General features: G+C 45.6%; 1 protein-coding gene across 1 annotated transcript; it reads right to left on the reverse strand.

The window, feature by feature from the left end:
- Positions 1-39,777: 39,777 nt before the first annotated feature.
- LOC143961585 (proteinase-activated receptor 1-like) lies at positions 39,778-105,704 on the reverse strand. The gene is made up of 3 exons (XM_077470894.1): positions 105,541-105,704; positions 72,742-72,768; positions 39,778-42,255 (listed from the first exon to the last, which is right to left on the reverse strand). The coding sequence occupies exons 1-3, from the start codon at positions 105,683-105,685 to the stop codon at positions 41,285-41,287; spliced, it is 1,143 nt and encodes a 380-aa protein (XP_077327020.1). The 5' UTR covers positions 105,686-105,704; the 3' UTR covers positions 39,778-41,284.
- Positions 105,705-144,179: the final 38,475 nt, after the last annotated feature.

The raw sequence follows: 144,179 nt of genomic DNA on the forward strand, positions 1-144,179 counted from the left end.
TTTGAAAAAAAGAGAGTCGAAAAATCAGCTCTTAATAATGGTAAGTGACCTATAGGAAAGGCTTAAAACATAGGGATTCATTTAGGCCAGGATGGACAGGGCAGCCAGGGTATGAATCCACTTTGATTCTCATTGAAGGAGAATCTTATCAATATCTCCCCCCCTATCGAAATCGGGGACAAACAAGGGCAAAAAATTTCATTTTGGAAATATCAAAAGAATGATACAATCCCATGTGTCTACTGATTGGGGTTTCCATCTTTTTCTTATTAATAAGGGAAACATGATTCCATATACGATGAAAAAAAGGCCTTTTTGTTTTACCCATATAAAAGGCTTGACACTCACATCTCATGAAGTAGACCACCCCTATGGTCTTACAGGTTGCACAGAAATTAGGTCTATATAACTGCCCATTAGGGAGAGTCACTTCAGTGGTGTTCATTAAGAGGCTACAGAACTCACACATTCCACATGGGAACGTTCCTCTATGTGTATATCCAACTCGAGACGTTAAGTGGCTATGAACTAATTTGTCCCTGAGCGAACTAGACTTACGATAGGTTATATGTGGATAGGTTCCAACATATTTTGATAGTACTTCATCAGTAGATAAAAGATGCCGGTATTTCTCAAAAATATGGCTGACCTTCTTGTGTTCACCTGCATACCTAGTGATCAAACAAACCTTAGGCTCATTTTTAGTTTGTTTTATTGAATGAATCAAGGCTCGTCTCTCTTTTTTGTTTTGTCCTCTGTTAAGCCTTTTTGACTGGTGTCACTTCCGGCGCATGGGCATCACTTCCGGCGCGACGGCGCCTTGATGATGACATTCAAAGTGTCCTCACTTCCTGTTTTGGTGCCAAACAAGGTGGAGAGGGCTATAAAAGCCCGCTAAAATCAGTCTCAATGGCTGATCCATGTGAGGAGGACTGGCTGCTAAATAGGTAAAACTTTATATGATGTACTAATAGGTGATTACAAAATCTTTTTAGTTTTTCTTTTCCTTCTTTTGTATCTTAATTTATTAATGGAATTTTCTCTATCTTTATTTGTAGATGGGTACCTCGGTATCTTTATACTGCTAGTACTGGGTTCTGTTCGGATCATTTCAGATGTCATTTTTTCTGGGCTTTATGTGAACATCAAAACATTGAAGTCCATATATTGAAGGTTTTTCAGAACTATTTCCACCAAAATTTTGGTCATCTTGCCTTCACTTACAAATTGGAGGCATACATCTTATTGTTTGGTTTATATACTCCTGTTTGTTTTATTTGATTTATTGCATTTTTGCCATATATATATATATATATATATATATATACATACATACATATCTATATATTTTTAATTAAATAGATCGATCCTCAAGGGCGCTTGTCTTGCTAATATACCACTCTCTATGGCATCATTGTTTGATCGTTGTTTTTCCAACCATTGGTGGAATGTTAATACAGTTTTAATTAGATGCACAGGTCAGCTCTCAGGGTCGGGTTTTGGTCTTCATGATAGTCTGCTTAGTGGCTAACTGTAAATTTATTGTATAGTGTTTTTTGCGTGTTTTGATTTTTCTTCTTTTTGTATTTTAGTGAATACTTACTTATGCGATATAAATTACATTTCCTGAAGAAGCCTTATGATGTATTGCGAAACATGTTGAGATGTTATCCGCATTACAACTGTTTATATTCATTTTGGGCTATTTTATTGTATCAAATTCCATTTATGTATTTTTTCTAAATTGCATTAAAATTTATATTTTTATATAATATGGTGTAGTCGCGCTTTAAAAGTCCCATAGAAACTTTATTTATATTACATGGAATAAGTGTTTATTAACCGTTTCAGCTCTTGTACCTTATGGATCAGAGCTTTTTTTTTATTTACACCAATGGGCCTGTTTATTCAGCAATCATTTTTTTTCATTACTTATTATTACTAAATCTATGGTCACAGCTAGACATGTGCAGACTGAAATATTTTGTTTCGGAATTTAGTTTTCATCCGAAAAATACATTTATTTAGTTACCCGAAATTCATTTTTATTTATTTTGTTTTTCGTTAAAAAATTGCATTTGTCCGATAATTCAAATGAATTACGGTCGAATATGTCATTGAAGGCTTATGGTGTCTGTCGAATGTTTAACCACTTGCTTACTGGGCACTTAAACCCCCCTCATGCCCAGACCAATTTTCAGCTTTCAGCGCTGATGCACTTTGAATGACAATTGCGCAGGCATACAACACTGTACCCAAATGAAATTTTTATCATTTTTTTTACCACAAATAGAGCTTTCTTTTGGTGGTATTTAATTACAGCTGGGAGTTTTATTTTTTGCTAAACAAAAAAAAAATCATGTTTAATAGTTTGTTATAAAATTTTGCAAACAGGTCATTTTTCTCCTTCATTGAAGTGCGCTGATGAGGCGGCACTGATAGGCTGCACTGGTGGGCACTGATAGGCTGCATTGGTGGGCACTGATAGGCTGCACTGGTGGGCACTGATAGGCATAGTTAGGGCGGCACTAATAGGCACAGATAAGGCGGCACTGATGGGCAAAGATGGGCACAGATAAGATGACACGGATGGGTGGCACAGATGGGTGGCACTAAGGGGCACTGATAGATGGGACTGATGGGCACTGATAGGTGGCACTGATAGGTGGCTCTGATAGGTGGCACTGCTGGGCACTGATGGGTGGCACTGCTGGGCACTGATGGGTGGCACTGCTGGGCACTGATGGGTGGCACTGCTGGGCACTGGTAGATGACACTGATGGGCACAGATATGTGGCACTGGGGTGCAGCACCTTTGTTGAGGCAGATTGTGGGCACTGCTGGGTGGCACTGTGGGCACTGCTGGGTGGCACTGCTGGGTGGCACTGCTGGGCACTTCTGGGTGGCACTGTGGGCACTGCTGGGTGGCACTATGGGCACTGCTGGGTGGCACTGACAGGGGGGGACACATTTTTTATTGATGTGGCACTGGCAGGGGGCAGGTGGGCACTGGCAGGGCTGGCTGTGATCGGCTCTTTTTTTTTCTCCTCATGCTGTCAGCGCGAGGAGGAATAATAGCCGATTACCGGCTCCTTTGTATCACATGATCAGCTGTCATTGGCTGACAGCTGATCACGTGATAAGGGGTCGGGATCGACCCCTTGCTTGGATCAGTAATCAGGCAAGTCTCATAGACTCGACGATCACAGAGCACGCCGCGCGCGCCCCTCAGGGGGCACGCAGGCCGCTCGTGCACGGGACGTCGTCAATAGACGTCGTCCCGGCAAAGGAGATCCGCGCTGTAGCCGTCATTCGGCTATAGCGTGGGTCTCAAGTGGTTAAAGAAGATTCGAAGGAGCAGCAAAACCCACTTATGATGCTGCAATCATACATTCCGGTCGAATATTTCAACTACAAGCCATAGTAGGATTCTAATGTATGTCTTCTATGGGGTTTTTTTAAGGGTATTTGCATTGCACACAGGTCATTAGCATTAAGAAAAAAAATTAAGAAAAGAAAATGCGTGGGGGTCTCCCAAAATTCCATACTAGACCCTTTGGCTCTGGTATGGATATTAAGGGGAACCCTGTGCCAACAACAAAAAAAATGGTGTGGGGGACCCCCTCAAAATCCATACCAGGCCTTCAGGTCTGGCATGGATTTTAAGGGGAACCCCGTGCCAAAGGAAAATCCATACCAGAAACTTATCCGAGTACGCATCCTGGCAGGCCGCAGGAAAAGAGGGAGGGATGAGAGAGCGCCCCCTCCCTGAACCGTACTAGACCACATGCCCTCAACATTGGGAGGATGCTTTGAGGGTCTGTGACGCTTCTCTTCTTCTGACAGTTCTTTTATAACGGAGGGCGGGGCCACCCAGTGACTCCGCCCCCTCTGACGCATGGTTCCATGCATCAGAGGTGGGAGTCACCGGGTGGCCCCACCCTCCATTATAAAAGAACTGTCAGAAGAAGAGAAGCGTCACATAGCGGGAGCCTCCCATTGCGCGGAGCGGCCCGAGAACCAAGAAGAGATGCCATACAGGAAGATGCCGGATGAGAACACGGGAGCAAGAAGAAGCGGATCGGAGGAAGAAGGGGATTGGAGGAAGAAGAAGATGGAGGAAGAAACCAAAGAATGAAGAAGGCAAGTAGACCAGAAGAAAGAAGATGAAAGAAGACTTTAATAAAGTACTTGTCAAAGATCGTCTCCTGTCATTTTTAACACTTTTATCACTTTTTTGTTGAAATGGTAGGGGTACTTTCGTACCCCCTTACCATTTCACACAGGGGGTAAGCCAGGATCTGGGGGTCCCCTTGTTAAAGGGGGCTTCCAGGTTCCGATAAGCCCCTGCCCGTAGCCCCCAACAACCACCGGCCAGGGTTGTGGGGATGAGGCCAACATGGGGAAAAGGTGCTTTGAGGGGCTACCTCAAATCACCCTCCCAATGTTGAGGGCATGTGGCCTGGTTTGGTTCAGGAGGGGGGAATGCTCTCTCATCCTCCCCTCTTTTCCTGAGGCCTGCCAGGTTGCGTGCTTGGATAAGGGCCTGGTATGGATTTTGAGGGGGACACCCATGTCATTTTTTTGGGCTCAGGGTTCCCTTTAATATCCATACCAGACTTGAAGGGCCTGGTATGCTCTTGAAGGGGAACCCATGCCACTTTTTTTTACATTAAAGTCGTGTTGTAAGTCACGCTGTGATTCACACTCAAGTTGTGTCCAAGTTGCCTCCCAAAGTCATGCTGGAAGTCGTGTTGCCCCTGTGTGAATGAATGGACTGTTATGATACAATTTCATTAGACACAGATTGTCACTGTTATTGTCAGTGTCATGTCGAATCTCCTATCTGTATCGAACTGTGTCAAAATGAAAATGAAAATAAAGCATTTATTTATGTCGGACCTTTAGTGTTTCGGAGAGTGTGTGCTTTCGTTATCATTTGTCAAAACGATAATGAAAATACCTGAAATTCAGACAAAAATGCATTCGGACGGAAACGAATGCACATGTCTAGTCACAGCACACACTGTCATCTTATAACATCACCAATGTAATAGCAATAAAAGCAATAGTTATTTTTGACAATTTAAGTTGAGTTGAAAATCTCCTTTAACGTGGTAAATTCTAATAGTCTGCTGGCCATCTGTTTTCACAACTTTCTGGATTGAAAGTAAACTGCTGTTTACTTTCCATTTCTATTTATAAATTATTTTTATTAAATTTTTCACATTTAAAAAAAAAATTACATACTTTGCAAAACTCTTTGCAAATCATTCATAATATTACTCAACATTTTCAAAGTTCACATAAATACATAAAAATAAATTTACATTAGGTACTTGACTGGATCGATCCTTAACATACATTTGAATTCAAGAAAAAGAGGAAAAATTTATAATTTAAATATATCTACACCACGGTTTATCCTCTTAGTTCTCCTAGGCCATCTACATTACAAAAAAGGGAGGGGGAAGTAAAAGGGAAGGAGGGGGAAATTTTCACAATCAATATCCCCACGTGACCTGTGTCTATTTATCTTTTACTTTCAAGGAGAGAGAATCTAACCTCTCTACCTCAGTGTTATCCACCTTCATGTTGTGAAAGAGAAAAAGAAAAGGGGGGGGTTATCTACCCCCCTATAACCTACATCAGGGGTTGACAAATTTGCTTTGAATTTAGGAGCCAGTTAAAAAAGTTAGGAGCCAGTTTTTTTTTTAGAGTGGTATGGATTGTCAGCTTCCCGGGTAAGGCCACTCATTTTCATCCCCTATCCCTAACTCACAATGGAGCACCCAGTCAATAACTCCATTGAAACGCTGTTACATCAGGGCTATGGGCTGACCAGAAAGAGTGAGGCTGGCAACAGATGGAACTGGCTGGCACAGGCAGGTGGCACTGGATGCCACTGGCAGGCACGTTGAACTGCCAGATGGCACCGGCAGGTGACACTGGCATTGGCAGGTGACACTGCTTGGAACTGGCAGGTGACACTATTGGCACTGGCAGGTGGCACTGGCGGTGGCACGTGGCACTGGTTTGGAAGTGGCAGGTGGCCCTGGTTGGTGATGGCAGGTGGCCCTGGTTGGCGGTGGCACTAGTTGTCACTGGCAGGTGGCACTGATTGGCAGTGGCACTGGTTGGTGTTGGCAGGTGGAACTGGTTGGCGGTGGCACTAGTTGGTACTGATTGGCGGTGGCACTGATTGGCAGTGGCACTGATTGGTGGTGGCAGTGGCAGGTGGCACTGATTGGCAGTGGCACTGGTTGGCACTGGCAGGTGGCACTGGTTTGTGGTGGCAGGTGGCACTGATTGGCGGTGGCAGATGGCACTGGCAGGTGGCACTGATTGGCGGTGGCAGATGTCATTGGCAGGTGGCACTGATTGACGGTGACACTGGTAGGTGGCACTGATTGGCTGTGGCACTGGGTGGTGGCAGGTGGCACTGGTTGGTGGTTGCAGGTGGTATTGATTGGCAGTGGCACTGGTTGGCACTAGCAGGTGGCACTGATTTGTGGTGGCAGGTGGCACTGACACTGGCAGGTGGCACTGATTGGCAGTGGCACTGGTTGCCGCTGGCAGATGGCACTGGTTGCCGCTGGAAGGTGGCACTGATTGGTGGTGGCACTGGCAGGTGGCACTGGTTGGCACTGGCAGGTGGCACTGGTTGGCGATGGCACTGATTGGTGGTGGCACTCGGCACTGGCAGGTGGCACTGATTGGCACTGATAGGTGGCACTGATTGGTAGTGGCAGGTGGCACTGATTGTCACTGGAAGGTGGCATTGATTGGTGGTGGCACGTGGCACTGGTTGGTTGCAGGTGGTATTGATTGGTGGTGGCACTGGTTGGCACTAGCAGGTGGCACTGACACTGGCAGGTGGCACTGATTGGTGGTGGCACTGGTTGGCGGTGGCAGGTGGCACTGGTTGGCGGTGGCAGGTGGCACTGATTGGCGGTGGCAGGTGGCACTGGTTGGTGGTTGCAGGTGGTATTTATTGGAGGTGGCACTGGTTGGCACTAGCAGGTGGCACTGATTGGCGGTGGCAGGTGGCACTGACACTGGCAGGTGGCACTGATTGGCGTTGGTGCTGGCAGGTGGCACTGGTTGGCGCTGGCACTGATTGGCAATGGCATCAATCATAGTTCGCTCTTATGGATACCAAAAGAGGTTCCAAGGAGAACACAAAGAGTATGGGAGAGAGTGGGCACCCCTGGCGCGTCCCATTATAAAGCCTAAATGTGTCTGACAGAGTTCCATTCACCTGAATCTGAGCTGTGGGGTTGGAATATAGAGCCTCTATCCACCTAAGCATTTGTGGGCCAAGGCCAAATTTATATAGTGTCTGCAGCATATATTCCCAGTCTATCCTATCGAAGGCCTTTTCGGCATCTACTGATAGGAAAGGGGAAGATTTCTTCCCCTTTTTTGCTTCATGCATTAAGTGGGTTGTCCTCAGTATACTGTCCCTCGCTTCCCTACCTGGGACAAAGCCTGCCTGATCCCTTTCTATGCAATCTGACATATACTGTTTCAATCTTTCAGCCAAGATCCTTGCATAGATTTTTACATCCTCATTAATCAGGGAAATGGGTCTTAAGCTGGAACATAATGTTGGATCTTTCCCTTCCTTTGCCAATATAGTTATATAGGCCCCCAGAGCTTCCTCATGTATCTTCATTCTTCCTCCAATGGAGTTCATATACAGGTGAAAGTAGGGTGTCAGAGATCCTATAAACTTTTTAAAATATAATGACGTATACCCATCTGGCCCTGGACTTTTCCCACTCTTGCTATTTTTAATTGCCTTCTCTATTTCCTCCTTAGAGATATCACTGTCAAGCTTACTTGAGTCTTCTTCTGTTATACTTGGTAGTTCTATCTTCCGAAGATACTGTTCAATTTTATTCCTTCTATTTTGTTTATCCTTGGAGTCTTGGCTATCACTCACTTTGTATAATAGCTGATAATATTCCGATTTTTTTTTTTTACTGATATCTCTAGTTGAACGTTTCATCACTCCCTTTTTATCTTTAATTTTTGCAATATAATTAAAATTTATTCTAGGTTTAATTACCCCTGCCAGGATTCTCCCCGATTTATTACCAAATTCATATTGCCTAATATCCTGTTCCAGCAAATCTCTCAATGCTTCCCACTTTCCTATTAATTCGACCATTATTTTAGGGTCATTTAACCCTTTATGTAGCTGTTCCAACTCCTGGATTTCCTGCAGGATCAGTTGTTTTTGCGCTGCCCATATTTTCCTTCTCTTAGCTGCTTCTGCTATCAATCTGCCTCTCATATATACCTTATGGGTTTCCCACAGTACAGTTGGTGCAATATTTTCTACATTATTTTCTTTAAAAAATAGATTCAGATCCATTTCTATGGCCTAGAATATTTTATGGTCATATAGGAGAGATTCGTCTAACCTCCATGATCTTTGCCTATCCGGTAAATTCAGAGTGGCCATGACCGGGGCATAATCCAAGAGGGTTATTGATTTCACTTACACTTTCCTTAACCCTTTTAAAAGCCGGTGATCCAGAAAAATATAGTCGATTCTTGAATAAGAGCGGTGTACCTGAGAATAATAAGTAAAATCCTTCCCCCTGGGATGCACAATTCTCCATACCTCCACTAGTTGCTGCTGATGTAATTTTTGTTTAATTACCTTAAAATATTTCCTTTCTGAGTTTAAAGGTTGGGCATCCAGAGCAGGATCAAATACAAAGTTAAGATCCCCTGCCATAATTACCCCTCCCTCCTTAAAACTTTCTAATTTATTCAGTACTTTCCCAAAGAAGGGACAAGGGAAAGAATTAGGGCAGTAGATATTAACTAATGTATATGTTTTATTAAACATGGAACCTTTAATAAATAAATGCCTCCATTCAGAATCCGATTCCATAGCTTTTAGAACAAAGGGGGTATTTCTATCAAATCCTATAGTTATTCCTCTGGACCTCTTGTTGGGAGAGTATCCATGGAACCAGGTTGGGTAATTTTTAGAGTTCAGACCAATGCCAGTGACCATTTAAGGTGAGTCTCCTGTAGAAAAACAATATTTGATGACCATCTTTTCAATTCCTGCGAAATCTGATACCTCTTACTGGGGCTATTTAGCCCTTTACCATTGTATGTAATAATCTTCAAGGGGGCCGTTTTTCACAGGAATTAGATGTATATATACATGGACATACAGCCGCAGTGTCAAAAATAAAAAAATATTTTTTTTTACCAGAATCGATCCAGTCAATGTACCAAACAATAACCAACATAACAAAACATATTCTTCCCCTTCCCATTTCCCCCCCTCTCTATCCCTTTACACATCCCTCCTCTCCCTCCCTCCCATTCATACATTGAATATCAATGTTATAATCCACCAGGCTAGCACCTATTACTGGACCCCAGCCCTGGTTGGACCTCCCTTGGGGGGTTGTAAATGCCCGTATGGGCCCCCGAGCCTCATCCCCTTTCGGGGGTGGTCTCGGGGGAGCAAGCGGTCACCGTCAGGCCTTCAGCGCCCTCCCCTCCCGAAGCGAGCCTACTTATTTTTTCCCTACCCAAGATTCTATTACTTATTTCCAAATTTTTCGACCTTATTTCTGCCCGGGAACCTATTATTTATTTTAAATGTTTCCTAATTTTTCCTCTTCCATCCCCTTCTCCTCCCTTTTAACTGAGAGGCCCCTATGCTCTATTCCATGACTGATTTCTAAGTTCCAGCCATTCTGGAGATTTCTTCTCCCAATTTTCTAAATTAATACATGGCAGATCTGATTTGCTGCAAAATTCTTTCAAATCCTCTGGGAATCGCAAGGTAGCTGATATTCCTTAATTTTTAGATGTCAAGCATACTGGAAAACCCCATCTATAAGAAATCCTCTTCTCTTGTAGATTATTTATTAGGGGTTTCAGGGCCCTTCTACGAAGCAATGTCTCTTGTGACAAATCAGAAAAAATAAGCAGCGTGGCTCCATCATATTTAATAGCTTCAGGGCTTCTTGCACCTTGCTAAACTTGTTGTTTTATTTCATATTGGGCAAATCTCACTATTACATCTCTCACCATCGCAGATGGTGACTTCATCGTTGTTTGTATTCTATGTATTCTATCAAAAGCTATAGGGGATGTTACTTATTTTTTCATTATTTTATTGAACACTTCACGGATCACGGTTTCCAACTCGCTACTTTTCACGGATTCTGGCAGCCTGAGGATTCTTAAGTTGTTTTGGCTATTCCTTTTTTCTTGATTTTCCAATTTATATCTAATATTTCTCATTTCTATCCAATCCAACTCTGCCCTCTCCCGTAATTCCGAGATATCTTTTTTATGTTCTTCTAACTGTACTTTTGATTCCTCTACCCTTTTTAATACATTCTGGATATCCGCTCGAGTTGCATTCAGTTCGCCTTTAATCATGCATTCCAAATATGATATCATCTCTGCCATGTCCTGTTTAGTAGGGAGTAATTGGGGGTAAACTCCTTCCTTTTCTATTTCCCTCACTTTTTCCATCTCCTTTTCTTGATGTTGTTGTTCTTTCTGACTTCTCTGTGGAGTTTTTCCCTCTTCTGCTCCGTGATGTTTATTTACCTGCCCTTCCCAGGCAGGGGGTATTTCTTCCCCCCTGTCCACTTCATGTTCCCCCTTTGATCTTCTTTACCCTGCGCCATCTATGTTTTTATAGAGTTCCCTTTCCCACTTTCTGTTTGATTAGCTTTAGCTTCCCTCCTTACCATTATACCCTCTTACCACTCCACCCACAAATTAGCTTTCAAATTTACGTAAATACTGTTTTGCTTAACTCACCCACCCTATCTCCCTCTAATATTATAATTACCCTTAAGGAAAAGCAACTTTTTCTTTTCCCTTTTCTTCTCTTTTTTCTTTGTCCCTTCTCTTGCCTTCCTCTCAAGACTAAAGTGCTATGTGCTATGTGCAATCAATTGTGCAAAAAGTTATACTAGTAATATACAATTGTCCAAAAATACAAGATATAATATAAATCCTATCAATTATATACCATATGTATAATTTCTCCAAAAAAACATTAAAATATCAGTGCAAAAAGCGCAACCAGTGCAAAAAGCGCAACAGTGCAAAAAGTGCAAAAAAAAAAAAAAAAGGGGACGGGGGAAGGGTACACAAGAGGAAGGGGATAATTACTGCCACTTAAATATCCAATTGTCCAGTTGTTTATTATTATATTTCTCTAGAGTGCTGAGTTGTTGATAATCCAGAGGGTACACAGTTTTTTTTCCCAACCCTAAAAAAAGGGGGGGGCTGAAAAAAAAAAGGGGGGGATAAGAGGTGGGGAGAGGAAAAAAGGAAAATAAGTGTACCGAATGTCCAATATATTTAAAATGCAGGAGATAATGTCCAATGATTACATCTAAAACATTTACGCTTTATTTATATTTAATTTATAGGTAATTTCTGTATATAGTCATTGTAATTCATACTTTCCCAAGTCTCAATCTCTTTGTATGAACTTGCAAACTGAAATCTGAAAACATATAATTCTGCACCTTCTCTATTTGCAGGGTAACAGATTATTTTGTCAAAAATTCAGATGTAGATTAGTGTAACAGAAAAAAAATTACATGGATTTGTGGAGACGTTTTATATGAAGCATCTCATTGTTAGTTCAATTATTTTTCCAATCCAATACTCCCTTGGCCTCAATATGGGCGAGTGAGAAAGGCAATATATCCTTCAGCTAGTAGAACTTTAGAGAATAAATAGTAATACCAGCTAATCTTACCAGTCTCGCAAAAAAATGATTGAGGAGGATCAGCTGTTTTCTCCGGACATCTCCCCACCTCACTGTGGTGGTCAGCAGACAGCAAACGGTAGGTGGAAATTCCCCCCAGACTCCTGAATCCCGGGCTCCGCAGCTGTTTAAACTCCCACAGCGGCTCTCTTTCTCTCCCCCTTACCGCTTCTATGCCAACGCCGCTCCCACCCCATTCTTCACCTCTCCTTCAGGGTACAGGGGTTCGGATGCTCAAGTGCCACCCCCCTCTCTCTCCACTCTCTCGTGAGGGGGGATTAGGCAGAACCATCTCGGCTGCGACCAATGTTCCTGCTCTGGGCAGCCCGAATCACTCCTCCTCCCGCCGACCTCCTTCACCTCCCTCTCCTCCTCCGCTCTGTTCCACTCTGCCCCTGTATCTGATCCAGCGCCTACAGGGAGCTGACAGGAAGCAGACAGGGAGGAGACATGCAGACACGCAAGGATCCGACTTCAAGCATCCGATTACCCGCTCCACTGTGAGCCTTATTGACAGGATACTTGGGCTCAGGGATCACCTTGTGCTGACAGCATACTCTCAGCTCGCCTCTGGGATGGTGTGCCTACGGCCTCAGCGATCAGCTGCTGCACTGCGCCATCTTCCATAGCTCCACCCCCCTGCCTACGGACGAAAACGAATGAACATGTCTAGTCACAGCACACACTGTCATCTTATAACATCACCAATGTAATAGCAATACAAACAATAGTTATTTTTGACAATTTAAATTTAGTTGAAAATCTCCTTTAATGTGGTAAATTCTAATAGTCTGCTGGCCATCTGTTTTCATAACTTTCTGGATTGAAAGTAAACTGCTGTTTACTTTCCATTTCTAAAGACTGCATATCCCATGGTACCTATTTATTTTATGCATTGTGACTTATTGATGACTAGGTTTTGCACGTATCAGTCCTAATTAGAGCATAGTCACACATTTTGATCCTTTACTTTTTGACATTTATAGCCTTTTAGTAACCACAGCTTTGGTCTATCTAGCGCAGATAAAGGTAATTAGTGTCTTGCTTGTTCATTTTATGGAACTAGAGGCCGGGCAATTTTGTACTCATCTTGATTTTCTAAAGATGATGGCTGGTTTAGGAGATAATAATTTCTGTTTGGGGTCTGTTTGTAAAAAAAATACCAAAAATGTTTTTTTTTAATCCTATCAGTTGACTTATATCTGGTGTTACACTGTGTTAAAAAATGAATATCATGAGATGTTAACTTTTTTCTCTACTTCTTATTCCAATATTTTTCTATTAGAATTTGTATTGACCACCCACAACAATCTTTTTTTAGGTTTTTCAAAGCATGATATATAATCCTCAGCAGTGGCGATTGGTGCTCCCAATTTTTTTGGGGGCAAAATTCTGAAAAATACTGAAAAAAAAACCATCAAACCCATCAAATGCAGCCACTGTGCCCATCAAATGCCCCCCCTGCCTACTGGCCCGCTAGCCCACTGACTGCCCGGCCCTTACCTCATCTTGCTGGGGATCAGACAGCAGGTCAGGATATGAACTGTGGGATGAGCAGCGGGTGATGGTGGCGGCTCCTGTGTCCTCCATTTGTCTCGTCTTCCTTCTGCTAGGCATCCAATCACAGCTCCGGTGCTCCATGTTATTGATGTATATATACATTGATGTCACATCAAGAGACAACTAAACAATGTTCTTGTTCCAAATAAAATTTGTAAGGATTCTTAAAATATATTTGGTGTTTGGTGTATACTGGAACAGGAGCTGCTAATCATTGCAAATAATGGTAATTTTTTTTCTCTAATATATTCTCTATATATAGATCTATATTAAAGTGGTTGTAAACCCTTACAAACCACTTTGACCTACAGGTAAGCCTAGATTAAGGCTTACCTATAGGTCCAAGAAATATCTCCTAAACCTATATGGTTAAGGAGAAATTTGCCCGAAAACAGGCACCGCTGTCTACAGCTGCGTGCAGGCGCACTGAGCGCGGCATTCTCAACGACGGAGCTGCCACGCGTGTCGGCTCCCGTGCGCATGCGCGGGAGTGACGTCATCGCGGCTTCGCCGAATGACAGCGGCGGAGCTGCGAGACCCCACCAAGAAGATGGATGCGGCGGACTACAGGGGACAGCGGCGACTTCGCTGGCTCCTGTGTCAGGTAAGTGACACATAATGGACTACTATGCGATGCATAGTAGTCCATTATGCTTTGCCTTTGCAGGGAATGAAAGAGGAAGTAAACTCATCAGGGTTTACTTCCTCTTTAAGTAGTACATCTCCCTGATTAAACTCATTGTGAAACGTGTTGAATAAACTACTTACCAATGTCTACAAACAATTATTTACTGTTATGGGCAATCTGTATTGAATTGGGATGTTCAATGTTACAGGTCATACTGCAAAAGGTACATGTATCTGATGTGTTGTGAGTGATTATTTAAAATGTAGAAACTATCCATGCTAACAGTACACCGGGCCTATAAATCAGCAGCTAGTATCAAATTTGTTAGTTACAAATAAACCAAGAATAATAATATGATCTGAATAATGAATAATTATTACCCAATGATTTTACGATGACAGATTTTAATAAAAGGTACATATTACAACAAAGTATATTTTAAGGTTTTTTTTGTTTTGTTTTTACTACTGGCACCATTAACCGGTTCCCGACCGGCGCACGCCGATGTACGTTGGCAGAATGGCACGGGCAGGCATATTGGCGTACAGGTACGTCCAATCTTTAATGCCACCCTGCCATCTTTAATGCGCTTGCTTGCTGGTCAGGACCCCCGTGGGTCCGGTCGCGGGTCCCGTAGGCTCGATCGCCGTGGACATACCCGCGATTGTCTCATGGAGCGGCTGAACGGAGAAATGGCGTTGTAAACATCATTTCCCCGTTCTGCCTAGCAACTAGTGATGCTGATCTCTGCTCCATGTGATTGGAGCAGAGATCAGTGTTCACTAAATGAAAGCCCAGCCCCCCACAGTTAGTAACACACCCCTAGGAACACTTAACCCCTACACTGCCACCCACTGGTTAACCCCTTCACTGCTAGTGTCATTGATTGCTGTATAAATGACAATGGTCCCAAAAATGTGTCAAAAATGTCCGATGTGTCTGCCATAATGTCACAGTCACAATAAAAATCGCTGATCACAGGCATTACTAGTAAAAAAAAAATATTAATAAAAATGCTATAAAACTATCCCCTATTTTGTAAACGCTATAACTTTTGCGCAAACCAATCAATAATCGCTTATTTTTTTTATTGCAATTTTTTTTTACCAATGTAGAAGAATACGTATCGGCCTAAACTGAGGGAAAAAAATGTTTTTTATATATTTTTGGGGGATATTTATTATAACAAAAAGTAAAAAATAATGCGTTTTTTTTTTCAAAATTGTCGCTCTATTTTTGTTTATAGCGCAAAAAATAAAAACCTCAGAGGTGATCAAATACCACCAAAAGAAAGCTCTATTTGTGGGAAAAAAAGGACGCCAATTTTGTTTGGGAGCCACGTTGCATAACTGTGCAATTGTAAGTTAAAGCGACGCAGTGCCGAAACGCAAAAAGTGGTCTGGTCTTCGACCAGCAAAATGGTCCAGGGCTGAAGTGGTTAAAAACCCATTATGCACATCAAGACTTTGTAATACTGAGAAAATTTGTATAGCAAAATGTGCTCTCAATAACCAGTTGACCTCCAGAAGTTTCCCCCCCCCCCTTCATGACCAGGCCATTTTTTGCTATTTGGCATTGTGTTATTTAACTGTCAATTGCACAGCCATGCAACACTGTACACAAATAAAATTTCTATAATTTTTCAAAAAATAGAGCTTTCCTTTGGTGGTATTTAATCACCACTGGATTTTTTATTTTGTGTGCTAAAAAATAAAAATAGACTGAAAATTTTGAAAAAAAGAACAATATTTTGTACTTTCTGCTATGAAACATTTCAAGTAAGAAAAAAAAAGTCTTCATAAATTTTCATCCAAAATGTATTCTGCTTTGGTAAAAAAAAAATCCCAATAAGTGTAGATTGATTGGTTTGTATGACAGTTATAGAGTCTACAAATGATTTATTTTTTACTAGTAATGGCAGCAATTGGCATCCTATAGTGGGACTGTGATAGTGCGGCGGTAAATCTAACACTAACTGACACTGGGTGGGAGCTGACTAACTGCCACTGACATCTCCAGTGATACTAATACAGCGATCATTGCTAATAATATGTACTGTCACTGTATTAAAGACACTGGGTAGGAAGAGGTTGACATCAGAGGCAATCAAAGGGTTAACTGTGTGCCTAGCTAATGTGTAAAGTGTTTACTATGTGGTGCTTTTACTAAGGGGTGTGACAGTTTTTCTTTCCTGCTTTGCAGGGAGGCCAAATACCGCACATCCCAGCTGTCAGTAGAGAGATCTGAGTTGTTTACCAACACAGATCTGTCTCTTGTCATCCACTCTGCTGATTGGCGGGCCCCGACCATTACTCATTTGTAAGGAACCACTGATCGGCAAGTGCTGGAGCCAGTGGCAGAAGAGCCAGACTAGCTTAGAGGCGATTCAGTTCGCATTGTGCGCTATACAAGTATTTCATTCATTCATTCATTCAGACTAGGGGGTGCGCATGCACAATTCTGCACAGCTGGCCTGCACTACAGCATTAAAACTACAGTGCGTGGTAGGCAAGAGGCCAATGTATAAGTAAAGTCTTTGGTGCCCCAGGAGCCCTGGCTATAATCTATGGAAAGTATAGACAGTATGCAATGTATGGATAGCATGTTAAACCAAAAAATAGGTTTTCTATTGCCTCATACTAAATAATTATTTGTGCTCCGACATCTTTGTTACATTTTCTTGACTTCAAACTCTGTATTATGCTAAGAACACTGTGCATCAAACTATCATACCACTAGAGAAGAGGTCGGTGTTTGGACTAAACGTTGTTCTTCTGGAGCTACTCCAAATGCCGGAGCTTTTAGCCATTCAGTGGAAGCCAAATGTCTTTTATAATAATGGTGTTTCTACAGGTACTATATATGACAGTTTCTTTCCGGTCAATGTTTGCTAAGGAACGGATGGTGTTAGCACCCGCTGCATTCTTAGCAACCAGTGACATCACCCAGATCATTTATTTGCTGGCTGAGGATCCCCAGCCATGTAAAAAAATGGTGGTGATGGTGGTTTACATCACTGACCAAATCTGGAAATGAACAACAGGGCTGGGACAAGGGGAAGGCAGGAGGGGCGGTTTCCCTGGGCACTGTGGTATCATGTGAAGTGGGGGGGGGGGGCACCACAATGAGATGAGGGAGGGGATTTGTGTTGAGAAGTGGAATTTGGGGGGAGGAAGCAGGTAATAAATGTCCTAAGAGGGTAAATATGGGGAGGTGTGCTAGGAATGGTGATTTGGGGGGTTATGTTGGGAGGGGTATAGGGGAAGAAGATTTGTGCTAGTAGGGGTGGTTGGGGGTATCTGTGCCAGATTGGGAGAGGGGACTTTGTGCTGGAAGGGGGGATTTGGAGTGGGGGAGAGGATTTGTGCTTGGATGGGTAATTTGAGGGTTAGGGGATATGTGCTAGGAGGGGGAACTTTTTTGTGGGGGGGTTTGTGCTAGAGCCATATGTGTAGAGAGAATTTGAGCAGGGGAAATAGGGGGCAAAGATTTGTGCTCAGAGGGGCAATTTCAGGAGGGGTGGATTTGAACTGAGAGAAGGAGGAATTCTTGCTTAGGAATTGAGCATGCTTATTAATATACATTTTTTTTGGAAGGGGAGGTTTATTTTCGCTTACACATAATGCTCATACATGTGGAGGGGGGCATATGGGGGGGGCGCAATTTGGCATGGCTGCCCTGGGCTCTAGATGACCTTGTCCAGGCACTGATGAACAGTCAGAGAAGTCTGCCACTATCTAAATCTTAAAGAGGAGAAGTGAATGGATACAGTTTGCTTCAGTCTTCTGGGGTTGATTTGAAACCTTTCTTTGTTTGTGAAAACAAGGTTTTGAACCATGACAAAAAAAGAGAAATTGTGTCTTGTTATAGTTAAAATACACAGAATAATAGATTAAGGAGTATAGGTCAGTTTAAGAAAAAGAGCAAAGTAAGGTAATTAGAAATGTTATTACAAAAATATGACTTTCTTGTCATAATAAAATATTAGGATTGTGATATGTAAAATGAATAAGAACATTTTTTGCATTAATAAATTACCACTAATGATACTGCATTCTATTTCAGAATTTGACTTGTAAGTCACCAAAAGAAAAGGAATGTAATATTTCTAGACCTTCCACATGAAAACAAAACCTTGAAGTTTAAGAATATCATTTCTGGGAGAAGAGTTGATAAGAAGAAATTAATTTGTTATAATTAGTTTAGTATATTAGTCTAAATAGTCTAATAAAGTTTTTTCAACTTTACAGAGTGTAGGAATAATAATAAGAAGAAAACACCTCAAGATCTCTAATAAGAGAGAAACTTCTAAAAACAATTGACTTTTTATTTTACTGATGAAAAAATGTATCCATCAGATATATTGCAGTTTTATTTATAGTTTTATATATATATATATATATATATATATATATATATATATATATATATATATATATATATATATATATATATATATATATATATATATATATATATATATATATATATATATATATATTTGTGACGTGATATGTTTATCATATCAAGATGAGACATTTTTTACAATCACATATAGTGTATTTTCAGAGTTGAAAGGGTTAAACATCCTTACAATAGAGTCACTCTACTTAGAAGGAACTTCTGGTGCTAATTAAGATAACAGTACATTTTTCTAAAGTCATATAGACAAGTTAGGACTAACTTTTACATTGTAATATGTAATTATTTTTAAAAATAATCTCACATATATGAATTAATTGAAGTTAAGGTTCAAATTTTGACAAAGATTATTTGAAAGGTTGTATGGATTATAGATTTATACTAAACACAATTTGGAGGGAAAGCATGAAACATATATTTCTGAAGAGACATCCATATTTTAGAATATTATATATCAATGTTATATTTATGAATTATGAAATTAAGGGGATTGATTATTTGGTAAAAGAAAATGATAAGGATGAAAATATTCTTTATGGTATAGGAAGCAAAAGGTTTAAAAAGTTCACTTTTCCTTATATAGAATCAAAATTTAAATATATTTAAGTCAATTATCTTAAGATCTAAAAGTATGTATGGATACTACTGTGACGCATTTAAGGTATGAATGGATTTAGATAAGAAAATTATTAAGATTGTTTAATCAATCATTTTGAGAGGGAAATGTTAGAATATTAATATTTATGAATGGATTAGATCTTACAGAATAATTGAGTTTAAATGAATATATATGTAGCGCACTACTCCCGTAGGAGCTGCTGGTTTAGTTTACTGCTATACACATCACAACCCATAAAAATTGAGACAGTCCATACTAGAATTTTATACTTGGTTTTATTAGCATAACTTGAACTTGGATAGGAGAAGGATTGTTTGAGATGCTCTTTTACTGCTTATCAATTCTTCCCTTGACTTCTTGTGCAAATACTTAGTGCAGTACTGTGGTGGAGAGTCACTCTGAATAACCCTTCACCCGTAGGCCTTTTCCCTTAGAGAATTTCTGTGTCCCTTCCAGTCATACTTGCTGATCTATCTAGGGACAGTTGACCACTACATCCATTTGTGCAGCACTCCCAAGTTAAACAAAAGGGCATTACTCTGAATAATTCCTTCTATCTGACTGATTAGATTTCCTTGGGTGTTGAACCTAGAGCCACAGGCCATTATCGCCTATTTCCATTTTCCGCCTATTTCTATGACTCACGTGCCAACCTCCCTCAGTCTTTGGAAGTACTGTTATGTAATTTATACTGTGGTCTGTAGATTCAAAGTATGTAGCTTAAATTCTCCTCTCCATTAGTTTCCCTGGGTTTCCACTCAATTGTCCTCCAAATCAATAGTCCATGTTCCACTCACAGAAAGTTGATCACCCAGTCTTCTTCTTCCGCTTTGCTCCTACTTCCTCCTGATGGCTCCTCCATCTCTTCTCTCCGCATGGCACGTTACCCTCCCCACAGGGGGATGCCCAGGCTGCAACAGCTACTTCCTGCTGTCTTCTTCTCCTGACAGACTCCTTCCTGGGAGCATGTGACCCCAGCTGATATGAGAGACATGCCCCTGCCAATGCAAATTAATCATTGGTCAGAGCTCTCACATGAGCGGCCAGCCCCTCTTTCAGAACAATTCTTCTTAAAGCATGAGGAGGCATCTTTGAGCCAGAGCACAGGTGGCCACACCCCCCACTACACTGACACTCCCATTCCCCAGATCAAAACATCCAGGCCTGTCTGAAGTCACAGACCTGGCTAAATTTGCCTGAGGCTGCATTCTGTCACTAAACCAATACTAGATCACCTATCTTTAGGTAGTGACCACTACATATATATATATATATATATATATATATATATATATATATATATATATATATATATATATGGAAAAAGTGAAATTATATAAGATCTTTATATTCGTGAAAGTATATGCTGTTAAGAGCTTCATAACATTCCTACGGAGAACTAAACATGTGTTTGTAATTAAGAGTGAGCTGAGCTCTCACCGCCCCCCATCTGTGAGAAGGAAGGATTCACATACTTTAAGATGTAAAGGTTCATGTTTTAGTTAAGATCATAATTTCTTTATATTACAATATTTCTTGATTAGGATATTAATAAGAACATTGCGTTTTAAATGAATATACCTACTGATATATGTAGTATTTGATTTAGAAGTTAAAGGAAACTTATATTGTATATGTTTAAAACTTTACCCATAGCAGTCTTGCCCATCCCCATGGAACGACTTGCATAGAGATGGTTTTGTATTTCAACATCTGGCATCAGACTGAAAGATGGAAAACCCTTTGCCACAGTTTTCAGTGGAAATATAAAACAAAACAAACCTTTAAGCCAGCCTTTATAGGAGAAGGTATGGGCTTATTTTAGGCGTAAAAAGCTAGTAACAGAGGGCAGACATTCTCTCCATGAGAGGGCAACTACACACATCACAAGACATTGCTGCCACAACGACATACACACACACATCTGATTCAATCTTCATCTTAAGAATAGTATACATTATTAATGGCATTCTATAAGTTGATATTGTTCTTGCAATATTTTTCTATTTTTATTATTAAATCAATTTTTGAGTTTTTAAAGAGAACTGAATGGACTTTCTTGGAACTTTCCTCATTACTATGAATTATTGAAATATTGTTATTATTACAGAAAAAATTAGATTATTACACTCTGACCAGCTGGCTAATACATGGTGACATCAAGGATTCGTGCCCCACCCTACTCATTATAAGGTATTGCGTCTGGTTCCCTTGTTGGTGTTTCACTTTGTTATTTCTTCCCTAAGCTTCATTCTCCTTCTCATTTACTTTTCATTCACTTGGTCTCTGTATTTTTCTTGCTTGGACCTCCTAATTAATTATTTAACCCTTGGTCTGAGCTGCATCTAGTTATTTTCACTTTCATTACCTTCTTCTCTCCACTTTTTTCACCTTCTTATTTTTATTCATTCTCACTTTATCTTTCCTATTATTATTTTATATTTACATGTCCTAGGGTTCCTTTCCTTTTGGTCCCCATGTCTGCCTTGGCCACAGGCCTGCTCCACCTTCAGCTCCAATAACAGAGCTTATTCTGTGGATGTACTCCCATGTCTATGCTATCCCTTTTGCATTTATTGCTTTAATTGCATTCTTTGTGTTTTTGTTGATTTAATCTGTTTGATATGTATTTATATTCACTAAGGGGATGAATAATTACTACTCACAGTGGTCCTATACAGGATAATTTTCCTATATACTCTGTATATATACATACAGTACAGGCTTATTATCTTATTCTTTTTCTGACATTGTTTCTCCACAGATACATTATGTAGCACACCGAATTTCCATGAGATCCCAGAATCAGAGAACAGTCAATAGATTTGTTTTGCTTCTTTATTAGAGGGTTAAAGGAGAAGTATGGGTTTGTGTTTTTTCCCTTATCATACTTACCTAGGTGGATGCAGCTTCGGTCCGATGCTACATCTGTTCCTCGGCGTCTCTGCACTGAGAACCGAGTGATTGAACACCACTGATGGCTCAGTTCTCACAGATCCCTGAGCGGAGAGCTGCTGACTGTCAGTCAGCAGCTCTCCTGCTCTGCTCCTCCACGCTCATTGGAGCATCGACCTGTGGAGGGGCAGGGAGCGGCTGTCTCAGCATCTTATCGGCTCACTAAGACGGCTATCAGTACAGGCACCTGGCAGATCCAGACGTCCAGTGTCAGGATGACACAGATCTTGGTGATGTCAGCAGTGAGAGGACTTTAGACCGTTCTCTGCTGAAAAAAAATGGGTCACAGTGCCAAACGAATTGCACTCCTGTGACCCTTAGAAGTCCAGCCAAACAAGATCAGGCTGGACTTCTCCTTTAATACCTTGGCTAGGGATGGGAAGTTATGCGAAGCCCACTTAAAGTGGTTGTTAAGCCACAGTACATGCAATCCCCTACATTCATTGTCTGTGTTTTGTACAAAATATGCCCCATTACTACCTTATTTCACAGCACCGACTGGCACTCATGTGACTTTTCATTCCTCCCTCTCCCAATTTGACAGCTACAATGGGAGGGTCCAATAATCCCCCACAGATGTCAGTCAGGGAGGAGGGGAGGAGAGGAGGAATAATCTGAGACATCAGCCAGGGAGGAGGGGAACATTGAGGAGTCACGTGAGCGCTGAGCAGTGATCTGAAATAAGGTAGAAATGGGCATATATTTTACAAAGCACAGTCACTGCAGCATAGAACGTTTTCTAACAGAGGGGATTGTACTTGTTACTGTTATTACTGTTACTTCAGCTGCAGAAGAGGGGGGGGCAGGCCCTGACACAGAGCTGGCAGGCAGGGAGGGGATAGGGGAGAGAGGACAGACAGGGGAGCTGCAGATGATGGAGGCATGTAAACTGACCACAGTGTCAAGGCTCAGCAGCCATGATAAACCGTGGTCAGTTTACAGGGGGAAGGGCATAGCCAGGCAGGATCAGCCAGGTAATTCAGGTGATATAAAGGGCCAAATGACACAGCTTTAAAGGAACTGGATTTTATTTTTTATTTTTTAGGGTTACAAATGCTTTTACTTCAACAAACTTCAGGGACATTCTTCCTTTATACACATATATAAAGTCTACTTCACTTTCCTCCTGCACACACTTGCTTACTCCAGCTGAATCACTGCAGTATGATCTGACAGGCTTCCTGTCAGATTTAGTAATAACCTTTACAGGCAGGAACTCATAGACCCTTTTTATGTAGCACAGAAGCAATGAAAAAGCATGTAACTGTTCCTCTGTGGCTATTAATTCCAGCACCACCTTTTCAGGCACTACCAACTCACCTGACTGCAACTGCCCCTTTCAACGGGCCTCCTGGCTGTTTCTCTACACCAGTCCATCCAACTGACTCTTCACCAGCCCACCCAGCTGAATCTTCACCAGTTTACCTGGCTAACTCTTAGGATATCTCTCTGGGAAGGGATGAACACTTAAGCACACTGGTGTCTCCTCCCTTTGTTAGACCCCAACAGTGTTGCTCTACTCACTGTCTCTCTCTTGCGCATGTGCCTCCAGGAAAGCCTCCTCCTGTGTGTTTTGATAGGATCCTTCCAGCACCTAAGCCCACAGCAGGAAACCCCCCTATGATTGGTGATACCCCCGAGGGCCACCGACAACCTCCCAACACTATATCTCCATCTTACACCCAACTCCCCCTGCTGGCATGGCCCATGTCTATTTATGGAGTGGTCTAAGCCTCCTGCCAGCCTACCTCTGAGGATTGGCCAAGGCTCCATAAAAATTCAAGGCAGCTCCTCCTAACCTCCAACCTCTAGTTACAGAAGATTCTCCAACCTCCTAAACCAGGGGAGGGCATCAGAGGGCTGCCAGAATGAGTCAGCCAGCCCTGAACTTTAGTAAACCCCTGACCCAGATACCATAGCTCATGCTTAGTCCTGAGCTAAACTATAATTTACCTACTCTAACTTCTAGCACACACTAAAGGGTGCTATAATTAATTTTGGCTGTCTCCTGAGGAAGTCAGTGCTGTTCTATGAAACGTGTTGAGATTTTAGTCCAATGTGCATCCATTTCAGTGTATTTGCAATATTGTATATACCTGGTTTTTAATTCTAATATGGAATACACTTTGTACTTTTTAAGAAACTTGTTATTAACTTTATTATTTCACTAAAGTTCTATGGGCAAATTTCTTTTTAGAGTCCTACATGTAATTAAATTCAGTGTTTCATTTTTTGGTTAGGCTGTTGCTTACCTTTTCTGTGGAAAACACATATATAAATTGTAGCACTAAAAGTGAGCCTGTTTTAAATGTTTCATTTAAAAAAAAAAAAAGGAGTTGAAGTTTATTGTCTAATAAACATTCAGAACCTTTTTCAAATCATGGGAACATATTCATTAGCATCTACCCAAAGGATTGTAATCAGCTGGAATGCATTCTCTGTTCAGGACTGAGCTATATACCAACCACAGCATTAACATCAGTAATCTTGGGAAAAGATCCAGTTTCAAAATAATTAAACACAGGAGACAGAGTGCAGAGAGGTGTCAGCAACGATAACCATATTCCTCACTAATACCATTTAGATGCTGCCAAAATGTCTGTTTTTAGATCTAGACTTCAGTCATCATGAACATACCATCACCTCCAGAAAACACTAATTCCGCGTACACATGGTCGGACATTCCGACAACAAAATCCTGGATTTTTTTCGATGGATGTTGACTCCAACTTGTCTTGCATATATTCACGGTCCCAGAAATGTTATTTGAAATTCCAAACGTCAAGAATGCGGTGACGTACAAGACGAGCCGAGAAAAATTAAGTTCAATAGCCACTGCCAGTGCGGCTCTTCTGATTGATTCCGAGCATGTATGGAATTTTGTGCATCGGAATTGTGTACACACGCTCGGAATTTCCAACAACAGATTTTGTTGTTGGAAAATTTGAGATGCAGCTCTCAAAACTTTGTTGTCAGAAATTCTGACAGCAAATGTCCGATGGAGCCTACACACGGTCGGAATTTCCAACAACAAGTTCACATGGAACATTTTGTTGTCGGAAATTCCGACCGTGTGTACACGACATAAGACAGTTGCAGGTAATTCCTGTTATAAGTTGCCACAATCCAAAGTGGAAACATGACACACCCTAGAACCAGTTCTGCTGACTCTGGAAGAACTGTATCCTACTGGATGGTTATACTCAGCGGAATGAGGTCAGAAAATTTCAGAACAAGCAATATCAAAAAGAGGTGGTGGAAGAAGCCAACCAGTTACTGTATAGTTTAACCACTTGGGATCCGCGCTATTGCCGAATGACGGCATTAGCGCGGACCTAGATTGCCGGGACTACGTCTATTGACGTAGTCCCGGTTACGAGCGGCCTGCGCGCCCCCTGAGGGGCGCGCGCGGCGCGCTCTGTGATCGGCGAGTCCGTGAGACTCGCCTGATCACCGATCCGTGTAAGGGGTCGATCCCGACCCCTTATCACGTGATCAGCTGTCAGCCAATGACAGCTGATCATGTGATAAAACGGAGCCGGTAATCGGCTAGTATTCCTCCTCGTGCTGACAGCGCGAGGAGAAAAAAAAAAGCCGATCACCGGCGGCCGTGTTCGGGACATCAGTCCCGATCACGGCCAGCAATTCAAGCGGACACCTGCCCCCTGCCAGTGCCCACCTGCCACCCGCAGTGCCATCCTGAAATAAAGTAAGTGTCCCCCTGTCAGTGCCACCCAGCAGTGCCCATAGTGCCCACAGTGCCACCCAGCAGTGCCCACAGTGCCACCCAGCAGTGCCCACAGTGCCACCCACAGTGCCACCCAAAATCTGCCTCAAAGGTGCTGCACCCCAGTGCCGCCCATCAGTGCCCAGCAGTGCCACCCATCAGTGCCCAGCAGTGCCGCCCATCAGTGCCCAGCAGTGCCACCTATCAGAGCCACCTATCAGTGCCACCTATCAGTGCCCATCAGTCCCATCTATCTGTGGTACCTATCAGTGCCCATCCGTGCCACCCATCCGTGCCACTTATCCGTGCCACCCATCCGTGCCATCTTATCTGTGCCCATCTTTGCCCATCAGTGCCGCCTTATCTGTGCCCATCGGTGCCGCCTTATCTGTGCCTATTAGTGCCGCCTTAACTATGCCTATCAGTGCCCACCAGTGCAGCCTATCAGTGCCCACCAATGCAGCCCATCAGTGCCCACCAATGCAGCCCATCAGTGCCCACCAATGCAGCCTATCAGTGCCGCCTAATCAGCGCACTTCAATGAAGGAGAAAAATGACCCGTTTGCAAAATTTTATAACAAACTATTAAAACATGATTTTTTTTTTTTTTTTTTTGCATCTTTTTTTGTTTGTTTAGCAAAAAATAAAACTCCGAGCTGTAATTAAATACCACCAAAAGAAAGCTCTATTTGTGGGAAAAAAATGATAAAAATTTCATTTGGGTACAGTGTTGTATGACCGCGTAATTGTCACTCAAAGTGCATCAGCGCTGAAAGCTGAAAATTGGTCTGGGACTGAGGGGGGTTTAAGTGCCCAGTAAGCAAGTGGTTAAACTCCAGGTTACAAAAAATACTATTCCTAATAATGACCTAATAACATCTTCAGGGAGGTTAGATTTATTACCCAGTTCCATAGCTAGTTTAAGCACATGGAACAAACCTTGAACATTGTTGTGCTTTTTAAGGACAGTTTCCCGCACAGTATTTATTAACCACTTGCCGACCGCCGCACGACGATATACGTTGACAGAATGGCACGGGCAGGCATATGGGCGTATATATACGTCCCTGCCTTCCCGCGGGTGGGGGGCCCGATCGGGGCCCCCCCCCCGGTGCCTGCGGCGGTCGGTATTCGTTCGGGAGCAATCCGGGATGAGGGGGCGGCCATTCATTCATGGCCACCCCCTCGCGATCGCTCCCGACGAATGGAAATGCTCCGTGACATCACTTCCTCTCCTGTAATGTAAACACAGGCAGAGGAAGTGATGTAATCTCTCCTCCGTGTCAGTATTTTTCGTTCCGGCACCGTGGAGAGAGGATCGGTGAGTTGCACCAACACGACACTACACAGTAGAACATGCCAGGCACACTCACACCCCCCCCTTCACCCCCCGATCACCCCCCCAATTACCCCTGCCCCCCCAGTCACAGTGACACCAATTGCATTTTTTTTTTTTTGCATTGGTGTCATTTGTGACTGTAATAACTGTTAGGGCAGTTAGGGTTAGCCCCCTTTAGTTCTAATGCACCCCCCTACCCCCCCAATAAAGGTTTAACCCCGTGATCACCCCCCGTCGCCAGTGTCACTAAGGCTGGGTTCACATTGCAGCGGTTTATGAGAACGGATGTGATTCGCACCGCACTGCAGTGCAAATCACATCCGATCTTTGTGCGATTCGAGTTCAGCCATACAGATAGTATGGCTGAATTCGCGCCGCACCCGCCGCACCCGCTGCAAATTCGCACGGGACCCTTTTTTTGGTCCGCAGCAGAATCGGATCGCATGGGTGTTCACACCATGCGATCCGAGTTTGCAGATCGCACTGCGATATGCGAACTGATCTGGGGGTGTCATTAACATTTCACTGACACTCCCAGCAGTTCGCATAGGGCAGTGTGAACTGCCGCCGGGAGGCATGCGATGCGGGAACCCGCCGCGGATTCGTGGCGTTCCCGCATCGCTCCAGTGTGAACCCAGCCTAATAAGCGATCGTTTTTCTGATCGCTGTATTAGTGTCACAGGTGACGCTAGTTAGGCAGGTAGGTATTTAGGTTCGCCGCAGCTTTTTATAGCGCCAGGGACCCCCATATACTACCGCATAAAGCCCCCTGATTGCCCCCTAGTTAACCCTTTCACCAGTGATCACCATATAACTGTTACAGGTGACGCTGGTTGGTTAGTTATTTTTTTATAGTTTCAGGGCACCCGCCATTTATTACCTAGTCTCACTAGTGTACCCCTAAATTTAGGGGTGTCTACTTTCCAAAATGGGGTCATTTGGGGGTGTTTGTGCCATCTTGGCATTTTATGGCCTTCAAAACTGTAACGCCCTTAGAAAGCCTGAAGGCGGTGCTTGGTTTTCAGGGCCGCGTACGCAGCTAGGCTCCCAAAAAGTCCCACATATGTGGTATCCCCCGTATATAATTTATTTTGGGGTGTCATTTCACATATGCCCATAGCATGTGTGAGCAATATATAATTTAGTGACAACTTTGTGAAAAAAAAATAAAATAAATAAAAGTTTGTAATTTTCCCGCAACTTGTGGCAAAATATAAAATATTCCATGGACTCAACATGCCTCTCAGCAAATAGCTTGGGGTGTCTACTTTCTAAAATGGGGTAATTTGTGGGGGTTTTGTCCCATCTTGGCATTTTATGGCCTTCAAAACTGTAATAGGTAGTGAGAAGTGAAATCAAAAATTTACGCCCTTAGAAAGCCTGAAGGCGGTGCTTGGCTTTCGGGGCCCCGTATGCGGCTAGGCTCACAAAAAGTCCCACATATGTGGTATCCCCGTACTCAGGAGAAGCAGCAGAATTTATTTTGGGGTGTCATTTCACATATGCCCATAGCATGTGTGAGCAATATATCATTTAGTGACAACTTTGTGTAAAAAAAAAATATATATTTTTTTGTCATTATTCAATCGCTTGAGGCAAAAAAATAAAATATTCAATGGGCTCAACATGCCTCTTATCAATTTCCTTAGGGGGTCTACTTTCCAAAATGGGGTCATTTGGGGGGGGTTTTGTACTGCCCTGCCATTTTAGCACCTCAAGAAATGAGATAGGAAGTCATAAACTAAAAGCTGCGTAAATTCCAGAAAACGTACCTTAGTTTGTAGATGTGACTACTTTTGCGCAAACCAATAAATATACAGTTATTTACTTTTTTTTTACCAAAGACATGTGGCTGAATACATTTTGGCCTAAATGTATGACTAAAATTGAGTTTATTGGATTTTTCTAATAACAAAAAGTAGAAAATATCATTTTTTTTCAAAATTTTTACGTTTATATCGCAAAAAATAAAAATCGCTGAGTCAGTCAAATACCTTTAAAAGAAAGCTCTATTTGTGGGAAAAAAAGGACGCACATTTTGTTTGGGTACAACATTGCATGACCGCGCAATTACCAGTTAAAGCAGCGCAGTGCCACATTGTAAAAAGACCTCTGGTCATTGACCAGCAAAATGGTCCGGTCTGAAAGTGGTTAAGTAATTTTTAACAAGGATATTTTTAAGATACAGAATCAATCTATATGACACAGTCTATACATCTGAAACTTATTCATGGAGACAAGTGATCATACAAAATAGTTACATTTATTGGTTGACAAAAAAACAAATATTTACATGAAATTAAAATACAGATTGCATTACATGAACATCTTGACAATTAATGGAAACACCCACAAAAATGGGAGTGTAGTACCTTGGATGTAATATTACCATGATAATTTCTCTGTAGAATCAATAACCTTAAGATAATTGACAATTAAACAGAACATCTGCATTCCATACAGTCAACCATTACTATACTGCAGGTAAGTAAGCGGTTATCAATGTGAAATAAATTAGACTTTTGTTTTTCAATAATAATGCCAACTATGCAAAAAGAAATATATAATGAAAACTTGAATTTAGGGAACAAATCTAAAAGGTGGTTATTGGTTCGGGAGAACGATTAGCAATAGTAGAATATTCAATACATCAATATTTGAGAGAACATACAAGATATAATCAACATGGCATATTTTCCTATTCCAAAATGGCTACTAGTCTGGATTGTTCCAAGGAGCAGGAATCTTCATGAATGTAAAAATATGTATTCATGCATGGTGCATGAGTGTCAGTCTGACTGGGAGTGTGTGTATCTCCCAGTGTCCCTTCTCAGGGTGGGTCCCTGAGCTTCCTCCCTCATGGCATTTTTATTGCTTCTTAAATATCCTCTTAAACAATAAGATCATAACATTATACGAAGTTCTGCCCAAAAAGTATGTGTTTCCTCCTCATTGGCAGGCAAAACGTAATAATTAACCTTTCCCGGGAGCCTAGTAATAGCACTTTCAACCACCAGGGGTCTCACATGTGTTTGGTGTTTATATCTTTAAGTTAATATATTTTATATTTATAATGTGTATTATTTTTTTATATATGTTCTAACGAATATATCTCCAGTGTTCAGGGATGCTAGTAACCAAGAAAATATACAAACAGAAAAAAACAGCGCCAACCTAAGTGCAGTATAATAAAACACAGGTATTTATTCACAAGGTAATCCACTCACTCTCTATTGCAGTAAATCAGGCACATCGTTTATACTGTCATCGGGTACATCACAGGGCTCCCTGGGGTATGCTGTCCTCTTTAGCTGTGGGTTCTCGTCCGGTGGCGCCAGTGGTTCCCAGCGTCTCCGTCTCGGGATCGCAGCATCACGGGGGTCAGCTGATGGAATGTTCGGGGTCGCGCTGTGATGACGTCGTTGCGCATGCGTTCGGAGCATACATGCTCCTTCATCAGGCATACCGACCACCATGTTGGAAGTGGTCAAATAGGGAAGAGGCGGTGTTGATTGGTCAGTGTAATTACAAAACCTCCCCTATGTGTGGGCGGGGTATCGTAATCTACCTACGAATATCACATATAATTTGAATGACTTATAATCACCATATAGGTACATACAAAATATGTCTGACTTGCATATCCATTCGCATCTCTCTAACACCATGTGTTGATATGGACTTTGAGAAGTCCAATAAATGTTTAGATAGTTTAGCTGTGTTCACAAGTTCCTAAAAATTCACACAATAGGTTTTTTTTGGACAAGGTGTCAGCTATTTAATTTTGTCTTCATGGTTGTATATTGTCCAAACAGTCTTTACTTGAGCACAATGTTTTTTTCTAGTTAAGAATTATTTCAATGTGATAAATACTTACCGTATATACTCGAGTATAGGCCGACCCGAATATAAGCCGAGGCCCCCAATTTACCCCCAAAAAAACTGGCAAACTTATTGACTCGTGTATAAGCCGAGGGTGAGACATGCCTGTCCATCCCTGTGTGTGTGTCCGTCCATCCCTGTGTGTCCGTCCATCCCTGTGTGTCCGTCCATCCCTGTGTGTCCGTCCATCCATCCCTGTGTGTGTGTGTGTCCATCCATCCATCCATCCCTGTGTGTGTGTGTCTCCATCCATCCATCCATCCATCCCTGTGTGTGTGTGTCTCCATCCATCCATCCATCCATCCCTGTGTGTGTGTGTCTCCATCCATCCATCCATCCCTGTGTGTGTCTCCATCCATCCGTGTGTGTGTGTGTGTGTGTGTGTGTGTGTGTGTGTGTGTGTGTGTGTATGTGTGTGTGTGTGTGTATGTGTGTGTGTGTATGTGTGTGTGTGTGTGTGTGTGTGTGTGTGTGTGTCCAGCCTACCTTTGTCCCGAGCCTCCTAATAACCAGCAATTTGTTTCATGGAGTTGGGCTTTAAAGGGACTACAGATCCCTATTTGGGATGATCCTACTTTCTTTATGGTGTTATGATGCCCTATAGGGTGAGCCATAGTGCCGGTGAAGAATAATGAATCTTTATGTACACAGGGTTATGGAAGGCATTCGAGGGCACAATAAACACATGTAATCAGGGATTGTTCTGGCCAGAATTATCTGCTGATAAGAGCAAGCAGCCGCATTCTGTAGGCATATGAATTATTAATGTTCCTCTGAAACTCTCTGGCTTGTTCTGAAAAGATCATTTCTTTGTGAGCAAAGGACTGAAAAACACACAGCACACAAGGAAGGGGGGATTTACCTTGCCTCCTTGCCTCCGTCCCGTGCCGTGTCGTGCCTTGCCTTGCCTTGCCCCCGTCCCGTCCCGTCCCGTGCCCTCTTCGTCGGCGGCCATTGTAAAATTCAAAAGCTGCGCCGCCGCCTTCGCCTGTGATAGGCGGAACACTGAATTTCCCAGCAGCCTGTGTTCCGCCTATCACAGACGTCGTATCATCCTCGTCCGTAGTACGAGGATGATACGATGTCCGTGATAGGCGGAACACAGGCTGCTGGGAAATTCAGTGTTCCGCCTATCACAGGCGAAGGCGGAGCCGGAGGCGCGGCTTTTGAATAGAATGGCCGCTGTCTGTCTGCTCGACACGCTGTTCGAGCGGGCAGACAGCGATGACTCGAGTATAAGCCGAGGGGGGCACTTTCAGCCTCAAAAAAGATGCTGAAAATCTCGGCTTATACTCGAGTATATACGGTAGTCATTCCCTATGCAAGTTTGGTCTTCTCAATCTAACCAACAAAGATAAGTACGCATCTTTTTGTTTGGTGACAAAAGTTACTATTGTTCCAGTCTCTTGTTTCAACACAGGGCTGTTGTTTCTTGCATCCCAGCTTTTTAAGGGTTGTATAAATTAGTCACCTAATTATGATGGGAGGGGAAGTTATCCTTTGGGAGCAAAATGTATTATTTCTTCATAAATTCACAACAACATGCACTGGCCCTTTTTGCTAAGGGACCCACAATTGGGCCCACATCTCCCTAAGAAACCTAGAGTAGTCTACTATAAAAACCTGAGCAAATAAGGAAAAGTTGCACCTATTGAACTTAAAAAGCCAAATCCACTCCACTGTATTAGTGGTAATATGTTTGAAAATCTAGTGTGGATGTATCAATGCTATAAATTGCTCCACACAGTCTGTAAAATATTGTTTAACCTGACCTGCTTTATGTAAGCCCCACTATCTGAGCTCCCCATAGTCCTTTTGGCGATCACATAAGATTTATTAAACAGGGTGAAGATGGTCATAGTGTCTCTAGACACTTCTTAGAGAAGCACATTAGTTTACCAAATGTGCATTCTGGAAACCATACCAGGTAGTCTTTCCCCTGTTGAGCAGTTTAAAAGGCTTTGTGAGAGAAAGAGACGTCCTGGACCTACAAGTTTGACACCTTGTCTCCTAAAGGGTTAAATTAAATTATTGATATGAATATGGTACTATAAATCTCCCTTGTTTGTGTATATATTATACACACACACAGCTTATTTAGTTTCCAGTATGTTTATCAGATTGTGTCGTTTCATTACTATTTACATTTCACGTCTTAATTTGTTACTTTTCTCTTCTCAGTGATGCTCATTGTATCTATTTATTGACACTTGTTTTTAATTTCAGCCCTCCCTCTGCTCATTAATGGAGCACAGTTATTGCTAGATCCATGCAGTGTATTATCTGTGTATAGGTAGAGATCTAGGGAACACACTAGTCTCTTTGTTATGTCTTTTGTATCTCCCAATACGTATTTCCCATTGGTGTTCATATTTTACAATTTTTTTTACGTTTTTGTGTGTTTTTTTCTTCTGATTTCATCAATCCTGATATTTTCAGTAACTTTCAAGTATCCACATTATTACTATAAATCAGGCTTGATGAAGGGGAAGAAAGCCCAGAAACATGTTGTCTGTTGTTTTTCAGGCTGCGTGTGTGCTGCTAGTCCAATGCTCACTGTATGCTGTGAGAAGATCTCTAGCACTTCAGCACTTCTCCATAGCGGAGTTTATCTGTGGCCACTGGTTGCTTCTGATTACCGATTCTTTCACAGAACACTACTCTGTTTTTCCCTGGATCTCTCCCCAGACCTGTCATTATGCCCTGAGATATGATGATCCCATGCTTGCAGTGCAGAGGCATAATCCTTCACTCTTATGTGTAAGGCAGACCATAGATTATGTAATTTCTTGTTGATGGGGGAATCCTTCCCACAGTGCTACTGTGTTCTGCTAATGGGGAGTACGGGGAACCTTCCCTGTCGGCAGAACACAATGATTAGTGTTTCCAGCTGTAGCCAGCAGCACTAATCACTTGAGAGAAACCCAACAGACTGGTTGTGTACAACCAGGGTGCCAATACATAGATCGAAATTTAGCCAGTCCCCGCTGAACCAGGCAAATTTCAATCCATGTATGGTCGGCTTAAGCTGATTATTTATTTTGTATAATAAATATGGTTATTGCTGCTGACATCTTTCTGCGCTCTATCTCCTGTGTTTAACTGCTTATGTTTTCTGTACTCTGTATATTTTTCCTGAGCTCAGAGCATTGATTACTTGTCCCCGCTGCTGTTGAGTTGTCACCATTTGTTAGTGTAGAAAGTCACAATATCTGAGTAATGATATTTATCCAGCCTAGCCAATCACTGAGGAGTTTGTTGAGTGGTGGAGTTGAGGGTTCTTTCTCCTCTAGGTCTCATTGGAATGCAACTCCCTGCAATAGTTTTCCACTTCATAAAAGATTGGTCACTTTATTGCCTTTACATAGTTACATAGTCAGGATAAAAAGACACACAAGACCATCCAACCAAATGGTTAAACGTTATGTTTGGATTTGGAGATTGTAGGTGTTCAGCTGAGATATATCGATGATACATTATTTTACTTTATTTGAGGTGAATCATGGGGTGATATTCAGTCTTATTTGATTTTGATTATTTAATCCATGTAGGGGTTTAAACATTTCATGCATTTAGGGGGCGGAGCCTGTGTACTGACGTTACACCGCGGCCATTTCGAGATTGGGAAGTTTGAATGCCTTTGCAGCTAGCACAAGCTGATTGTGCTTTACTTGTGAGTTTATTTACCACTTTTTTATACTATTAAATTATCGAAAACAGCGAGCACTAGATGTTGCATTTTTCTTTGCATATAACATCTAATGGGCAAGATGATCGGGGTTCCACAGAATCCAAATAAGGAGCCTTGGCCAAAGGAGGTTTTGCATCCATATCATGCCAGTTGTTTTCATTATCCCCAGAGGGGAAAACTGCTGGTTTTACTCTTATATAAGGTGAGCAGCTGGTGAAACTGGTGGAGGAGAGCGCATAATATTGTCTGCATTTGGATGAATTGATTTACGGCTGGATCCTCTTCAATCAGTCACCATTTATTTGCACAAACTTTGATTCATTTTTTCACATTCAGTGGACTTATTTATATACACTAGGAATGTATTCGTGTTTTATATGTTTTGAGTCACTTAGTAGGGCAGCACTGTTTTTTTTTTTTTGGTATATATTTCAAAGTGCAATATGCAAGCAAAAAAAATAAAGATTTGTCTAGAGATATACTCATTACTCATCCCAATGGTGGTCCTGCTGTCACTGGGACAGGAAATGAGGTGAAATCTCCCCAATGGGACAGCAATGAGAATTGAGGAGAAGTGTTTATTCTTTTAGCGTTTGACTTTTCCCCATGACTATCCTAACACACAGCCCTGTGTAAGTTTTCCAGGTGGACTAAAATTAGTTTGTTGGTCATTATGTTATTTTATATTTAAAGTCAAACAATTCACACAGGCAGGACACATATCTGACACTTTACAATTGCCTTTATTATAAGCAGAGTAACAATGAATAATATCAAATACATGAATATATAACTAAATAATGTACAAGAGAGCTGAGCCATTTTAAAAGTACCTATAATAAACTTAGAGAAAGCAAACAGGGGGATGGAAAGCCTTCCTATTCCTCAGATATCCTCTAGAGTTCCCAGAATCCCCAAAACGTAGAGCCATTGACATCCATGAAGGGTGGGGACTCTGAGGGAGGATTTTTTATGGACTATGAATTATATTTAATCTTAGTTATTTTCCAATAGCATGTTACACTATATTTCCAAAACTATTGGGACACCCCAATACAGGCTTCTGAATTCTGTAACTTCTGTGATTGGTTCCCACCGCTGTCAAATGATCGGGAGCCCATCCCACTGACTCCTGATGAGGAGCCTTGACTGAGGGCTGTTCAGTCAGTGTGCTCGGAGTGCATAGTAATTGTAGTCTCAGCACAAAACCTCATACCACCACGAAGCACATGTGCCCTATTTACTGTATGTAGCCAGATGCCTAACTTGCCTGTGTCATTGTGGGACATTCTGTAACAGCAACTGCAGTGAGCTTGTTTACCTCTAGTGTTCAGCCTGGTCATTGTGCCATCATTTCATGAATGCAGAGAGAGAGACAACTATAGAAAGCAGGGGATTGTGGGATATTTGGTCCGGAGAGCCAGGATTTACATTGGAGCCAGTGCTGTTGTAGACTACAAGTTCCAGCTGGCTAGGAGAGAGAGGGATGCTGGGCGAGGACATAAATAGTCCGGTCTTGGGAAGAGCTCTTCTTTTTGGGAGCATGGCCTTCAGCTGTGAGCAGGGACCCGCCACTTTGGGGAACATGCGTGGGTGACACGACCTTGACAGTTGAGGAGACTCCAGCAAGTGAGCGTTACACCTGAAGGCAGATATCCCATCACCAGCCCCCTGGCGGGCAAGTGACAGTCGAGGGTCACTATCATCGTCACTGTTACACACCCAGCTGAATCCCAGTGTCATGTGGTGCAGGGCCAGGCACCATCCCCTGGTTGCAGATTCTTCAAGAGCCTGCTCCAGGACATCCTCTTCCCCTGAGCCTTGGTATCATCAGGATTGGCGAGCAGGCAGAAGCCCACTTTGTGTACACCAAAGACACCGCATGCAGACATCTTTATCCCATCTCTCTACATAAAGGCTTTAAAAAGGAAACACACTATCCTTTATTTCTTGTCGTCATTGTTCAGCAATTCCTCTGGGCCCTTGTTGAGCTAGCTGAAGAATAGACACTACAAGAACGTCACCACTTTCTCTTCCCCTCCCCACTTAAAGGACTCTATGCATAACATCTGCGCACATTAAGGGGAACTCTACTCAGATATTGATTATTGCATTTCTTACAAATTGTGTTACAATTGTGCTACAAACTTTCTGGACCTGTGGCATCAAGATTTTAAAACAGCAGGCTGACACAGAAAAAATCGAATCTCTTCCCTTTTATACCGGGGGTCATAGGTTCTTTCAGGACCTATTGGTTACTATTGTTTGACTCACTGAAAGATATCTGTGTAAGCAATTCTTGTTCTTATCTGCCTTAAAAAATCTTAAGTAAAATACTTGTTTACTTTTCTACAGCCTGGTGTCTGTGTAATTATCACTTTGAATTATGTCTGAACCCAGGATGTCAGAGATGTCGGGTGGCTGGCAAGGTCAGGGCAACCTTTGGGGTCGGTCTTCCAACCTTGCTTTGTGTACTGGTCAAAATAATTTGGTGGAGGGGGATTATGGTGTGGGGTTGTTTTTCAGGGGTTGGGCTTGGCCCCTTAGTTCCAGTTAAGGCGTCAGCATACCAAGACATTTTGGACAATTTCATGATCCAAACTTTGTGGGAAGAGTTTGGGGATGGCCCCTTCCTGTTCCAACGTGACTGTGCACCAGTGCACAAAGCAAGGTCCAAAAAGACATGGATGAGCAAGTTTGGGGTGGAGGAACTTGACTGGCCTGCACAGGGTTGAACTCAACCCAAACATCTTTGGGATGAATTAGAGAGGAGACTGCAAGCCAGGCCTTATTGGCCAAAATCAGTGCCTGACCTTACAAATGCCCTTCTTGAAGAATGGTCAAACATTCCCATAGACACACTCCTAAACCTTGTGGACAGCCTTCCCAGAAGAGCTGAAGCTGTTATATGTGCAAAGGGTGAGCTAACTCTATATTGAACACTATGGACTAAGACTGGGATGCCATTAAAGTTCATGTGCATGCAGAAGCAGGTGTCCCAATACTTTTGGTAATATAGTGTGTGTGTGTGTATATATATATATATATATATATATATATATATATATATATATAATGCAGTCAACAAGAGGTTAAAAAGTTTGCAGGAGATGAGCAGCACTGACATGCAACAAAGGATAAAACATTAAAAAAGCATTTTATTGGAAAAGAAAAAAAAACAGATTTAGCGAACTAAATGTCATTCAGTTTGGGTTTACATCTACTTTTATAAGACAAGTGACTATGAAGCTGCCTACAAGCTGGAATATATATCCAGTACTAAGCTTATTGATTTTAAAGTGATAGTAAACTCTCATACTTCTATCTGAAAATACACGGAACAAAGTTCATTAAGTTACTTTAAATCAAAGCACCACATAGGAAAAATATATGAAGTCTTCTTACTAATAAAAATATTGTATTCTATAAGCTCTTTTTCCTTTGTGGCCACCACTATGCTGACTTCTGACTTCCGTGTTCAATACTGTTCATTCTTCCGCCCTTACTCCCTTTCCATGTCCCAATTCTTGCGCTTGCGCCGTATTTATCAAGCCAAGCGATGGCTGCCGGGTTAAGGCTCAGCTTGTAAACGATCTCGCAGGATCTCGGAGCTGACGTCCGGCAAAGGAGATGACGTAGCCCTGGTATGTAGATGCTATTTTCTGGCAAGAGGAGCCTGCCGGAAAAATGGGACTAACTACGCATGCGCTGATTACGTCATTGATTAGAAAAGGACAGATTACACAGAAAGGGATAAGGAAGGAAGCGGTTTACATTCCAAGTTCACTAGGTATGAAATCTTGATATGGTGGAAATAGCACAGGATGGGTATACTACCGCTTTCAGTACATTGTGCTAAATAATTGTACTTATATTAAATAATGAGTGAAAAAATAAACCTCACAATCCAGGTGTCCATTAAAGTGGATCTGAACATAATAAGAACAAGCCAAGAAAGGGCATGTGAAAGAATCTGAATTCCTCCTAGGTTGTTATAAGCCAATACACAAAGATTACTACCCAGGTCATCACTTCTTAATATAACACAAGGTTCAAGATGGTGAGAGCTGGGAGTTAAGCCTCGTACACACAATCGGATTTTCTGCAGACAAAACCTCAGACTTTTGTCTGAAGGCAGGTGCCTGGATTTTGTCTTGCATACAAAATGGTAAGGAATTGTTGGCCAACAAACACGAATGTAGTGACGTACTATGTGATTTTTAAGCTCTTTAGCGCCACCCTTTGGTCTCCTTTTGCTAATTTCGTGTTAGTAGAAGTTCGGTGAGTGTTGATTTGCGCTTTTCATTTCGCTCTTTTCATTTCACACTTTTCATTTCATTTCTGAGCGGCCGTTCGTCAACCAGACATGTTGCGGAATCGGAGGAGATAACATGTTATTTCTTATTGGCCCTGGAGTTATTGCTTTGACCCAAGTCCAGTCCAGGAACAAGAGGAGGAGGATGTCCAAAAATTGGTTGCTTTATTAATCGTGACCAATCGTAGCTATACGTCGGCTCGCGGGTTCGGGATAGCAGTCGCACTGCGGGGGGTTAGATGCTTGTGGCCAACAGTCACAATGACCACTGGCCACATGCGATCGCTGGCACAAGGGACAGAACACAGAAGTGTATGTGTAAACACACAAATCCGTGTTGTGTTCTGAGAGGAGTGACAGATCGTGTGTTCCTATTAGCTAGGAATCAGGTTCTGTCACTTCTTCTAGTCAGTCCCCTCCCCCTTCAGTTAGAATCCCCTCCCAGGGAACACAGTTAACCTTTTCCCTGCCAGTGGCATTTTCAGTAATCAGTGCATTTTTATAGCACTGATCGCTGTATAAATGCCAATGGTCCCAAAATGATGTCAAAAGTGTCCGATGTGTCCGCCATAATGTCGCAGTCCCAATAAAGATCGCAGATCACCGCCATTACTAGTAAAAAAAAAAAAATAATAATAAAAGGCTATAAATCTCTGCCCTATTTTGTAGACACTATAACTTTTGTGCAAACCAATCAATAAACGCTTGCAATTTTTTTTACCAAAAATATGTAGAAGAATACATATCGGCCTAAACTGAGAAAAAACTATCTTTTTTTTTTAAAAAAAGGGATATTTATTATAGCAAAAAAAGTACAAAATATTGTGTTTTTTTCAAAATTGTTGCTCTTTTTTTGTTTATAGCGCATAAAATAAAAACTGCAGAGGTGATCAAATACCACTAAAAGAAATCTCTATTTGTGGGAAAAAAAGGATGTCAATTTTGTTTGGGTACAGCGCCGCACAACCGCGCAATTGTCAGTTAGAAACGGCACAGTGCCATATCACAAAAAATGCCCTGGTCATTCAGCAGCCAAATCTTCCAGGGCTGAAGTGGTTAAAATACATTTGCAATAATTCCATCAGTATCACCAGCAAAGCAGATTCATTATTATCCCATTATAAGAGAATTGTGCGCTGCATTTCGACATTTCATAATTTGCCACGTCACAAATGTTAATTCTCCATTATGAACGCTAGTTTACAAGACCGGCCACTTCTGGCTCATCCTTGCTTCCGAGCATGCGTGTTTGTACCTTGGACTTTGGTTCGACGGACTTGTGTACACATGCTCAGAAAATCCGATAACAGACATTTGTCCGCGGAAAATTTTAAAGCCTGCCATCCAACATTTATCCGCAGAAAATCCGACAACAATCGTCCGATGGATCGTACAAACGGTCGGATTTTCCGCCAACAGCTTTTCATCACACAATTCCCGCTGGAAAGTCACCCACACCCTCAAAAAAAAAAAAACTGTGAGAAAATACAAAGACCATACAAAAATGTAAATAACAATACAGTACCCTGAAAAAGTATTTATACCCCTTGAAATCTTACACATTTCGCCAGGTTACAACCCAAAACGTAAATGTATTTTATTGGGATTTTATGTGATATACCAACACAACGTGGCACATAATTGTGAAGTGGAAGTGACTGTACAGGTGAATGAATAGGAAGCGCTGTGAGGCTTCCTGCTCATTCACAAACTGAAGCATAGTAAGCATAGTTTAATATGCTTACTATGCTTTAGTGACGAATGGAAACATAAGTGATTGGTACTGATCACTCACTGTGTTCATTCAGGAAAGGAAGGGGCCAGTAAATAAAATATTTACAAGCCCCTTCCCCTACTCTCCATCCTGAAAAATCCCCCTGTGTGCCCACAGCAGCTGGGAAAGGAGGGGAGTCGGTACCACTGCGTGGGGAAAGGAGCACACGGGGTCCCAAACAGATGGAGGGGGCACATGTGTGGGAGTGGGGGAGAAGCTGCCAGTGTTGCAGGGGGAGGCAGAATAGGATCAGTGTCTGCAATAAGACAGTACAGCCGGCCCTCCCTGCTCAGCAGGTGCCCGATTCCCCCTTTTGAACTGATGGGGCCTGGGCCCAGTACAGGAAGGCTGGCTGTACTGCCTTTTCAGTGCCCTTTAAACTCACTGTGCCCTCTTCCCACAGTGATGGGGCTGTCATAGACAGCTCAAAGTCTCTAGCAATGATCGGGAGCTGGAGGGAGGAGCTTTCTGATCATGTGACCACTGTCACAGCCAATCACAGTGGTCATGTAATTGGGCAGTTCTTCCTGGGTGTATAGACCCAGTTAAAGAGATGCCAGGGCTGGGCAGAAAGGGGTTAAAATAGATCATTCACTCTTAGTGAGCTGAGCAGAATGAGTCCTCAGGGGTACCTGCTCTATATGTACTGGAGGGCGATCATTTCTCTTCCAGCGCAGCAAGCTGGAGACGTATCTCTGACACTCGGAGGATGCAAAATAATAGATAAGAGGATCCAGACAACAGTTTATACTGCTGATACTGGAAGAGATGATGTAGGCAACATACAGAGAGCGATCATAATTATCATACATCTGCCTGTAGGAAATGAAATAGATGACATTGGTGGGGCCAAAGCAAAGGACAAAGACACTCAGTACAATCACAGATAGACGGATAGCTCGTGGTCTCTTATGTGTGCGATCAAATGCTGATCTGCTGAGATTGCGGATGATTCCGATGTAACAGAAAGTTATAATGAAGAACGGTAAGAAATTAAAAAGTGAGAACACAGTGGGGAAGTAAAAATAATTAAAATAGAAATAATGCAGACTTTCATGACACAATGTTCTGTCTCTGCCAATATACCAGGTTTGTTCTCTTATGAGAAGAGGCACAGTGCTGGCCAATGAGATGACCCAGATGGCACCACACGCCAGCCAGGCTCGGGTCACTGTGCGCCAGGGGAGAGACCGCACCGGGTAGACTACGGCCAGGAAATGGTCCACGCTGATACTTGTCATGAGCAGGACGGAGCAAAACATGTTACAGTAATATGCGGCCGTGACAAAGCGACACATTCCTTCTCCGAAGATCCAGTTAGATCCCAAGAATCTGTAGACAATATAAAAAGGAAGGACACAAACAAGGAGGACATCTGCTATGGCGAGGTTCAGCATGTAGACCACTGCCGGCTTCCTGACCTTCATCTTCACCAGGAATATGACGATCGCCATGATATTGAGAGGAAGAGCCACGAGGAACACAACAGTATGGACCGATGGGACAAGAATGGTAACACTCCGACTTCTTAAAATACACATGAATTTATAATGAAAATCTGGAAAGTAAACACCCAGTATTAGCGTTAATACAATAAATAAACTGGATACATTTAACTTTTCTTTAAAGCAGAACTGTGGTTGAAAAAATAGAAAATGAATCGCTCATATAAAGTAAAATTAAGAAAAAAAAAAAAACAATCATAAAACAATCACTGTGAACCAGAGCCCTCCTTCCTCTATATAGTTATATATTCAGGGCTTTTTTTCTGTCAGAATATGGAGAACAAAGTTCTGCCACCTCCAGGGCTGGCCCTTTGCTGGTTGCTCAGAAGACTGGCATCTATGGGTACAAGGGACAGCACTCTCCCAGTGCCACACACAGGACCCTCCCTGTCCTGCACTTTCCTATGACAGCAGATCACGTGGTAAAGGGTTTGGATCGACCCCTTACTCCGATCTGTGATCCAGCGAGTCTCATAGACTCGCTGATCACAGAGCGCACCGTGCGCGCCCTTCAGGGGGTGCGCAGGCCTCTCATGCACAGGACAATGTCAATAGACGTAGTCCTGGCAATGCAGGTCCGCGCTGTAGCCGTTATTCGGCTATAGTGTGGATCTCTAGTGGTTAAAGGAAATACTGAACTCTGCACTCCATATGTAGCACACTCTTTAACTTTGCATTTGGTATGTATTGTAGCTCACTCCTGTACATGGCAAACTCCATAACCCTGCACTCTCTATGTGGCAAATTGTAGAACACTGCACTCTCTATGTGGCAAACTCCAGAACATTGCACTCTGTACATGGCAAACTCCAGAACATTGCACTCTGTACTTGGCAAACTCCAAAACATTGCACTCTGTACTTGGCAAACTCCAAAACACTGCATACTGTACACAGCACAATCATCACCTCTGCACTCTGTACATAACACTCTCCTGAACTTTGTACTCTGTAAATAACGCACTCCTAAACCCTGAACTATATACATAGCACACTCCTGAATGATTCACTCTAAACATAGCACTCTTCTGAACCATGCACTGAGTACGTAGCACACTTCTGAACACTGCACACTGTACATGGCAAACTCCAGAACATTGCACTCTGTATGTGGCAAACTGCACAACACTGCATGATATACACAGCACAATCATGACCTCTGCACTCTGTACACAACGCAGTCCTAAACCCTGAACTATATACATAGCACACTCCTAATTTATATACATAGCACACTCCTAAACCCTGAACTATATACATAGAACACTTTTGAATGCTTCACTCTATACATAGCACTCTTCTGAACCCTGCACTGTGTACGTAGCACACTTATGAACACTGCACACTGTACATGGCAAATCTCTACACTCTGTATTCTGTACATGGAACACTTTTGCACACTGCACTCTGTAAGTCCTACACTCCTTACTTCTGTACATAGTGCTCTCTTTACTGTGCTCACTCTGTGTAGCACACTCCTTAACACTTCTTAACTGTGCACACTCTGTCCATAGCGCACTCCTAAAACCTGAAATCTGTGTGTAGGAAACTCCAGAACCCTGCACTTTTTGGGTAGTGTACTCCTGAACTCTGCACTCTGTACATAGCGCTCTCCTAAACACTGCACTCTATATGTTGCAAACTTAAGAAAATTGCATTCAATATGTAACACATGCCTGAAATCTGCATTCTTTGCATAATGCACTCTTAAACCCATTGTAAACACATTGTATTTAGGACACTCCTGAACTCTGCACTTTGTACCTAGCACACTCCTGAACCATGCATCATTTACATAGCACACTGCTAATATCTGCACTTTGTGCATAGCACAATCTTGAACGCTGCATTCTATACGTATAGTATATAGAAAAAAGTCTGATCGATGGCAGTAATTTTTATCAATTGTATTTTTATTGAAAATTTTCAGAGAGGAATTACAGAGGGAAGTATAACAACAAATGATTGTCAGTGTCAACAATGTTACAGGCCATAGGCCAAAGAGCAAGAAAAGAAAAATAAGCAGACAGTAAACGGAAAATAAACACAGTGGTATATTGGTCAGGCAATATCAAGTCACAGGCTCAGTCAAAGCAGTAATGCATCTAGCAACATGGGGAACGGGGGGGGAAGAGTCAGGAGGGGGGGGCGCAGGAGAGAGTCCAATGGGTGGGTAGGCCAGATAGCTACATGTCTGCAAGAAGGCATAGCCAACCACTGGATCTGGAGTATGCTCTGTCCGGGGAGGAGCCTACACCAGACCGAGGCATCCCCGGGGGAAGAACATATACTGGCGAGGGGGGGGGGGCTAAAGAAAGACATCAAATAAACTTCAGGGGGGGGTTGTAGGGAGTCCCGGGTTAAGGTGGGAATGGTCCCATAAGTCCCAAACTCGGGAAAACCTAGGCAAAGTATCATGAATAACAGCGGTAAGGTGCTCCATCCTGCGGATCTGTTCCAGTGTTTGCAATATCTGTGGGAGTGTTGGTGGGGACTGCGACAGCCATCTGATTGGTATGGCCCGTCTTGCTGCCAATAGAATATAACCTAAGAGTTTCTGAACATTGGCAGGCAGATCAGGAAAGGGTAAGCCTAACAGAAAGTGAATTGGGGTTAGAGGAAGGATGGTGTCGGACAGTTCTTGCAAATATACATGGACAGAGGACCAGAAAGGTTTAATGAGCGAACATTCCCAGAAAATGTGAAAGAGGGATCCAATAGCCTTCTGACATCTCCAGCAGAGTGGGGAAGCCCGAGGATCGTATTTATGTAGGAGCTGTGGGGTTCTGTACCAAAACATTAGGATTTTATATATTGTCTCTTTCTGTTCTACACAGCGAGACGATTTAGAGGCAGTCTCCCAAATCTTCAGCCACTGGGGGGTGGTAATGGACTGGCCAAGAAGCCGAGACCACTTACGCATATAGAGGTGACCTGGGCCAGAGGAAGAGGGAGAGGCCTGTAAATACTTGTAGATCTCAGAGATGAGTCTCGTTTGGTTTGGACCTTGGGAGCAGAGAAGTTCAAAAGGGGTAGGGTTATTCAAGGTTAGGGTTGGGTTTTTGGAGCTAAAGTAATGTCTGATTTGAAGATAGGAATAGAACAAACCCTTGGGGACCTGGAATTTATGTTGAATGTCAGCGAAGGATAGGAGCGAATGAGTAAGTGGATGTACCAAATTACGAAGTTGGAAAACGCCCGCACGCGTCCAAGGGAGCATGCGTGTGTAAGACAGGCTGTCCGGGATGTCAGGGTTGAACAGTACGTTTAATAATGCCGAACATGGAGAGGCCAGGGAGAAACGTTGGGCACATTTCTTCCAAATAGAAAGTGTAAATAGCATGGGGTTAAGAGAAAGGTTCCTAAGTTGATGTATGGAGGTTTCCAGTTCCGCCCAAATCAGCGAGCAGGGGTGGACCGGGGTGGTAATGCTCATTTCAATGTCAGACCATACACTGGATGACATTCTATGGGACCATACTATAACCGGTTTTAGGTGTGTAGCATAATAATATTTAAGGAGGTCTGGGGCCCCCAGTCCCCCCCTAGCTCTGGGGGTGAGCACTACGGAGCTAGCTATCCTGTGGGCCTTATAGCGCCAGATAAAGTTGAAGAAGGACCTCTGAGTCGCTTTGAGTTGGGACATGGGAATGGGGATGATGGCAGTAATTTTAAAGGGCACCAGAAAAAATGACATTTAAAGCTGAACCCCGGGCATAAACTTCTTTGCATAGTTTTATTGCTGCTATCCTACCTTTCTAGAATATGTAGTACATCTTCTGGTTGTCTCTGTAGTTTCAGAGAAACAGCATGTGCATTTTTTAAATAATGGGGCTTATTTCCTGTGGCTCCCTGTTTGCAAGACTGGTAGCTGCTATGCCTTATATTCAGTGGCGGCTGGTGCTCAAAATTTTTGGGGGGCACAAACAAACTGAAAAATACTGAACCCCCCTATCAATTGCATCCTCAATATGCCCATCAAATGCAGCCATTGTGTCTGTCAAATTCAGCCACTGTACCCGTCAAATTCAGCCACTGTACCCGTCATATGCAGCCACTGTACCCGTCATATGTAGCCACTTGTGCCCATCAAATGCAGCCACTTGTGCCTAGTAAATGCAGCCACTTGTGCCCATCATATGAAGACACTTGTGTCCAGTAAATGCAGCCACTAATGCCCCATCATATGCAGCCACTTGTGCCAATCATATGCAGCCCCTTGTGCCCGTCAAATGCAGCCATTTGTGCCCAGTAAATGCAGCCACTTGTGCCCATCATATGCAGCCACTTGTGCCCAGTAAATGCAGCCACTTGTGCCCATCATATGCAGCCACTTGTGCCCAGTAAATGCAGTCACTTGTGCCCAGTAAATGCAGCCACTTGTGCCAAGTAAATACAGCCATCACTTTACTAACCACCCCCCCCCCGCCCCCGTGTTTGGCACTTACCGATCCTCTCCTGGAGTGACGGGGCTCTCCTCAGCGGCTCAGCAACTCAGCAGCTCGGCGGCTCAGCAGCTCTTTTCCTCAGTGGCTCAGAGGCTCTGTTCCTCCGCCATGTGTCCTCTTCCGCCAAAGCGTTAGGCATCCAATAGCAATGCCTAATGCTTTGGCCAATCGGGAGACAGGTCTCACTGACCTGCCTGCTGATTGGCAGGGAGGAAGGTTGGTGTGAAAATAGCAAAAATTAATTTGCTATGCCACACAACAGGGTGGGATCAGGATGCAATGCTTTGCGCCCCGAGCCCACCCTATTTTGAAGTCTATTAGAGCCTCTGCCTCTAATTACGTGCTTCAAAATACCCACCCCCCGCCTATCCCAGCCATAGTATTTTATGCGTCCTGAAAGGGGCCAGGCACATGAATAGGGAGAGTGGCGGAGGTGTCAGGGGGAGCAAAGCCCGTGTGCCCACAATGCACGGGCCGCCACTGCTTATATTTCCAAAGCCACTAGTATTGTCACATCCCTCCTGTAGTTCTTATTTAAGCAAGCACTTCCTGCTCGCTGCAGAGGGTGGACCAGCTAGTCTGAGACTCCCAGTCTGAACTGTCCTAGAGGCAGTGTGCCCCTCCTCCCATCACAAGCCAAGCTTGTCGTCTGAAGGAGTTTTTTATTTATTTACATGTAACTCTGGTTGTTTTTATGTTGAAAAAAGGAAACATCAGGGGTGGAAAATAATTTGCCATATGTCTATGGCATAGATTCCTTTCAGACTGCAGTGCCCAGTCATTAGTGCTAAAGTGCTGCTCGTTTTTGCGGTGATTCAGCAATGTTTTAGGCTTTTTGCCCGCTAGCGGTGCACTTTTTACCTTAAAAACAAGGTAAATAGTCCCTTTTTGCAGGGCTTTCAAATCACTTGTAAGGTGCTTTGGAAGCTCTGCCCATTCAGTGCAAAGAATGTACCCCAAAGAGGCTTTTTAGGGACCCTTGTGTGTCCTTTTTCAGATCTTTGTTACACAATATGTGTACTGTTTTTTATATATATATATATATATATATATATATATATATATATAGTGGCAGCAGGCAGGTAAAATCACCTGGTTGTATCCAGGATGGGAAATATGTATGCCCTAGATTCAGGCTTTATGTGGACTTGTACAACTAGAGGGGAGTGCTGGGAGTCCTATAGGGGAAGAGTTAATGAGCCCAACTGAAGTAAGTGGGCTCATTAAGGCCTCTACAAAAAACCCCAGCATGCTTAGGGAGATGCTCCATCCTGGAACCAGTTTTGTGTTTGTATAGACTGGGGAGTGTGACACCTGTTCTGTGCGGTGAGTTAACGCCTGTGTGGCAAACCTCTACAACAGAGACAGGGACTGGTGCAGCACAAGGCTGCACTCAGTTGTTAGACAGGGAATCTATGTGTGTAATTAGAGGTCAAGCTGACCAGGATTTATTTTCATGTTTTGTTTCATTTTTTGGCTGTTATATTTTTCACTGCATGTAGCATAAATAAACCGCACCTTTTGTTGCTTCCACCTACAACGCTGTCTGCTGTGCCTGATTTTGTGTTGTGAAACCATCCAGGGGGTCACACACACCCGCTGCCGAGCTAACCCCTCACAGTTGGTAGAGAAATTGGGCAGTTTTTTTTTAAGGCCAGCATGGAGGAGATACTGAGACAGCTGGCTCTAGCAAATGCAAATCAGCAGCAAACAAATGTGGGTTTATAAAAGAGCCTTGCAGCCCAGCAGCAGGCAAATGCAACTTTGCAACAGAGCCTCGCAGCTCAGCAGCAAGCTCACCAGCAGAGTCTGGAAGCTCAGCAGAAAGCTCACCAGCAGAGTCTGCAAGCTCAGCAACAAGCCCAGCAGCAATCTGAAGCCTGCTGCATAGACCTGTTGCAGAAGCAAGAGCAGAGTTTTCAACAGCAAATAGAGGCATTAATACAGCAACGTCCGCAGACCAATGAGGCAAGTGGTTACACTAATACCGCATCCTTTGGTGTGAGCCGATTACTGACAAAAATGACTGGAGAGGATGATCCGGAGGTGTTTTTGACCACATTTGAAAGGACTGCTGAAAGGGAAAAGTGGCCTAAGGAGCAGTGGGCTGGACTGGTGGCCCCTCTGTTAACTGGGGAATCGCAGAAAGCTTATTATGACCTAGAGCCTGACCAAGCAAAAGACTATGTGGTGCTAAGAACAGAAATATTGGCATGGCTGGGTGTCACCCTGGCCATCCGGGCTCAGCGTGTGCATAAATTGGACTTTTCAGGTTGGAAAACCCCCCAGGTCTCAAATGTATGATCTCATTCACCTGAGCAGGAAGAGACTTTGACCGCAACAAACATTGTGCAATGTGTTGTTATGGATCGTTTCCTGAGAGCTCTTCCTACTGCCATCCAAAAATGGGTAAGCCATGGAGACCCAGAAAATGCAGATAAACTTGTGGATCTGGTTGAGAGGTACTTGGCTACAGAGAACCTGACCACCTCTTCCAGGGACTCACGGACTTTCCACCCTAAGACCAGATCATCCCCAGTGGCGGGTAAGATGACTCCAAGGGGTGAGAGTGGAGAGAGTGAGAGGGTGGGAGTTCTACCTAAGGTCTGGCGTGAGCAGCCCGGGAAGCCCAGGCTGCAAGAGGCAGCGAAAAAGATTATTTGCTACCGCTGCTGGCAAGAGGGACATATTGCAGCCAATTGCCCAGTTGTGGATGAGCCTATGCAATGTGACTTTATAAGGGAGAGACGTCAGTCGCTGTTTGCGACAGTTGCATGCAATGCCATTCGGGGACCTGAGAAACATTTATGTAAAATGTGTATTAATGGTAGAAATGTTGATGTGTTGCTGGATTCAGGTAGCCTGGCAACATTGATAAAAACTGAATTAGTTACTACAGAGGTCTCTGGGAAGAACAAGGTGGCTGTTATTTGTGTGCATGGGGACACCCGAGAGTATCCTGTAACTTCAGTGTTGTTTGAGACCCCCAAAGGTAACCTCTCTCATCAGGTGGGGTTAGTGTCTCACTTACCACATGATGCTATTGTGGGAAGGGATTTTCCAAAGTTCTGGGAACTCTGGGATTGTCCTGAGCCCCCCACTGGTGCCCCTATAGACCAAGAAGATGACCAGAATTCCTCTGGGAGTGGTGAGGACTCTCCTGAAATTCCCTTGTCGCTATTGGCGGGGAAAACTCGAGAAACTGGGGAGGAGCCAACCTCCTCAGATGAAAACATGCCGTCTGTGGAGTTTTCGGATCTTGAGGTTCACAGGGAAATTTTTGCCACAGAACAGTTAAAAGACCCCACCCTAATAAAGGCACGGGAAAATGTGGTGAAAATAGATGGCGAGTTAGTGAACCCAGATAAGATTTGCACTTACCCGTACTTCACTATGGAAAGGGACCTGCTGTATCGAGTGGCTCAAAGGGCAGAAGAAACCATTGAGCAACTTGTGGTGCCCAAACCTTACAGGAAGTTGGTGTTAGAATTGGCCCATGGGCACATTCTGGGAGGTCATCTGGGGACCGAGAAAACCAGAGAGAGGGTATTACAGAGATTCTATTGGCCTGGGGTCATGAAGGAAACAGAAAATTATTCTTCCTCCTGCCCTGTGTGTCAGAAGTCGGCACCTATGCCACATTTCCGTAACCCGCTGGTACCTCTTCCTATCATTGAGGTCCCCTTTGAGAGGATCGCAATGGATTTGGTAGGTCCGATAATGAAGTCCGCTAGGGGGCATCAGTACATTTTGGTTATATTGGACTATGCCACCCGTTATCCGGAAGCAATTCCTCTCCGAAATACCTCGGCCAAAACCATAGCCAAAGAGCTATCTCTTGTTTTTAGCCGCGTGGGTATTTGTAAGGAACTGTTTACGGACCAAGGTACACCCTTTATGTCCCGGGTTATGAAAGAACTATGCAAGTTGTTCAAAGTGACACAATTGCGTACATCTGTGTATCACCCCCCAAACAGATGGGTTGGTTGAAAGATTCAACAAAACCCTAAAACAAATGTTAAAGAAGGTGGTGGATAGAGATGGAAAGAATTGGGACTGTCTAATACCCTATCTGATGTTTGCCATTAGGGAGGTACCCCAATCCTCTACGGGTTTCTCACCCTTCCAGTTGCTCTATGGGAGACACCCAAGAGGGCTGCTGGATATCGCCAAGGAAACTTGGGAAAATGAGAGTTCTCCTCACAGGAGTGTGATTGAGCATGTCGCCCTGATGCAAGATAGAATTGCACAGGTAATGCCAATCGTAAAGGAACATTTGACCCAAGCGCAGTTAGCACAGCAGAGAGTGTACAACCATGGGGCCAAAACCCGTACTTTTTCCCCGGGGGATAGGGTCTTGGTGCTAGTCCCTACGGTTGAAAGCAAATTTCTGGCCAAATGGCAAGGTCCATACGAAGTAATTGAAAAAATTAGTGAGGTGAACTACAGGGTTAGACAACCAGTAAGGCAAAAGCCGAAACAGATCTATCACGTCAATCTGCTGAAAGCCTGGAGGGATAGGGAATCCCTAGTCGCAGAGACTTTGTCACAAGCCCAGTCTGATTGCTTAGTTCCTGAGGTTGGAATAGCAGTCACCTTATCGAAACCCCAACAACAGGAGGTTAAAGAGTTTGTACTTCGTAACAAATAGATTTTCTCTGAGCTGCCGGGACAAACATCTGGCGTAGAGCATGACATCATCACCCCGCCAGGAGAAAGGGTAAAGCTAAAACCTTATAGAATACCAGAGGCCCAACGGGAGGCAATACTTGGGGAGGTTCAAAGGATGCTGGAATTGGGTGTGATAGGAGTCCCAGAGTGACTGGTCCAGTCCTATCGTACTAGTGCCCAAACCTGATGGGAGCTGGCAGTTTTGTAACGATTTTTGACAATTGAATAAAGTTACAAAATTTGACACCTACCCCATGCCGCGTATAGATGAGTTGATTGACCGGCTGGGAACAGCCCGATATATGACAACTCTTGATCTCACCAAAGGGTATTGGCAAATTCCCCTTGCCGAGTCGGCCAAGGAGAAAACTGCGTTTGTAACCCCAGATGGGGCATTCCAATATAAGAGAATGCCATTTGGGTTACAGAATACACCGGCAACATTCGAAGCGAAAAATGGATAAGATTCTGAGGCCCCATCAGAAATATGCTGCAGCTTACCTGGATGATGTGATTATCCATAGCACAGACTGGGTCTCACATTTGCCAAAAGTACAAGCAGTCCTAGACTCTATCCGGGGAGCTGGGTTTACGGCCAATCCAAAGAAGTGTACCATTGGAAAGGAGGAGGCCAAATATCTTGGGTACACTATTGGGAGGGGGGTGATAAAACCCCAAGTCAATAAAGTCGAGGCCATACAGAGTTGGCCAAGTCCCAACAGCAAGAAACAGGTACGAGCCTTTCTGGGAATCGCTGGCAATTATCGACGATTCATTCCCCATTTTGCTTCTCAGGCTGTGCCCCTCACCAACCTGACAAAAGGGAAAGAGACTGTCATGGTTAAATGGTCCCCAGAGGCTGAAGAAGCATTTCAGTCCTTAAAAACAGCATTATGTAGCCAGCCAGTGTTGTACTCACCAGACTTCTCTAAGGACTTCGTTGTACAAACTGATGCATCAGACGTTGGGTTAGGAGCAGTGTTATCCCAGGTCTGGAACGGGGAAGAGCACCCAGTCATTTACCTCAGCAGGAAGTTGAAGTCCCATGAGGTAAATTACGCCACGATTGAGAAGGAATGTTTAGCAGTGAAGTGGGCTCTAGATTCCCTTCGGTACTATCTGCTAGGTAGGCACTTTGACCTGGTGACTGATCACGCTCCTTTAAAGTGGATGGCTCAGAACAAGGAGACCAATAGAAGGGTAAATAGGTGGTTTCTGGCCCTACAGGAATTTAACTTTACAGTTAAGCATCACCCTGGTGTTAAAATGGGGAATGTGGATGCTTTGTCTCGGATACATGCGTGTCTGACTGCTTGTGTTACAACCCCAAGGTTGAAACAAGAGGGGGGGGGGGGTATGTGGCAGCAGGCAGGTAAAATCACCTGGTTGTATCCAGGATGGGAAATATGTATGCCCTAGATTCAGGCTTTATGCAGACTTGTACAACTAGAGGGGAGTGCTGGGAGTCCTATAGGGGAAGAGTTAATGAGCCCAGCTGAAGTAAGTGGGCTCATTAAGGCCTCTACAAAAAACCCCAGCATGCTTAGGGAGATGCTCCATCCTGGAACCAGTTTTGTGTTTGTATAGACTGGGGAGTGTGACACCTGTTCTGTGCGGTGAGTTAACGCCTGTGTGGCAAACCTCTACAACAGAGACAGAGACAGGGACTGGTGCAGCACAAGGCTGCACTCAGTTGTTAGACAGGGAATCTATGTGTGTAATTAGAGGTCAAGCTGACCAGGATTTATTTTCATGTTTTGTTACATTTTTTGGCTGTTATATTTTTCACTGCATGTAGCATAAATAAACCACACCTTTTGTTGTTTCCACCTACAACGCTGTCTGCTGTGCCTGATTTTGTGTTGTGAACCCATCCAGGGGGTCACACACACCCGCTGCCGAGCTAACCCCTCACAATATATACATATATATATATATATATATATATATATATATATATATATATATGTAAATAATGTATATATGTATATGTGTTTTTGTATTGAATGTTTCAGTATAATATTTTGACATTGTGTATACTGGATGTTAAGACACAATGGGCTCCATTCACAGAAGCAGATCACATGTGGTATTTTGGTGTCTGAACACCGAAATATCACATACAATCCTGAAACCTTAAACTCACTATACCGCTTGGTGGTATTTACCGCAAAACACTGAAGGCACTTGGTGAATACCACATGAAAAAGAGTTAAATTCAATTCACAGACGAAAAAAAATAATGAAAAGCCTGCAGTAAATAATTAGTGGTCCAGGGATCCTGTATTTGATATGTCATTACTAGTGTTATTCTTTATCAAATTTTGTGGTGGTGCCTGTTGGTGTGGTTTTGCATTGGAGGTCTGTTTGGGGGCCACCTGGCTGCACCCAGCATAGGAAGCCCTTTGCCTGTGGTCCTCTCAGGCATGGGGGCACTGTGGGGTGGCTCAGGTTATGTGTTGCATGCCAGGTTTTCCTCAAATAGTTTTTGTTTCCCCCCCATGCCCTGGTCTGTCTTTTCTAGCTTCTTGGAATGCATCCTGTAATGCCCCGTACACACGAGTGGATTTTCCATTGGAAAATCTTGGATGGTTTTTCCGACGGAATTCTGCTGAAGCTTGGCTTGCATACACATGGCCACACAAAAGTTCTGAGAACTTTTGACTGTCAAGAATGCGGTGACGTATAACACTACGACGAGCAGAGAAAATGAAGTTCAATGCTTCTGAGCATACGTAGGAATTTTGCGTGTCGGAATTGCTACAGACTAATGCATTTTCGGATAGGAACTTTTTCTATCCAAAAAATAGAGAACCTGCTCTCAATCTTTTGCGGAATTCCCGCCAGCAAAAGTCTGATGGAGTATACACACGGTCACATTTTCCGACAAAAACCTCTCATCGGACTTCTTCTGGCAGGATTTCCGATCGTGTGTATGTGGCATTGGGATGCATTGCACTTGTGGGGAGGTCTGGCCAGCGGGTAGGTGGTGCCAGCGGCCTCCCCTTTCTGTCTATATTTAAGTTGGCCTATCTGGCAGCATGGCTGACACTGCTCATTTCTTGGAGGGTGGTGTTCAGCCTTGCTGCCGAGTGGACCACACAGTTGTATTGTAGAAAGTTTAGTTAATGTGTTATTTTTCAGTTGATGTTTATTATTATTAATATTTTTTCTTTCATGATTGGTATAATATCATTTTTATTGATTTCAATTATTTTTTATCACTTTTTTATTATGATTTTTTGTAGCGCATCTGAGATCTCTGTACTTTTTGGCTCTCCTTTCGACCCCACCAAATTGAGCATCTACAAAACTTAGTACAGGATGGTAACCAGAGGCCACAGGCTCAGGCTACATCTCTAGCAAATATATGGGTAGTGTTGGTCATCTTACTTTAAAAAAGTAATTTGTTAAGTTACAAATGACTTCTCCCAAAAAGTAATTGCGTTAGTAACTTGGTTACTACATTGGAAAAGTAATTAGTTACTCAGAAAAGTAACTGTGACAGGGGTGGCAGCGGTGGTACTTGGGGGGGTGTCAGTGGTGGTGGTGTACTTGGGAGGTGGCAGTGGTGGTGATGTATGGTACTTGGGGGGTGGCAGCAGTGGTACTTGGGGGGGATGGCAGCGGTGGTGTACTTGGGGGGGGGGGGGGGGCAGGCAGCGGTGGTACTTGGGGGGGGTGGCAGCCATGGTGGTGCCATCCTCTCCCACCACCACCTCTTACTGATCCCATCCCCCACCACCACTGATCTCATCCCTACCGTATCCCCCCATCACTTCTGTTGTAGAAGTGATGGTGGGTGGGTAGGGATGGGATCAGTAAGAAGCTGAGGTGAGGGAGGACTTGGGATGGATTGATTGCACTGCAATTCAAATCGTCAGACAGACAGTCTGACAGACACTTGAATGCCTCCAGAGGTGCCTTTCCTCATGGGGAGAGAGAGAGACCCTCCCCTTCACTCGATTTGTGTCAGCTGACTTCATTTTTCAGTGTTCGCCCCGCCTCCCTACATTCTCTCTCTCTGGATAGGCGGGGCTATATATATATATATAGCACTAACCCCTAAAGGAGCTGCTGTTTTTTTTGTTGGGCTTGCAGTTACCTCACCTGTTCACTGTGTCCATCTTAGGGGTCCCATTGTAGAGTGGATTAACCACTTAATAACCGCCCTATAGCCGAATGACGGCTTTAGGGCGGTTTCTTAACTGTGGGAGGCCGTCATATGACGTCCTCCCAGAATTCCGCTCTCGCGCGCCCCCTGGGGCGCGCACTCGAGAGCGTCCGTGACCGCCGGGTCCACAGGACCCGGCGCATCAGGGATCGCGGTAAACGGCCGCTCGTCGCGGTCGTTTACCACGTGATCGCTCCGTCAAATGACGGAGTGATCACTTGTAAACAAACCGGCGTCATGTTATGACGCCGGTTCCTCCCTCCCCCTCTCTGTACCGATCGGAACAGCGGAGGGGGAGGAGATCGGTGTCAGCAGCGATGTGGGCTGCATCTGCAGTGCCCACATCGCTGCTCACCGAAAATTAACCCCTCAATTCCCTGCAAATACTCTGCAATACCCTGCCATTACTCTGCATTACTCTGCAATACCCTGCAATACCCTGCCATTACTCTGCATTACTCTGCATTACTCTGCATTACTCTGCAATACCCTGCATTACTCTGCATTACTCTGCAATACCCTGCAATACCCTGCATTACTCTGCAATACCCTGCATTACTCTGCATTACTCTGCAATACCCTGCATTACTCTGCAATACCCTGCAATACCCTGCATTACTCTGCAATACCCTGCATTACTCTGCATTACTCTGCATTACACTGCAATACTCTGCAATACCCTGCAACACTCTGCAATGCTCTGCAATGCTCTGCAACACCCACCAATACCCTGCAACACTCTGCAATGCTCTGCAACACCCGCCAATACCGTGCAACACTCTGCAATGCTCTGCAACACCCGCCAATACCGTGCAACACTGTGCAATGCTCTGCAACACCCGCCAATACCGTGCAACACTCTGCAATGCTCTGCAACACCCTCCAATATCCTGCAATGCTCTGCAACGCTCTGCAACACCCGCCAATGCCCTGCAACACTCTGCAATGCTCTGCAACACTCTGCAATGCTCTGCAACACCCACCAATACCCTGCAACACTCTGCAATGCTCTGCAACACCCGCCAATACCCTGCAACACTCTGCAATGCTCTGCAACACCCGCCAATACCGTGCAACACTCTGCAATGCTCTGCAACACCCTCCAATATCCTGCAATGCTCTGCAACGCCATACTCTGAGATACCCAGCCATACCCAGCCATAGTCGGTGATACCCTGCAATACCCAGCCATAGACACCCCCCTCCCGCCGCCCTCCGGTGCTTCTACCGACTCGCCAATACTATCAAATCCAGAATCTTTTTTTTTTTTTTTTTTTCAGGCTTCCCAGCTTAGAGGTGAGATGCGGGTCTTATTGACCCCACATCTCACTGTAAAGAGGACCTGTCATGCCATATTCCTATTACAAGGGATGTTTACATTCCTTGTAATAGGAATAAAAGTGATCAAAAAATTTATTTTTGGGGAAAAAAAATGTCAAACTAAAATAAATAAAGTAAAATGAACAATAAAATTTTTATTTTTTTTTTTAAAGTGCCCCTATCCCCATGTGCTCGCATGCAGAAGCGAACGCATACGTAAGTCCCGCCCACATATGAAAACGGTGCTCAAACCACACATGTGAGGTATCGCTGCGTACGTTGGTGCGAGAGCAATAATTCTAGCCCTAGACCTCCTCTGTAACTCAAAACATATAACCAGTAAAAAAAAAAAATTAAATCATCGCCTATGGGGATTTTTAAGTAGCGACGTTTGGCGCCATTCCACGAGCCTGTGCAATTTTGAAGAGTGACATGTTAGGTATCGATTTACTCGGAGTAACTTCATCTTTCACATTATGCAAAAATTGGGCTAACTTTACTGTGTTTTTTTTTTTTTTTTAAGCACAAAACAGTTTTTTTTCCAAAAAAAAGCATTCGAAAAATTGCTGCGCAAATACCGTACGAGATAAACGACCACCATTGTATTCTCCAGGGTGTTTGCTAAAAAAACATATATAATGTTTTGGGATTCGATGTAATTTTCTAGCAAATAAATGATGATTTTTACATGTAGGAGAGAAATGTCAGAATTGTCCTGGGTGCTCCAGAACGCCTGATGGCGCTCCCTGCATGTTGGGACTCTGTATGTGGCCGCACTGTGTAAAAGTCTCACACATGTGGTATCGCCGTACTCGGGAGTAATAGCAGAATGTGTTTTGGGGTGTAATTTGTGGTATGCATATGCTGTGTGAGAAATAAACTGATAATATGACAATTTTGTGAAAAAAAAAAAAAAGTAAAAAAAATCTTGATTTTGCAAAGAATTGTGGGAAAAAATGACAACTTCAAAAAACTCATCATGCCTCTTACTAAATACCTTGGAATGTCTTCTTTCCAAAAAGGGGTCATTTGGGGGGTATTTGTACTTTTCTGGCATGTTAGGGTCTCAAGAATTGAAATAGGCCGTCAGTACTTCAGGTGTGATCAATTTTCAGATATTGGCACCATAGCTTGTGGACTCTATAACTTTCACAAAGACCAAATAATATCCACCAATTTGTACTTATTTTTACCAAAGATATGTAGTGGTATACATTTTGGCCAAAATTTATGAAGAAAAAATTACTAATCTGCTAAATTTTATAACAGAAATGAAGAAAACTTCATTTTTTTACAGAATTTTCTGTATTTTTTCTTTTATAGCACAAAAAATAAAAAACCCAGCGGTGATTAAATACCACCAAAAGAAAGCTCCATTTGTGTGAAAAAAAGGACAAAAATTTCATATAGGTCCAGTGTTGCATGACTGAGTAATTGTCATTCAAAATGTGAGAGCACCGAAAGCTGAAAATTGGTCTGGTTATTAAGGGTGTTTAAGTGCCCAGTGGTCAAGTGGTTAAAGAATGTTAGCTCCAACACTTAGTCCTTTTTCCAAAGATTTATTTGAAAGAACATGAAGTTTTGCAATAGAGGGTTAAGGGGGATTCAGGTACCTTGTAATTGCGGGTTAGAGGTATTTCCTCGAAAAATAGCTTCCACAGGCTGGCTCTGGAACCACCGGATAGGCCTCTCTCACTGACCTAGCAGCCGGTGTGAGATGCTCAAACAAAGTCTCTGCCACAGACTTGTCAATTCAACGGAATCGTTGTGCAATCCTCTGCCACAGGAAAGCAAAACCAGCAACTTGTTGTAAAATTAAAGAGCCTGTTGCATTTCCAACACTCACAGGTGGTGACAGCGACACTCATGGCCAAGTGGAAACGAGCACAATCCAGCTGAACTGGTACAGAAACAAGAACGTTGACATAATTAGTCTGAGCCAAACTGCAGCTTCAGACAAACTTAAATTTACAAAAATAACAGCGTCGGTTTTAAAATACAAGCGCTACATATTCCCCCGACTGCAATAGACGAAAAATAAAAGACTCTCAGTCCTGAGTCAAGTACCTGAATCCCAAAACCTGGCCAGGGAGGGAAAAAGAAAAGATAATAACACATGGTACAATGAGCAGTTTCACACATAGAAAGATTACAACAGCATAACTCCCAACACCTGACTATCTAGCTAGGCCACCCACTCTCCAGCAGCTTGATAGTAGATCCAGCTGAGTCCTGAAACAAAACACACAGAAAAAACAAAAACATACAAATCAGTATACACTGTAGGAAGCAAAGCCCCATTTACATGGAAATTACACTTTCTTTCCCCTGCTTGTCTGTAGTGACGAAGTGCAAGTGTTCAACCTCTGTTGTGCAAACTTCTACCATCTAGTGGCAGGAACATAACACAAGTCCTTCATGCAAGTACTGTGGCAGGTAGATGATCTTGACCCGAAGCTTTTCTCTATGAGCTAACACTACCTGGCTATACTCCCCACAGTTCTTGTAGTTTAAGAATTCCTCTTTGCAGAACTGACATCAAACGAACAGTCACTGTATTTGATCACCAATAAAAGCGGGGATCAGGAAAAATTACAGCCTTCCCTTTAGTATCCACAGTTTTAATAAAGTACACAATGTTATCTTTGCCCGGCCGGCAAATGATTACTTTGTCTGCATAGATGTATCTCCCGTAGCTCCAATGTAGAAGACATCCGGTAAACCGATCATCCGTGCTGGAAGAACACCCTGGCTTTCTGAAGGGCTTTGCCATTTTTAAACAGTCCCAAACATATTCAGCGTACCAACTTTCTCTGTTCCCCTTGATCTCCTGCATAACCTCTTTGGGAACGTAGGGAAACTCCAACCCATACTCTGTGGCCACCCAATTGTTTAATAACCGTTGTGATCGGGGCAAGCCTCGGCAGAGATCGGGCACTTCCTAATCCAGGGGCACACATGAAATCTGCGACTTTTGCACCATAGCATAAATGGGTAACTTCTTTGACACGAACAAACTAGAATCTTTGGGTAAAGTCTTGCTAATAGTGACAGGGGTTTCCACCCAAGGTGATGTACTCCCCAAGTTCATGGCTATCCAGTCAGATACGTTTCATGCCGAGGCAACATCATGAGCATTTGTCCAGAGCATCTAATGGGACATAGTCTTAAAAAGGTCATCATCTCCAGATACATCAGAGAGAGTCTATTTCAGAGTCCCGTAACTTCTCTGCAGGTACATATTTACACACAGTCCCTCTATGTACATTTCCCCCAGATTTCTCACCCGTTCCTGTTGCGGATTCCTCTGGAGTGATCTCTTTCTCCGGATCCGGTTCAGGCTATCTTTGAGGTAGGCCTCGACCGCGGCAGTGGTGGGCTTTCACATATCCCACCTTCCTTTGGGCAGGTGCAGTGAAGTGGGTAGTAGTAGTAAAAGTGACAGCTTCAGCAATGTCCACTGTTGTTCCTCCGATGGCAGTAACAGCACCATCTCCCTCGGAAACACTCGGTGTAGCAGGCTTTGAGAATGTAGGCCCGACCATAGGAGTGAACGTATCGGTCTCCTCAGTGGCGATGCCCGTGGCCCAATCTATCCGGTAGGCACGAGGTGGCACGGTGGGTTGCTCTACTGTGAACAGGCACTCCCCGCAGTGTAGGCATCGAACAAATGGATGGGGATTTGCGACCAGTCCCTCACACCTGAATGAATGAATGAACCTGTTACTCAACATGCCCAAGGCCTCAACATCTCCTGTCGTGTACAGTACAAAACACCCCTGCGGTTTCAGGCGAATTCCAGTGTCCGTCAATAATGTTTCAGGCAATATGACACTTGTAGTGGTACCCCCAGAAAACATCCTGGGCCCCATAGCAGACTGCATTCCTGCCATTTTGGAACATTTCGGCAACAAACAGATCCTTCACTCTAATTGTTTAGACACACACGTGGTATCTCATGCTGCAAGTAGACAGAAGACTCCTCCCACTGGCTCCTCTGGTCACGTAACTCCCTGGCTTTCTTGACTCCACCCACAGCTCACAGCTCCACCCACAGCCCACAGCCCACAGCTCACATGCCAGGCATTGACCCGAAATTAACCCCTTTTGGGAAAAGTATGGCACAGTCCAGCACCCTCTATTGCATAGGTTTCCAGTGAATAGTTTCCTTGAGTTGCAAGCGGTAACGGCAAATCCCGGACTCGAGCCCCCACATGTAGCACTCGAAGGAGCTGCTGTTCTTTTTTGTTGGGCTTACCGTTACCTCCCCTGTTCACTGTGTCCATCTTAGGGGTCTCGTTGTAGAGTGGATTAAAGAATGTTAGCTCCAACACGTCCTTTTTCCAAAGATTTATTAGAAAGAACATGAAGTTTTGCAATAGAGGGTTAAGGGGGGATTCAGGTAGCTTGTAATTGCGGGTTAGAGGTATTTCTTTGATCCAGAGGACAAACAGCTTCCACAGGCTAGATCTGGCAACCACCGGATAGGCCTCTCTCACTGACCTAGCAGTCGGTGAGATGCTCGAACAAAGTCTCTGCCACAGACTTGTCAATTCAATGTAATCGTTGTGCAATCCTCTGCCACAGGAAAGCACAACCAGCAACTTGTTGTAAAGTTAAAGAGTTGTCACACAGTACCAGTTTCTTTCAGCCGATCTGGCAATACTGTGTGATAGGTGATCCGGGATGCGTCCTCCAACTGAGCCTCCAGACTTTTCCAGAGGTACCAGCCTTGTTGCTCAGCCCGTTCCTGAAAAAGGTCCTCCCCTGGATCCTCCAGTTGCTTCTTCTTGATCTTCTCCCTGCAGGCAAGACAGCACAGGACTATCCCTGGATTGGTAGGCCCCAGGACTTTTGGGCCCACCCTTTCAGTTGCAAAGCCTCGGGCCAGCCAGCCCCGAGACATAAAGGCAGCACACACCTCAGGCCAGGAGGGATATGAGGTTGGGATAACGAACCCCAAAAATATGGCTCCTGTACCTTAAGTACCCTTACCCAGAATGCTCATTGGGTGAACCACTCCCACCGGGCTATTTCTGAATAAAAGGGGTACCCAATGCATTCAGCCTGTTGCATTTCCAACACTTACCGGTGGTGACAGCAACACCCATGGCCAAGTGGAAACTAGCACAACCCAGCTGAACGGGTACAGAAACCAGAACTTTGACATAATCAGTCTGAGCCAAACTGCAGCTTCAGACAAACTTAAAGTTACAAAAATAATAGCGTCGGTATTGAAAATACCAGCGCTACTAGGTTTTGTGCTGCCCTAGGCCTGACTAAAATCGTGCATCCCGTAATTTAAATATGACCCACCCCTTCAAGGTCACACCCCAATGTAAAGGAGAATGCTGATGTAAAAGGGACTACTACGGACTCTGGTGTAATGGGTAATTCTGATGTAAGGGGGTCTCTGGTAACCACAGCCCTTTCTTTAAAAAAGAGTCCACAGAGCTACCCCTTATATCATGGTCCACAGAAACTGTGGGCATGGCACAAGGGATGGTCAGAGACTGCGTACATGGCACGGCAAGAAGTGTACTCCTAGGTGAATGGGGCCAACCAACCGACAACCGTGTACATTGCACCCACTTGCAGAACTGTGATACAGCATTTAAGGGGTTAAAACGGGCATTGCAGAGGCATCATATCGCCTCTTCATCGCATGTCAAATTCCTCTGAAAAGAGATCCGAGCATGGATTGCTTTTCAGAAGAGTGTCAGTCCTTACCGACATTGTGAACGAGCATAAAAAAAGCAGTTGTGATTGTACAGGATTAGGGGCAATAGTAATGTACATACACACACATCTACAAATATACATGTCGTGCTGAGGGGGAATTAGAAGAGTGACACAAGACAGTTGTCTTAGGAAATGGGCAAAAGTATAAATATGGCCTTGTCAGTAGGTAAACACAAAGCTTCCCTGTGACTTTCACCACTGTCATGCAAGCTTGGACACTGCCATGTCGCCAGCAACACTTGGGCAGCACCATGTCACCAGCAACACCCGGTACCACCATGTCGCCAGCAACACCCAGGCACTGCCACGTCAACAGCAACCCCCGGGCACCACCACGTCGTCGTTATGAATGTTTGATAAATTACCTATTCTTGATTATTATTAATTAATGGTTGATCCAGACAATCAATTTTTATACGTCGCCAGCAACACCTGAGCCCCTGTATCTCACCTGTTAGACCCAGAAACATCTATTCATTATCAAGCAATGGTAGTAGCCTGCATGTAACATGATACAGAGCAAGCTGTCCCTGCCTGTCACCTCTCTGTGCTGTGCAGTCTTATCAGCCTCAACTGGTGCCATCTGTGTTGGTGCTGACATCTTCCTGACCACTCCTCTCAGCTTCTTCCTCTCCTCTTGGAGATCTCCCCCGGCCCCGCACAGACAACTAGAAACTCTGCCTCCCGTCTTCTGCCGCCCGCCGACTTGTACAGCATCTTCATCTGCCCAGACTTCCCGTTCATGCAGACCCCTCCTCCGCCACTGTAAGTGACCTTATGCTATCACTGGTGGAACGGCTCCTTCTGCCTGCCCCTATGACGCTCACTGCATGGTGCTGCACTGATCTATAGTTTGGCAGCACAGTAGGGGCTTTGGGGGACTTTGGGGCAGCTTTTTTTGCCGCCCCCCGAAAAGTGTCACCCTAGGCCTGGGCCTTGTTGGCCTAGGCCAAAATACAGCGCCGTATATACTGTATAGTATATAAACCTATTTTACACCCTCTGCGTGCTACTGGTATGTTGTAGTGCCACCTTTGTGGTAGTAAGGAGCACAACCTTCACTTCATCTGTGAGGAGAGGACAGAATCCCTAATAAAAGCCAGTGTCTCCAGTAAATTATATCTTGTGGATAACTAGTGTGGTCCAAGTTGTGAGGGCCACTTGAAGATGACTGATCCCAAAGGTTGCTCTGACCCTGCAAGCCTCCCGACTCCTCTGACACCCTGGGTTCGGACATATTTCAATATGACAATGCAATTACACAGACACCCGACTGCGAAAAGTAACCAAGTATTTTTACTTAAAGTTCTGCAAACAAGAACAAAAAATGGCTTAGGCAATTATACTTTTAGTATTAAACTCTTGCTCTCAACACACATAAACAGGTATGCATTGCATACAGAATCACAGTAGGATGAATAGTAGCAACCAGTAACTTTGGTAGAACCTATGACCGCAGGTAAGTAAAAGGGAAGGTGAATGGCCCTTTTTATGTCAGACTACACTCTTCAACTCCTGATGCTAGAACCCACCAAACTCTTTAACACAATAGTAGTTCTACAGATTACCAGAAATATAATATTGAGTCTCTGATATTGTACACAAAGTCCTTTAAGTGAGGGAGAGGATGGAGGAGTCCTGGTGATGGAACTATTTAGTGTCTTCAGCTAGTTTAATAAGGGTCCAGAGAAATTTTCTGTGTAGTGACATCCAGTACTGTAAATAGCATATGCCAAGTGTCTCCTCTTTAAACTTTTAGTGCAAAGAAGTGGAATAAAGGTGTCTGCATGCAGTGTCCTTTGAGGGTGGACTTTTGCCCACTCACCAATCCTGATGATACCAGGCTCAAAGGAATAGGAAGTCCCAGAATAAGCCCCTGTAGAATCGGTCACCAGGGAAGGGTGCCTCATTGCACATCTTGCGGTGGTGGGATTCAGTGGGATCTGTGCCAATGACAATGAGAGTGACCCCCAATGGTCTAATGTCTGACAGGAAACTGTCAGCCATTAGACCATCTGCTGAAGGCTCTCCACACTGACTAGGCTGCGGTGCTCCTTACATCCCTATGAGCGTCTGGGTCCCTGCTCCTAGCTGAAGGCCGGGGTCCCAAGAGAGTGACTCCTCCCCAGCCCAGGATATAAATATCCTCTCCCAGCATTCTGCTTTCTCTCCAGCTGGCTGGAACTTGTAGTCTACAATGGTCTGATCCTAGTGTAAACTTGACTGTCCGGACTACATGTTCCACGATCCTCACCCGATCTGCATTCAGGAGGTGACAATTCAGTATCCAAGCTGAGCACTAGAGGGAACAGACTCACTGTGACTGATGCTGTAGCACGTCCCCTCAATGACACAGGCAATTTAGCCAGCACCTGGCTGCACTTTTAATTAACAAAAATCCACATAGTTTTGTATCTGAAAATCCATACTGTATACAGAAGGGTAGGAACAAGGTACATCCAGTGTACCATCCAACTTTATATATTCTCTAGAAAAGACATTAATACACTCTACAGGGAAGGGAGCTTTTTGTAAAGGAAGTTCCAACTTTAATATTAAAGCAGAACTTCACCCAAAAGGGAAAGTTCCACTTGTTTGCCTCTTCCCTCCTCCCCTTTAGGGGGAAGTGGGTACCCAGTTTTGACAGGTACCCAATCCCACTTCAGGTCAGATTGCCATGGCAATCCAAGGGCAGTTCAGCCCCCCTCCCTCCACCACAGTCCTATGGGACATGTCCCAGGTCCCAGAAAGCTGCAGGACCATTCACAAGGTGCAGTGTGGCTCATGCATGTGCAGGGGGAAGCTGACTGTGAAGCTGCAAGTAGTCACAGCCGGCTTCCCAAACTAAATGTGGCGGTGCCTGGACCCGAAGACGACTGAAGAGCCAGCTCAGGTGAGGACAGCGCTGGATCCCTGGACAGGTAAGTTTCCTATACTAAAAAGTCAGCAGCTACAGTAATTGTATGTGTATATTTGTGAATTTTATTTTTTTGTTTCTAGTGAATATTTCTGAGTGTTTAGAAAAGCATCATATATAGACACAAGACTTTAAGATGTGCAGTCCACTGAAAAGCATTCAGAATGAAGGCAGATCACCACCTTATAACATAGATTCGGTATGTGTTTAGAACATTGTCTTATAGTATGAGCACTTCATAGTGTAGCGCCACCCCCGAGAGAAGAGAATTGTGGCTCTGCCTGTGTCTGGCGGCAGTGGAGGGATTAGTGGGGGGGGCGGCACCCTCTACAATAGTTACATAGTTAAAGGATAAGTTCACATTCATGAACATGTTACACCAATATTTAGGCTGTAGCATGTGTAGTTCTACCCCACGAAGCAGCAGCTGATGAAATGGAATGCTCCACCCTGCACAGCCAGGCACACTGAGCTTTCACAGGCACACTTGAGTCAGGAAAACAGTCCCACTATTTTGTGTTTTATTAGGGGTTAATTAACTTGGATGGGGTTAGGGGGTATTATGGGATGCCCACTTGACTTAATCAAACTCTTCAGGGACAACTTTCCTATATACAGTCTATGTACACCTTTTCTTCCTCCAGCAGAACAAAAATCACGGACCCAGCTGGCACCCTGGTAGTTGATCTTACAAATGGCATCAGTCAGATAAAGCAAAGGCCCTTTACAGGAAGGGTCCGTGGGCCCCTTGTCTGTGCAGCAAATTTCAGTGTCCAGCTTCCATCCCTGAGGCTACTGATCCCAGCACCAGCCCGTCTGGATGCAGGTGTCTCTCTCATTAGCCCTCCTGGCCAGGGACGGATTCAGAACATCATGGGCCTGGTGCTGAGGATTTTGGTGGGGCTTTTTATAAGGTGTAGCACCTCATGAACGCCTGTCAGCTGCTGCTATACCACTCGTTGAAAAGCAATCCACCACTGATCACTTTTCAGAGGGTAGTAAACATTACCGCAAATGTGAAAGAAAGTTGAAACACATCATCCATTTCACACTCCCCACCAACCAGATCACTCCCCAACCACTTCCCATGTTATCTACCTCCCTTCAACTTCTATCACAGGTGACCATTTTCCAACCTGTAGATGACAGACCCGACTCCAAGAGATATCACTCCCAGTTACTCCCCCCACCCACTAACTGATATCCCTACTGACCCGGTGGCCCTTGTGCAGTGCCCAAGTGTATACTTGCCAACATTTCAAAAATATTTTCAGGGACACTTTTTTTAATAGTGGTATATTTAGAGTAGCTGAGATCCCCTATGTTCCTCTATACATCACAATAGTAATCACAAAATTAAATGAGAAGTAATAATTGGCAGAACAAATATGAGGACTGAGAAGATTTCCTTTAGTTGAACTAACAAAAGTGTGCCCATTCTAGAGCTGGTAACATTGAGGATATTCAATATAATTTTTAGGAACTGTTTTTGTGAGTAAGAGGCATGGGGGAGGAGTATGGAGGGTATAAAAGTGAGAAGTATGTGCAGGGGAGAGAAATGTGGAGGATATAACATTGGGCAGTATGTACAGCAGAGGAGTGTGGGGTATGACAGTGGGCACTATGTACAGGAGAGGAGTATGGAGGGGATGACAGTTGGCAGAATGTACAGGAGAGGAGTGTGGAGAGAAACAGTTGGCAGTATGTACAGGAGAGGAGTGTGGTGGATATGACAGTAGGCACTATGTACGGGAGAGGAGTGTGGTGGGTATGACAGTGGACAGTATGTACAAGAGAGGAGTGTGGAAGGTGTGACAGTGGGCAGTATGTACAAGAGAGGAGTGTGGTGGGTATGACAGTGGACAGTATGTACAGGAGAGGAGTGTGGAGGGTATGACAGTACCCTTTCTTCAAGGAAAGGGAGAGATACGATGTATCCATTCCATTCAATGTATCCTCTCCATTCACAGAAAGAAAAAAAAAAACACAGGGGTGGGCTTCACAGTGACTGATCCCTGTGGTAGCCAATCAGAGGCTATTACAGCAATCGGGTGACCTGGAATCTGGAGATCTGGATCCCGATCGAAAGTACGGGGCCTGAGGCTCTTGGTGAGACCCCAGGCCATTTTTTTCTATTTAGCCCTGGACTACTTTAACTGTCAATTGTGCAGTCATGTGACGCTGTCCCCAAATTACATTGATACATTTTTTTTCACACAAATGGAGCTTTCTAAGTGTATAATAATTGGTTTGTGTGAAAGTTATAATGTCTACAAACTACTGTATGATATATATCTAAAAATTGATCAATCCTGATATACTGATCTACTGATACAGTGGTGTGAAAAAGTGTTTGCCCCCTTCCTCATTTCCTGTTCCTTTGCATGTTTGTCACACTTAAGTGTTTCGGAACATCAAACCAATTTAAACAATAGTCAAGGACAACACAAGTAAACACAAAATGCAATTTGTAAATGAAGGTGTTTATTATTAAAGGTGAAAAAAAATCCAAACCATCATGGCCCTGTGTGAAAAAGTGATTGCCCCCTAAACCTAATAACTGGTTGGGCCACCCTTAGCAGCAACAACTGCAACCAAGCGTTTGCGATAACGTGCAATGAGGCTTTTACAGCGTCCTGGAGGAATTTTGGCCCACTCATCTTTGCAGAATTGTCCTAATTCAGTTACATTAGAGGGTTTTCGAGCATGAACGGCCTTTTTAAGGTCATACCACAACATCTCAATAGGATTCAGGTCAGGACTTTGGCTAGGCCACTCCAAAGTCTTAATTTTGTTTTTCTTCCGCCATTCGGTGGTGGACTTGCTGGTGTGTTTAGGATCATTGTCCTGCTGCAGAACCCAAGTTCGTTTCAGCTTGAGTACACGAACAGATGGTCGGACATTCTCCTTCAGGATCTCTTGGTAGACAGCAGAATTCATAGTTCCTTTTATCACGGCAAGTCTTCCAGGTCCTGAAGCAGCAAAACAGCCCCAGACCATCACACTACCACCACCATATTTTACTGTTGGTATAATGTTCTTTTTATGAAATGCAGTGTTCCTTCTACGCCAGATATACTTGGACACACACCTTCCAAAGAGTTCCACTTTTGTCTCATCGGTCCACAGAATGTTGTCCCAAAAGTCTTGGGGATCATCAAGATGTGTTGTGGAGAAATTGAGACGAGCTTTGATGTTCTTTTTGCTCAGCAGTGGTTTTCTCCTTGGAACTCTGCCATGCAGGCCATTTTTGCCCAGTCTTTTCCTGATGGTGGAGGCATGAACGCTGACCTTAACTGAGGCAAGTGAGGCCTGCAGTTCCTTGGACGTTGTTGTGGGGTCTTTTGTGACCTCTTGGATGAGTCGTCGCTGCGCTCTTGGGGTAATTTTGGGCGGCCGGCCACTCCTGGGAAGGTTCACCACTGTTCCATGTCTTCGCCATTTGTGGATAATGGCTCTCACTGTGGTTCGCTGGATTCCCAAAGCTTTGGAAATGGCTTTATAACCCTTTCCAGACTGATAGATCTCAATTACTTTCTTTCTCAATTGTTCCTGAATTTCTTTGGGTCTCGGCATGATGTGTAGCTTTTAAGGATCTTCTGGTGGACCTTACTGTGTCAAGCAGCTCTTATTTAAGTGATGCCTTGATTGTGAACAGGTGTGGCAATAATCAGGCCTGGGTGTGGCTATAGAAATTGAACTCAGGTGTGGACAACCACAGTTATAGTATGTTTTAACAAGGGGGCAATCACTTTTTCACACAGGGCTATGATGGTTTGGATTTTTTTTCACCTTTAATAATAAACACCTTCATTTACAAATTGCATTTTGTGTTTACTTGTGTTGTCCTTGACTATTGTTTAAATTGGTTTGATGTTCCGAAACACTTAAGTGTGACAAACATGCAAAGGAACAGGAAATGAGGAAGGGGGCAAACACTTTTTCACACCACTGTATCTAATTTCATGAGGCCCTTAAAATGGCAGGACGGTACAAATATCCCTCAAATTACCTTTTTGCAAACTAAACAGTCTGGGGCATTTAGTAAGAGGCAGGACACGTTTTTTTTAAGTTATAATTTTTTGGAAAGCAAAGAAATTAAATAATTTTTTTTCCACTTTTTATTTATTTTTTACATACTGTCACCAATGTAATACAGCGTCATCATATGACTGGTGGGGATGTGATCAGGGATACTGACTGGTGACATTTTCTTAAACAATTTTTTTTTTACATCCCGTCATCAGAGTAGTTTAGTGTCACTAATTCTCTGGGGGGTGGGGGGTGTGATGGGAGGGCACATGGAACCCAGAATCCCTTGGAAAGGTTGGGAAACCCATGTTTCAGCTCCCCATACAACTCTTATGTCTAAGGCCGCGTACACACGCGGGGACTGTTCGTCCAACTTTGTCCGCTGAACAGTGTTTCGGCGGACAGTCCGCTCGTGTGTGGGCTTTCAGCGGACAGTTTCAGCGAACAGTCCGCTGAACAAGGTTTTTCGGAATTTCCGAAAAACTGTCCGCTGAAACTTTGTTTCAGCGAACAGTCCCCTCGTGTGTAGGCTTGTTCGTCAAAATAAGTTCCGCGCATGCTCAGAAAGGATTTACACGCCGAAAGTTATAATGCAGTGTATAGGACGTCGTATTTTTCGTCCCGTCGTACGTGCCGTTCACGTCATCGCGCACGGTTTCAGCAAACTGTTTGTTCGTCGTGTGTGGCCATGTCCGTCCATGCTAATTTTGAGCGGACTGTTTGCTGAAACTGTTTGACGGACAAAGTTGGGCGAACAGTCCCCGCGTGTGTACGCGGCCTAAGTCACCCTGTGCCATCCTGGTACAGGGTGAGTGAGAAAATATATCTTGGATTACTTAAAATGTAAGTAATATTTATCCACAGTATCTCCCAGGATATATGCAAAGAATATTCTTAGGTTGTTAATTCTGAATACACAATCCTTGAAAGAGCTGATTACATTGACCTCCGGAGACGGACTGTCTGGTCACCTAGGCTGCCTTAAGTGCTGGGGTAATTAACATGTTAATTGTGTAATTGTCTTTTAAGTTGTGGCTATAGGGGAGGGGGGAGTATCCATGAGCAGCCCTACCTCGTTATCTACCCCCTTGTGTAAAATGTGTATAAAAGGCCGTATTCTGTCCAATAAAGGATTCAAGATTAGAGGTCGACCGATATATCGGCCGGCCGATATATCGGCCGATATTTGCCGTTTTTTAATAATCGGCATCGGCCGATTCTGCTGATAAAAAGCCGATTCTACAGCGGGACTTTGAAATGACTTCTGTAAGGGCCGGTTCACACAGCGAGGCGATGCGAGGCGACACGACTCGCCTCGCCTCGCTCCCGCAAGTCGCCCCCGTTCTGTACAATGGAACCGTTCTGAGAGGAGCGACTCGAGTCGCTCCGACTCAGAAAAAAGGTTCCTGTACTACTTCTGGGCGACTTCGGGGGCGACTTGCATTGACTTCTATACAGAAGTCCTCTGCAAGTCGCCGCTGAGGTCCCCGCAGGTCGCGGCGAGGCAAGTCGGAGACGCCTCGCCGCGCCTCGCTGTGTGAACCGGCCCTTAGAAGTCAGTGTGAGTTGCTGAGTTGTCATAGCAACACTTTCCTCCTCTCTCGGCAGGCTGCCAAGAAAAGAACTAAATGTTACAATGTTTACACTGAATGAATGAAGTCATCTCTGTGTAGAAGTTCTCAGTTTAACCATTTAAATACTTTTCTTACACTTGTTGCTTACAAGTAAAAATCCTGTATTTTCTGCCAGAAAATCACTTAGACCCCCAAAAATTATATATATATTTTTTTTAGCAGAGATCCTAGGGAATAAAATAGCGGTTGTTGCAATATTTTATGTCACACGGCATTTGCACAGAGGTCTTTCAAATGCATTTTTTTGGGAAAAAAATACACCATTTAAAAAATAAAAATAAAATAAAAACAGTAAAGTTAGTCCATTTTTTTTTTTTTTTGTCCAAAAGTTTTGACTACCCGTTTTTATTTAATATATAGGTTTTTTTTTTTTTTTATCTAGATCATACATACAAGTAAACTGATTGGAGGTTTGTTTTGTTTAATAAATGTTTAAGTGTAAGAAATTTTCTGTATCACTAATGAAGGCTGCTTTCACACTGGAGCGGGCAGGCGTTGATGGTAAAACGCAAGTTTTAGCGGCTCTTTACCATCATTTTAGCGGTGCTATTTGGCTGCTAGTGGGGCACATATAACCCAGCTAGCGGCCAAGGAAGAGGTTAAATGCGCCCATGAAGCACCGCTTCGGCAGTGGTGCCCATTCATATCAATGGGCAGGAGTGGTGGAGGAGCGGTATACACCACTCCAAACGTGCTGCTTGGAGGACTTTTTTTTTTAAGATCCTGCCAGCGCATCGCCTCAGTGTGAAAGCACTCTGTCTTTCACACAGACTGCAGGGGAGCCATTTTGCAGGCACTTTACAGGCGCTATTTTTAGCCCAAAAGCGCCTTAAAAAACGTCCCAGTGGGAAAGGTGTGTTAGATCAAGGGGGATTAAAAATAAATAAATAAAATAAAATCGGCCTAACATATCGGCCCAAAAAAATCGGCATTATATATCGGCTATCGGCCACCATGATTTCTAAATATCGGCATCGGCCAGAGAAAAAACCATATCGGTCGACCTCTATTCAAGATTCTACAAGCTATTTTCAGCTAGACTTGTATTCAATGCAGCTATGAGAATATATCTCTCTGATAGTCAGATTGGAGGAAGTGGGATATACTGACGGAAGCACTTAATCGGAGTGTGGGATCGGATCTGTCAGTCACAGGGGAGAATCAGGTATTTAATTTTTCACATGTTTTTATTTTACCCCAGTGGGTGTGCCAGTGTGCATGTACTAAGTGACATACTGGTACATCATGGTACGGGTACTATGGGGGGGAAGTAGTTAATGTAAAGGAAGAACTCATTTAGTGTTCTTCTTTTGGAACACTGCAATTTTTGTTTTCTTTGGGTTGATGGGTAGTGCCCATATCTTTCTCTTTCATTGTATTTCTATATATTGTCTGTCTGTCTATCTCCCTAGTTATAATCTAGCTATCTATTTGGTTTCATTATCTTTGATACTTTGGTTAACTTTGAAACATGCATCTGTATCTATTAAAAGATGGCAGTTGAAAATGTGAACAAAAAAAAAAAAAATCGGATGGACATATTTGAAGTCATGACAGTAATTTGTTTTTAAATGAATTTGCATTGTATGATAAGTATCTTACCGTAGAAGACAAATGTAGATTCACCATCTGCAAAAGTATGGGAGTAAAGTGTTAGACAATCATACAATCCAAACCTACATTTCAGTTTTTGTTACACATTTTTTAAATGTTTCTAATTATAATTTTTCTATCCGTGTTATTTTCTGTTATTAGAAATTTAGAGAAATGAGGGGTAAATTGATTGATCAGTATAGAATCCCCTTACCCCAATCCTGTCCATAATAACATTACAGGTCCTCTTATCCCAATCCTGTCCACAATAACATTACAGGTCCTCTTGAAAAGAAACACAAGAACTGCGCTCTTATATCATAAATTACATATCACCATACTGAATAAATACATAAATCTTCATTTAAATTATAACAGATGCATAAAACTTGTGAAGTTCATGTATAGCTCCCACACGTTAGTAACGTCCTCAGTGAGTACAGGAAGTGTTCCTCTCCACCCGCATGCAGACACACAATGCACTCACCAGACTTAATTGACCCCTATTTCAGGGAGTCAAATTGCTCATATGGGAAAATCCAAGATGTCATACATGAGGTCACAGGAATGAATCCAAACCGCTGCTGTCATCCATTCAGTATATACAGTTGTGCTTAAAAGTTTGCATACCCTGACAGAAATTGTGAAATTTTGGCATTAATATTAACATTTTGACTGATCGTGCCAAAAAAATGTCTTTTATTTAAGGACAGCAATCACATGAAGCCATTTATTATTACATAGTTTTTTTTAGATCCTTTTTAAATTATAACAGAAATGACCCAAACAACCCTGATCAAAAGTTTATATACCCTGGAATATTTTGCCTTGTTACAGACATAGAAGGTGGCACACACAGTTTAAAATGGCAATTAAAGGTTCATTTCCCACCTTTGTGGCTTTGTGTTAGCTCTCACATGGATGCACTAAGAAGGCTAGACACTGAGCCATGAGGAGGTAGAAAAGAACAGTCAAAAAGACCTGCATAACAAGGTAATGAAACTTTAAAAAGATGGAAAAGGATAGAAAAAGATATCCAAAGCCTTGAATATCCCAGTCGGTACTGTTCAATCACTTAAGAAGAAGGTGAACATTTGGGGATCTCTTGATATCAACCCATGATCAGGTAGATCAAGAAAGATTTCAACCACAACTGCCATAGGAACTGTTTGGGATACAAAGAGAAACCCACAGGTAACCTCTGGAGAAATGCACGCTGCTCTGGAAAAAGATGGTGTGGCCTTTACTGTACAAGTTCCACAAAAAAGCATGGTTACAATATGCCCAACACCTTGGCATGCCTCATTAGCTTTTTTGTGGCATTGGTGCAGTAAAGGCTTCCTTCTGGTAGCTCAACCATGCAGCTCTTTTTTGTTCAAGTATTGTAGAATTGTGCTCCTTAAAAACAACCACACTGTCTTTTTGGAGAGCACCCTGTATTTCTCCTGAGGTTACCTGTGTGTTTTTCTTTGTATCCTGAGCAATCCTTCTGCCAGTTGTGGCTGCAATCTTTCTTGGCCTACCTAACCTTGGCTTGGCATCAAATAGCACCTAATTTTTCCACTTCTTAATAAGTGATTAAACAGTACTGACTGGCATATAAAAAGATATCCAAAGCTTTGAATATCTTTTTGCATCTTTGTAAAGCTTTATTACCTTGTTACGCAGGTCTTTTGACTGTTCTTTTCTACCTCCTCATGGCTCAGTGTCTAGCCTGCTTACTGAATCCATGTGAGGGCTAATAGACTTATTGACTATTTATAAACAGACACTAATTGTGATTTAAAAAGCCACAAACTAGGGAAATTAACCTTTAATTGCCATTTTAACCTGTGTGTGCCGCCTTCTGTGCCTGTACCAAGGCCAAACATTCCAGGGTAATTCTGTTATTCTGATTTTAAAAGTATCCAAAAAATGATGTATTAAATTGCTTCATGTGATTGCTATCTTTAAATAAAAAAACAGTTTATTGGAATTATCAGTCATATTTTCAATATTCCAATAATTAAAAAGCGGGGAATTTTGGGACTTTAGATGAAGCACATATGATATGTGCCTCCATCCTGGGCTCAAGTAATATAAAAATGAGGAATTTGGGACTTTAAATTAAACTTATGACATTGAGGAGGAAATGAATGGAAAAAACATATTTAATAACAAGTAAAGATGTAAAAATACATAAAAATAGTACAAAAAGTATAAATCATGTGCATAAAACACATACATCTGCATGTACAATAAACATCAATATATATCGACTTTGCAATACATGCTATAAAAAAGTTGGTAGATAAACCCTGTAAATTCATATACAGTATGTCCAATCATCATATGGGTGGCATATTGCAATGGAAGTAAGTAATATGGAATAGTATAAACATGATTCATGTAAATGGTGAACTGAAGTAAATGCTGGTGCAGGAATGTATCTGCATCCTATAGTGTCCGATGTGTTTTGTGTATAAAACATTCATCAGGGGAAGAAGTTCAAGAGTATCTATGAGGATAAATATGATTAAACTCATGTAGTATTAAACATAAACATAACAGGAAAAGCCAAATGTGCCAGTTCTGAATGCTTATAGATAATTCAGTGAGATAAGGTATGGTGAATCGGGGCCAGGGCCAGAGAGGTAGTCAGTCCCGGGAGCTGAGGCAATTTACGGCCGCACGGCAACAGGGCACACACACAGAGCCCCCCATAACACAGGTAGCCAGTCTCATTGTTAGATCCAAGTGGTGTTGTCACATACTTGGTGGAGATCGAGCTGTAGAGAGGGCTTCTCTTGCACCTCCTGTCCATCACCCCTGGTAGAGATGACAGGGAGTGAAGGTCACAGAGTAGCATGAGGACCGATGTAGAAGGTGGCACAGGCTGGGCCTTGGCAGAAACCCGATGGCTACAGATCACTGGATAAGCACAGAGAACAAGAACCTGGATCAGCAGGCGGAAGCTTCTTAGTAAAGAAACATGGAAAACAGGGTGAATTTTGAAATTTTCAGGAAGTGAAGGTTTGTAGGCTGCTGGATTGATCTGCCTTTTGACAGGGAAATGACCGATATATCTAGGTCTGAACTTCTTAGATGGACATGATAATTTTAAGTTGGTAGTGGATAACCAGACCTTGTCTCCTACTTGAAGTTTTAGGTCCGAGTCCGACACTGCGTCTTCTGCTGGCCTATCCCATGGTGGTCTTCTCTGGAATCACTCCCCCAGATCGTTAACCAAGGAACCACTAATGGCATTGGAGGATTAGGAAGCCTGGAATAGCTCCTATTGCTTATATATTCTATTGATCTTAAAGTATCTGGTAAGGAGCCAATTCTTATCTTGGTGGCGGTGAAGTTTTCACACAGATCACATTGTGAATACTTCCCTCTTTCAACCCCACCACTATAAATGAAGTTGCTAAACTACTTGGTAATGTCCACCTTACCACCTGCCCTCTGGATCCTGTTCCCTACAAATGTTACATTCACCCTCTGGCTCTATGCTACACCCTCTAGCCCACATCTTCGATCTCTCCCTCTCTTCTGGCATCTTCCCCAACTCTCCAAAACATGCACTTGTCAGACCTATATTTAAAAAGCCCTCACTGGACCCATCCAATCCTAACAACCTACGCCCCATCTCCTTGCTCCCCTTCTTATATAAACTCCTTGAACATCTGGTCTACAACCGACTGAGCATCCACCTCGCTGATAATAGCCTTCTTGATCCCCTTCAGTCTGGATTTCATCCTCAACACTCCACAGTAACTGCTCTCCTAAAACTAACGAACGATCTACTGATGGCCAAAACCAATCAACATTATTTTGTACTCCTACTCCTCGACCTCTCTGCTGCCTTTGATACGGTTGACCACCCCCTTCTCCTCAAAAAACTCCACACCTTTGGTCTCTGTGACTGTATTCTTTGCTGATTTTTTCCTACTTATCCAACCGCACCGTTTCTTACAGCTCCATTTCCTCCTCTCCTCTTCCTTTCTCTGTTGGGGTCCCCCAAGCTTCTGTTCTCAATCTACACCTCCTCCCTGGGTCAACTGATAGACTACCATGGCTTCCAATACCACCTCTATGCTGATGACACCCAAATCTATTTCTCTACCCCTCAGCTCACTCCCTCTGTCTCCTCACGTATCACTAATTTACTATCAGATATATCAGTCTGGATGGCGCACCACTTCCACAAACTCAATCTATCCAAAACTGAACTTATAATTTTTCCTCCCCCATATGCCCCTTCAACTGATCTCACTGTCAAAATCAATGGCACAATCATAAGCCCATCCCCACATGCCAAGGTTCTAGGTGTAGTCCTGGACTCTGAACTCTCCTTCAAGCAACACATCCAATCACTGTCCAAATCCTGCCGCCTCAACCTTCATAACATCTTCAAAATACGCCCCTTTCTAACCAATGACACAACAAAGCTCTTAATTCACTTGCTGGTCATCTCTCGCCTCGACTACTGCAACTCCCTTCTCATTGGCTTACCTCTACATAGTCTATCACCTCTTCAATCCATCATGAATGCTGCTGCCAGACTCATCCACCTTACCAATCGCTCTGTGTCTGCTACTCCTCTCTGTCAATCCCTCCACTGGCTTCCACTCGGCCAAAGAATTAAATTCAAAATACTAACAACTACGTACAAAGCCATCCACAATTTTGCCCCCAACTACATAACTAGCTTAGTCTTTAAATACCAACCTACTCGTTCTCTTCGTTCCTCTCAAGACCTCCTGCTCTCTAGCTCCCTCATCACCTCCTCCCATGCTCGCCTCCAGGACTTTTCCAAAGCCTATCCAATCCTATGGAATGCCCTACCCCAATCTGTCCGCCTATCTCCTACTTTATTAGCTTTTAGACGATCCCTGAAAACCCTTCTCCTCAGAGAAGCCTACCCTACCCACACCTAACAACGGTATTTTAATTTTCTCCCTCAGCTCATCCCCCACAGTTATTACCTTTTGTTTCAACGTGACCCTCCCTTCTAGATTGTAAGCTCTAATGAGCAGGACCCTCTAGTCCCTCCTGTATTGATTTGTATTGTAAGTGTGCTGTCTGCCCTCATGTTGTAAATTGCTGTGCAAGCTGTTGGCGCTATATAAATCCTGAATAATAATAATAGGTCTCCTCTTCTTTTCCTGTCAAATAATCTTTTATTGTCTTGTTGTGCTTTGGAAAAAAAAATTTTTGCAATACCTTATTGTTTGATTGAAGAGCGCTTAACCTTTCTTGGACTGCAGGAATCGGGAAAGATGTCAAGTAGGAAGGTTGGGAAGTATCCATAATTAGCAAAAAACAGGGCTTGTCCCATAGCCGAGTGAACTGCATTGTTGTATGCAAATTCTGCCAGGGGTAAAAGTGATGCCCAGTAATCCTGGGCAAAGGATAAGAATCACCAAATATATTGTTACAGAGTTTGATATGTGCGTTCTTTTTGGCCATTTGTCTGGGGATGGTATGCTGATGAAAACCTAGTTTACATTTTTAAAATCCTGTAAAGCTCTTTCCAGAAGAGATAATGGCAGAGAAATGAACTTTAATGAACTTGCAATAGAAATGGCAAATCCAATGAACCTCTGTGTGCTCTTCCTGTCTGTAGGAGTGGGCCATTCAAGGATGGATTTGACCTTTTGGGGATCCATGGAGATGCCAGAAGTCGGGATGCCCGAACTGTTTCGCTGTGAATTTTGCCTGTTCGCGATTCGCTCAATCGGCGGACTATTGCCGCTGTTCGCCCGGTGGAACAAATGTGTTTACAGTGTGAAAGAACTTTGACCCATGATTACACATCCATCATGGGGTACAGGACAGCCAATGGAAACATTTCAGCACATGGACAATTGGACATTCCCCCTAACTTATAAATAGACCTGATCTGGCGGCCATTTTACATTCTTTCTTGTGTCATTATAGGGAGAGGTTGCTGTGTGGAGCAGGGAGAGACTGCAGTGACACAAGTCGCTAGCTATTAGGTCCACAAAAGTCCTTTTAAGGACTGGTATGGTATAGGTGTAGTACAGGATATAGGGTTGAGTGCACTGCTGTGCTAGTGATTGTTGTAGCAGCCTGTCTTTTATCAGTGCAGAGAGGGACAGGATGCTGTGTGCAACAGGGACAGTCAGTTTAATCACTAGCTGTTACTATTAGGTCCACAAAGGTCCTTTTAAGGACTGGTATGGTATAGGTGTAGTACAGTATATAGGGTTGTACACGTATAATATACTTTCTTCCAAATATAGAAATAATATTATACTTTACTGCTGCCCTATTCTGCAGCAGTCCTTTATCAGTGTAGGGACTGAGGTACAGTCTGCACATCACTAGCTACTCGGTTCACAAAGGTCCTTGTAAGGACTGGTATATCTGTACAATATATAGGGTTGTGGTGCACTGCTGCAGATTGCTGCCCTATTCTGCAGCAGTCCTTTATCAGTGTAGGGACTGAGGTACAGTCTGCACATCACTAGCTACTCGGTTCACAAAGGTCCTTGTAAGGACTGGTATAGCTGTACAATATATACGGTGCTGGTGCACTACTGCTGACCGCTGCCCTATTCTGCAGCAGTCCTTTATCAGTGTAGGGACTGAGGTACAGTCTGCACATCACTAGCTACTTGGTTCACAAAGACCCTTGTAAGGACTGGTATATCTGTACAATATATAGGGTTGTGGTGCACTGCTGAAGATTTCTGCCCTATTCTGCAGCAGTCCTTTATCAGTGTAGGGACTGAGGTACAGTCTGCACATCACTAGCTACTCGGTTCACAAAGGTCCTTGTAAGGACTGGTATAGGTGTACTATTTGGTGTGCAGTATATATGTGTGTAATACACGTATAAAATACTTGCACTATACTATGCTTTCTATATGTGCATTTCCACTGTGCAGCATTGTGACTGCTGAGCGGTTCTGCAGTGATACTACAGAGAGCAACAAACTCAATAAAAAAAAAAAGTATTATAACTGTCGTGATAGACCTGTGGCCCCCAAAAACAACAGATTGAATCAGGGTGTTATATACCTTCTTCCACATACATACTGCACTTCTCTAGAGACTTATGTCACAGGGTCATTTAAAAAATGACAGGCAGAGGAAGAGGCAGGCCCTTCTGCAGGGGTGGTAGGGGTAGGGCAGGAGCAACAGACTTGAGCCAAAGTAGCAAATTGCAGAAGGTGCGTGCGATTACGTCAAAGGACGCACCAGACTTGGTTAAGTGGCTCATACAGCCTTACTCTTCTGCACCCCCTCTTCCTCTCGATCTGCACCCTCTTCTTCACTCTCTATGTGCACCCCCAAAGACACTACCACCAACACCACCATATACCTTCCGCTTGAGTCACAGGAATTATTTTCTGATCCATATCAAGACATTTCCAATGCGCAGCCACTCTTGGCATTGGATCAGGAAGAGGAGGTAGCAACAACCGCCGCTCAGCAGTCTGACGACAGTACCCAGATCAGCCCAAGGAGGAGGTTTGTCCCCGCTGTTGCTGCCTACTCCGAGATCGCTAATTATAGCGGTGGGGAAGGTCACGTAGATGATGACATGTCTAGTGATGTCACGTGGGTACCCACAAGAGAGGAAGAGGAGGAGAGTTCAGAGGGAGATATGGACCAGCAGATAGGGAGGAGAAGCAGGAAGAACTTAGATTGCACAGGAGGGACAAAGCAGAATGCGAATGTATCAGGAGCGAGGCATCAACCATGTACGGTCACATCTGGCGCTCCCAGGATGCCGGCACATGGCTCCGCAGTGAGGGCTTTTTTTAACGTGTCCGCTAATGACTATAGTGTTGCCATCTGCAATCTTTGCAGTCAACGCATAAGTCGCGGTAAGCCCAACACTCACCTAGGGACGACCACCTTAAGAGGGCACATGAGCTGCCATCACCGAGCCCAGTGGGAGCCACGGAACACACAAAGCCACACTCCAGGCTCTCACCGTCCATCCTCGTCTTCTACTTCTCCTTCTCTCTCCTCACAATTGTCCTCCACTTCACCTTCCATCACGCCATCCTCACGTTTTTCTGCAAAAAGGCAGCCTTCCGTGGGCCAAATATTCAAGCGGATAACCCTCTTGCCCAATGGTTGACGAGTGGGTTGCCAGAATAGCCCGCCAACTACTGTCATATAAACTGGTGGCCATTGGAACACCACAATGGAAGGTCCATGTTCAGCGGCAAGTGACTGTATCTTTGGCACACAGTGTCAGTGCCAAGATACATCTGACCACAGACATGTGGTCTAGAAAACACGGGCAGGGAAGGTCACTTTTACTGCCCACTGGGTGAACCTTCTGACAGCCGTCAAGCATGTAACCCGTGGCACCCGTGCAGATTTGGTTTTACCGCCATGGATTGCATGCAGGCCTGGCTCTTCTTCTCCTCCTCCTTCTACTCCATCCTCCTCCCTCTCCTCCTCGGCTGACTCCTGCTTTTCCGCTGCTAGCGTCCCTTCTGCTGCGCCGCCCAAGCTCCCCAGAACCTATTCGACATGCCAGGTGAGACGTTGCCATGCCGTGCTGCATCTGTTGTGCCTGGAAGCCAAGAGCCACACTGGCCTGGCACTCCTTTCTTCTTTGCGTTCACAGGCAGATCAGTGGCTCACACCACTCAATTTGACAGTTGGTAAAGTGGTGTGTGACAACGGTGCCAATCTGCTTAGTGCATTGAAACAGGGCAAAATTACGCACGTGCCATGCATGGCACATGTCTTAAACTTGGTCGTGCAGCGATTCGTTGTCAAATACCCTGGGGTCCAGGACATCTTGCGTCAGGCAAGGAAAATCTCGGCCCATTTCAGAAGATCTTACACGGCCATGGCTCGCCTTGCTGACATTCAGTAGACACAATCTGCTGGTCAGACGTCTTATTTGCGATTGCCCGACGTGATGGAACTCAACCTTCTATTAGCTTGATAGGCTGCTCCAGCAGAAACGTGCAGTTAACGTCTAGCTGTATGAACTCTGAGGCAGAACAGGTTCTGGGGAGCTGGGGTTTTTTTTCACCACGCCAGTGGCTGCTCATGCGCAACGCATGCAGACTTCTGCGGCCATTTGAGGAGATCACCAAACTGGTCAGTCGCAGCCATGGTGCCATCAGTGACATGGTACCTTATGCCTTCTTTATGGAGCGTGCATTGCGTCATGTCATTGATCAAGCCATGGAGGGGCAGGAGCAGGAAGATGAGGAAGTCGCAATGCTGGATGAATTCACGGGGGGGGCTACTCTATCTGAGACAAGTCAACAACAGGAGTCTGAAGAGGAGTCAGAGGAGGATGGTGCCGGGGCGGATGAGGAGGAGCAAGAAGAGCATGCTTTAAACCTTTCTGGGATCCCTGTTGTTGTGCGTGGATGGGGAGAGGAGAATGACGAGGACGACATTATCCTGGATGATGAGCAGGAGCCAGGCCACCACACCGCTTCCAGTTTAGTGCAAATGGGGGCCTTCATGCTCCAGTGTTTTAATAGGGACCCCCGTATAAAAAGCATAAGGGTCAAGGACCAGTACTGGGTGGCAACGTACTTAGACTCCCAGTACAAACACAAAATGGCGGAAATTTTACCACCGTCACAGAGGGCTGGCAGAATGGAGCACTTCCAGGCCTTGCTTCGAGAAATGCTGCATTCTGCTTTTGTGTGCGCTGGCAGAGGAGCAATTCCCACTCCCAAAGAAAGAGTTGCGGGTACCAATTCAACAGCGCCTGCAAGAAGAGGGCGATTTGAAGATGTGTTGGTGACTTCTGATATGAGGTCATTCTTTCAGCCGACCCATCGACAGGTCTCATTCGGATCCAGCATCAGGGAACGCCTAGACCGACAGGTGTCCGACTACATTGGGTTAACAGCCGATGTGGACACTCTGAGGAGTGATGAACCCCTGGACTACTGGGTGGGCAGGCTTGACCTCTGGCCAGAGCTTGCCCAATTTGCAATGGAACTGTTGGCTTGCCCCTCGTCCAGTGTCCTCTCCGAAAGGATGTTCAGCGCAGCAGGGGGATCGTGACTGATAAGCGCACTCGTCTAGCTCACGACAGTGTTGACTACCTCACATTTCTAAAAATGAATGAGGCATGGATCTCGGAGGAATTCAACACATGTGACCAGTAGACCATGTATATCTCTATAAACAATTCATTTAATCGAGCACACAGACCTTTTTTCTACATTTGGCTCACTTCCTTGTACAAAAAAGCACACCGTACTATATGCTCGTACCCGCCTGTTTGAAGAGGTTGAGCAGTGTCATATTTTTGGGGCCCAGCAGCGAGTTGCTGGTATCAGTGCTGCTGTCAGTGCTCTCTATCTCGGTGCTGGTGTCAGTGCTCTATATCACGTTGCTGGTGTCAGTGCACTCTATCATGGTGCTGGTGTGAGTGCTCTATATCACGGTGCTGGTGTCAGTGCACTCTATCATGGTGCTGGTGTGAGTGCTCTATATCACGGTGCTGGTGTCAGTGCTCTATATCACGGTGCTGGTGTCAGTGCTCTATATCACGGTGCTGGTGTCAGTGCACTCTATCACGGTGCTGGTGTCAGTGCTCTATCACAGTGCTGGTGTCAGTGCTCTATTTCACGGTGCTAGTTTCAGTGTTCTATATCACAGTGCTGGTGTCAGTGCTCTATATCACGGTGCTGGTGTCAGTGCACTCTATCTCAGTACTGGTCTCAGTGCTCTATATCACGATGCTGGTGTCAATGCACTCTATCTCAGTGCTGGTCTCAGTGCTCTCTATCACGGTGCTGGTGTCAGTGCTCTATATCACGGTGCTGGTGTCGGTGTAATATATCACGGTGCTGGTGTCACTGCTCTATATCACAGTGCTGGTGTCAATGCACTCTATCTCAGTGCTGGTCTCCGTGCTCTCTATCACGGTGCTGGTGTCAGTGCTCTATATCACGGTGATGTTGTCAGTGCTATATATCATGGTGCTGGTGTCAGTGCTCTATATCACAGTGCTGGTGTCAGTGCTCTATATCACAGTGCTGGTGTCAGTGTTCTATATCACAGTGCTGGTGTCAGTGTTCTATATCACAGTGCTGGTGTCAGTGCTCTATATCACAGTGCTGGTGTCAGTGCAATCTATCACAGTGCTGGTCTCAGTGCTCTCTATCACGGTGCTGGTGTCAGTGCTCTATATCACAATGCTGGTTTCAGTGAACTCTATCATGGTGCTGGTGTCAGTGCTCTATTTCACGGTACTGGTGTCAGTGTTCTATATCACAGTGCTGGTGTCAGTGCACTCTATCTTAGTGCTGGTGTCAGTGCTCTATATCACGGTGCTGGTGTCAGTGCTCTATATCACGGTGCTGGTGTCAGTGCACTCTATCATGGTGCTGGTGTCAGTGCTCTATATAACTGTGCTGGTGTCAGTGTTCTATATCACAGTGCTGGTGTCAGTGCTCTATATCACAGTGCTGGTGTCAATGCACTCTATCTCAGTGCTGGTGTCAGTGTTCTATATCACAGTGCTGGTGTCAGTGCTCTAGATCACTGTGCTGGTGTCAGTGCACTCTATCACGGTGCTGGTGTCAGTGTTCTATATCACGGTGCTGGTGATCATCTTCTGCACCCTCTTCATAGCCTACCCTGACCTTTCCTCTCCTCCATTGCCTTCATGCGCTCCTTAGTCTTAAATTGTCAAAATTTCACATATAAAAAAAGAATGCTTGTAGTTGTCGATCCCAGATTCACTTCATACATGTGTTATGTCATTGGCCATGTGGAGGGAATATGTGTGCACAGCTAGTAATCATTTTGTGGCTGGAAATATGACCTGTAGGTTTTCAAAGTTCGCCTGCCATTGAAGTCAATGGGGCCCGCCGCAAACTTTGCGGTTCGCAAACTTTCGTCCGCATTCGCGGTTCGCGTTCGCGAAAGTCCCGTTGGAAGTTTGTCCATCTCTATTCAGAAGTGCAGGGCCAGACTGGCCTTCCGGGATACTGGAAGATTTCCCGGTAGGCCGCCTGCCCTGGGGCCGCTTTTAGTTGCGGTTGCATTGGTGCTTTCTACTGCAGATGACAGCGCTGGCTGGCTCTGTGTTCGGTGGCCGCTCTGTAACACGGCCCCGCCCCCCCAGACTGGCTTGTGTGATAGTAGATAGAATCAACGTTCCACCTATCACACGAGCCGGTCTGGGGGGACGGGGCTGTGTTACAGAGCGGCCGCCCAACACAGAGCCAGCCAACGCTGTGATCAAGAGGAGCCCACCATACAGCCCACCCTGTGTGCCTGGATAGGAGGATCAGCAGGGGGGCTGCATATAGAGGAAATGAGCTTTCTATATTCCTCCATGTAGTTGCTGAATGCTTGCAGGAGGGAGAGGAGAATCAAGCATTCAGCGGCTGCATGGAGGAATATAGAAAGCTTATTTCCTCTATATGCAGCCCCCCTGCTGATCCTCCTATCCAACTTATTTTACTGCCCCCCCCAGTTCACCTTGTGCTCCCTGCCCCCCCAGTGCTCTCCTCCCCCACCACACTCTCCAGCCCCCCCACAGTTCTCTCCACCCCTGTTCTTTCTGCCCCCCAACCTGCTCTCCAGGTCACTCCATCCTTCTCTAGCCAACATCCCAGTGCTATCCACTCCCCCCAGTGCTCCCCCCAGTGCTCCCCCCAGTGCTCTTCACCTCCCCGGTGCTCCCCCCGTGCTCTTCACCCCCCTGTTCTCCCCCCAGTGCTCCCCCCCCTGTTCTCCCCCCAGTGCTCTCCACTCCCCCCAGTGCTCTCCCCCTGTTCTTCCCCCCAGTGCTCTCCACTCCCCCCCGTGCTCTCCCCCCTGTTCTCCACCCAGTGCTCTCCCCCCTGTTCTTCCCCCAGTGCACTCCACCCCCCCACTGCTCTACCCCCGTTCTCCCCCCCAGTGCTCTGCTCTCCCCCCTGTTCTTCCCCCCCAGTGCTCTCCACTCCCCCCAGTGCTCTCCCCCCCTTTTCTTTCTGCCCCCAACCTGCTCTCCAGTTCTCCCCATCCTTCTCTAGCCACCATCCCAGTGCTATCCACTCCCCCCAGTGCCTTTCACCCCCCAGTGCTCTTCACCCCCCGGTGCTCTTCACCCCCCTGTGCTCTTCTCCCCCCATTCTCCCCCCAGTGCTCTCCCCTCCCCCCAGTGCTCTCCACCCTGTTCTCCCCCCCAGTGCTCTCCTCCCTGTTCTCCCCCCCAGTTCTCTCCACTACTACCATCAGTGCTCTCCCTCCCAGTGCTCTCCACTCCCCCCAGTGCTCCCCCCGTTCTTCCCCCCAGTGCACTCCACTCCCCACAGTGTTCCCCCCCCCCCAGTGCTTTCCACTCCCCCCAGTGCTCTCCCCCCGTTCTTTCTGCCCCAACCTGCTCTCCAGTTCTCTCCATCCTTCTCTAGCCACCCCCCCAGTGCTCTCCCCCAATGCTCTTCATCCCCCCAGTACTCTCCCCCCAGTGCTCTTCATCCCCCCCAGTGCTCTTCCCCCCAGTGCTTTTCTCCCCCCTGTTCTCCCCCCCCAGTGCTCTCCACTCCCCCCAGTGCTCTCCCCCCACCTGTTCTCCCCCTGTGCTCTTCACTCTGCCCAGTGCTCTCCCCCCTGTTCTCCCCCCAGTTCTTCCCCACCCAGTGCACTCCTCTCCCCCCTGTTCTTTCCCCCCAGTGCTCTTCACTCCCCCCAGTGCTCCCACCCCCTGTTCTTCCCCCCCCAGTGCTCTCCACTACCCCCAGTGCTCCCCCCCTGTCCCCTCCCAGTGCTCTCCACTCCCCCCAGTGCTCTCCCCCCATTCTTCCCCCCAGTGCTCTGCTCTCCAACTTGTTCTTCCCCTCCCAGTGCTCTCCACTCCCCCCAGTGCTCCCCCCTGTTCTTTCCCTTCAGTGTTCTCCCTCCCTGTTCTACCCCCCCAGTGCTCTCCACTCCCCCCAGTCCTCTCCCCCCTGTTCTTTTCCCCCAAGTGTTCTCCACCCTGTTCTTTCTCACCCCCCAGTGCTCTCCAGCTCTCCCCATCACTCTCCAGCTCCCACCCAGTGCTCTCCAGCCCTCCATTCTCCCCACCCCTGTTCTTTCTGGCCCCCTGGTGCTCTCAAGCTCCACCCATCGCTCTCCAGCCCCCCCAGTGCTCTCTACCCCCCTGTGCTATCTACTCCTGTTCTTTTTGGCTCCCCCAGCACTCTCCACTCCCCACCCCTGTACTCTCCACCCCCCTGCATTTTGTCCCCACCCATGTGCTCTCCAACCCTGCCAATGTTCTCCACCTCCCATAATGCTCTCCAGTCCCTCAAGCTTTTCCCCCTGTTCTTTCTGCCCCCCCCACTGTTGCTCTCGAGCTCTCCCTCCTACTCTTTGTACCCCCCCCCCAGTACTCTCCACCCCCTGTGCTCTCCACCCCTGTTTTTCTGCCCCCCCAGTGCTCTTTGCCACCCCACACTCTTAGCCCCCTCAATGCTCTCAGCCTACCATGCTCTCCACCCCTGTTCTTTTTGCCCCCCCCAGTACTCTCAAGCCCCCCCAGTGCTCTCTGCTCCCCACCCCTGTGATCTCCACTACTCCCTGCTCTCTGCCCCCAGCCATGTGTTCTCCATCCCCGCCAGTACTCTCTGCTCCCCCTTCTCTCCAGCTCCCACCCAGTGCTCTCCACTTCCCCAGGACCAGAGGACAGGCTGACTGGGGCCGGAAAATGGGGACGGCTGAAGGTGCAGGTGGCCAGGGACAACTTCATCTCACAGCAAACGGATCCTCTGGAAGGAGCACCATCCCCATCAAAAACGAGAACAGACCCTGCCTGCTGCTGCCCATCATGGATATCCTGCTGGCATGCAAGGTACTGTACCGAGCATTAACAACACACCTTCCCACAGACAGGGACTGCAGACTGGGACATGGGGCACAAGAGGGGCTGCATTCATGGGCACAGTGAGGCTGAATTCATGGGCACAGTGAGACTGCATTCACGGCACCTTACTTAGTGTATTCTTTCTGTGGAAGGTGCCCCCCCCACGTTCTGAGTTTCTGGGGTCTTGATGATTGTCCACTTACCACTTTTAACTGGAATTTGCATATATATATATATATATATATATATATATATATATATATATATATATATATATATATCCCTATGTGATTTCATATCTATATATAAAATACACTCTTCATCAAATGTGCTTTAAATGTATGGTTTTCCCTTTCATGAACAAGAAAATAATGACGTTATGCAGTTGGGCTGGTATAATAATCCTGTGGGACAGGTATGAAATTTTTTCCAGGGCTGGTTTTTATTCCCAGTCCGGCCCTGAAGAAGTGGAGATGATAAGTCCCAAGAATTGGATAGTTTCCTTTTTAAATTCACACTTTTCAGCCTTTGCATATAGTCCATGGTCTCTTAACCAGCCGAGAACCTTTTTCACATGTTCACGGTGTGCCAAGAGGGAATTAGAAAAGATGAGGATATCATCTAAGTATACGATCAGGAATAGATCAAGGAAGTCTCTGAAAATATCATTAACAAAATGTTGGCATGTTGCTGGAGCATTGCACAGCCCGAAGGGCATAACAAGATACTCATAATGTCTGAATCTAGTGCGGAAGGCCGTCTTCCATTCACCCCCTTTGCGGATTCGTACTAGGTTATATTCACCTCGTAAATCATGTTTCGTGAACACAGTAGATGTTTTGAAATGTTGAAAAAGTTCCTGAACCAGGGACAAAGGGTATCTGTTCTTGATGGTGACTTTATTTAATTCCCGGTAATCAATGCAGGGGTGCAGAGTATGGTTCTTTTTCTTCACAAAGAAAGTTCCAATGCCTGCAGGGGATGTGCAAGACCGGATGAAGCCCTTCTACAAGTTCTCATCAATGTGCTGACGTAGCACCTTAAGTTCCAGTTCAGAGAGGGTAAAGATGTGCCCAAAAGGAATTTCAGAACCAGGCAAAAGTTCAATTGGGCAGTCATATGGGTGATGAGGTGGTAGTATATCTGCCTTCTGTTTATCAAAGGCCTCCAGGAATTCATGATAAACTGCAAATATGAGCTGTGACACAGGAGAGTCAGTATGTACACCCAGAAGGGGTGCAGGTCTCATGGAAATGGGGTGAAGGCAGGATTGCTGGCAGTAGGAGGATGAAAAGGTAATTTCTTCTGAAAGGGATGGAAAAGGGATGGAAATGGTGCTGTTCTGGATTTGGGGTGCTCAGAACCCTCTATTACAGTTGAGAATTTCTAGTATAAATCTTGTGCAAATAAAAAAATGCTATAACAAAGTGCAAAAATGCATACCAAGTGAAAATATGCAAAAATTGCTGTGCAATTGTCTAAATAGTTATGGCAGACTGATGTGGTATTACTGTGGTAGCTGACAAATAAACAAAAGTGCAAAAAACACAAAAGTGCAAAAAAACAATACATTCTCATATACAAATCCTAAGCAGTAAAATTAGTGCCCATGCATTGATGTGAGCCTCCTAAGCAGAGGACCACAATCTGAATTAAATTGTCCAATAAAATGAGAAACATAAATCAAAAAACCATAATGGCGCACTGAAAGATAACTGGATATATTCCTGTGCAATGATCACAAGTGAAACCAATATTATGATAATAATATATTGCACTAGGCTCAGCATGTATATGAAGTCCTTAAGTAAACCGTGTTGGTGCACTACAAAGTCCAAATATCATACCGATAATAAAGTGACAAAGTGCTCTTCAAAACTATTATTCAGTGCTTCTTTAAAAGGCGCCCCATAGGAAACGCACTCACCGCTATTATTCACCCCACAAGGGGGTATTTCTCCTTCACAGTATGAGCCACTGTGTAGCATATGGGAAAAAGCCTGTTGTCCAGTATCAGCTGTTTGCTTACACGTTTACGGTATAAGTGATCTCCTTGCGGCTAGCCTCTTATAATATAAAAAATCTAATAAATGGTGTTGCGTTACCTTAAGAGATTAAACTATACTATAGTGTCTTGTGCATAAATGTATCTTAACAGTTGTGCTAAATAATAACCTAGCAGAGATAAAGTTTCCTCCTATTAAGTAGGTGTAGCATACCCTAAACTAAACAGTTATATATTACACAGTGTATACAGAACAGTTCAAAATATATAAAGTGCCTCAAGCAAATACAATCGTGAATAATCAAATAAGTGAAATAAAGTGTCCAGTGCTTAAAGAGGAAGTAAACCCTGATGGGTTTACTTCCTCTTTTTTTCCCTGCAAAGGTAAAGCATAATGGACTACTATGCATCGCATAGTAGCTCATTATGTGTCACTTACCTGACACAGGAGCCAGCGAAGTCGCCGCTGATCCCTGTAGTCCGCCGCATCCATCTTGCTTGTGGCGTCTCGCAGCTCCGACCAATGACAGCGGCAAAGCCGCGATGACGTCACTCCCGCGCATGCGCACGGGAGTCGCGTCTCGCAGCTCCGCCTCTGCCATTCGGCGAAGCCGCGATGACGTCACTCCCGCGCATGCGCACGGGAGTCGACAAATTAGGCAAATCCATTCTTGGATTTGCCGCATTTAGTGCGCCTGCGCGCCGCTGTCTATGGCGCATGCGCCGTAGACAGCGGTGCCCATTTTCGGGCAAATATCTCCTAAACCATATAGGTTTAGGAGATATTGCTTGGACCTACAGGTAAGCCTTAATCTAGGCTTACCTGTAGGTCAAAGTGGTTTGAAGGGGTTTACTTCCTCTTTAAATAAAGTAGCAGCAATAAATATCAAGGTGTCTTGTGCTTAAAAATAGCTCTAAAATAATACAATCAAAAGAGCTGTATAGAATTCCAGACGTGGCACACACCGTGCAAACTAAACAAAACAAAAAAGAAAGCAAAGACAAAACAGCTCATAAATAGAGTCTTTATGTGGACTTGGAGTGAATAAAGTGACCAGTGATTTATTCAGTGCTTCTCCAAATAGGTGCCAAAAAACGTGTCTCTATTCTCTAATCCTTATTTCCAGTGTTTCACGGCACATCAGGTGGAGTGGCCCCTTACTTTACTGCTGTAAGGTAAACAGCAGGACAAAGAAATAAAAAGATCCAGGGATTATATCCCTATTCCTGGCAGGTAAGTGCTGGCCCCCACGACTGATGTTTTGTATCTCTATAGCTTCCACACAGTTCTCACTGCTCAATGTTTTTCCACAAGCATTAGTGTTTCCAGTAGCTTGGACAATGAGGAATACCTCCACTTCTTTGCCCCAAACCCTCATCCAATTTCTAATCTAATCAGTGACTCGTCACTGATTAGTGATCAAACTCTGTTTGATCACTATTGTGATCAAACTCTGCCCATGGTAAGAGATCTGACCAGGTGTTATAATTGTCAGAAATATAGCAACGTAGGAATTGCTCCAAAGACTGATTGGCTGTTTTGCGGCCCTATTAGACTGCGGGTGATACGCAGAGGAGAAAGCAAGCTCAATTCCCAACGGTAGACAAAAGCATTCCAGAACTGGGACACAAACTGACTACCCCTGTCTGAGACAAACACCTTGGGTAGCCTATGTAAGCGAGCAAAAATGCAAGCCAGTTCCTTAGAAGTGGGCAACTTCATAAGTGGAATGCAATGAGACATTTTCAAGAACCGGTCAACCACCATAAGGATAAGTATGTTGCCCTGGAAGTTGGGTAACTCCACAATGATGAAATCCATAGACAGGTGGGTCTAGGGCCTCTCTCTATTAGGTATGGGTTGTAGGAGGCCCACTGGAAGGTGTCGTGTAGCAGACACGGAACAGGCAGCTACGAAGGCAGTTACATCAGCACATAGACTAGGCCACCAGAATTGTTGGGAAATGGCCCAAAAGTTGATTCCTCCCAGGGTGGCCAGCAGCCTTGGGAGAATGGTAAGTCTGAAGCACGGCAGTATGGAGACTCCCTGGGACAAAGCAGCGGTCACATGGTTTTTCAGGAGGAGCATGAACCTGAGCAGCAATATTTTTGACACCCGAAAGAGAAGCGAGACTGGTGCAAACCGTAGTCAGAATATGATGAGAAGGAATCACAGGAACAGGAACCGACTCCAACTTGGTGGAGGAAAATTGTCTTGACAAAGCGTCAGCCCTTCCATTCTTAGTACTGAGTAAGAATGAGACAATGTAATTGAACCTAGTACTGAGTAAGAATGAGAACCGGCACAGTGGTACCTTTGAGGCGCTCAAATTATCAGAGCTCAAATTATCTCTAACAGCTCTCTGTCACCAATCTCATAATTGCACTCCGCAGGTGACAATTTCTTGGAAAAGTAACCACAAGGATGCATAGCGCTCTGAGGTATGATGTTGGGACAGAAGGGTGCCAGCTCCAGTCTCCAAAACATCAACCTCAAGGATAAAAGGTAACGTAGAATCAGAATGTGCCACACAGAAGCAGAAACAAAGGCAGCCTGGAGTCTCTCAAAGGTCTTAATGGACTCCGGAGACCAACTCTGTTGGTTACCGTCCTTTCTGGTCATATAAGTCAGGGGCTTGGCCAGAGATGATAAGTTCTGAATAAACTTCTGACAATAGTTAGCAAAGCCAAGGAAACGCTGCAGAGGACATAAACCCATGGGTCGGGGTCACTGTAGGACTGTTGAAAGTTTCTGTGGTTCCATTGAAAAACCAGCAGTGGAAATTACATAACCCAGGAATTTAACCTATTCATGATGGAATTCTCACTTCTCTCTTAGTTTCTGAAGCATAGGACAGACATCTGTAATGGTGGCTCTCCAGGGACTAGGAACATATGAGGATATTGTCGTGATAAACCACCACACATAACTGCAACAAATCTCAGAGGACATAATTAATAAATTCCTGGAAAACTGCCAGGGCGTTACAAAGGCCAAAAGGCATTATGAGATACTCATAATGGTCTGTTCTGGTATTAAACGCAGTTTTCCACTCGTCGCCCTCCTAAATCCTCACTAGATTGTATGTCCCTCTCAAATCAGGCTTCATGAAAACTCCCTTGAGGCGGTCAAATAGCTCCGTGATCCATGGAATAAGAGTAGGTGACTGCGATATTTTGTCAATCTCACCGATTTTATCGGCGAGATTGGCGCCCCGGGGGAGCCCCATCGTGGGAGCCAGCACCAAGCCGGCTCGCATCGGGAAAGGAAAAATGTTTCTTTTCCTTTCCCGATAAGCGACAAGCATCGCTGACATTAAGGCCGGGTTCACACTGGTGTGGGGATCCGAATTGGAGAGAGAACTCCACGCCAAATTTTAAATAAAAAAACGGCATGGGTTCCCCTTCCGGAGGCATTCCAGGTAGGGATTTTAATAGGAACCCCCTACACCGAAGAAAATGGCGTGGGGGTCCACGAGCACGCAAGCCGCCGGTCAGGAAAGGGGGTGGGGACAAGCGAGCACCCCCTCTCCTGAGCCATATCAGGCCGCGTGCCCTCAACATGGGGAGTGGGTGCTTTGGGGGAAGGGGGAAGCCCTGCACCCCCCAACCCCAAAGCACCTTGTCCCCATGTTGATGAGGACAAGGGCCTATTCCCGACAACCCTGGCCGTTGGAGGTCGGGGTCTGCCGGTGGTCGGCTTATCGGAATCCCCCTTTAAGAAGGGGGCCCCCAGATACCGGCCCCCCACCCTATGTGAATGAGTATGGGGTACATAAAACACCACACAAGGGTTTAAAATAATTTATTGCACAGCTCCGGGGGTCTTCTTCTGTCTTGGGGGTCTTCCCGCCGGACTCCTCCAATATCTTCTGCTAGCTCTTTTACTAGCGGAGGAGCCCAGATTTCTTCTTCGCCGCCGCCCGGGGGTCTTCTTCCGACTTCGGGGGTCTTGTCCCCCTCTTCGTTTCTTCTTGCCAGGGCCTCCGCTTTCTTCCTTTAGCTCTTTTACTAGTGGTGGCCCAGTCTTCTGTCGCTGCCGCCTCTTCTTCTGACTTCGGGGGTCTTGTCCCCCTCTTCGGTTCTTCTTGCAGAGCCTCCGCTCCTTCTTCCAGCTCTTTTACTAGCAGTGGCCCTGTCTTCTGTCGCTGCTGTCGCCGCCTTTTCTTCTTCTCTTATTCTTCCTTGAAATATTGACTCAACGATGTCTCGGGCCATAATGACAGGGACGTGTTGCGCAGCGACTTATATAGGGACAATGGGCGGGGTCACCGGGTGATGTCCCCGCCCCTTATTATGTCACCGTCCCAGAGGATGCTGGGACAGTGACATCATAATGGGCGGGGACATCACCCGGTGACCCCGCCCATTGTCCTTATATAAGTCGCCGCGCAACATGTCCCTGTCATTACAGCCAGAGACAGCATCGAGTCAACATCTCAAGGAAGAAGAAGAGAAGGCAGCGGCCACGGTGGCGACAGAAGACCGGGCCACCGGTAGTAAAAGAGCTGGAAGAAGGAGCGGAGGCCCCGCAAGAAGAACCGAAGAGGGGGCAAGACCCCCGAAGTCGGAAGAAGAGGCGGCAGCGACAGAAGACCTGGCCACCACTAGTAAAAGAGCTAAAGGAAGAAAGCGGAGGCCCGGCAAAAAGAACCGAAGAGGGGGACAAGACCCCCGAAGTCGGAAGAAGACCCCCGGGCGGCGGGTGCTCGCTCGTCCCCACTCCCTTTCCTGACTGGCCGGGCTGCGTGCTCGGATAGGAGTCCGGTATGCATTTTGGGGGGATCCCAACGTCTTTTTTTCAGCGTAGGGGGTTCCCCTTAAAATCCCTACCAGACCTAAGGGCCTGGTATGCCCCCCAAGGCATGCAGGTTTCATTAGTGAGGCAAAATTGTCGCCGATCTCTCTCGCTCGCTACCATAGGAAAATTACATTTTCCTATTGCAGCCAGTGCGAGAACCAGTGCGTCGGGATCGCGCTGGTTAGAGAAGCCTGTCGCCGGGAACCAGCATGACAGGATCGCGCTGGAAACACAATATCGGCGGCACCTACTGTAGCTATTCTTAATCATGAAACGATTGAGACCCCTATAATCAATACAACATCTCAGTTCACCACACTTCTTCACAAAGAAGAAACCAGCACCAGCAGGAGACGAGGATTTGCGGATAAAACTTTAAGAAAGTACATCTACAACATACTTCTCCATGGCCTTATCCTCCAAGACTGACAAAGGGTAAACCTGGCCACGAGGGGGTATTGCACCAGGTTGAAGGTCAATTGAGCAATCAAACGACCGGTGTGGAGGCAAACTAGCGGCTTGACCTCTATCAAAGACATTGCTAAAATCGCAGTACTCCTCCGGCAGGGAGGAGAGTGAAGAGGTGCACAGAACCTCGGCTACCTTCTGGAAGCATGTCTCACTGCATTGTGGTGACCAGGAGAGAACCTCAGCATGGAGCCAATCAAACGAGGGGTCTGTAACCAAGAATAACCAATAACCAGTGGAAACTTAGGTGAGGAAATAACTTGAAATCAGATTATCTCATGGTAAAGAACCCCTACGGCAATGGACAATGGAACAGTCTCATAAGTCACATGGGCAGGCTGTAGAGGTCTCCCGTCACGAGCCTCAAATGGCAAATGGAGTGTCATGCAGCTGCAGCAGAATCAAGTTCTTTGATACAATGACAGCATCAATGAACAGGCCTGCAGCCCCAGAGTCAATTAGAGCCTGTATCTCGATGGACAACTCAGCCCAAGAAAGGGTAACCGAAACAAGGGGCTTATCCTTCTGGATAACTGGGGATGAAACAATGCCACCTAAGGTCTGTCCATGACAGGACCTCAAGGTTCGGGCATTCCCTGGACTGGTAGGAGAAGACTGGCCACAATAAATTCACAATCTCTCCCTCCTCCTAAGGGTTCTCTCATATGCAGAGAGACGCGTGAAGCCCACGTGCAGGGGTTCCTCTTCACAGACTGACTCGGTACCAGGAGGCATGGGAGGTGAGGGAGTTAAGGATGGGACTGCAAAGCTCAGAGACAATTATATAGGAGGCTTCTGCAAGAGATTCTTTCTCTGAGTCTGGAGTCAATCAGGATGCCTGTGGCCAATTATAGCTCAGGGGGGTTTAGTACATGCCCCACACTATATAAGGCCGCCAGCGGCCTTGTGTAGTGTGTTGGCGTGCAGGAAAAGTGCAAGATAGGCAGGGACAGTGTCTTTTTGCTTGGCAACCTAGAGCTGTTACAGTGGGTATTGTGTGCCTCCTGCACATTATACACCTGAAGATACCCCTTATGGCTGGTGTTGTTCTGTTTCTGTAATACAGGCATCTGCAGCTGTTAGAGTGGGTGTTGTGTGCCTCCTGCACAGTATACACCTGAAGCTACCCCAATTGCTGGTTTTCACATCTCTCCATTTCTGCAGGCCATTACTATGTCTGGAAGGCCAACAAGGAGAGACAGACAGTCACGAGCCAATAAAAGAGAGCAAGCAGCCTCTGTGTCTACAGACAACAAAGTGAGATGAAAAAAGACGGACGGCCAAAAAAATTATACAGGGGTGATAACCCTTCCCTATGTTTTCCAACAAGCATAAAAATAGATTTTTTGACTGGAACTACACTTTAAAAATGTACCAGTTCAAAATTACAAACAGATTTTATTTAACACAACAAACCTACACAGTCCCTGTCTTGTTTGCACCGCCTGTATACTGCTGTTCTGAATATGTAGGGCCTGGGGGCCCCACGCCTTTCCTTTTTTTAATTTGGGTATGGGGTTCCCCTTAATATCCGTACAAGACCCAAAGGGGCTGATAATGGGCAGGGGGGGCTACCCTTGCCATTTTTCTCAATGATTTTCATCTGTATTGCCAGAACCAGACATTAAATAAAAAACCACAAGCAGTTTTAAATGACTATTTTTCCATTAAATGTCATTTTGCGCAGGGACTGTTCTAAACACGAGAAACACGTGCCACTTCACAGGCATATTATAGACACCTCCCAGGCACGATGTTTAAATGAATATTTCACATTTTTTTACACTTTAATCGTCATTAAAATCAATGCTCCCGAAAAACGTTAATTAAAAAAAAAAATTGCATTAATCAATGTCCCCTGGGTTAGGAGCCGGGTCCCCAAACCCTTTTTAGGACAATATCTTGCATATTAGCCTTTAAAATTAGCAATTTTTATTTCGAAAGTTCGAGTCCCATAGACTTTAATGGGGTTCTAAAGTTCGTACGAATTTTTGGTCCGTTCTACAGTTCTGGTGCTAACCGAACTGGGGGGTGTTTGGCTCATCCCTAACAGCAGGGATGGTCTGCAACACAGGTTGTACCGGAGCAGCCACAGTGGGAGATTCCAGGTGAGCCATGCAACTTAGGAGAGTTTGTAACGCAGTAGCAAACTGATCCATGCGTTGATCCTGCTCATCCAATCTGGAAAATATGTTACCAACAAGTGGATTGACTGCATCTTCTGAATTCATGGCCTTTGCCTATTGTCAGAAACCATGAATCAGACTGAGACAGAAGTACAGTTAAATCTCATTTGTTTAATAATAATAAAAAAGGTAAACAGAGTAAACGTAGTCAAAACATAGCCAAAGTTCAGGAACCGATACGGATAGTCAGACAAGAAAAAATGTCAGGGAGCCAGAAATGAGCGTAGTAGAACAGCAAGCAGGATCAGGAGCCAGAAAGAATGTCAGCCATGCAAGTATTTAACAGGAACACAGGAGAGTGTCTCTAGAGATGGACCAAGGCGAAGGTAGAGATCATCTGGGCTGGACAGTTTAAGTAGGCAGGACTGACAAGCAGGATATCATCAACAGGTGAGTCACTGTGGAGACATGGGTGCTGCCATTTAGCCGACAGCTGAGTGGCCAGCTCAGAGAAGGAAGGGCTGAACCCAGCCCTGACAACATCTCTGTGCGTTACTGCATGTTTAACACAGTGTATTTCAGTGCATTACTGCACGCTTAATGCAGTATATTGCAGTGCGTCAGTGCAGTTTTACTGCAGTATATTATAGTGTGTCAGTGGAGTGTGTCTTTGTAGTGAGTACTCAGGTTAAACTGCACCAAACACCACTTTCAATTGATTAAAGTTCATTCACGTACATATTTCCACATCTTTATTACTTTTTGTTAATAAGCACCCCCATCATGTCTGGAAGGCCAACAAGGAGAGGCAGACATTCCCATAGCACCGAGGGGGCCAGCAGCATATGTCCACAGGCAAAGGTGGACGTGGCCAGTCCTCAGGCAGGGCATCATTTCCTTAGTGATGTTGCCCGTGCTATCCAGTCACAGCATGCAGAGGAGGTGGTGGACTGGCTTACTAAACCATCCTCATCCTCCATCACCCAAGCAGAGACTAGTGCACAGTGCAGCTGCCAGAGTGGCTTATTCTGCCTCCTTATCCACAGCTATTCCAGCCATAGCCCCAGCATCAGGCATGGAGGAGTCAACTGAGTTATTTGAACACAGGGCCAGCCACTTGCTCCTTGATGATGCACAGCCATTACTCACATCATATGTTGGTTCTGTGGTTGAGGAAGGCAGGAACATGAGCCTACAGAGAGGGGAGATCACTGGTACACAAAGTGGCAGTCATGTTCACCCTGCCACAGCATATTGCTAAGTCGTCTCCAGTGGTAATAAGGATGGAGGAGATGATGATGATGATGATGAGGTCACTGACACAACTTGGGTGTTGGATAGAACAGATGGTGAAAGTAAGGTTGAGGCACAACTCCAACGATGCAGCCATCATGGACGAGTAGAGAGCAGCCACCCTATTCCATCCCATTGTGGAGCTGTTACCGTATATACTCGAGTATAAGCCGAGATTTTCAGCCCCTTTTTTTAGGCTGAAAGTGCCCCCCTCAGCTTATACTCGAGTCACCGCCGTCTGCCTACCCGATCAGCGTGTCGTGCAGACAGAAGGCGGCCATTCCACTATTCAAAAGCCGCGCCTCCCTGTCTGTGATAGGCGGAACACTCAATTTCCCAGCAGTCAGTGGTCCGCCTATCACGGACATCAGCTCATCCTCATACTACGGACGAGGATGAGAGGATGTCCGTGATAGGCGGACCACTGACTGCTGGGAAATTGAGTGTTCCGCCTATCACAGACGGAGGCGCGGCTTTTGAACAGTGGAATGGCCGCCGTCTGTCACAGACGAGGAGAGGTGCGGCTTTTGAATGGCATGGCCGCCGTATGTTTTTTATTCATGCAGATCGGTGCAAAATGGCACACAGAGGCTGCAGAAGGACACAGAGGCTGCAGATTGGCACACGGAGGCATGCACAGGACACAGGTAGGCTGCAATGGTCACAGGGATGGTCACAGGGATGGACACGGATGGTCACAGGGATGGACACGGATGGTCACAGGGATGGACACAGGGATGGACACAGGGAGGTATACAGCTGCAGATGGGCATTGTTGACCCTCTTTTCCACTCTTTTAAGCTGTAACAGTAGCTGTTGCATGTCTCACCCTCGGCTTATACACGAGTCAATACGTTTTCCCAGTTTTTTTGTGGTAAATTAGGGGCCTCGGCTTATATTCGGATCGACCTATACTCGAGTATATACGGTATCTCTTGGCCCACTTCCCACAGCTCAGCTGTCTGGGCCATTTTTTGTACATGTGCAACTGATCCCACTGTTGCAATTTTTCCAACTTTGCCTCAAACACATCAAGCGTGGCAAAAACACCAACAAACACCAACAATTTGGGTACCGCATGCTTGACGAGGCATTTAACTTCCCACCACTCAGCCCATTGGCAAGAGCACCTGAAAGGGATGATGGTAAAGTGCAGGGTGTTCCAAGTCCTTGCAGTACACCTGCCAGTAGCACACCACCATCTGTAGACTATAGCTGGCAAATTTCTCTGCTGCAGCGAAAATCAAATACAGTCACTGCCACCCACATGCCCAGCATCTAAATGAAAGCTTGTCAAAGCTGCTGCCTTTACAACTTCTTCCTTTACGTCCAGTGGATTCTACCCCCTTCCTTAAATTTGCAGAATGTACTGTACCACAATGGCAGGTTACCAGTTGCTATTTATTTTCATGTAAGGCCATTCCAACTCTGTACCATCACATGGAAGGCAATGTTGTGGCATCATTGGGCAAGGCAGTCAGCCGCAAAGTCCACATTACTGCTAACAAGTGGTCCAGCAAGTATGGCCAGGGACGATATATTTCATTCCCAGAACACTGGGTAACTCTGATTGCAACTCAGAAGGATGCAGGACAGGGCTCAGTGCTGCAGCTTGTTTTGCCCACATGCCTCCATGCAGCTAGTGGTGATGATGCAAGATTTGTCAGCTCTACACCACTTCCTCCATGGCCTCCTCTGCTGAATTGTCCTATGAACCACAAATACCTCCTAAACGTTCAAGGGGCTATTCAATGAGTCAGGCTAAAAGGTGCCATGCAGTGATTCAGCTTGTGTGTCTAGGGGTCAGGAACCACACTAGAGCAGAGATTCTTGCAGCTCTGCAGGGGAAGGCCCAGAGGTGGTTCACACCATGCCAGCTGGAGCCAGGAATGGTGGTGTGCAATAATGGCACAAACCTCCTGTCTGCCCTTAGAAAGGGAAAATGTACACATGTGCTATGTCTGCCAAATGTCCTCAATTTAGTGGTGCAGCATTTCTTAAATAGGTACCCAGGGTTTGAAGATTTGCTAAAGTAGGCCAGAAGAGTCTGTAGCCATTTCAGGCATCTCATCTTGTGGTGCATGGGCTTCCTCATGTTTCAAAGCCTGCAAAAGGACCCAAGACTATGTGGTGTCAAGGAGAAGGATCACTATTGGTTGACAACCCTCCTTGACCACCATTACCAGGGGAAATACTCAGAACTTATCCCATCCCCAAAGAAGGTGCAGCAGATGAAATCTCTTGATACATGTCTCCCAGGGAAATGCCCAGACCACCATAACCATTGTATGTCTAATTACTTGCATATAAGCCTTCAAACTAGGCACTTTTGATTTTTACAGTTCGGGTTCCATAGACTTCAATGGGGTTCATTATTCGGTTCTGAATATTTGAGATATTCTGGTGTAAATCGAACAGGGGGTCATTCGGCCCATCCCTAAGCAAAACTTTACAGAGGAAGAAAAATTACACAGTTAAAATTGTAAGCAAATGACATTCATTGTCAGCTTCTAAAAAACTACACAGATCCCTCCAAAGGTCCCCCATAATACATAGCAGATCCTTGGAGAGGTCTGACTGTTTTTTTTTTTTTAAACACACAAAGCTGTCAATCTCAGCTGTCAACATCATTTGCCGACAAATGTAAAACTTTTTTCCCTTGTAAATGTCAGCACTGCTGCAGCACTTTCTGTACATCACAGAGATGCCCCTTTACAGGCAGGATTAGAACACCCACCAGGCATGTCATTTAAAGGAATTGGACATTTTTAATGTTTTTCTTTAAACAATTAAAAATCATTACTCCTGTTCAAATGGCATTTAAAAAAAAAAAAATTTGCACTGTACATGTTCCCCAGGCACACGTATCTGCCACGAGGCAAACAAGGCATTTGCTTTGTGTTGCATTCTCAGGAGGCCCCACTATAGCCGAAAAAGACAGCTATAGGGCTGCTTGCCCTCTTTTTGTCTTATGGACAGAGCTGATCACAGATTGGGGTAAAGAGCTAATCACAGAGGCCCTTTACTACGTGATCAGCTGTGTTCAATTACAGCTGATCAGGATTTTTTTAAAAAACTGCCCGTTATCTGCATTCCTTTCTTCAAGTTGTCACAGTGCGAGGAGAGGAGAGCCGGTAACGGGCAAGTAAAAAAAGGAGACATCTGCACTGATAGGGCACTGATAATCAATGTGCTGATTATCAGTGCAGCCCCAACAGCACCCATCAGTGCTGCCAATCAGTGCCCATCAGAGCTGCCAATCAGTGCTGTCAATTGGTGCCCCCTCATCAGTGCCACCTATCAGTGCCTCCTATTGGTGCCCGTCAGTGCCACCTATCAGTGTCCTTCACTGCCGCATATTATTGCCCATTAGTGCCTCCTATTATTGCCCATCAGTTTTGCCCATCAGTGCCCTTCATTGCCCCTATCAGTGCCACCTATCAATACCCTTCAGTGCCACCTTTCAGTGCCCATCAGTGTTACCTATCAGTGTCTATCAGTGCAGTATATTAGTACAGCTTCATCAGTGCATCCTCATCAGTACCCACCATTACAGTACCTCCTATGTCTTGCTGACCCCATCCTCTGCTCCATTGACCACATATGTGGCACTAGGAGGAATCATGTCTCAGGGTCTGATGAGGAAGCCACAGCTGTTCACTGTGAATGGCTGCAGCTTCCTCATCAGACCCTGATACAAGAATGGTATAACACGGCTGGGTGGGACAAATTTAGATGGAGAAACGTCCAATTTTAGGCTTGCCTAGGGCAGCACAAAACCAAAATACACCACTGTCCACAGAGCAGTGCCCACATCCTTGAAATTATTGACATGCCCCTTGCATGTTAGCCCAGAAAGCGGGCATTTTTAAAATGACAGATTTGTCTCCCATTGATTTTAATGGAGTTTGGGTTTGGCATACAAACAAAACACTCTGCTGAGTGCACAGGGTGCGATTTTGTTTTGTTTTCTTTCTTTGGTACATACCCCCAATGGCAGTGTCTGGCTTCCTATGCATCTTTTTTGACAATAGTTTGTATATTTGCCCCTCAGAAATAATGCATTGAATACCAAGATTCACCACCATACACTTTTGGGGAAAAGTTAGTATTTTCTGAATTTTGAGGACATTTCAACAAACTGGGCACAAATCATATCCAGGTAAATTCTCATCCCCAACAATTACATAATCTTACAAACTTTGAGTGAAAAATACAATATAATAAAATGGAAATTGAATTGTATGATGAGCTACTTACCAGTGACTTCTGAGTTCCATTTGCACTCTGCAAAGTTTGTGTTGGATAATACAAAAGAAAATACAATTTAGTTTTCAGTTAAAGAGAAACTTTTTTGTTTTTGTTAATTTTTACAGTTTTTACTCTCCTGACTATCTATCTATCTATCTATCTATCTATCTATCTATCTATCTATCTATCTATCTATCTATCTATCTATCTAATACCTACCACTATATAACTAAAAGTATGAGGAACTGTTAACATTGCAGTATACAAAGACTCTTTAGCTAATTGCGCTATTCCAACCTTATGACAACAATTTGAGGACATCTCTTTTCTCTTCCAGCATGACTGCCCTAAGCCAGATCCATAGAGTGTCCTGTACAGAGTCCTGACCTCAACCCTACTGAATTCCTTTAGGATGAGTTGGAACCCTGATAATGAGCCAGTTATTTTTCCATTTCCCATTGCCCTTTAAGGGGGTTCTGATGCCAGGAGGTGAGGCAGGCTTTATCATCATGTTACCCCCGTGATTCATTGTTGTAGTGGTTACATGACTGGAAAGCTCTAAATCACAAGTAGCGATCTGGGCTTTCCATTAGGCACCTGGGAACTGTGATGTCCACTGATCAGCTATCCCAGCAACTTCTATGCCTTTTCTTACAAGAAGGGTTTATATGTCAGAGAATTCCCTGGAGGAGAGGGCAGCTCTCCTAAAAATGGAAATACTTTGAATGCTGCAGCTGAGTTCTGAGAATGTTAGTTATTTCTGGGTTTTGGTCTTCCTTGGTGACTGACTTAGCACTAGCATGCAGCAAGGAAAGATAGATCAAGGATAAAACTCCCGATCTGTAAACTGTTCAGGTCTGTGTACATGAAATAGTGAAGTTAGATGATCAGCCAGGCAAACAGCATTTTCAAAAGAAAGGTCATTAATGACTCTTGCTCCAGGTTTCCTCTGGGTGGTGTAGACAGTGAGGGGGGAGGGTTATGTTATGGTGAGAGAGTCGGGACACAAACCTTGTATCAGAAAATGCCATTCCCCTGACATTGTGACATTGGAATATTGATGGAAAGTAGCAAATTTGTTATAAATAAAAGGAAATGTAACAAACAACTTAATAAGATGATTCTGCAGAATTTGATGATCCGTCTACAATAGTGAGATCAGATCACCATGAGATAAACGTGCAGGTAAAATACTACATAACGAGAGTCAATATTGTCACCCAAGTGTCCAGGGCCGCTGATAGGGCAGTACAACCAGCCCTGTTGTACTGGGCCCAGCCCTATCAGCTCAGCAAGGGGGCCCGGGAAGCTTTATAGTTAATTTCTGACAGAATAAATTAAAATGCTTTACTAAACACCCCCTGCTCCTACTTGCTTTGCAGGTAGTACGCACATAATCCTGGGCCCCATTAGGGCAACAGAGGGGCTAAGGAAGTGAGATCACTGAAGGGACTTTATCTCCATTTTCAGGGGGTGTAGGCAGATAAAGCCATTCCGCATAATGCGCTGCATATGTTCTAGTTACGGCCACGGCTGCCCTCTGCTTGTACCATCCCTGGCGGAGTGATTCATGTGTACAATGCTCCCTCAGTAAGTGCTGTGGCTGAGTGAGAGACTTTTGTGAGATGGGCAAGTGGCTGAGAGGATGCAGGAAACCTAATCTGGCAGCAGTGCACAGCTTCTGGCAAGGGGCGGCACACAGTCACACTAACTACCATGGAAAGAAGGTACAGCCCTTGTCATTATGATGATCACATCACTTTAGATCCTCTATTTCTCTTCCACAGTGTCACATGGCTATTGGGTCTGAGTGTGTACAGACTTTTAAACAGTACAGTCATAACAAAGTCAGCACCCAATAGCTATGTGACACTGTGGAAGAGCAATAGATGATCTAAAGTGTTGTGATCCCCATAATGACAATAATCATAAGCATGGGGTGCTACTTTACACTTGTTACTTGTTTGGATGGAAGGAGGGCAGTAAAAACATGCAGCTGAGCTGTATTTTTTAACCACCCCCCCAACCACTCCTCCTTAAAGAAGCTTTCACCCAAGCTTTACAATTAGATCTGGCTGTCATTTTTTCATGTGGATCTGATTGAAACCTCCATGTAGGATGGAGTCCGGATGTACATAGATTTGAATCTGTTCACACCTGCCTATCTCTAGGTCCGTTCAGGTCCAAAAAAAAAATGGAAAAAGGACCGCGTTCTTTCCAATTTTTCCAGACCTAAACATAACAGATCAGCAGTAGCCTGATTTAAGTGGATAATCAAAGAGCAACACAGCAACAGGTGAGACAATCCCCTTTCTGAGTCACACAGTGAGAGTCCAGTCTGTGACCTGGGTTAGGGTTGCCACTTTTTTTTCAAGCCAAACCCGAACACTTTAGTGGCGTGCAGCAAAAAATTATTTTTTTTAGCATTCTGTAAAGGATTGTAAAAGACCTAGGACACCTTTGGGCGCTCCATGGAGAATAGTAATGTGGCTTGCATAGTGCCCACTCACCCTCCTATCAGGCACTGTTCTGAGCTACATTACTGCCTGAATATTGTGCCAAGGTTTAAAGTGAACTGAAACCTGGACACATGATTCAAAACCCGAACTGTCCGGGTGAATCCTGGACAGGTGGCAACCCTAACCTGGGTGTAGCAGAAGATGTGAAGGGAAGACTGATCGCACTGCCAGCATCAGAAAAAATTTGCTTTAATGTATAAAATCCACAAAGAAAAGCATCACAAACCCACAATACAGACATCGCAGGCACCCTGGACAGGTAAGTGTCCATTTATTAAAAGTCAGCAGCTGCAGTATTTGTAGCTGCTGGCTTTTAATATTTGTTTTTAGTGAACCCCCACTTTAAAGGAATAATAGATGCACCTTAAGGCTTAAGGAAAATTGAATCCTTAAAGTAAGCTGCAGCACTCTCATTCGCTAGCAGGAATGAGCTCAGTCTGGACAGAGATAAATATCCCTTAAAATATCACTTTTTCGAGGCAGAGTCAAGGGTGGGGGTACGGGGCCCCATGATTTCTAACAGCGGCCCTGCAAGTGTCACTTACCTCTTCCGAAATGTCCCCATTCCCGTGTAAAGGCCTCAATACTGACATCCATGAGCACAAGACTCACATTGGGAGAATTCCTCAATATCAATTCTTTATGGGTAAATGAATGTCCAAGTGGAGTAACCAAGGATTCTAGAGACATATCTCCATATATGGGGAACTTCTCTGTAAAGCAAAAAGAGATATAAATAGTTTACATCTGAGCATGACTGCCAAGTGTAAGAAGACAAAATACAGTTAGGGGCTGTATAGATAAAATACAAGGTTGGACATGGCTAGTATACAGGTAGAGGAGTGCTATACCTACCTAGACTAATATATGAGGAAGCCCAGATGAGCGTCATAAGGGCCATTACCTAACCAGATAATAGAAAATGACAAGATTGTAAGCTCTTCTGAGCAGGGCCCTCTTAATCCTCTTGTATTTTATTGTATTGTAACTGTATTGTCTCCTTTTTATATTGTAAAGTACTGCGTAAATTGCTGGCGCTATATACATCCTGAATAATGATAATAATAAGCAAGGTGAAGAAGGAAAACAGTTCCTGCCTAGATTAACCGCTTGCCGACCACCTCACGCCAATATACGTTGGCAGAAGAGCTCATACAGGCAGAATCACGTACCTGTACGTTGCCCTATAAGAGGCGGTCAGGGGGAAGCTCCGTGAGTCGGGTTGCGGGTCCCGCGGACTCGATCGCTGGGGATACCCGCAATCCTCTAACGGGGAGGAAAAACCTGCCTAGTGACAGTGTCACTGATCTCTGATCTCTGTGATTGGAGCAGAGATCAGTGACATGTCACACAAAGCCACGCCCCACAACACACTTAACCCTTACACTGCCACCTAGTGGTTAACCCCTTTACTGCCAGTGTCATTTACACAGGAATCAGTGCATTTGTATAGCACTGATTGCTGTATAAATGGCAATGGTCCCAAAAATGTGTCAAAAATGTCCCATGTGTCCGCCATAATGTCACAGTCACAAAAAAAAAAATCACTGATAGCCGCCATTACTAGTAAAAAAAAATATTAATAAAAATGCCATGAAACGATCCCCTATTTTATAAACTCTATAACTTTTGCGCAAACCAATCAATCATTGTGCTTATTGTGATTTTTTTTACCAAACATATGTAGAAGAATACGTATCGGCCTAAACTCAGGAAAAAAATAGTTTTTTATATATTTTTGGGGGATATTTATTGTAGCAAAGTGTAAAAAATAATGCATTTTTTTCAAAATTGTTGCTCTTTTTTTGTTTATAGCGCAAAATATAAAAAACATGTATATCACCATCAAATACCACCAAAAGAAAGCTCTATTTGTGGGGATTAAAGGACGCCAATTTTGTTTTGTAGCCACGTCAAATGGCCACGCAATTGTCAGTTAAAGTGACGCAGGGCCGAATCGCAAAAAGTGCTCTAGTCAGGAAAAGGGTAAATCCTTCAGGGGCTGAAGTGGTTAATACATGTACACAAGGCTGAGCTCAGCTAGGACCATTACACCAGGAACCAAAACTGATTATAGTAGGGACTAGTAAAAGTAAAAACAAGTAAAAAGACTAGAACTAGTACCAAAGAAAATAATGTTAGGCAAAACTAGAAAATGCATTTCCTGGAGAAAATGGGTGGGAATGCTGAATATCATCTCCCTATCTGCTAGCTGCCTGTCCTCTGAACACACTGGAAAAAACATCTCCTCACTATCTGCTAGCTGTCTGAGTGAGAGACAGTGTGAGAGAATCCTTCAAAACAAGCCTTAATAAATCCACAACAGTACATGCTATGGAAACAGCGACTTCACCGTTAGAGACACTCGGCCTTGGTGAACATATCAGTATAAAATTTATGTTGATAAATTTAAACATGTGGGCATGTCAGCGATTTAAAAGAGAAGTTGGCTGTGCGTTTCACTGGGAAATGTGAAGAATTTTATGCATCAAAACTTCCCCATCATATTGCCCCATCAATACGGCCCCCAACAAATTCACCCCATCAAAACTGCCCAATCATATTGCCCCATCTAAACGCCCCCCATCAAATTTGCCCCATCAAAACTGCCCCATCATATTGCCCCCATCAAAACTGCCCATCATATTGCCACCATCAAAACTGCCCCATCAAAACGCCCCCATCAAACTGCTCACATCAAAACTGTCCCATCATATTGCCCCCATCAAAACTGCCCCATCATATTGCCCCATCAAAACTGCCCATCATATTGCCACCATCAAAACAGCTCCCATCAAAATTGTCCCCAACATATTGCCCCATCAAAATGGCCCCCATCAAAACTGATCATATTGCCCCATCAAAACTGCCCCATCATAGTGCCCCCATCAAAACTGCCCCATCAAAACTGCACCATCATATTGTCCCATCACAACAGCCCCATCATATTGCCAACATCAAAACTGCCCCATCAAAATTGTCCCCATCAAAACTGCCCCATCTTATTGCCACCATCAAAACTGCCCCATCAAAACTGCCCCATCAAAACTGCCCCATCATATTGTCACCATCAAAGCTGCCCCATCAAAACTGCCCCATCATATTGCCACTATCAAAACTGCCCCATCATATTGCCCCCATAAAAACTGCCCATCATAGTGCCATCATCAAAACTGCCCATCATAGTGCCACCATCAACTGCCCCATCACAACAGCCCCCATCATATTGCCACCATCATAACTGCCCCATCATATTGCCACCATCAAAACTGCCCCATCATGTTGCCCCATCAAAACTGCCCCATCATATTGCCACCATCAAAATGGCCCCCATCAAGATTGCCCCATCATATTGTCACCATCAAAACTACCCCATCATATTGCCACCATCAAATCTGCCCAATCATATTGCCACCATCAAAACTGCCCCATCATATTGCCACCATCAAAACTGCCCCCTCATATTGCCACCATCAAAACTGCTCCATCAAAACTGCCCCATCTTATTGCCACCATCAAAACTTCCCCATTAAAACTGCCCCATCATATTGCCACCATTAAAACTGTCCCATCATATTTCCACTATCAAAACTGCTCCAATAAAACTGCCCCATCATATTGCCACCATCAAAACTGCCCATCAAAACTGCCCCATCAAAACTGCCCCATCATATTGCCCTCATCAAAACTGCCCCATCATAATGCCCCATCAAAACTGCCCATCATATTGCCACCATCAAAACTGCCCCATCAAAACGCCCCCATCAAACTGCTCACATCAAAACTGTCATATCATATTGCCCCCATCAAAACTGCCCCATCATATTGCCCCATCAAAACTGCCCCCATCAAAACTGCCCATCATATTGCCACCATCAAAACAGCTCCCATCAAAATTGTCCCCAACATATTGCCCCATCAAAATGGCCCCCATCAAAACTGATCATATTGCCCCATCAAAACTGCCCCATCATAGTGCCCCCATCAAAACTGCCCCATCAAAACTGCACCATCATATTGTCCCATCACAACAGCCCCATCATATTGCCACCATTAAAACTGCCCCATCTTATTGCCAACATCAAAACTGCCCCATCAAAATTGTCCCCATCAAAACTGCCCCATCTTATTGCCACCATCAAAACTGCCCCATCAAAACTGCCCCATCAAAACTGCCCCATCATATTGTCACCATCAAAGCTGCCCCATCAAAACTGCCCCATCATATTGCCACTATCAAAACTGCCCCATCATATTGCCCCCATAAAAACTGCCCATCATAGTGCCATCATCAAAACTGCCCATCATAGTGCCACCATCAACTGCCCCATCACAACAGCCCCCATCATATTGCCACCATCATAACTGCCCCATCATATTGCCACCATCAAAACTGCCCCATCATGTTGCCCCATCATATTGCCACCATCAAAATGGCCCCATCAAGATTGCCCCATCATATTGCCACCATCAAAACTACCCCATCATATTGCCACCATCAAATCTGCCCAATCATATTGCCACCATCAAAACTGCCCCATCATATTGCCACCATCAAAACTGCCCCCTCATATTGCCACCATCAAAACTGCTCCATCAAAACTGCCCCATCTTATTGCCACCATCAAAACTTCCCCATTAAAACTGCCCCATCATATTGCCACCATTAAAACTGTCCCATCATATTTCCACTATCAAAACTGCTCCATTAAAACTGCCCCATCATATTGCCACCATCAAAACTGCCCCATCATATTGCCACCATCAAAACTGCCCCAACAAAACTGCTCCATCAAAACTGCCCCATCATATTGCCACCATCAAAACTGCCCCATCATATCGCCCCATCAAAATGCCCCCATCAAACTGCTCACATCAAAACTGTCCCATCATATTGCCCCCCATCAAAACTGCCCCATCATATTGCTCTATCATATTGCCCCCATCAAAACTGCCACCATCAAAACTTCCCATCATATTGCCACCATCAAAACAGCTCCCATCAAAATTGCCCCCAACATGCTGCCCCATCAAAATGGCCCCCATCAAAACTGCGCCATCATATTGCTCCATCAAAACTGCCCCATCATATTGCCCCATCACAACAGCCCCATCATATTGCCACCATCAAAACTGCCCCATTAAAAATTGACCCATCAAAACTGCCCCATCATATTGCCACCATCAAAGCTGCCCCATCAAAATTGCCCCATCAAAACTGCCCCATCATATTGCCCCCATAAAAACTGCCCATCATATTGCCACCATCAAAACTACCCCATCATATTGCCACCATCAAATCTGCCCAATCATATTGCCACCATCAAAACTGCCCCATCATATTGCCACCATCAAAACTGCCCCCTCATATTGCCACCATCAAAACTGCTCCATCAAAACTGCCCCATCTTATTGCCACCATCAAAACTTCCCCATTAAAACTGCCCCATCATATTGCCACCATTAAAACTGTCCCATCATATTTCCACTATCAAAACTGCTCCATTAAAACTGCCCCATCATATTGCCACCATCAAAACTGCCCCATCAAAACTGCCCCATCATATTGCCCTCATCAAAACTGCCCCATCATATTGCCCCATCAAAACTGCCCATCATATTGCCACCATCAAAACTGCCCCATCAAAACGCCCCCATCAAACTGCTCACATCAAAACTGTCCCATCATATTGCCCCCATCAAAACTGCCCCATCATATTGCCCCATCAAAACTGCCCCCATCAAAACTGCCCATCATATTGCCACCATCAAAACAGCTCCCATCAAAATTGTCCCCAACATATTGCCCCATCAAAATGGCCCCCATCAAAACTGATCATATTGCCCCATCAAAACTGCCCCATCATAGTGCCCCCATCAAAACTGCCCCATCAAAACTGCACCATCATATTGTCCCATCACAACAGCCCCATCATATTGCCACCATTAAAACTGCCCCATCTTATTGCCAACATCAAAACTGCCCCATCAAAATTGTCCCCATCAAAACTGCCCCATCTTATTGCCACCATCAAAACTGCCCCATCAAAACTGCCCCATCATATTGTCACCATCAAAGCTGCCCCATCATATTGCCACTATCAAAACTGCCCCATCATATTGCCCCCATAAAAACTGCCCATCAAAGTGCCATCATCAAAACTGCCCATCATAGTGCCACCATCAACTGCCCCATCACAACAGCCCCCATCATATTGCCACCATCATAACTGCCCCATCATATTGCCACCATCAAAACTGCCCCATCATGTTGCCCCATCAAAACTGCCCCATCATATTGCCACCATCAAAATGGCCCCATCAAGATTGCCCCATCATATTGCCACCATCAAAACTACCCCATCATATTGCCACCATCAAATCTGCCCAATCATATTGCCACCATCAAAACTGCCCCATCATATTGCCACCATCAAAACTGCCCCCTCATATTGCCACCATCAAAACTGCTCCATCAAAACTGCCCCATCTTATTGCCACCATCAAAACTTCCCCATTAAAACTGCCCCATCATATTGCCACCATTAAAACTGTCCCATCATATTTCCACTATCAAAACTGCTCCATTAAAACTGCCCCATCATATTGCCACCATCAAAACTGCCCCATCAAAACTGCTCCATCAAAACTGCCCCATCATATTGCCACCATCAAAACTGCCCCATCATATCGCCCCATCAAAATGCCCCCATCAAACTGCTCACATCAAAACTGTCCCATCATATTGCCCCCCCATCAAAACTGCCCCATCATATTGCCCTATCATATTGCCCCCATCAAAACTGCCACCATCAAAACTTCCCATCATATTGCCACCATCAAAACAGCTCCCATCAAAATTGCCCCCAACATGCTGCCCCATCAAAATGGCCCCCATCAAAACTGCGCCATCATATTGCTCCATCAAAACTGCCCCATCATATTGCCCCCATCAAAACTGCCCCATCATATTGCCCCATCAAAACTGCCCCCATCAAAACTGCCCATCATATTGCCACCATCAAAACAGCTCCCATCAAAATTGTCCCCAACATTTGCCCCATCAAAATGGCCCCCATCAAAACTGATCATATTGCCCCATCAAAACTGCCCCATCATAGTGCCCCCATCAAAACTGCCCCATCAAAACTGCACCATCATATTGTCCCATCACAACAGCCCCATCATATTGCCACCATTAAAACTGCCCCATCTTATTGCCAACATCAAAACTGCCCCATCAAAATTGTCCCCATCAAAACTGCCCCATCTTATTGCCACCATCAAAACTGCCCCATCAAAACTGCCCCATCATATTGTCACCATCAAAGCTGCCCCATCAAAACTGCCCCATCATATTGCCACTATCAAAACTGCCCCATCATATTGCCCCCATAAAAACTGCCCATCATAGTGCCATCATCAAAACTGCCCATCATAGTGCCACCATCAACTGCCCCATCACAACAGCCCCCATCATATTGCCACCATCATAACTGCCCCATCATATTGCCACCATCAAAACTGCCCCATCATGTTGCCCCATCAAAACTGCCCCATCATATTGCCACCATCAAAATGGCCCCATCAAGATTGCCCCATCATATTGCCACCATCAAAACTACCCCATCATATTGCCACCATCAAATCTGCCCAATCATATTGCCACCAACAAAACTGCCCCATCATATTGCCACCATCAAAACTGCCCCCTCATATTGCCACCATCAAAACTGCTCCATCAAAACTGCCCCATCTTATTGCCACCATCAAAACTTCCCCATTAAAACTGCCCCATCATATTGCCACCATTAAAACTGTCCCATCATATTTCCACTATCAAAACTGCTCCATTAAAACTGCCCCATCATATTGCCACCATCAAAACTGCCCCATCATATTGCCACCATCAAAACTGCCCCATCAAAACTGCTCCATCAAAACTGCCCCATCATATTGCCACCATCAAAACTGCCCCATCATATCGCCCCATCAAAATGCCCCCATCAAACTGCTCACATCAAAACTGTCCCATCATATTGCCCCCCATCAAAACTGCCCCATCATATTGCCCTATCATATTGCCCCCATCAAAACTGCCACCATCAAAACTTCCCATCATATTGCCACCATCAAAACAGCTCCCATCAAAATTGCCCCCAACATGCTGCCCCATCAAAATGGCCCCCATCAAAACTGCGCCATCATATTGCTCCATCAAAACTGCCCCATCATATTGCCCCATCACAACAGCCCCATCATATTGCCACCATCAAAACTGCCCCATTAAAAATTGACCCATCAAAACTGCCCCATCATATTGCCACCATCAAAGCTGCCCCATCAAAATTTCCCCATCAAAACTGCCCCATAATATTGCCACCATCAAAACTACCCCATCATATTGCCACCATCAAATCTGCCCAATCATATTGCCACCATCAAAACTGCCCCATCATATTGCCACCATCAAAACTGCCCCCTCATATTGCCACCATCAAAACTGCTCCATCAAAACTGTCCCATCTTATTGCCACCATCAAAACTTCCCCATTAAAACTGCCCCATCATATTGCCACCATTAAAACTGTCCCATCATATTTCCACTATCAAAACTGCTCCATTAAAACTGCCCCATCATATTGCCACCATCAAAACTGCCCCATCAAAACTGCCCCATCAAAACTGCCCCATCATATTGCCCTCATCAAAACTGCCCCATCATATTGCCCCATCAAAACTGCCCATCATATTGCCACCATCAAAACTGCCCCATCAAAACGCCCCCATCAAACTGCTCACATCGAAACTGTCCCATCATATTGCCCCCATCAAAACTGCCCCATCATATTGCCCCATCAAAACTGCCCCCATCAAAACTGCCCATCATATTGCCACCATCAAAACAGCTCCCATCAAAATTGTCCCCAACATATTGCCCCATCAAAATGGCCCCCATCAAAACTGATCATATTGCCCCATCAAAACTGCCCCATCATAGTGCCCCCATCAAAACTGCCCCATCAAAACTGCACCATCATATTGTCCCATCACAACAGCCCCATCATATTGCCACCATTAAAACTGCCCCATCTTATTGCCAACATCAAAACTGCCCATCATAGTGCCACCATCAACTGCCCCATCACAACAGCCCCCATCATATTGCCACCATCATAACTGCCCCATCATATTGCCACCATCAAAACTGCCCCATCATGTTGCCCCATCAAAACTGCCCCATCATATTGCCACCATCAAAATGGCCCCATCAAGATTGCCCCATCATATTGCCACCATCAAAACTACCCCATCATATTGCCACCATCAAATCTGCCCAATCATATTGCCACCATCAAAACTGCCCCATCATATTGCCACCATCAAAACTGCCCCCTCATATTGCCACCATCAAAACTGCTCCATCAAAACTGCCCCATCTTATTGCCACCATCAAAACTTCCCCATTAAAACTGCCCCATCATATTGCCACCATTAAAACTGTCCCATCATATTTCCACTATCAAAACTGCTCCATTAAAACTGCCCCATCATATTGCCACCATCAAAACTGCCCCATCATATTGCCACCATCAAAACTGCCCCATCAAAACTGCTCCATCAAAACTGCCCCATCATATTGCCACCATCAAAACTGCCCCATCATATCGCCCCATCAAAATGCCCCCATCAAACTGCTCACATCAAAACTGTCCCATCATATTGCCCCCCATCAAAACTGCCCCATCATATTGCCCTATCATATTGCCTCCATCAAAACTGCCACCATCAAAACTTCCCATCATATTGCCACCATCAAAACAGCTCCCATCAAAATTGCCCCCAACATGCTGCCCCATCAAAATGGCCCCCATCAAAACTGCGCCATCATATTGCTCCATCAAAACTGCCCCATCATATTGCCCCATCACAACAGCCCCATCATATTGCCACCAACAAAACTGCCCCATTAAAAATTGACCCATCAAAACTGCCCCATCATATTGCCACCATCAAAGCTGCCCCATCAAAATTGCCCCATCAAAACTGCCCCATCATATTGCCCCCATAAAAACTGCCCATCATATTGCCACCATCAAAACTACCCCATCATATTGCCACCATCAAATCTGCCCAATCATATTGCCACCATCAAAACTGCCCCATCATATTGCCACCATCAAAACTGCCCCCTCATATTGCCACCATCAAAACTGCTCCATCAAAACTGTCCCATCTTATTGCCACCATCAAAACTTCCCCATTAAAACTGCCCCATCATATTGCCACCATTAAAACTGTCCCATCATATTTCCACTATCAAAACTGCTCCATTAAAACTGCCCCATCATATTGCCACCATCAAAACTGCCCCATCAAAACTGCCCCATCATATTGCCCTCATCAAAACTGCCCCATCATATTGCCCCATCAAAACTGCCCATCATATTGCCGCCATCAAAACTGCCCCATCAAAACGCCCCCATCAAACTGCTCACATCGAAACTGTCCCATCATATTGCCCCCATCAAAACTGCCCCATCATATTGCCCCATCAAAACTGCCCCCATCAAAACTGCCCATCATATTGCCACCATCAAAACAGCTCCCATCAAAATTGTCCCCAACATATTGCCCCATCAAAATGGCCCCCATCAAAACTGATCATATTGCCCCATCAAAACTGCCCCATCATAGTGCCCCCATCAAAACTGCCCCATCAAAACTGCACCATCATATTGTCCCATCACAACAGCCCCATCATATTGCCACCATTAAAACTGCCCCATCTTATTGCCAACATCAAAACTGCCCCATCAAAATTGTCCCCATCAAAACTGCCCCATCTTATTGCCACCATCAAAACTGCCCCATCATATTGTCACCATCAAAGCTGCCCCATCAAAACTGCCCCATCATATTGCCACTATCAAAACTGCCCCATCATATTGCCCCCATAAAAACTGCCCATCATAGTGCCATCATCAAAACTGCCCATCATAGTGCCACCATCAACTGCCCCATCACAACAGCCCCCATCATATTGCCACCATCATAACTGCCCCATCATATTGCCACCATCAAAACTGCCCCATCATGTTGCCCCATCAAAACTGCCCCATCATATTGCCACCATCAAAATGGCCCCATCAAGATTGCCCCATCATATTGCCACCATCAAAACTACCCCATCATATTGCCACCATCAAATCTGCCCAATCATATTGCCACCATCAAAACTGCCCCATCATATTGCCACCATCAAAACTGCCCCCTCATATTGCCACCATCAAAACCGCTCCATCAAAACTGCCCCATCTTATTGCCACCATCAAATCTTCCCCATTAAAACTGCCCCATCATATTGCCACCATTAAAACTGTCCCATCATATTTCCACTATCAAAACTGCTCCATTAAAACTGCCCCATCATATTGCCACCATCAAAACTGCCCCATCAAAACTGCTCCATCAAAACTGCCCCATCATATTGCCACCATCAAAACTGCCCCATCATATCGCCCCATCAAAATGCCCCCATCAAACTGCTCACATCAAAACTGTCCCATTATATTGCCCCCATCAAAACTGCCCCATCATATTGTCCTATCATATTGCCCCCATCAAAACTGCCACCATCAAAACTTCCCATCATATTGCCACCATCAAAACGGCTCCCATCAAAATTGCCCCCAACATGTTGCCCCATCAAAATGGCCCCCATCAAAACTGCGCCATCATATTGCTCCATCAAAACTGCCCCATCATATTGCCCCATCACAACAGCCCCATCATATTGCCACCATCAAAACTGCCCCATTAAAAATTGACCCATCAAAACTGCCCCATCATATTGCCACCATCAAAGCTGCCCCATCAAAATTGCCCCATCAAAACTGCCCCATCATATTGCCCCCATAAAAACTGCCCATCATAGTGCCACCATCAAAACTGCCCCATCACAACAGCCCCCATGATATTGCCACCATCATAACTGCCCCATCATATTGCCACCATCAAACTGCCCCATCATGTTGCCCCCATCATATTGCCAACATAAAAACGGCCCCATCAAGATTGCCCTATCATATTGCCACCATCAAAACTGCCCCATCATATTGACACCATCAAAACTGCCCCATCATATTGCCACCATCAAATCTGCCCCATCATATTGCCACCATCAAAACTGCCCCATCATATTGCCACCATCAAAACTGCCCCATCATATTGCCACTATAAAAACTGCCCCATCATATTGCCAACATCAAAACTGCCCCATCATATTACAACCATCAAAACTGCCCCATCATATTACAACCATCAAAACTGCCCCATCAAAACTGCTCATTTTAAAGGCTTATATGCATGGTATTGTCATAAAATGTATTTGGGGACCTGGGTTCTGCCCCAGGGGACATGTATCAATGCAAAACAAAGTTTTAAAAATGGCAGTTTTTTCGGGAGCAGTGATTTTATTAATGCTTAAAGTGAAAAAATAAAAGTGTAATATTCCTTTAAATTTCATACCTGGGAGGTGTCTATAGTATGCCTGTGAAGGGGCGCATGTTTCCCGTGTTTAGAACAATCTGACAGCAAAATTACATTTCTAAAGGAAAAAAAGTCATTTAAAACTACTCGCAGCTACAATCAATTGTTCGTCCGACAATATACATAACAGTTCATTGATAAAAGCGGCATGGGATTTCCCCACAGGGGAACCCTGAACCAAATTTTTTTTTTTAAAAATGCGTGGGGGAACCCCTAAATTCCATACCAGGCCCTTCAGGTCTGGTATGGATATTCAGGGGAATGCCGCGCTAAAATTAAAAAAAAAGTGTGTGGGGGTCCCCCTCAAAATCCATACCAGACCCTTCAGGACCCTTCAATATCTTTTGATATTCAACTTTCGTACAAATTTGTGGACATCCATATAGGTGTGAAATGTATTCAACCCACGAGGGGTGCAAACTTCAGACCCTTCTCTAACACAAACTTTTCAGAATCGGTGAGGACCCCTGTACTCAAGTTGAATATCCCATCCCCCATCAGGGTCTTTTTCTTTTTAGCTTGTAGCCTTTTTCCTCTTCTGGATCCTCTTTTTCGTCCCCCGATCGCTTGGAACCCTGATATTGGGTTTGTGAAAACTCTAATGTTGGTTACCCCGATTAGATGGACATTGCCATATTTTGATCAATGACCTTGTTCTGAATAACGTCCTTCCTGTCAAGCCACAGGTTGTCTACAAGGAGCTCCTTCTATTAGGGGCAGAGTGGCACCTAATATTTTAGATCCACTTATCAAAAGAGATTTTTTTGAGAATTTAACTGGGTTTTATCAGTGTAGGAGGTGCAGGGTTTGCTCGTTGAGTGGGTGCACACACAGAAGGACCCATAAATTGAAATCATCTAGTACCCTGAAGGAGTTTGACATTAAGACTTTTATCACATGCTCCACCGAGGGGGTCGTATACCTGCTCCAGTGCCCATGTGGGCAGCAGTATGTGGACAGGACTAAACAGGCCCTCTCGGTAAGGCTTAATGGAGCATGTAACCAATATCATCCATGGTTTTCCCAAACATCCAGTCTCGAGACACTACCTGGAAGCTCATAATAAAGATCCGGCTAAGACTATATTTCTTGGTATTGATCGTTACACTCCTCATTGGAGAGGTGGATCCTTAGTACGGGGAATCTCGAGACTTGAGATGACAGGAATTCATAAAATAAAATGCTACACCCCTTTTGGGATGAATGTGGACATTGAATTAAATGCTTTTATTGATAATTCCCAATACAATTTGATTTCAAATCATCTTTGTGAACTTGCTGTGAAGCCTCAGTGGCCATATCCATTGAGTCTATTTTTTACATTTTTTTTAGTTTATTTAGAATATATTTTTGATTTTTGTACCGGGCTATGCAATATTGTATTATTTGGAGGATGGCGATTTGGGGCCGTTTCCCAGTAATATAGTTGCGCATTGTGGTACGAGCTACTGTTGGCACAATGTCTGCTGATAAATGATATCGGTGGAGGTTGTTGTGGGTGGGAAGGCTGGGCTCGAACTAGCATCCATCCCACCAGAGAACACTGTTTGGTGCTCTTTGCATTAATAGTGGTGCCAACCCCCAACAACACCACCACCACCACCACCACATACCTTCCGCTTGAGTCACAGGAATTATTTTCCGATCCATATCAAGAGGACATTTCTGATGCGCAGCCACTCTTGGTATTGGATCAGGAAGAGGAGGTAGCAACAACCGCTACTCAGCAGTCTGACGACAGTACCCAGATCAGCCCAAGGAGGAGGTTGGTCCCCGGTGTTGCTGCCTACTCCGAGATCTCTACTTATAGCGGTGGGGAAGGTGACGTTGATGATGACGTGTCTAGTGATGTCATGTGGGTGCCCACAAGAGAGGAAGAGGAGGGGAGTTCAGAGGGAGATATGGACCAGCAGATAGGGAGGAGAAGCAGGAATAACTTGCATTGCACAGGAGGGACAAAGCAGACTGCAAATGTATCAGGAGCGAGTCATCGACCATGTAGGTCACATCTGGCGCTCCCAGGACACCGGCACATGGCTCCGCAGTGTGGGCTTTTTTTAACGTGCCCGCTGCTGACAAAAGTGTTGCCATCTGCAATCTTTGCAGTCAACGCATTAGTCGCGGTAAGCCCAACACTCACCTAGGGACGACCGCCTTAAGAAGGCATATGGGCAGCCATCACCGAGCCGAGTGGGAGCAACGGAACACACAAAGCCACACTGCAGGCTCTCACCGTCCAGCCTCGTCTTCTACTTCTCCTTCTCCTCTCTCCTCACAATTGTCCTCCACTCCACCTTCCATCACGCCAAGCTCACGTTTTTCTGCAAAAAGGCAGGCTTCCGTGGGCCTAATGTTCGAGCGTAAAAAAATGATGACGCCGGATAACCCTCTTGCCCAACGATTGACGGCTGGCTTGTCAGAACTCATAGCCCGCCAACTACTGCCATATAAACCGGTGGACTCTGAGGCCTTTCGCAAATTTGTGGCCATTGGAACACCACAATGGAAGGTCCCAGGAAGGAAGTATTTCTCAGAGAAGGGCATCCCAGAGCTATATGGCCATGTTCAGCGGCAAGTGAATGTATCTCTGGCACACAGTGTCGGTGCCAAGATACATCTGACCACAGACACGTGGTCTAGTAAACACGGGCAGGGAAGGTATATCACTTTTACTGCCCACTGGGTGAACCTTCTGACGGCCGTCAAGCATGTAACCCGTGGCACCCGTGTAGATTTGGTTTTACCGCCACGGATTGCATGCAGGCCTGACTTTTCTTCTCCTCCTCCTCCTACTCCATCCTCCTCCCTTTCCTCCTCAGCTGACTCCTCCTTTTCCACTGCTAGGGTCTCTTCCGCTGCGCCGCCCAAGCTCCCCAGAACCTATTCGACATGCCAGGTGAGACGTTGCCATGCCGTGCTGCGTCTGTTGTGCCTGGAAGCCAAGAGCCACACTGGCCCGGCACTCCTTTCAGCTTTGCGTTCACAGGCAGATCAGTGGCTAACACCGCTCAATTTGACAGTTGGAAAAGTGGTGTGTGACAACGGTGCCAATCTGCTTAGCGCATTGAAACAGGGCAAAATCATGCACGTGCCATGCATGGCACACGTCTTAAACTTGGTCGTGCAGCGATTCGTTGTCAAATACCCTGGGGTCCAGGACATCTTGCGGCAGGCAAGGAAAATCTCGGCCCATTTCAGAAGATCTTACACGGCCATGGCTCGCCTTGCTGACATTCAGCGGCGACACAATCTGCCGGTCAGACGTCTTATTTGCGATTGCCCGACGTGATGGAACTCAACCTTCTATATGCTTGATAGGCTGCTCCAGCAGAAACGTGCAGTTAACGTCTACCTGTATGAACTCTGCGGCAGACCCGGTTCTGGGGAGCTGTTTTTTTTTTCACCGCGCCAGTGGCTGCTCATGCGCGACGCATGCAGACTTCTGCGCCCATTTGAGGAAATCACCAAACTGGTCAGTCGCAGCCATGTCGCCATCAGTGACATGGTACCTTATGCCTTCTTTATGGAGCGTGCATTGCGTCGTGTCATTGATCAAGCTGTGGAGGAGCAGGAGCGGGAAGATGAGGAAGTCGCAATGCTGGATGAATTCCCAGGGGGGGCTACTCTATCTGAGACAAGTCAACAACAGGAGTCTGAAGAGGAGTCAGAGGAGAATGGTGCCGGGGTGGATGAGGAGGAGCAAGAAGAGCATGCTTTAAACCTTTCTGGGATCCCTGTTGTGCGTGGATGGGGAGAGGAGAATGAAGAGGACGACATTATCCTGGATGAGCCGGAGCCAGGCCACCACACCGCTTCCACTTTAGTGCAAATGGGGGCCTTCATGCTCCAGTGTTTTAATAGGGACCCCCGTATAAAAAGCATAAGGGTCAAGGACCAGTACTGGGTGGCAACGTACTTAGACCCCCGGTACAAACACAAAATGGCGGAAATGTTACCGCCGTCGCAGAGGGCTGTCAGAATGCAGCACTTCCAGGCCTTGCTTCGAGAAATGCTGCATTCTGCTTTTGCGTGCGCTGGCAGAGGAACAATTCCCACTCCCAGAGAAGGAGTTGCGGGTACCAATCCAGCAGCGCCTGCAAGAAGAGGCCGATTTGAAGATGTGTTGGTGACTTCGGATATGAGGTCATTCTTTCAGCCAACCCATCGACAGGTGTCACCCGGATCCAGCATCAGGGAACGCCTAGACCGTCAGGTGTCCGACTACATCGGGTTAACGGCCGATGTGGACGCTCTGAGGAGTGATGAACCCCTGGACTACTGGGTGGGCAGGCTTGACCTCTGGCCAGAGCTTGCCCAATTTGCAATGGAACTGTTGGCTTGCCCCTCATCCAGTGTCCTGTCCGAAAGGACGTTCAGTGCAGCAGGGGGGATCGTGACCGATAAGCGTACTCGCCTAGCTCACGACAGTGTTAACTACCTCACATTTCTAAAAATGAATGAGGCATGGATCTCGGAGGAATGCAACACATGTGACCAGTAGACCATGTATATGTCTATAAACAATTTTTTTAATCGAGCACACAGACCTTCTTTCTTCATTTGGCTCACTTCCTTGTCCAAAAAAAGCCCACCGTACTATATGCCCGTACCCTCCTCTTTGAAGAGGTTGAGCGGTGTCATATTTCTACTGGGGCTGCTTATTATGAGGGGCTCCCACCATCCCTGTGCTGTGCTGACATCCTCCTGGGGCTGTACCTCTGCTGTGCATATTATGAGGGGCTCCCACCATCCCTGTCCTGTGCTGACTTCCTCCTGGGGCTGTACCTCTGCTGTGCATATTTTGAGGTGCTCCCACCATCCCTGTGCTATGCTCATTATGAGGGGCTCCCACCATCCCTGTGCTGTGCTGACTTCCTCCTGGGGCTGTACCTCTGCTGTGCATATTTTGAGGTGCTCCCACCATCCCTGTGCTATGCTCATTATGAGGGGCTCCCACCATCCCTGTGCTATGCTGACTTCCTCCTGGGGCAGCTTACGGTGCAGGTGTCAGTGCTGTATATCACGGTGCTGATGTCAGTGCTCTCTGTCACGGTGCTGCTGTCAGTGCTGTATATCACGGTGCTGGTGTGAGTGCTTTATGTCACGGTGCTGATCTCAGGGCTCTCTATCACGGTGCTGCTGTCAGTGCTGTATATCACGGTGCTGGTGTGAGTGCTTTATGTCACGCTGCTGATGTCAGTGCTCTCTATCACGGTGCTGCTGTCAGTGCTGTATATCACGGTGCTGGTGTGAGTGCTTTATGTCACGCTGCTGATGTCAGTGCTCTCTATCACGGTGCTGCTGTCAGATGACTCTATCACGGTGCAGGTGTCATTGCTGTATGTGACGCTGCTGGTGATCATCTCCTGCACCCTCTTCTTTGCCTACCCTGGTCCCTGACCTTCCCTCTCCTCCATTGCCTTCATGCGCTCCACAGTCCTGAATTGTCACAACAATTTCCCATATAAAAAAAGAATGCTTGTTGTCGATCCCAGATTCACCTCATACATGTGTTATGTCATTGGCCATGTGGTGGGACTATGTTTGCACAGCTAATAATTATTTTGTGGCTGCAAATTTGACCTATAGGTTTGCGAAGTTCGCCTCCCATTGAAGTTAATGGGGCCCGCCGCGAACGTTCCGGTTCGCGAACTATCGGCCGCGTTCGCGGTCCGTGTTCGCGAAACGTCCCGTCGGAAGTTCGTCCATCACTACTATACAATCCATCATCTAAAAATAAAAAGGGAAATCCGATCTCAATCATCACAGGTTATTCCAATCAGCACAAAAAGGTCAAAACAATAGTACAAAAGTACTGGCACGTTCTAACCATGGACCCCGTGATTGGTCCATTTGTATCAGATATCCCCTCTTTCACTTTTAGAAAGGCTAGGTTGCTTCGGGACCATCTGGTGTCGAGTGAATTTAAGGAGGATGGCCAAAGGGACCCATGCAGAAACTTTGGTACCTTTACATGTGGAGGATGTGGATACTGTCGCCTTATGAATACCACCACAAATTTAGTGCTCCCCAATGGTGAGAAATACAGACCCCGACACTATGCTAACTGCAAAACGCCAGGAGTTAGTATATCTTCTCCTTTGCAGTTGCAGTTGTTTTTATGTGGGTAAAACAACCCAAGAGTTCTGGAAAAGAGCTTATCGCATCTGGTATTGATGCAAACTTGCACTCCCAGCCTCCCATTGGGGAGACACGTCACCGCTGTCCATGCTGGAGTGTGCCCCAAGGTTTCTTTTGTCATCCTCGACCGCGTCCATTCAGGAATGCGGGGGGGGGGTGATTGGAATCGGACTTTACTCCAGCGTGAACAGCGTTGCATTTTTAGCTTAAATGCCACTTCGCCCCCTGGCCTGAATGGCGCAATATCATTCAGGCCTTTCTTGGAAGGTTTTTCATCTGGTGGGAGCGAGTGGGAACCCCCGATCATTAGATCTTGTTTTTGCATATTTTTATTTTTTATTCTGTAGGGTTGTGGTGTTGTGTTTTTTTTTTTTTGATCCTCCCCTTCTCCCTCCCCTTCCCCCCTCTCTCTGGCTATGGGCTGGGATTCTGCTTTCCACTGAGATAACATCCATGTTACATCGCGCTGCTTATTCTCCCACTCAACGCACGGGGCCGCCGGTATGATGTATTTGTTTACGGTCCGGCGGCCCCTCCTTATGTGGTCATGTGACTTGGAACTCCTGGTCACCTGACCGACTTACGTGCATTGCGGGGTGACGACGCGGGATGGCCCGGCCGTTGCTCCACCCCGTTAGCTTTGACGGGAGTTTGGCTTCCTCGGGGCGTCGCATATGCAGCGCCGTTTGGGTTCCCATGGTGGCCGCGGAGCCCCTCCCTCCTTTGAGGGTAATGTGCCAATGTGACGGACTCGGACGCACTGATTGGCCGCTCTATTTAGTCTGGGTGGACACCCAGCTGTTCAGGATGTGAGTTCCGGGAATACTGGAGCTGCAGACTGAACACATTGATCAGACGCACACCTTAAGTTATGAGATCTTTTGTTTGTATATATGCTGGTGCACTTTTCAGACCCCTGGCATGAGCAAATTATGATATTTGGATGGATAGTAACTCCTCTGCTTATAATTGCATGATGATATTAGTATGTGTATACTTGTTGGGTATTCACCAAAACAAACCCTCCCCTTCCTCTTTGCTCCCTATAGGGCTTTCTATGCACTGATTTGCAGCAATCAAAGGTTCTCTTGCTTCTTGCGGTGTCGACACCCTACAAATTGAGTTTTCAGTATTATTGCGGCCCCCCCTCCAGCCGGCATCTGTAGAGCGGAAAGGTAGTCTATCAATACATTTGAACAATGTACTGTTTTGTATCATTTGGTTCTCTTATACATCTGTACATATTCAGGTATCAAGTTGATGGAGTCTCCGCATATTTTTATGCAGTATGCGTTGAGTTTCTGAGCAGCATTGGATGCGTCGTATTTTGACTATGTGCCTTTTAGTAGTACTTTTTTGTAATAGCACAGTCTGTGTAGTAATGGGTGATTCCCCATCTCTATATTCATTATAGAATTTGATTATGAGTGATTATGTTAACTAACACAGACAATGATATATATCTAGAAAGTTATATATATATATATATATATATATATATTTTTTTTTTTTCTGGGACCCAGTGACTCCGGACTGGCACACACACGGCCGGATTGTCCGCTGTACTTTTGAAATGAACGGACTTTTCCCGCCCGGAGAAAAGTCCGCTCATTTCGAGCGGGTCTCCAGGTAGGCGGGGCCCGCGAAGGAGACGTCGCTGGCCCCGCCACCTGGTATGGACTTAAAGGGGAACCCCAACGCCGAAAAAAATCGTCGTGGGGTCCCCCCAGGTCCACATCAGACCCTTGTCCGAGCACGCTACCCGGCCGGCCAGGAAAGGGGGGACGAGCGAGCGACCCCCCTGAGCCGTACCAGGCCGCGTGCCCTCAACATGGGGGGTGCCTTGGGGAAGGGGGGGCCGCGCGGCCCCCCCACCCCAAAGCACCTTGTCCCTATGTTGATGAGGACAAAGGCCTCTTCCCGACAACCCTGGCCGTTGGTTGTCGGGGTCTGCGGGCGAGGGGCTTATCGGATACCGGCCCCCCACCCTATGTGAATGAGTATGGGGTACAATGTACCCCTACCCATTCACCTGTGAAAAAAGTACAAAAAAAAACACAACATAGTTTATTGCACAGCTCCGAGGGTCTTCCATCTTCGGGGGGTCTTCTCGCCGGACTCCTCCGCTATCTTTTTCTAGCTCTTTTGCTAGCGGAAGAGCCCGGCTTTCTTCCTCGCCGCCACCCTTCTTCCGACTTCGGGGGTCTTGTCCCCCTCCTCGGTTCTTCTATTGGGCCACCACGCCTTCTTATAGCTCTTTTACAGGCGGTGGCCCGGTCTTCTGTCGCCGCTGTCGTCGCCGCCGCCGCCTTCTGTCCTTCTCTTCAGATGTTGACTCGTCGCTCCCTCCGCTCACAATGACGGGGACCGGGCACGCGGCGACTTATATAGGGACATCCCCGGATGATGTCCCCGCCTATTATGATGTCACAGTCCCAGCATCCTCTGGGACTTGTGACACCATAATGGGCGGGGACATTATCCGGTGATGTCCCTATATAAGTCGCCGCGCGTCGCGTCGGAGCCATTGTGAGCGGAAGGAGCGACGAGTCAAGATCTGAAGAGAAGAACAGAAGGCGGCGGCGACAGCAGTGACCACAGCGGCGACAGAAGACCAGGCCACCGCCTGTAAAAGAGCTATAAGAAGGCGCAGTGGCCCGGCAGAAGAACCGAAGAGGGGGACAAGACCCCGAAGTCGGAAGAAGGGCGGCGGCGAGGAAGAAAGTCGGGCTCCTCCGCTAGAAAAAGAGCTAGAAGAAGATAGCGGAGGAGTCCGGCGAGAAGACCCCCGAAGACAGAAGACCCCCGGAGCTGTGCAATAAACTATTTTTACCCTGTGTTGCGTTTTTTTTTTTACTTTTTTCACAGGTGAATGGGTAGGGGTACATTGTACCCCATACTCATTCACATAGGGTGGGGGGCCGGTATCCGGGGGCCCCCTCATTAAAGGGGGCTCCCGGATTCCGATAAGCCCCCCGCCCGCAGACCCCGACAACCAACGGCCAGGGTTGTCGGAAGAGGCCCTTGTCCTCATCAACATGGGGACAAGGTGCTTTGGGGTGGGGGGGCCCCCTCCATGTTGAGGGCACACGGCACCCTCCATGTTGAGGGCACGCAGCCTGGTACGGCTCGGGGGGGGGGGGCGATCGCTCTCCCCCCCTTCCTGGCTGGCCGGGTAGCGTGCTCAGACTAGGGTCTGATGTGGACCTGGGGGGACCCCCACGCCGATTTTTCTCGGCGTTGGGGTTCCCCTTTAAGTCCATACCAGGTGGCGGGGCCAGCGACGTCTCCTTCGCGGGCCCCGCCTACCTGGAGACGCGCTCGAAATGAGCGGACTTTCCTCCGCATGTGTGGGCGAGTCCGTTCATTTCAAAAGTAGGGCAGATAGTACGGCGGACTTAGTATGCCGTATTAGTCCGCTGAAAAAGTGACGTGTGTGGGCAAGTAGCCCGTTCGGAAAGTCGGACGGACAGTCTGGCGGGAAGTCCGCCAGACTAAGTCCGTTGGATAGTCCGCTACGTGTGTACGCGGCATAAGGGTGTAATTTTTTTATTTCACTCCTCACTGCCAATCAGTTTCGGAGACCATGGATTACCCAGATGGCAAACCCCCCCCCCCCCCCCCCCAAATGACCCAATTTTGGAAAGTAGACACCCCAAGCTATTTGCTGGGAGGTATGGTGAGTATTTTGCAGATCTTGCTTTTTGTCACCAAGTTTTGAGAATTGAAAAAAGAAAAAAAAAATTTTTTTCTTTACTTTCACTTTCCTCATTTTCAAAAACAAATGAGAGCTGTAAAATACTCACCATGACTCTCAGCAAATAGCTTGGGGTGTCTACTTTCCGAAATGGGGTAATTTGGGGGAGTTTTGTGCTATCTTGGCATTTTATGGCCTTCGAAACTGTGAGGCCGCGTACACACGCGCGGACTGTTTGCCCAACCTTGTTCGTCAAACAGTTTCGGCAAACAGTCCGCTCAAAATTTGCATGAGCGGACTTGCCCACACACGAGCGGACTGTTTCAGCGAACTGTTTGCCAAACAGTTCGCTCAACTTTTGAAATGAACGGACTCGCCCACGTAAGGAGGAGGCAAATCCGCCCATTTCGAGCGCGTGTACAGGTAGGCGGGGCCCGCGAAGGAGAAGTCGCGGGCTCCGCCGCCTGGAATGGGCTTAAAGGGGAACCCCAACGCCGAAAAAAATCGGCGTGGGGGTTCCCCCAAAGTCCACACCAGACCCTTGTCCGAGCACGCTACCCGGCCGGCCAGGAAAGGGGGGCGAGCGAGCGCGCCCCCCCTCCTGAGCCGTACCAGGCCGCGTGCCCTCAACATGGGGGGGGTGCCTTGGGGAAGGGGGGGGCGCGCGGCCCCCCCACCCCAAAGCACCTTGTCCCCATGTTGATGAGGACAAGGGCCTCTTCCCGACAACCCTGGCCGTTGGTTGTCGGGGTCTGCGGGCGGGGGGCTTATCGGAATCCGGGAGCCCCCTTTAAGAAGGGGGCCCCCGGATACCGGCCCCCCACCCTATGTGAATGAGTATGGGGTACAATGTACCCCTACCCATTCACCTGTGAAATAAAGTACAAAAAAAAACACAACACAGGGAAAAAATATTTTATTGCACAGCTCCGGGGGTCTTCCGTCTTCGGGGGTCTTCTCGCCGGACTCCTCCGCTATCTGTGTGTAGCTCTTTTACTAGCGGAGGAGTCCGGCTTTCTTCCTCCCCGCCGCCGGCCTCTTCTCCCGACTTCGGGGGTCTTGTCCCCCTCTTCGGTTCTTCTGCCGGGCCACCGCGCCTTCTTGTAGCTCTTTTACAGGCGGTGGCCCGGTCTTCTGTCGCCGCTGTCGTCGCCGCCGCCTTCCGTTCTTGTTCTTCTTCTTGTTCTTCTTCTTCTCCTGGAGATGTTGACTCGACGAGCTCTCCGGCCGGAATGCCAGGGACACGCTCCGCTGCCACTTATATAGTGACAATGGGGCGGTGTCACATGGTATATGTCACATGGGTTGGTCACATGGTGACCCCGCCCCCTTACGATGTCATAGTCCCCATGTGACATCAACCCATGTGACCAACCCATGTGACATATACCATGTGACACTGCCCCATTGTCACTATATAAGTGACCGCACAGCGCGGCTCTGGCATTCCGGCCGGAGAGCTCGTCGAGTCAACATCTCCAGGAGAAGAAGAAGAAGAACAAGAAGAAGAACAAGAACGGAAGGCGGCGGCGGCGGCGACGACAGCGGCGACGACAGCGGCGACAGAAGACCGGGCCACCGCCTGTAAAAGAGCTACAAGAAGGCGCGGTGGCCCGGCAGAAGAACCGAAGGCGGCGACAGAAGAACGGAAGGCAGCGGCGACAGAAGACCGGGCCACCGCCTGCAAAAGAGCTACAAGAAGGCGCGGTGGCCCGGCAGAAGAACCGAAGAGGGGGACAAGACCCCCGAAGTCGGGAGAAGAGGCCGGCGGCGGGGAGGAAGAAAGCCGGACTCCTCCGCTAGTAAAAGAGCTACACACAGATAGCGGAGGAGTCCGGCGAGAAGACCCCCGAAGACGGAAGACCCCCGGAGCTGTGCAATAAAATATTTTTTCCCTGTGTTGTGTTTTTTTTTGTACTTTATTTCACAGGTGAATGGGTAGGGGTACATTGTACCCCATACTCATTCACATAGGGTGGGGGGCCGGTATCCGGGGGCCCCCTTCTTAAAGGGGGCTCCCGGATTCCGATAAGCCCCCCGCCCGCAGACCCCGACAACCAACGGCCAGGGTTGTCGGGAAGAGGCCCTTGTCCTCATCAACATGGGGACAAGGTGCTTTGGGGTGGGGGGGCCGCGCGGCCCCCCCTTCCCCAAGGCACCCCCCCATGTTGAGGGCACGCGGCCTGGTACAGCTCAGGAGGGGGGGCGCGCTCGCTCGCCCCCCTTTCCTGGCCGGCCGGGTAGCGTGCTCGGACAAGGGTCTGGTGTGGACTTTGGGGGAACCCCCACGCCGATTTTTTTCGGCGTTGGGGTTCCCCTTTAAGCCCATTCCAGGCGGCGGAGCCCGCGACGTCTCCTTCGCGGGCCCCGCCTACCTGTACACGCGCTCGAAATGGGCGGACTTTCCGAGCGGGAACAGTTTGCTCATTTCGAAAGTAGCCTACACACGGGCGGACTGTTCGCTCAAACACAGTTTCAGCGGACAGTTTTTCGGAATTTCTGAAAGACTTTGTCCGTCCAACTGTCCGCTGAAACTGTCCGCTGAAAGCCCACACACGGGCGGACTGTCCGCCCAAACACTGTTCAGCGGACAAGGTTGGGCGAACAGTCCGCCTGTGTGTACGCGGCCTGATAGGTAGTGAGGAGTGAAATCAAAAGTTTGCGCCCTTAGAAATCCTGAAGGCAGTGATTGGTTTTCGGGCCCCATACGCGGCTAGGCTCCCAAAAAGTCCCACATACGTGGTATCCTCATACTCAGGTATGTTGGTGTGCAATTCCACATATAATCATGGCATGTAGCAATATATCATTTAGTGACAACTTTTTGTAAAAATAAATATTTTTTTGTTATTATTCAATCCCTTGGGACAACAAAAAATATTCAATGGACTCAACACGCCTCTCAGCAAATAGCTTGGGTTGTCTACTTTCCAAAATGGGGTCATTTGGGGGGGGGGGGGGGGGGGGTTGAGCATCTTGGCATTTTATGGCCTTCAAAACTGTGATAGGTAGTGAGGAGTGAAATCAAAAATGTATGCCCTTAGAAGTCTTGAAGGCGGTGCTTGGTTTTCGGGGTCCTGTACATGGCTAGCCTCCCAAAAAGTCCCACACATCCCGTACTCAGGAGAAGCAGCAAAATGTATTTTGGGGTATAAGTTCACATATGCCCATGGCATGTGTGAGCAATATATCATTTAGTGACAACTTTGTGCAAAAAAAAAGTTTGTAATATTCCCGCAACTTATGGCAAAATATAAATTATTACATGTACTCAACATGCCTGCCAGAAAATAGCTTGGGGTGTCTACTTTCCAAAATTGGGTCATTTGGGGGGGGGGGGGGGGGGTTGTGCTATTTTGGCATTTTATGGCCTTCGAAACTGTGATAGGTAGTGAGGAGTGAAATCAAAAAGTTGCACCCTTAGAAATTCTGAAGGCGGTGATTGGTTTTCGGAGTACCGTACGTGGCTAGGCTCCCAAAAAGTCTCACACATGTGGTATCCCCGTACTCAGGAGAAGCAGCAGGATGCATTTTGGGGTGCAATTCCACATATAACTATGGCATGTGTGAGCAATATATCATTTAGTGACAACTTTGTGTAACTTTTTCTTTTTTTTTTTGTTATTATTCAATCACTTGGCCAAAAAAATATTCAATGGGCTCAACATGTCTCTCAGCAATTTCCTTGGGGTGTCTATTTTCCAAAATGGGGTCATTTGGGGTTGGGTTTGTACTGCTCTGCCATTTTAGTACCTCAAGGAATAAGATAGGCAGTCATAAATTGAAAGCTGTGTAAATTCCAGAAAATGTACTCTAGTTTGTAGACGCTATAACTTTTGCACAAACCAATAAATATACGCTTATTGACATTTTTTTTACTAAATACATGTGGCTGAATACATTTTGGCCTAAATGTCTGACTAAAATTGAGTTCATTAGATTTTTCTTATAACAAAAAGTAGAAAATATATATTTTTTCTAAATTTTCTGTCTTTTTCCCATTTATATCGCAAAAAAAAATCGCAGAGGCAATCAAATACCATCAAAAGAAAGCTCTATTTGTGGGAAAAAAAGGATGGAAATTTTGTTTGGGTACAACATTGCATGACCGCGCAATTACCAGTTAAAGCAGTGCAGTGCAAAATTGTAAAAAGACCTCTGGTCCTTAGGCTGACAATTGGTCTGGGGCTTAAGTGGTTAAGAGGGAAGTTTAAGGAAAAAAATAATTTTTTTTCAAAATAACTTTGAAGCAAAATAATGGTGTCCATCAATGCAGCCTGTTCTGTGCCCATCTCAGTGCAGCCCGATCTGTGCAGCCCGATCAGTGCCCATCTGCAGCCTCAATGCAGCCTGATCTGTGCCCATCTGCAGCCTCAATGCAGCCTGATCTGTGCCCATCTGCAGCCTCAATGCAGCCTGATCTGTGCCCATCTGCAGCCTTAATGCAGTCTTATCTGTGCCCAACTCCCATCTGTAGCCTCACCATCTCTCATGCAGGAAATCACTGAGCCGTCATGAGGCAGCACTAATGGGCATTAGTGAGGCTAAGTCGATGGGCACTGATCAGGCTGCATTGATGGGCACTGGTGAGGTGGCATTCATGTGCAACCAATGTCCATCAATGCAGCCTAACCAGTGCCCATCGACTTAGCCTCACTAATGCTGCATTGGTGAGGCGGAGCTGATTGGCACTGCTGGGGCTGCATTGATGGGCACTGGAGAGGCTGCATTGATGGGCACTGATCAGGCTGCTTTGATGGGCACTGATCAGGCTGCATTGATGGGCACTGATCAGGCTGCATTGATGGGCACTGGTGAGGCTGCATTGCCTCAAACATCACCTGTTCATCGAATTGCGAACGTTATGGGCCGTTCCCGCCAAATTCGAGTGGCGTGACACGGCCCATAATTCACTGCGGCATCGCAGTGCATTGCTGGCTGATGATTGGCCAAGCATGCACTATGACCCCCAGGCTTGGCCAATCACATCGCTGTCTGTACAGAGAGCCATAATTGGCCAAAGCCAGGGTAGCTTTGGGCAGTTATGGCTCAGGGGGTTCAGTACACGCCCCACACTATATAAGGCCGCCTGAGTGTGTTGGGGCAGTGGATAGAGATATAGACAGATAGACAGTGTCATTTGATTTAAGTTAGATAGATTAGGCAGACGAGTCAGTTATTGTATGGAGCATATATGTGTACCCTAGTTATATACACATATACACACACACACACACACACACGCACACACAGTATTCAGTTCCTCTTATTCTCTTTCTAATATACTGACAGGCAGGTAGTTGATTTTAGTACTTGCAATATTTACAGTTAGTGTGCTTTGTCCTCTGCACAGTGTGCACCTAAAGCTACCTTCAAGACAATTGCTGGTGTTCTTCAGATCCTATTAATACCACAGGCAGGCAGCTGCTGTATTTACAGTTAGTGTGTTGTGTCCTCTGTGAATGTGCACCTAAAGCTACCTTCAAGACAATTTCTGGTGTTCTGATCCTATAAATACCGCAAGGTAGGCAGCTGCAGCATTTACAGTTAGTGTACTGTGTACTTTGCACAGTGTTCACCTAAAGCTACCTGAAGACAATTGCTGGTGTTCTCATACTACAGGCAGGCAGTTGATTCTGCTAGCTGCAGTATAATATATATAATATATACACACATCCCAGCTTTGTGCAGCTACATCTCACTGCAGGCCATTAGTATGTCTGGAAGGCCAACAAGGAGAGACAGTCACAAGCCAAAAAAAAGAAGGCAAGCAGGCTCTAGGTCTAGAGGCAACAGTGCTGGTCATGGACATAGTGCATCCTCATCAGCATGTGGCCGTAGGACACGCTTGAGCTGCAACATGCCGAAGTCTTGGTAGAGTGGATGACCAAGTCGTCCTCATCCTCCTCATCCTCTCTCACCCAGGCTCAGAGTACTTTGGCAAAGCAGCTCCCACGCGGCCTCTTCTCTCGGCTCCATTGCATCGGTCACTCCTTCCCTAGCCCCACCATGTCCTCCTGAGGAGTTCCCCAAACTGTTTGACCACAGTGTTGGGTACATGCTCCAGGAGGATGCCCAGCGTTTTGAAAGTTCCGATGATGATACCCAGCTAGAGGAAGGCAGTAATATAAGCCCAGAAAGAGGGTGTGCCCAAGAAGGACAGCAATCTGGCAGTCATGTTCCCCCAGCTGCAGCATACTGCCAGGTTTGCTCCAGTGATGAGGAGGGAGGGGATGATGAGGTCACTGACTCCACGTGGGTGCTTGATAGGATAGAGGAGGAGGAGGAGGCACATCTCCAATGAGGCATGATGTCCTCCAGGGGCCAGCTTAAAGGGGAAGCCCACCAACTGCATCACACCGCAGAGCTCTGTATGTGCAGGGCGCTGCTGTCTCTGTGCGTTATTCCAGAAGTTCTTTGGTGTGGGCTTTTTTGAGACTAGTGCATCAAATCTCACCGCTGCTATTTGCAACATATGTCTCAAGCGTATCTCGCGTGGCCAAAACATCACCCGCTTGGGCACCACATGCTTTACCAGACATATGTCAACCTGCCATGAAGTTCGTTGGCAAGTGTACTTAAAAGACCCACACCAAAGAACAAAGTGGACTTTTCCTTGCTCCTCATCAGCTGGGATCTCCAACCCCACTATACCTTCAGTCCTCTCTGAAACTTGCACTGTGAAGAATGAAGGTGTAGAATTAGGTGTGTCACAGCCAAGTACTTACGGGCCAATCTGCTATCGGTACACCGACGTCAGATTGTACCAGGCAAATATCCCTGCCCCAGCTGCTGCACCACCCAAATAATTTTGCTCCCAGTCATCCACATGCCCAGCGGTTGAATGCTAGCTTGGCTAAATTGCTAGCACTTCAACTGATACCCTTTCAGTTGGTAGACTCTGCCCCCTTCCGTGAGTTTGTGGAATGTGCGGTTCCTCAGTGGTAGGTTCCCAAACGCCACTTTTTCTCATAGAAGGCAATTCTGGCTCTCTACTGGCATGTGGAAGGCAATGTCTTGGCCTTGCTGGACAGGGCAGTCAGTGGTAAGGTGCATATTACCGCTGACTCATGGTCCAGCAGGCATGGACAGGGACATTACCTATCTTTCACGGCTCATTGGGTGACTACTGGCAGCTGGGAAGGATGCAGGACAAGGTGCAGTAGTGTTGGAGGTTGTTCCGCCACCACGTCTCCAAAATGCTACTACTGGTGATTCTGACACACCTCTCTCCTCCACCCCCTCCTCTTCTTCTTCCCCCATGGCCTCTTCCTGTGATTTGTCCTTGGAAACCACCGGTGCTCCATAGGCGTTCAAGGGGCTACGCAAGTACACAGGCAAAAAGATGCCATGCGGTGCTTGAGCTGGTGTGCTTGGGGGATAGGAGCCACACTGGGGCAGAGATTCTGTCAGCTCGGCAGGGGCAGGCTAAGAGGTGATTGGCACCACTCCAGCTTAAGCCAGGAATGGTGGTTTGCGACAATGGCACCAACCTCCTCTCCGCCCTCCGACAGGGACAACTGACCCATGTTCCCTGTTTGGCTCATGTCCTTAACTTGGTGGTGCAGCGGTTCTTGGGCAGGTACCATCCTGTCACCATTTGAGGAGGCCACGAGGATGGTAAGCAGTGACAGTGCATGCATCAGTGACACTGTCCCTGTTGTCCATCTGTTGGAGCACACGCTGTGTGGAATAATGGACAGGGCACTTGAGGCAGAACAGAGGCAGGAAGAGGAGGACTTCCTTACCTCTCAAGGCCCCCTTTATCCGCACAGTGTTCCTGCTGGTCCACCGATCACACAGGAAGAGGAGGAGGAGGATTGTGTCAGCATGGAGGTGGAGCCTAGCACTCAGCATCAGCAGCAGTAGTCTTCAAGGGATCATTTACAGTACCAAGAAACCCATGGACTTGCACGTTGCTGGGAGGAGGTGGCTGTGGATCATGTTGTCCTTAGTGACCCAGAGGACTCCGGACCGAATGCCTCAGCAAACCTACACTGCATGGCCTCCCTGATCCTGCAAAGGCTGCGGAAAGATCCTCGTATTCGTGGTATCAAGGAGAGGGATCATTACTGGCTGGCAACCCTTCTTGATCCACGTTACAAGGGTAAGGTTGCGGACCTTATCTTGCCATCGCAGAGGATGAAACATCTTTGGGAAGGCCTTGCAGAAAGGTTTGTGCAACGCATTTCCAGAGCATGGGAGGTTACAAATTCCTGGTCCTGGACAACGTGTTGCTGAGGCTTTGGTCAGTCACAGAAGGAGCGGTGGAGAAGGAGGCCGTCTGCCCGATGCGTTCAATTTTTTAGTCTCCAGCCCCAAGGTATGATCGTTTCCAGCAACCATCACCAGCATCTGATTTACATGGTGCAGGAATACCTAGGGGCAAGATCAGACTTGGACACCTTTCCCACCAAAAATCCTCTGGGTTACTGGGTCTTGAGGGTGGATCACTGGCCAAAGCTTGAACAGTATGCAATTGAGCTACGGGCCTGTCCTACATCCAGATTCCTTTCGAAACTCACATTTAGTGCTTCTGGAGGCTTTGTAACCAATCACAGGGTGTGCCTGTCCACCGACTCAGTCGATCGACTGACCTTCATAAAAATGAATCAGTCTTGGATCACCACCAGCTACTAGGCACCTGATGCTGATGTAACTAAATATTTTAATAAATGTCCAATCCCTTCAAGACTGCCTATGCTGATGCTGAGTGACTATCCTCTTCCTCCTCAATGATCATGCCGATAACTTGTAAGAACATTTTTTGGTTCTGGGCGCCACCACCAGTGGCTAAGGCCCAATTTTTCAGGCCCTGTTTAACAGGGGCATGTAATTACAGTTTTTGATGCAATATTTTGCAGGAGGGTTCATTGCTGCACTCAACTACAGTATCTGTGAGTGGTTGCAGTGTTGTGGCACCAGCACCAGTGACTAAGGCCCAATTTTTCAGTGTGTAATTACAGTTTTTGATGCAATATTTTGCAGCAGGGTTCATTCCTGCGCTCCAACTAGAGTATCTGTGAGGGGCTGCAGTGTTGTGGCACCAATACCTAAGGCCATTTTTTCTGCCCCTGTTCCACAGGCACATGCAATTACAATTCTTGATCTCATATTTCACAGCAGGGCCCATTCCTGTGCCCACCAAGAGTAACTGTGAGGGCTTACGGTGTTGTGGCAACACCACCATCAAAGGCCCAATTTTTCTGCCCCTGTTCCACAGGCACATGTAATTACAATTCTTGATCTAATATTTCACAGCAGGGCTCGTTCCAGCGCCCACCAAGAGTAACTGTGAGGACTTACAGTGTTGTGGCAACACCTAAGGCCCAAATTTCTGCAGAGTATATAGGGCAGGCCCCTACTTTCAAACATCCAACTTACAAACGATTCCTACTTGCAAAAGGAAGGAGACAACAGGAAGTGAGATGAAATCTACCCCTAGGAAGGGAAATTCTCTCCTGTAAGAGTTAATATGGGAAAAATGTGTCTCCTCTCCACCAATCACCAATCCTTCTTTCACTAAAAAAAATTCAAAAAACATTTGTCATTGGTACAGAAAGTGAGGTGAAATGTTCTGAAGAGGTGCAAAGACAGCAAAACAAATGTTAGAGGGGTGATAACCCTTCCCTATGTTTTCCAAAAAGCTTAAAAATAGTTTGTTTGTTTTTTTTTTTTCGCTGGAGCTACACTTTGAAAATGTACCAGTTCAAAATTACAAACAGATTCTACTTAACAACAAACCTACAGTCCCTGTCTTGTTTGCACCGCCCGTATACTGCTGTTCAGAGTATATAGGGCCTGGGGGCCCCACGCCTTTCCTTTTTTTTTTATTTGGGTGCATTAAAGCTGCAGGGACTGTTCTAAACATGGGAAACACGCGCCACTTCACAGGCATACTATAGACACCCCCCCCCCCCCCCAGGTATGATATTTAAAAGGAATATTTCACTTTTTTCGCACTTTAAGCATCATTAAAATCACTGCTCCCGAAAAAAACTGCCATTTGTAAAACTTTTTTTTGCATTTATACATGTCCCCTGGGGCAGGACACGGGTTCCCAAACCCTTTTAGTACAATAACTTGCATATTAGCCTTTAAAATTAGCACTTTTGATTCTGAACATTCGAGTCCCATAGACTTTAACAGGGTTCTAAAGTTCGCATGAACTTTAGGTCCATTCGCAGGTTCTAGTGCGAACTGAACCGGGAGGTGTTCGGCTCATCCCTAATGGGCACTGATGAGGTTGTATTGATGGGCACTGGTGAGGCTGCATTTGTGGTGCATTTGTGGTGCATTTGTGGGCACTGGTGAGGCTGCATTGACGGGCACTGATCAGGCTGTATTGATGAGCACTGATTAGGCTGCATTGATGGACATTGGTGAGGCTGCATTGATGGGCACTGATCAGGCTGCATTGGTGAGGCTGCTTTGATGTGAACTGGTGAGGCGGCTTTGGTGAGGCTGCATTGATGGGCACTGGTGAGGCTACATTGATGGACACTGGTGAGGCGGAATTGGTGAGGCTGCATTGATGGGCACTGGTAAGGCTACATTGATGGGTACTGATCAGGCTGCATTGATGGGCACTGGTGAGCCAAGCAGGAACCAGAAAGTGAGCCTAAACAACCCCCCCAATAATGCGGGCTTGGGCTGGACTTACTTTAAAATGTGGGAGAGGTTATCAAATTTACCTTCGAGCTGAAGCCCTTGGTCTTTTTCCCACCTAGCAACACCCCTGTTTAAAAGAGAGATCAATAACGCATGTTTTTTTACAAATGATTTGATGAAGTAGTTATACCAGGCCAGATGTCACTATGAACCATATTTGGAAAAATTGCTACTAAAGCATTTACCATATTTAATCGGCATATAACACGCACCTTCAATTTAAGAGGGAAGTTTCAGGAAAGTTTTTATTTTTTTTCAAAATAACGGTCAGTGCCCATCAATGCAGGATGATCTGTGCCCATCTGTAGCCTCAACATAGCCTGATATGTGCCCATCTGCACCCTCAACGTAGCCTGATATGTGCCCATCTGCAGCCTCAACGTAGCCTGATATGTGCCCATCTGCAGCCTCAACGCAGCCTGATACTGTATGTGCCCATTTGCAGCCTCAACGCAGCCTGATATGTGGCCATCTGCAGCTTCAATGCAGCCCGATCTGTGCCCATCTGCAGCCTGATCTGTGCCCCTCTGCAGCCATCTCCCATCAATGCAGCCTTATGCCCATCTGCAGAATCACCATCTCTGATGCAGGAAATCAAGCCGTCATCTCCTGTTTATGCAGCTCTCAGTTGGCAGTCACATACACAGTCCTGCCTCCACCATTGGAACAGCTCCTGTGATTGACAGAACACTGGTCCAATGCCAGTGGCAGAGACGGGACTGTGTGTGTGATGTCAGAGCCGATTACACAGGACATGACGGCTCAGTGAATTCCGGTGGCGCTCATCCCCCTTCTTCCCCTCTGAGGTGCACTATCAGCATATAACACACACACACGTGATTTGCCCCCTATATTTAGGGGGAAAAAGTACAAATTATATGCCGATAAATACGGTATTTAAAATAGAGACAGGTGCTTACAATTTCAAATCAAGTCAGCATGCAATACAAATGCCACACTAACAAAGCCTTGGCAGGTGTGATGATTTCGCAAGTCAGGCTCCTCCCAGCGTGTTTCACATCAACATGCAAAATCAGTGGCAGAATAAATCGGTCTATCCACTGACGTAACAGGGTTTGTATACTTCCCAAAGAATGATCAGGTCTATTAAAAAATTGCGTCTTTTGTAGACCGACCACTGGAGGCCAAAAACTGGGTATGTATACTTTATAATGAATAATCAGATCTATTAAAAAATGGCGTTGGTTGTAGACTAAGTGCTAGAGGTCTAAAAAAGACAAAATACACGTTATCTTTTAAGAAATAAAGCACTATTCAAACCATCATAAGATGTATTTAGAATGGCACCGGTCAGAGACCAAACACTGGAGGTCCAGGAAAGATCATTTCCTCATGCAAACAGCTAGGGTCAGTCACCTCTCACACAGGCCACACACTGGTCCTCAGGTCAGCCCATGGTCTCTGTTTCTTCTACAGTCCAACCTCCAGTCACCAGAACAGATTCCCCTGACTCCACTGTCATTGTACCATTGTTGGTTGCTAGGACAACAAGCATCCTAATAACCAATCATGTGCTTAGACCGGATTTTAACATGAAGATGGCCATGTGATAAGTGTGTAAGGGTGGGCTCTGGTGCAAGTAAGGCACTCTGATGGAGACCCTGATGTAAGGGGAGACTCTGATGGGGAACGTCATATGAGGTTCTGATGGGCTCAAGTGTATTTGGAATTTCTTTGCTTTATTTTACTAAAGTTCTCTCTCTTTTGTAATGAATAATATCATGGTGATTCCAAAAACATCCAAGTAAAACCTAATAATTTGTTTACATTTTATTTATTGAATAAAGCCGTTTTTATTTTTTTATTTTTTTTGGCACATGACTATTTGTAAAAAATACAATGTGGCCCTCATACTGTTAAGATTGGAGACCCCTGGTTTGAGCAATAAAGATAAGATATGCCACTGATCTGTAACAGTATGGATCATTCAATAGTGAGATTGTCTTGCCATAATACCCAGCTCTGTTCCTATCCACAAGGGAGTTTTGGGTGTTTCTTCTATCTTTTATGTTCTTGCTCCTCACGGGATGTTCCTGTCTACCTTTGTGTGTCCTCCTGTCACAAACTCCAAAACATAGAATAAATATAAAATCTAGCCCCCTTTAAAAATCAGGCACAACAGGTGTGCAGACCCAGGAAATCAGTGTGGGCATGGTGGGAACTAGGGTTGTCCCGATACTTTTTTAAGACCGAATACAAATACCGACACTTTTGTCAAGTACTCGCCGATACCGATTACAGATACTTTTTTTTAAAATATCATGTTACAATAGCACTGATGGGCACTGACTGATGTTTGGCACTTATGGGAACTGATAGGTGGCACTTATGGGCACTGGTGGGCAGGCACTGATGCTTTACTAGCCTGGCATAATAAATGACATGATTGAAGTGAGTCCGGTAGCTAACAGCCACAGGGGGTGGGCGCAGGGATGGCATGACATGTACTGGACTGCACAGTCACCATTTTAAGAGCTATTTAGGGGCCGCTTTAAGAGACGGGGTAGGCAGAGCTGAGGGGCGGAGCCATTGCCTGTTCCGTGATAGCAGCGTGCTATGCTATCACTCGGAGAGCGGAGAAGGAAGTGATCCCCCCCCCCACCCTCCCTGTTTATATATTGGGGTTTTTTAGGTCAAGGGGGTCAGGTGGGAGCTAGGCGGTTCTTTGGGCTTTTAAAGAAGTAATGTGAGGTACGGGTAGAAAAACTGTTGTACCCATCCATGGGATGGGGGTGGTTTAATGGTACTTCCAGGTTACGAGGGGTTAACCAGGAAGGGTTAAAAGGGGTAGGTCACTGCGACGGTTTGGTTATAGCCTCCAAGACAGGGGATTCCATCTGGAGGTCAACAACTCAAAAAGTTGGAAGTCGCAGTTTAAAGTTATTTACGGTATTTTTTATTAAAGCATATTTTGTTAATAAATTAAGGCCGGATGGCCATTTACTCCAAATCTAGTCCAGTCATTATTAATGGGGGATGGGGTTTTGGAGACGGGTTGCCTGTCATGGGAAAAGGTTACATATATATTACACTGGGCTTAAAGTCCTACAGATGTCATGCGAGGAAAGGAAGGATTTTCCAATGGTATATGGCAGATAGCATTGCAAAATCCTTCCTTTCCTCTCATCATTCATGTCATTTGTCATATGTGTAGCAGGTACCACTCCAGGCTGAACTGTTCACTTTGTAGCCTCCCTATTGGATGAGAATGAGAGCCAATCATCACGGAGCAGCAGCAGAGAACTGTGGAATATGAAGTCCCAGCACAAGGCAGCCGGACTGACTGGTGATGGGGCAGGACTGAAAATCCCAGGCTGCACTGCAGAGAGTCAAGAGGATGGTGGGAGAGACTATAAAAGTACAGGACGGACCAGGCCAAGGAGGCCCTGTTTCCTGGATCCCATCGGGTGAGCAACCTTCTGTTTCTGTGTGAGGGGATTGCGGCCTACCAAGGGGCTCACAGCCTGCAGCTCCAGCCCAGAGGGATAGAACCCCACATGCTTCCAGAAGGATGCTCTGCAGCAGCGCGTAATGTCACGGAATCGATCAATTCACTGGGTCAGCAGACTGAAGCCATTGCGACACATCTGCAGCCAGGATAATCGGTTGATCACTCTTTGGAGGACCACTGAATGCGTACAGGATTGGTGAGGGGGCTTTGCCAGGGAATCTTATTGCCTTCCATAAGACACCAAACGTGAACACTGTGCACAGACACCTGTTATCCGGATCACATAGAAGAGTGCTATATCCCAGCACCAGCTATTTTACATTGCTCCTCATCACCCTGTTACATTGAGGGACCCTTGTCCACAGAGCTCCAAAATGCCGGTGAAGAGAACAAACGCAAGACCTTGCTCTTAGAACATTATTGTTGTTGCTCTTAACCACTTGCCGACCGCCACACGACGATGTACGTCGACAGAATGGCACGGGCAGGCATATGGGCGTACCTGTACGTCCCTGCCTTCCCGCGGGTGGGGGGCCCGATCGGGCCCCCCCCCGGTGCCAGCGGCGGTCGGTATCCGTGCAGGAGCGATCCGGGATGAGGGGACGGCCATTCATTCATGGCCACCCCCTCGCGATCGCTCCTGACGAATGGGAGTGAAGCATTGCATCACTTCCTCTCCTGTAATGTAAACACAGGAGAGGAAGTGATGTAATCTCTCCTCCGTGTCGGTATTTTTCGTTCCGGCACCGAGGAGAGAGGATCGGTGAGTTGCACCAACACGACACTTCACAGTAGAACATGCCAGGCACACTCACACCCCCCCTTTACCCCCCGATCACCCCCCAATTACCCCTGCCCCCCCAGTCACAGTGACACCAATTGCATTTTTTTTTTTTTTTGCATTGGTGTCATTTGTGACTGTAATAACTGTTAGGGCAGTTAGGGTTAGCCCCCTTTAGTTCTAATGTACCCCCCTAACCCCCCCAATAAAGGTTTAACCCCGTGATCACCCCCCATCGCCAGTGTCACTAAGGCTGGGTTCACATTGCAGCGGTTTATGAGAACGGATGTGATTCACACCGCACTGCAGTGCAAATCACATCCGATCTCTGTGCGATTCGAGTTCAGCCATTCGCCGCACCCGCCGCAAATTCGCACGGGACCCTTTTTTTGGTCCGCAGCAGAATCGGATCGCATGGGTGTTCACACCATGCGATCCGAGTTTGCAGATCGCACTGCGATATGCGAACTGATCTGGGGGTGTCATTAACATTTCACTGACACTCCCAGCAGTTCGCATAGGGCAGTGTGAACTGCCGCCAGGAGGCATGCGATGCGGGAACCCGCCGCGGATTCGTGGCGTTCCCGCATCGCTCCAGTGTGAACCCAGCCTAATAAGCGATCATTTTTCTGATCGCTGTATAAGTGTCACAGGTGACGCTAGTTAGGCAGGTAGGTATTTAGGTTCGCCGCAGCTTTTTATAGCGCCAGGGACCCCCATATACTACCGCATAAAGCCCCCTGATTGCCCCCTAATTAACCCTTTCACCAGTGATCACCATATAACTGTTACAGGTGACGCTGGTTGGTTAGTTATTTTTTTATAGTTTCAGGGCACCCGCCATTTATTACCTAATAAAGGTTTAACCCCCTGATCACCCGGCGGGTGTCATTTGTGACTGTAATACCTGTTAGGGCAGTTAGGGCTTTAGTTCTAAGGTACCCCCCTAACCCCCCCAATAAAGGTTTAACCCCGTGATCACCCCCGTCGCCAGTGTCACTAAGGCTGGGTTCACATTGCAGCCGTTTATGAGAACGGATGTGATTCGCACCGCACTGTAGTGCAAATCACATCCGATCTCTGTGCGATTCGAGTTCAGCCATACAGATAGTATGGCTGAATTTGCGTCGCACCCGCCGCACCCGCCGCAAATTCGCACGGGACCCTTTTTTTGGTCCGCAGCAGAATCGGATCGCATGGGTGTTCACACCATGCGATCCGAGTTTGCAGATCGCACTGCGATATGCGAACTGATCTGGGGGTGTCATTAACATTTCACTGACACTCCCAGCAGTTCGCATAGGGCAGTGTGAACTGCCGCCGGGAGGCATGCGATGCGGGAACCCGCCGCGGATTCGTGGCGTTCCCGCATCGCTCCAGTGTGAACCCAGCCTAATAAGCGATCATTTTTCTGATCGCTGTATAAGTGTCACAGGTGACGCTAGTTAGGCAGGTAGGTATTTAGGTTCGCCGCAGCTTTTTATAGCGCCAGGGACCCCCATATACTACCGCATAAAGCCCCCTGATTGCCCCCTAATTAACCCTTTCACCAGTGATCACCATATAACTGTTACAGGTGACGCTGGTTGGTTAGTTATTTTTTTATAGTTTCAGGGCACCCGCCATTTATTACCTAATAAAGGTTTAACCCCCTGATCACCCGGCGGGTGTCATTTGTGACTGTAATACCTGTTAGGGCAGTTAGGGCTTTAGTTCTAAGGTACCCCCCTAACCCCCCCAATAAAGGTTTAACCCCGTGATCACCCCCGTCGCCAGTGTCACTAAGGCTGGGTTCACATTGCAGCCGTTTATGAGAACGGATGTGATTCGCACCGCACTGTAGTGCAAATCACATCCGATCTCTGTGCGA

Source organism: Lithobates pipiens, unplaced genomic scaffold, assembly GCF_037356315.1.
Source record: "Lithobates pipiens isolate NorthernLeopardFrog02 unplaced genomic scaffold, aLitPip1_a1.2 Scaffold_8, whole genome shotgun sequence".
Lineage (NCBI taxonomy): Eukaryota > Metazoa > Chordata > Amphibia > Anura > Ranidae > Lithobates > Lithobates pipiens.

Excerpts from the sequence above, each read along its gene's own strand:
- LOC143961585 (XM_077470894.1), bottom strand. The coding sequence starts at position 105,685 with ATGTCTCTAGAATCCTTGGTTACTCCACTTGGACATTCATTTACCCAT. Across the intron at positions 72,769-105,540 it reads ATGGGGACATTTCGGAAGAG|ATGGTGAATCTACATTTGTC; the intron begins GTAAGTGACACT and ends ATACTTTTGCAG. Across the intron at positions 42,256-72,741 it reads ATCTACATTTGTCTTCTACG|ATTTTCATTATAAATTCATG; the intron begins GTAAGATACTTA and ends TTTACTTTCCAG.